This window comes from Eulemur rufifrons, chromosome 21 (genome assembly GCF_041146395.1).
Source record: "Eulemur rufifrons isolate Redbay chromosome 21, OSU_ERuf_1, whole genome shotgun sequence".
NCBI lineage: Eukaryota > Metazoa > Chordata > Mammalia > Primates > Lemuridae > Eulemur > Eulemur rufifrons.
Window position 1 is genome coordinate 13,854,091 of NC_091003.1, and position 141,480 is coordinate 13,995,570.

A 141,480-nucleotide genomic window follows, 5' to 3' on the forward strand; every position below is an offset into this window, starting at 1 on the left:
CCAGGTTCAGCTGGATTTTCCTCTTGTCCCCTTGAATCCTCACAAAGGCCCTGTTTTCAGTGGGCGGAGTCCAGACGCCATGGCTTTCTGCGTTGACTAATTGACACTTGGGCATCAGCGGGACATCTGCCAACCACACACGGTTTTGGCGAGACCAAGGCATCAGCACTTCCCGATCCCAGGGATTCAATCGTGTGTCGGCCAATCTGGGAAAATCCTCAAGGCTAGGAATCCCGGCTGCGGGCCACGCCTTGGGCAGGTGGGCTGCGCTTGGCCCTTCAGCTGTTTCTGGCCCTGCTCAGCCAGGTGGTCTACCTTCTCCCAAAGAAGCCAAGGTGGAATTTTTCTGATTCTTGAAAGACTTTGTAGTCTCGCTTCCATGAGGCTATTTCCTCCTGGGGCTAGAAGCTACGGCTTGCTGGGTTCAAGTCCCAACTTTGCCAATTCCCAGCTAGGGGACCTTGGGCACCATCTTTAACTTCTCTGTGCCTCAGTTTCTTCCTCTGTGAAATGGGGATAATATTAACAATAAAACCTACTTCATAGGGTTTTTGTGGGAATTAAACGAGCAAATAAACGTCAAGCGCTTGGCACAGGGGTTGGCACATAGCAAGTGCTCCAAAATGTTAGCTATTTTTGTTAGGACGAAAACTAACGTTTAATCAAATGCTTGCTGTGCATACACGCCTGCTTGAAAATGTGCCACTGCATTTTATCTTGCAGAATTCGCACAACAACGCTGTGAGTTAGGTCCACATATCCTTACTTTACAGATGAGGAAACTGAGGCTCAAAGTGGATATGCGGCTTGTTCAGAATCACACTGCTAGTACACGGCAGAGCTTGCAACAGTTTGCTCTGTGGCAGTGCCCTCAGCTAGCCCTGGGACCGACGTGCAAAGCCCCAGCTAATTTATTTGTTCGTGCACTTTGATTTGCAGCTTTGCATTATAGGTCTCTCCAGGCTTTTGCAACCAGGTTGTTTTCACTTGTAAACATCTTGAGGGCAGGAGCCTCGTCTGGGACACCAGAGAGGCTGTGTGAGAGTTTCTGCAACTTGCTCTATACTGAGAAAATTGTCTGAGCTGTTTGTTCAAAGAAGAGATTCTCTAGCACGTCGGCTGGAGAGTCTGACTCAGAAACGATGAGGGGGGCCTTGGAATATGAATTTTTTTTTAAAACCCCACGACGCTGGGAATTCTTAGGCTAAGGCCGGGTTGGAAACTTTTGCTGCATGGAACTTGAGCGCCCTCTGCTGTCGAAAAAGAAGAAGGCAATGAAACAGAGGGAGGCACTCCCAGAATGGGGTCCGTCTTTTAGACGGACTTTGGTTCTTGTCATCTGTGGGCCACAGCCAGGAGGGGACCCAGAGACAAATGCCTTCAGCAGAGAACAGAACTGTGGAGAACTTGGGTCTTTTTGGCTGGGTACAAGGGTGGTTGGTGGAGGAGGAGGTACCACCCAAATAAAAATAACTCCCCCCCCCCACATAAATAAGAAATGTTCATGTTAAATGATTTGAATAATACAGAGAAGAATAAGCAAGGAAGTAAAAATGGGCTGGGCATGGTAGCTCACGCCTGTAATCCCAGCACTTTGGGAGGCCAAGGCAGGAGGATTGCTTGAGCCCAGGAGTTTGAGATCAGCCTGGGCACACAGCAAGACCCCATTTCTAAAAAAAAAAAAAAAAAGTAAAAATCACCTGAAACTCTACCACCTAGAGATAACTGCAGATACAACTTTAGAGACCCTCTTTCCACTTGCTGTGTTTCATACTGACACACATATGTACAGCCAATCACTTCACTATATGTGAAGTGTTTTACTGAGGACTCTTTTTAAAAATTCTTTTCCCCTCCCTTGCTTCCCTTGCTATTGTTTTTGTTTTTTTTTTTTGTGCATAGCTCCCTGCTGAAGGTAACTGATGTTGGCAGTTTGGAGTATGTCCTTCTGCATCTTTTTCAAACACTCACATATAAACACATTTTGTTGTTTTACGGAGAACAATATTCAGCTCTCTGCCTTTTGATGCAAGGAGCTGGCCCGTTTAGTTTTTTATTTAATTATTACTATTTTTTTTGAGAAAGGATCTTGCTCTGTTGCCCAGGCTGGAGTACAGTGGCACAATTATAGCTCATTGCAGCCTTAAACTCCTGGGCTCAAGTGATCCTCCTACCTCAGCCTCCTGAGTGGTTGAGGCTACAGGTGCATGTCACCACTCCTGGCTAATTTTTAATTTATTTTTTTAGAGATGGGGTCTCACTATGTTGCCCAGGCTGATCTCAAACTCCTGGGCTCAAGCAGTCCTCCCACCTCAGCCTCCCAAAGTGCTGGGATTATAGGCATGAGCCGCTGCACCCAGCTAGGAGCAGGCCCATTTAGGACCCCACTCCAGACTTACTAAATCAAAATCTTTGAGTGTGGACCCAAGAATCTGTATTTTTAACCCTTGATCCAGCACATTTCTTGTGCTGTTGGCTCTGCTCCAGTGTAGGGGAGGCTGGCTGGCAAAGGCTCGTACTGCTGTGGGAGCTAGGAAGGGTCAGCAGGAAATTCTGACCAGGAGGGTCTTGAGGACAGTCACAGGTTAACAAATGGAAGTTTACAGGTAGAGAAAGCAGTTTGTGAAAAGACGAAGATGGGAGGGAGTTCAGGGCATGTTCTAGAGACGGCAAATAGTAGGGGTGAGTCCCGGGTGTAGAGGGGCTAGGCGAGGAGACGAGGCTGGAAAGATTCCATTGCCTTCTATTTATGGCACAGGATACTGGTTTCCGTGTATTATAATTATATAAAGTTTTCAAAGAATTTGTTTGAAAAGGTGAGTTGATAGGAGCAAAACCGTTAAGTAAATAATGCTACAGGCGGTGCTCGAATATGGCAAAAAATATGCAGGTGTTTTGTCGCCAGAGCTCATCAGGAATGGGGACGTGTTTCAGATAGAAGGAACAGTGTCAGTGCTGTGCTGGTAAGTGCTTAACAGCTGGCTCTCTGAACAAAACAAAACAAAGAAGCAAACACACAGGCACCAGACATGATTTGTAGCCTTTGTCTATTTCCGTGGTGTGAATGCCCTCACCAGGGCCAATCTGACATCACTGAACACAGAGTGGGAAGCGGTGCTCACACTGGCTCTCTTGGGAGCGAGGATGAGTGGGCTCCAACGTAGCACGGGTTGACAAAAGTGGACAGGGAGCAGGGGCAGGTGGTAGCGGGTGGTGACAAGGCCCCCTGGGCCAGAGAGAACACCGAGGTCAGGCTGGTTAGAGTGGGGTTGAGTCCTTGATGGCCTTGAATGCCAGAATTGGGGCTTAAGGGTCAAATGGAACGGGTGACCCTCGCATGCAGAACTTTTGCAAGAGAAGAGAATTCAGCCTGGCCAAGGGGCGTGGGTCGTGGTGTTAATGCTCTTTAGTAGTGGGGAGTGCTTGCAGCGTGCTGGGCACCGTGCTTCAGGGACAGTGCCTCACTAATTCTCCTAGCAACTCCAAGAGGCAGACAGTGTTTTCACCCCCTCTTTAGAGAAGAGAAAACCCAAGCAGCCTTAACCACTGTGTCCTGTTCCGGAGGAAACTGTCTCTTCATCTGCAAAATCAGCACAAGGCTGACAAGGCCAATGAGCACTGGAGTTACACTCACCCAGAACAACAACAACAATAAAAGTAAGTAATAGTAACAACTATTTCGTTGAGAGCTTAGATTCCGGCGGAGATCTGGGTTCCAATCCTCGCTCTCCCATGCGTTAACCGCTTGGGTGACATATCCTCTTTGAGCCTTGATGTTCTCACCTGGAAACTGGGGAGAAAAGTACCTACATCATGAGGCTGTTTGATGGTAAATGAGAAACTGGATGAAAATTGTGCATATCAGGGACTGTCTAAAGGTCAAAGGGTATGGGGGGGAGAGGGAGCATAGTCCCGGGTTGGAATGTAGGGAGGCCCTGGGGCATCGTCCGTACTGAGACCAACAGCTAGTGACAGATCGGCTGAAGGGCACCCCTCTTACGCTGGCTCCCAAGGCCAAGGGTAGGCCTGCGCCTTTCCCGAGTTCCAGCCTCGCGAGTAGGAGAGAATCGTGATAAAGCTCACAGCTACCCTTTGTTGAATTCCCACCGTGCCCGAGGCAGTCGGTTGGGTCCGCACTTCCCAACCGCGCGCGGAGCGGCCCCAGGACGCAGCAGGGCATTTTAGAGACTTTTCCGAGGAAACAGCGACATCTGCTGGACAACTTGTGAACCACCAGCTCAGGGTGTTCACAGTCCCAATGTCAGATGGAGCCACCTTTCTTTCCACGACGTCCTCATTTTGTGAATCTGAGTTTATGGCAGTTGTGATGGCAAGCAAGTGTCACGCAAAAAAATATTGTGGCACAGGAAACGAGGGTGGTAGTGTCCTGATCCCCAGGTTTGAGCATTTGTGTAGAACCCACAGGCACACCCGTCCCATTAGTACATCCTTGCAGTTATTTAAGAATGAACTAAAATATTACTTCTTTCAATTTACGTGCATCAGCTTTTCAAGTGGCTCCTAAGTTGCTAGGGCATAAATACTTACTAGTGGTTTTGATCTAACTGTTGTACTTACTACACAACTGTTCAGTATTTTTGGTTTTTTGCAGTGGACCCTTAAGAATGCAAACTGCCTCTCCTGACCTTGAGTTAATTCAGTTTTGTTTCCCGAGTGTGGAGAAGGGCAGGCTGGGGGCTGGAATCGGCCGTTGCCGTTTCTGTTTGTTTGTGTACCTCGCTGCTGAGACTCCCCGGGGGCTCTCCCCACCCTCTGCCATTCCCTCCCTGACGCAAATCACCTTCAGTCCCGGAGTCACAAGCTCAGACACCTGGCTGCCCGAGGACCGGCAGTTAATGAGTTCCATCGTGGGAAGGATTCAGGCCCCACCTTCCTTGCTCCCCCGAGCTCCCTGGCTTGCAGGTGAAAAGTTGCCGGGGGCTGCTGCAGGCAACAAGGATAATATGCACGGGAACCCCGAAACCAGGAAGGAACAGCACACGGCACCTTCGCTGCCTTTCAGCCTGGACTTGAGCATGCTGCCTCACCTCAAAGCAACTTGCACTGCGGTTTAAGAAAAAAGTGCTGGAGGAAAGGGGGTCCCGATATCTTTCGGGGGATGCAGCCAGCTCATCATGCACCGTCAGATTGCCTGGCTCAGGGGGGACTTAAATCCCAGCTTTGAGGAGCTCTGAGCAGTCATTTAACCCCTCTGAGCTTCTCTTTCCTCCCCTGTAGAATGGGAATAATACCAGTTTCTATCTAATTCAGAGAGTTGTTCTGAGAATGAAGCACAGTACTAAAGGCTAGTTCAGAGAGATGGGCACTGTGGCCCACGCCTGTAATTCCAGCTACACAGGAGGCCGAGGCAGGAGGATCACTTGAGCCCAGGAGTTTGAGACCAGCCTGGGCAACATAGCGAGACCCCATCTCAGGGGGAAAAGAAAGCTTTGTGCAAAGCTCATTACACATGGTTAGTTGCAATGAAATTGAGCTATTCATTTATTCAAGAAATATTTATTGAGCACCTACTATGTACTTATGGGTCGATATACTAGACACTGGGAATACAGCAGTGAACAAGAAAAGATGCCTGCCCTCCTGGGCAGGGGCACAGGCTTACATTCTAGCAGAGGACAACAGACTATAAGCAATAAACCTCATCCGTACATAAGTGAATTATAGGGCAGTACTGTCCAACAGAAATACGACGAGAGCCATGTATGTAATTTCAAATTTTTCAATATCATCAAAAAAGTAAAAAGGAGCAAGTTTAAAAAAAAATTTGAAACAAAAAAATTTTAAATCAAAATTATTTCAAACGAAACATAATGTAATCAATATATTATCAATATATGGATGTGAGTTTAATTACATCTAATTTAAAATTATTCTAAATGTCAACTTTTTTTAATTTTAAAATTTAACACAGTATATCAAAAATACTGTCATTTCCACAAGTGGCATTAGCTGTGTTTCAAGTGCTCAGTAGCCATGTGTGGCTGGTGGCTACTGTATCAGACGGCACTGTTGATTTGAGTATATTAGAAGGCGATAAATTCTGTGCAAAAATGAAAAAGTCACTGGAGGGGGACCAGAGCACCGGGTATTGGAAGGGGCAGGACCGACAAGGTGGATTTGAGCTTACTCGGGGCAAACGGCTTGCTGATTATTATTTTGAGATGGGGTCTCGCTCTGTTGCCCAGGCTGGAGTGCAGTGGCGTCATCATAGCTCACTGCAGCCTCTAACTGCTGGGCTCAAGCGATCCTCTTGCCTCAGCCTCCCGAGTGCCCGGGAGTGATTACCATTATTAACTGGCCCCTTTCTTCCTGGCTGGCCCGCAGCAGGGAGGCTTCTCTGGCCAATGTCTCCTTCCCGTTCTCCGTTCCAGCATGACCTTGGCTTTGCGGACCCCTGAACAACGCAGGCCCCCTGGAGCTACCCCAGCTTGGACGTGGGAACAGCCCCCCAACACACCTACTCCAGGAAATGGTGCGTGCCCCTCATTCTGCCAGCCTGGGGTTGCCCCAGGGGACAAACTGAAGAAATGTCGCCCAGGCTCTTGGCTGGAAGAGGAAAGACATAGGAGGGTGTGTGAGGGACAAGCTTTTCCCAGGGCTGGGCTTACGGTGAGGTGAGTGAGGGTGGGGCCTGTCTTTATTTAAAAGTTTGCTATTTTCTTCATCTCAGATTTTTTTTACATTAATTAAAAAAAAATTTTATTGATTCACATACTGTGAAATTCACTCTTCTAAAAATCTAACAATTCCACGGTTTTTAGTGTATTCACAGAGTTATACAACATCACCACAATCAATTTTAGAACATTTTCATCATTCCAGAAGGAACCCTGTACCCACGAAGCAGCCACTTTGCGTTCCCTGCTCCTACTCATCCCCAGGCGACAACTAATCTACCTGCTGTCACTGTGGATTTGCCTACTCTGGACGTTTCATATAAACGGGATCACACGCTATGTGGTCTTTGTGTCTGGCCTCACTTAGCTTAATGTTGTCAAGGTCTAACCAGGCTGTGGCACGTGTCATAACGTCATTGCTTTTTGTGACCCAATAACATACCGCCGCATGGACGTGCCACCTTTTATTTCTCCATTCGTTTGTTGATGGACATTTATAGTTTTTCCACTTTTTTTTTTGGCCACTGTGAATAATGCATTCACATATAAGTTTTTGTGTCGACATCTGTTTTTCATTCTTTTGGGTTTTGCATGAATTTTAACTTTTAAAATATATTGCATAAAAATGTTATTTATCTTGATCACTGGGGTTTTTTGGCGCCGCCTTAAAATTCGCACCTGGGCCGAGTGCCTCACTCACCTCAACCTAGTTCTGCCCTGCAAGTCTTGTGCCTTGCTGGCTGTGTGATGTCGGGCAAGTTGCTTAACCTCTCAGAGCCTCGATTTTCTCCTCTGTAAAATGGGGATGATCTCTGCACCTACCTACGCACAGTTATTAGCGGGATACAATGAAGGAAAGACACACATTGCCCAGTACGCTCTCAACAATTTTTTCCCTACAGGTTTTGGGCCTGGGGTGGGGCCGTGGGGGGGGTCCCAAAATGGACGTGACCTAGGTCTGCCCTTGAGAAGAGCTGGCCCAGCTGCCTGGAGCTCCCTGCTGCTTCCGTTCCCTAACGAAACTTGCATTTTTTGCTTTCCTGCCTCGGGGGTGGACCCACTGCTGCTCACCCCGTGGCCTCCCTGGCTGCCAGCACCTTGCATCCCAGCTGCCCAGGCGCCCCCACCTCCCCCGCCTTCCCCTCTGCCCACTCCCACTGAAGGCCATGGCTCCCCGGCCCTCCACGCTGCCATGAGGCCTGCACTTTGCAGGGCTGAAGTCCAAAGTTCAGTCCCTTCGCTAAGCACACGGATAAATATGAACCTTGGAGAATTTCCCCAGCTCCGATGTAAACAGAGCAGGCAGGGGCCCTGATTCACTGGCTGCTGGGGCCAGGGTTGGGGGTTGGGGGTGCCCACGGGGCTTGGCTAGTGGGGTCTGGGGGGGCAGTGGGTGCAAAGAGCCCGGCTTGTGTCTGCCACTGGCAGGCAAGTGACAGCCCACGCGGTGGGGGAGGCGACCGGCGCGGTGGCCCCAGGCCGCGTGGCCCCGCGGTGGCGGAGCCATGGTGTCTAAACTGAGCCAGCTGCAGACGGAGCTCCTGGCCGCCCTGCTCGAGTCGGGCCTGAGCAAGGAGGCGCTGATCCAGGCGCTGGGTGAGCAGGGGCCCTACCTGCTGGCCGGCGATGGCCCGCTGGACAAGGGGGAGTCCTGCGGCGGTGGCCGAGGGGAGCTGGCAGAGCTGCCCAACGGGCTGGGGGAGACTCGGGGCTCCGAGGACGAGACGGACGACGACGGGGAAGACTTCACGCCACCCATCCTCAAAGAGCTGGAGAACCTCAGCCCCGAGGAGGCGGCCCACCAGAAAGCCGTGGTGGAGACCCTTCTGCAGTAAGGACCCCTTGCCCGTCCCCGGCCCCGGGAAGGAGCCCAGAGCTCTCCACCCTCCTCAGCTCTGCTTCCGAGTCCAGAGTCCCCGTGAGCTGTGGCCTTTAGTGTAGCCGTCGGGAAGGGGGACAGGGCCCACGAGAGCCCCGGGAGGGGGCCCTTGCTCGGAGGTTGGAGTCCCCAGCCCCTGACCTGCCCTTCTGCAGAACCCCGGGTTTCCATGAGCCCTGGCCCAGCCCTTGGGACGGGAGATGTGTCCCTGGGGAGCCCTGCCACCGTGGGGGACAGCAGGAGAATCCACAATCCAAATGCCCGGAGAACCAGGGAGTGGCGGAAGGGTTTAGCCACCACGATCCATTTGCACCTCCCAGACCCTAACTTGGACACCAAGTCCTCCGACTGTAGGCTCGGGGGGCCAGAAACACTCCCGCCGGGGACAGGGGCCGAGGCTGGGGTTTTGGGGGCTTCCCCGGCCACCTGGGGACCCAAGCATTCAGTTGGGGAAGCCCAGGTCTTTCTTACCTGAGGCAGGAGGAGCCCCGGGGTGGGAGTTGCTCCCCTTTCCTGGGCGGCCACAGGCACCCCATGTCGCCAGCCGGTGCCATTAGAGGCCCCCCTCCGCCAGCCGGCTCCCCATCTCCTGGAGAACTGGGTGGGTCCCGAGCTCGATGCCTCCCCTCTCCTCAGCAGAGCTGACCTGGTTACTAATTACCCACACGCTTTATTATTTCTCTTTTGTTTTATAAATTTATAAACGGGCAAAAGGCTCTGATAAGGCCTGTGATCATTAACTTGTCGGGATGGTGGCCTGGAGAGGCCTGGGCCAACCCACCTCCCACCCAGTGGGGGTGGGGGGTGGGGGTGCGGGGGCGAGAGAAGGGTGGCCTGGGGGCTGCAGGGACCACCCCTCCCAAAGGCTCCATGACGCCCATCCTAACAGCTGCCTGCTCACGGAGCGTTACTGCTCGCGGGGTGCTGTGCTGAGATTTTACGCACATAATTTCCCTTACTGTTAAGACAAACCCTAAGAAGAAGCTGTTGATAATTCTGCTTTACAAATGGGGAAACTGAGGCTTACAATGGGGAAGGGGCTTGGCTACGGTCACACCAGCTGGTTGGTGCTCTCAATTGCCATAACTGGGGGCCAGGGGCCAGCTGGGGGTGGCTGAGAGCCCCCAAGACACTCCGCAGGGGGCCATCCCTTTCTGTCCAAGGTCCTGATCCCAGCGTGGGGTGGGGGAGGGCCGGTGGATCCCTGCCTTCCCAGCGGCCTCAGGGAGCCTCCCGAGGGCCTGTCCTGGGGGCAGGGGAGCAGCCAGGGCCCCCTGACTTGGCAGGAAGAGCAGGGCAAAGGGCCGCAGGCCTGCAGGGGAGGGGCGAAGAGTCAGGCCTCCCAGACCCAGGGCGAGGGCAGCCTGGATGGGGTGGGGCCGGGCCTGACATGCCCAGGGTCCCAGATGGGACCGGGGGCTCTGGGGTGCGGGTGGGGGGCAGGGGGTGCCAAGGGCCTCTCTTACCTGGCAGGGTGGGGTCTCTTGGTTGGCAGTCCCTTTGGTGGGGTGGTGGGGCGGGGGGAGGCTTGATCCACAGCCTTGGAGGGGGATGCAGAGGTCAAGGTGCTTCCTGGGGACCAGGAGAGACCTGGAGGCTGAGGGATAGACAGGAGCCAGGGAGGGAGGGAGAGAGATGGCGAGAGATGCCCGCAGAGCCAGGAGCAAAGGAGTCGGGAGGGTGGAGGGGCTCGGACCCAGCTGGGAGAAGGGGCCAGGGAGAGAGTGAGGCGCCCCAAGCTGTGAGGAGGCTGGAGTGCTTCGCTCCTGCCTGGATTGGGTTTTCTTTAATGCTAACAGCATGCTATTTACTTTCCATTTAAATTTGAGATGTTGCTATAAATTATCAACCAGCTCCTTGTTCCTGCAGAGTTTATAACTAACTACCTGGGTTACTTATTGTTCAGGGAACAAAAGGGACCTGAAAACGCCCTGAGGGGAGAAAGTGGGGCCTCTAGCCTCAGGGTTGGGGGGAAGGAGCCCCGGGGTAGAGAGGTGGGGACCCCGATGGAGGCCAAGGCCGTGGGGGAGGAGGAGGCTGGAGGTGCAGAGGCAGCTTTCTCTGGAGAGGACAGTGTCTGGAAAGAGGCCGGGGTGGGTCCTGGGTCCCAGGCCCTGCTGGGGTGTCCCGGGTTTGAGGCCACAGCAGGCCCCTGAGCTCTTGCCTCAAATCTCCACCCTTAGTTCACCGTGTGACCTTTGGTGAATGTCTTCCTCTCCTTCCACCTCAGTTTCCCTACCTGGACGAGGAATAAAATCAGTTCCCCTTCTTCCACCCCACCAGCTTCCCTGACCTCACCCTGACTTTGCTGTCTCTCAGCACAGCAAGCTGACTCCCACCACAGGGCCTTTGCACATGCTGCAAAGCCTTTTTCCAGATCTTTCCAAGGCCAATGCCTTCTCCTTCAGTTCCTGGATGGCCTTCTCCAAAGGTGGGCCCCACCCCTAGTCACTCTTCCTTCTCCTACTTTCGTTTACATTTTCCTGTCCCTTGTCATTCCTTTTATCTTATTCATCTGTTTGTTTTCTGTCTCCTGCCATAAAAGTAGAAGCTCTTCAAGGCCAAGGCCTGCCTTGCCTTCCTCACTACTTGTACCCCCCATCCAGCCCGGTGGCAGACACACAGCAGGAATGAATGAGCAACTCGCATTCTCTGAGGCCCTGAGGATTCCTGCTGTCCCTTGGCCAGGGCCCAGCAGACTGAGGCATGGCCCAGGGAGGAAATGGGACCCAGGGCTCCTTCCTGGATGTCCTCCCAGGTACTCTCTGTCCCGAATAGCTCAAACCCCAGCCTTGAAGCTCTCTGGTCTTCCCCATCAGGTGGCACCAGAGCATTGAGACCCAGGAGGACAGCAGCCAAGGTAGGACAAAGGGTCTGTCACCGAATCGCAGCTCTGCCCCTTTCTAGCTCAGGAAGGGGATTTCATTTTTCTGAGCCTCAGTTTCCCCTGCAAGGCAGAGATGACAACACTTACCCACATGATACTTGTAGCACGCACACGTAGTAAGCGTAATACATAGCAGCTACTATTAGTAGTGGTCCCATTTTACAGATGAGCAAATTAAGGCTCAGAGAGGCAGTGACTTACCCAAGGTAACTCTTCCACAGTTCTGCAGTAAGGCCAGGACGTGGACCTCAGTCCTCCTACCCCACACTCTGCACAGCAACCTTGAGGGGCAACCTTTACCTCCCACTTTCCCCTCCCTGGTTGTTCTTGCTGTTCACCTTGACCGACTCACTTCCACGCAGTGTTTCCGAGTTCCTGAAGGCCTCAGAAATGCACTAAACTCATTCTTTCCCTGGAGTGTGAAATACCATTAGCCCCATTTCACAGGTGAGGAAACTGAGGCACACGGAGGTTAAGCAACTACCGAAGGCCGGTCAGACACTGCGTGGCACAGCTGGGATTCAAGCTCAGATCTAAAGCCCCCACAGAGAAGTCAGCTCCCCCTCCAGATGAGTGTGGCACTTCCGGCTGGTCACCCGGAAGTGGTGACATCCCTGGTTTCACAACCTGGGATGTCCCGAAACCCTGGGTGCCAGGGAATAAAGGCCCAACGCCTTGGGTGTCTGATCGCCCCTGGAATGAGGAGGATGGAGATGTGGGTGGACCTTCACCCACCCTGGGCTCTGCCGTGGGTCCGGGAGTCCCCATGACTACGTTGTTAACGAGGATGATGATGACAGTATTGTTCCACTTATTGAGCACTTACTGTGTGCCGGGCCCTGCACTAAGTACCTCCCGCTATGTGAAGCTCATTTACCTTCCCCAATAGCAGAGTGAGGTGGGTGTGGATTTACCCCACGCTACAGGGCAGATGCGGATCAGGAAAGAGGACACGGGGCTAAGACACAGGGGCGGGATTTGAACCCGGGTTGGTTTGACTCTCAAACCCATTAGAATCAAAGCAGGAGATGCCTGGAGATTTGGCCTCTTAGTTCTGAGTTGGGAGAGTTGGGCAGCTGTCCTGGGAAAAGTCAGGCTCTAGGAAACCGAGAGTGTGTGTGAAAGAGACGCACAGACAGACGGACACGGTGAGTGAGAGAGAGAGAGATTCAGTAGGTTCTAGAAAAAAGTGGCACAGGCACCTTCTCCCCCAGAAGGAAAAGCCAGGCCCTCTCAGCTCTCTGTCTCCTAACTAGCGTTTTAAATTCACTTTTGTTGCTGTGAATTTAGTGTCCAGCTCTACCAGGAACTGTTTAAAAACAGAAAGTTCACACGGGCTTGCTGGAACCGTTTGCTGTCCATTTTCACGTTCAAATTCTGTCTATTTCTACGTGTTGCTTGTGCACCGCGTGAAGGGTGGCTGGCCTTTGTTTTATTTTCAAGTTCAGTTTAAATTTGACCTGGGGTGGGAGAACTGGGGGTGGGGAGGAGAGACGGGGAATCAGGTGGGTAGGGACAGATAGCAAATCTTGAGCTTGAACCCAGGAGGGGCCCTGTTCCGAGGAAGACTGACCCGGTTCTCTGGGGGAGACAAGAGGGGGGCTTGCACGGGAGGGTGACGACTGTGGTTGGGGGAGGGGAGGCCGTAGGGCCGCCCAGGTCTGGGATCAGATAAACATGTTTGCCACTGAAGCACAAGGCTGGACTTTGCCCTGCTCTTCCCTCTCAGCCCTGAGTTGCACCGGGGAAGGGAGGATGGTGGAGAAGAGTGAATCCAAGGAACCAGAAGCCAGGGAGAGGTCTTGGGGTGGGGGGGATGTCCCAGCAACGTGAAATATTCTCGAATCCCAGCTAGGTCACCTTGGACAAATGACTTCTTCACCTTTCTGAGTCTCAGTTTTCTCATCTGTGAAATGGGCACACAAGTAGTACCTACTTCCTGGGGATATCATAAGATCTGAATGGCCAGCACTGAGCACAGTGCCCGGCTTCCAGCGAAGCCTCGAGAAACGGGAACTCTCAGGTCTTTACTCAGATGGGACTTTGCCGTCTCTACTGCTGACTGGTTTCAGTTTGTCTGTCCCTACCTTCTTTTCATCCCTGTCTGAGAACCGCTGATAAAAGAGGAGGGAGTCAGAGGGCCCAGGCTGATGAAGGGCTCTGTGCTCTCCCATCAGAGCAGGGTGCTGCCGGGGGCTGGTTCTTTGAGGAAGGCTGGGTGGGTGGGCTTCAGAGTGCAGGGGGCTTATCTGAGTTGTTTACAATTCAATTTTAAATATTGCATAAGCATATACAGTATATTATATCATATATCACATACTGTAAAACGTGCACGAGGGCAACAGAGAAAACTGCGCCCTTAGCCCTACCCCCCAGCAGCCCATGCTCCTCTGGCGACAACCAGTGTCGCCGATTCCGTGTGTGCTCCCTGGTATGTCACGCGTGCACAAATATGCAGAAAGCCCCCTTCACCTCACTTCTAATTTTATACAAATAACAGCACAGCAGACGTACCAGGCAAACTCTGTTCCATCTGGGCGCACAGAGCTTCCTCCGTGGGATTTTACGGTCGCCTTGAACGGATGCGCCGCAATTCAGCTCATCAGTGTCCCCTGGCCGGGCGCCCTGGTTGTTTCCAGTCGTTTGCGGGGCAAGCAACGTGGCAACGAATTGCCTTCTACATGCAGCACTTGTCACCCGTGCCAGTGTTGGAAGGCTCAGATGTTAGAAGCGAATTGTTGAGTGAAGCAGGGAGAGCACAGGCTTTGGAATCACGCGGACCCGGGTTCAAATCCCCGTCTGCCTGTTCCGGCGCCGTTGCACCGAGCTGTATTTATCTGACACGTACTTGTAATGTGAGCTCAGGAGAGTGGGAAAGAGAGGTGGGTTGAGACAGAGCAGGAGAGGACGAGAGAGAATTCACATGGTTTGGGCAGTCTGACCCGTTCCGTTGCCCACAGGGAGACCCACGGTGGGCAGAGGACAGGGACATGATTCGCAGGTGGCATCAGGTCCCTTGAGTCTGTCTAGCGGGAGAATCTCAGCCCTCACAGCGGGACTCTGGTGCTCCAACACACGCACTTTTGGTACAATGAGGCCTCTAAATGCCACCCCCTCACCTGGGACTGTGGCGAGCCGGCCTGGCCACTGCCAGGGGTGTAGCATGGATGTACAGGAGGCGTCTTGACCCTGTGTGGCTTCTGCCCGACAGGCTGACTTAGAGCCGAATCCCTTCAGGCAGGATGGGACTCTGCTGGGCCGGCCATGAGACCTCGGACAAGAGAAGCAAGTGATGCAAATTCTCCGAGCCTCAGTGGCCTTGGCTGTAAAATGGGAGAATCCATATTTCTCTCCCTGTTTTCAGACTTAATGTTTTTCTTTTTCCAGTAGGTCTCCCTCAACCACCCATCTATCCATCCATCTATCCACCCATCCATCCACCCACCTATATATCCATCCACCCTAATGCCCATCTATCCATCCAACCACTTACCATCCATCCATCAGTCCACTCACCTACCTACATATCCATCCACTCTACCATCCATCCACATATCCATCCATTCACTATCCACCCTACTGCCCATCTATCCATCTATCCACCCACTTACCTACATATCCATCCACCCTGCCATCTGTCCATCCATCCTTCCATCCATCCATCCTACTGCCCATCCATCCATCCATCCACCCTACTGCCCATCTATCCATCCATCCACCCTACCATCCATCCATCCACCCTACCATCCATCCATCCATCCATCCATCCATCCACCCTACTATCCATGCATCCACCCTACCATCCATCCATCCATCCATCCACCCTACCATCCATCCATCCATCCATCCACCCTACCATCCATCCATCCATCCATCCACCCTACTATCCATGCATCCACTCATTCACTCCTTTATCCATCGATGGCATATTCTGCATCAGGCCCACTTTGGGTGCTGAGAACCTGACAGTTCCTGCCCCCAAGCTGTTTGTAGTCTCTCATAGTGGATAAGACACAGTCACAAATAACATTTCCAGGTAGGATGAGGGGAGGAGCGTTAGAGGAGGCACAAAGGTGAGGACCCTCCCTACTTGGCTTATGCCACTTCTGGGGGCCGTCTGCTTGTGTCTACATCTGTGTCCATGTTTCTAAACCTTTACCTGCTCCCATGTCTGTCCGTGGGCCTACGTCCACATGTCTCTCGTGTGTTTGTGTCTACAAGTCTCTGGGCCCATGTCCGTGTGTCTGCGTCCCTGTGTCCCGGCATGGATGACCACACCTCCCTGTGTCTGAGTCCAGGTGCAGGAGGCCCCCGGGCTCCACAACTGCTTTAAGCCACAATCCCTACCCCCAGGGCTGACAAGCGTTCTGACACCCAGGACCCCAGCCCCGCCTACAGGGGGACACCCCCTGCTGAGCATACCCTGTCCTCATCTTTGCCCTCCTCCCAGGGAGGACCCGTGGCGCGTGGCGAAGATGGTCAAGTCCTACCTGCAGCAGCACAACATCCCACAGCGGGAGGTGGTCGACACCACCGGCCTCAACCAGTCCCACCTGTCCCAGCACCTCAACAAGGGCACTCCCATGAAGACGCAGAAGCGAGCGGCCCTGTACACCTGGTACGTCCGCAAGCAGCGAGAGGTGGCCCAGCGTAAGTAACGACCCCGGCCCATGTCTTCCCTGGCGGGTCCAGGACTCTCCCCGACTCATGGGTGGGGGCTGGAAGCTTCCCTAGCCCCACTATACAGACACAGACTGAGAGGAAGTCGTGGGGTTCAACCCACGTTGATTTCCTGTTCTGCACCAGGCAGTCTGGGGGAGGGGAGCGGGGCTGGTCTTGGGCAACCAAAGATGGATGAAGCTCCGGGTCCCTGACTTCACAAGAGCTCACTGTTAAGTGCAAAAGCAGGAGAAAAGGTCATTGCGATCCAGTGAGACATGTGATAATAGCAATAGTGACAACCATGATAGCTAGTGTTCATCAAGCGTCTATCTGCTCAGTGCAGAGTATGCACAAAGCGTTTCAGGGTGACGAGCTGACTGCAGAGGAGGGAACGATCGATTCTTCCGCAGGGAGGCAGAGCCATCAGGGAGGTTCACGCTGGAAGTGTAACCTTCAGACTAGGTTTTAAAGTGTGAGTTGAGTTTTGACTCACAGAGATGCAGGGAAGGGTGTTTGGGCAGAAGGAACAGCGTGAGTCAAGGCTCAAAGGTGAGGCGCACGCTCAGGGACTCCTCCACCGCAAACCCAGGAAGACCTGGACACCTACCACTCAGGGAATGGCGGGCTGCCTTATGCAGGCTTCAAACCCACCACGTCCCAAGTGGACTCTCACCCTTCTGAGCCTCTATCTAGGTGAAAAAAATTTTTTTTGAATTTTTAAAAATTAATTATCCAGGTTTTTAAAAAGGCAATGCACACTTGGTTAAAAAAAGGAAGAAAAAAGTTTACAATAAAAATTAGGTGTTCTTTCCCTAAAGCAGCCACTGGCATTCCCAGTCTCCTGTGTAACCTTCCAGAGATATTTTACGCATACACTAGCTATAGATACATTGTTTTCCTGCTTTTTTTCTGGTTAATGGGAACGTACGATACATACTATTTGGCACCTTGCTTTTTCCCTCTCAGCAATAAATTCTGTACATCTTTTCACATCGGCACTGAGAGATGGACTGATTTCATTCTTTTTAAGGCTGCTGTCTGTTGTTTGCAAGTATGATTATTTATTTAACTGGCCGCCTCCTGAAGGACTTTTAGGGTTTTTCCAATATACTAATACAACCAACTGCTGCAAAGAACATCTGTATTTATATAGGTTCATGCTCACACGTGTGTTTGTAGAATAAATTTCCTAAAAGTAGAATGCTGGGTCAGACAGTAGATACTTTAAAATCTTTGCTAGATACTGTCATCGTTCCTTTCAAAGAGGTTGTACTAATGTATACTTCCACCAACGGTCAAAATCACTACTGAAAAAAATAATGCATATATTATAATAGATATCTGTAATCCTTACACTATACCTAGCTCTCATCCTAATTGTCAGGGTGTTCACTCTCTACTGTACCATAATATTGACTTGGGAAAACAGTACATCTTTGGACTATTTTAATTTGTATGAAAAGAAACCATAGTTATTTTGAAAATCTGCTAGAACTAGGTTTAGCTTCAGAGAGAAATTGAATGTCTTCTCCCAAAACCATCGCTGGAAGAAATTTTCCCATGTTAAACAAAATGCATTTTTTTAAAGTCTAACAGTTAGAAATGTAATCAAAGATTTCAACCTAGAGCTGAGAAAAATGAAGCAAACTGTGGCCCAAATTGCCTTCCCCCGAGAGTTTTTATTTTTTATTTTATTTTTTTATTTTTATTTTTATTTTTTTGAGACAGAGTCTTGCTCTGTTGCCCAGGCTAGAGTGAATGCCATGGCGTCAGCCTAGCTCACAGTAACCTCAAACTCCTGGGCTTAAGCAATCCTCCTACCTCAGCCTCCCGAGTAGCTGGGACTACAGGCATGCACCACCATGCCTGGCTAATTTTTTCTATATATATTTTTAGTTGGCCAGATAATTTCTTTCTATTTTTAGTAGAGATGGGGTCTCACTCTTGCTCAGGCTGGTCTCGAACTTCTGACCTCGAGTGATCCACCTGCCTCGGCCTCCCAGAGTGCTAGGATTACAGGCGTGAGCCACCACGCCCGGCCGAGAGTTTTTAATTTTAAAGGAGAAACTGGAGAATTTGAGATACGAGAACATTCAAGATAGGAGACCCTTTTGGAAACAGGGACAGAACCCCAATTCAAACTGATCTAAGTAAAAAGGAATTTATTGGCTCATGGATGTGAGGAGTCCATGCCTGCTTCAGGCATGGCTAGATCCAGGGCCTCAAATAATGTCCACACGGCATTTCTTGGCTCTGTTTTATGTTGGCTTCATTCTCAGGCAGGCTCCCCTTGTATAGGCAAAAGTGGGTCCTGGAAGCTCCGGACTGCCATCCTACCAGCTTAGCAACCTCAGAGGGAAAAGAGCTTCTCTTTTCAGCTACCTTCAGTTGAACGATTCTTTTTATTTTCAATATTGTAAACTTTTAAATCTAACATACAAAATGTACGCAAATTCTAAGCATACCGTTCAATGAATTTTCACAAAGTGAACCCACCAATGTAACTACCAACCAGATAAAAAATGGAATATTACCAGCTCTCGGAAGCCCCCTCTCCTCTTAGAGATAAGAGTAATCTCTGATCCTGACTTCCAGCATCATGGCTAAGTATGGCTAATTTTGAAGTTTGTATAAATTGAATCATACCATACAATGGCTTCTTTCTCTTCCTATTATGTTTGTGAGATCCATCCACGTGGTTCCATGTTGTTGTAGATTGGCTATTCTCATTGACTGTGTGTGAACATTCTGTTGTGTGAACATTTGGATTACTTCTGATGTTTTGCTAATGTGAACAGCGCTGCTAGGAACATTTCAGAAGATGTCTTTTGCTGCAAGTGTATATACATTTCTATTGGGTATGGAATTGCTAAGTTAAGAGCATACTCAAGTTCAGCTTTACTAGATACTGCTAAATAGTTACCATTTTGTAATCCAACCAGCAGTGTTTAAGCATTCCAGCTGCTCCCGGAACCTTTGCGATACTTGGTAATGTCACTTTTTCTTTTTGCCCGTGGTGGGTGTGCAGTGGTATTGCATTGTGGTTTTAGCTTTCATTTCCTTGATAACTCATATGTTGAATATCTTTTCATACATTATTGGACATTTGGAGATCCTCTTAAGGAAGCACCCATTCTTAAACAGTTGCCTGCTTTTTGCTTATGGATTTTAAAGATTTTTAAAAAAAATATGCCTTGACCATATGTCCTTTTTCAAATATATGTATTGCAAATATATTCTCCCACTCTATGGCTTCCCTTATACTCTCTAAATGGTATCTCTTTTTTTTTTTTTTTTTTTTGAGACCGGGTCTCGCAGGGCTTAAGTGATCCTCCCAGCTCAGCGTCCCAAGTAGCTAGGACAATAGGCTCACGCCACCATGGAGGGCTAATTTTAAATTTTTTTTTGCAGAGATGGGAGTCTTGCTATGTTGCCCAGGTTTGTCTCAAACTCCTGGCCTCAAGTGATCCTCCCGCCTCAGTCTTCCAAAGTGCTAGGATTACAGGCGTGAGCCACTCTGCCTGGCCTAAATCGCGTCTTTTGATGAGCAGCAGTTCTTAATTTTTTTCTTTATGGTTAGTGATTTTTGTGTCCTGTTTAAGAAATCTTTGTCTAACTCAAGGTCATGAACATTTTCTCCTATATTCTAATAGTTTTATTTTACTTTCCATGTTGAGAGCTACAATCTAGCTGGAACTGACTTTTATGTATATCGTGAGATAGAAAGTCAGGATTCATTTTTTCTTCACAAGTTGTTTCTGACTTTATTAACCCTCTTAGCTTATAGATGGAGCTACTGGTGCTCAGAATTAATTTTTTTTCCTTCTATGTAATTAACTACCTAGAACCGCATCCAAAGAAGACCCATGAACCAATCACAGTGGCCAGAGGGACGTGGTATTGTTTTTGGCCAGAGTAAGGTCACTCTACCTCAACTAGATGGGCTGAGAAGGAGGAGGGAGGGCCCTCAAGGGGAAATCAGGGTGCTGTTTCCCAGAGGTAGAGAAAAATGACACTATGCAGGCAAAATCAGTAGAATTCCTGCTACAGGGGAATTCTCAGAAAATGAATAGATTTCACTTAATGTCTGGCGCATGATCAGAGAAGCAGCAGGTGTAAAAAACATGTCCTGATTATGAAACGTGATATGTGGTCCAGTGGCTACATGGAAGGTTCTAGAACCAGACTGCCTGGGTTCAAGACCTGGCTCTGCCACTTGTCAGCTGTGTGAGCTCGAGTGAGTTGTTTAGCCCTCTTGTGACTCTGCTCCCCAGTGTATATGATGGGGATAAAATAGTATCTACCTAGAGGGACTGGCCTGAAGATGAAATTTGTAGACTGGCATACAGGAAGCAGAGTAGAAAAGCGTGCGGGGGTTGATTAGTGATGTCTGCCTTGGACAGAGGTGAAGAACGTGGTAGCACATGTGCTGTGTGTTTGTCCTTCTGGGGCTCCTCTGGTTCAGTGCCTTGGGAAGGAGAAAGTGTCAGGGGCATGGCCAGGTGAACTGATGTAGGCAGGTGGAGTGGCCGGCGCCACACTCACGGCTCTCTGTGCCTACAGAGTTCACCCATGCAGGGCAGGGTGGGCTGATCGAGGAGCCCACAGGTGATGAGCTACCTACCAAGAAGGGGCGGAGGAACCGTTTCAAGTGGGGCCCAGCATCCCAGCAGATCCTGTTCCAGGCCTACGAGAGGCAAAAGAACCCCAGCAAGGAGGAGCGAGAGACGCTGGTGGAGGAATGCAACAGGTAGCACGGCTGGCGGGTGGCAGTGCTGGTGTGGCGTGGGCTGGAGCAAGGGTGGGGAAGGGGAAGGTGACTCTGGGTCCTCAGGGAGGCTCCCCTGGTCCTTGAGAGCTCCTGCTCCTGGCTTAGTCTGGCCCGGAGAGCTGCAAATACTCAACTGCCGGTCAGCATCGTGAACCTCACTCCATTCCTAGCAGCCCCCACCCACCAAAGCAGCCCCTTCGGTGGCTGCTCACCTGTTTCATCCCCACCACAACCCTCTGGCTATTTCGCTCACTTTATGCGTGGAGAGCCTGAGGTCAGAGAGGCTGAGTCACTTGCCCAGGTCACGTAGCAGAACTGGCATTGGAACCCAGATCTGCCAGCCTCAAACTCACTCAGGTAGAGCCCAGCTTCTCAATACCCTCCCCGCCATGCCCAAGAGAGGGTTCCCCGGACCCGCCTGGCCTAGAGGCTCACAGGTGGCCATTTCTGCAGGGCGGAGTGCATCCAGAGGGGGGTGTCACCATCACAGGCGCAGGGGCTGGGCTCCAACCTTGTCACGGAGGTGCGCGTCTACAACTGGTTTGCCAACCGGCGCAAAGAAGAGGCCTTTCGGCACAAGCTGGCCATGGACACGTACAGTGGGCCCCCCTCAGGGCCAGGCCCGGGATCTGTGCTGCCTGCCCACAGCTCCCCCGGCCTGCCGCCACCCGCCCTCTCCCCCGGTAAGGTCCACGGTGAGTGCTTTGTGAGGAGAGGCAACATGCGGGTAGGTGGGAGGGTTGAGGAGGACTGCCCCAGTGGTGGCAGCCACCCAAACCTCTTAGCACTTCAGTTTGGTTCCACTCCACTCTACCTCTCACCACTTGACTCCATACACTCATTCCACTCCACTCCTCCTAAAGCTACTCCACTCTACTCAGCTACTCCACCTACTCAGCTACTCCACCTACTCATGCTACTCTACTCAGCTACTCCACCTACACATGCTACTCTACTCAGCTGCTCCACTCTACTCAGCTACTCCACCTACTCATGCTACTCTACTCAGCTACTCCACCTACTCATGCTACTCCACCTGCTCCATCCACTTGACTCCTCATTCCATTGCACCCCATCTACTCCACTCCATGCCATTCCATTCCACTCTGTTCACTCCACTCCCCCCTTCCACTCCATTTACCCCATTCATTCCACCTCACTCCACTCTTCTCCATTCCATCCACTGCAAACTATTCCACACTGTTCCACCCACTTCACTCTGCACCGCTCCACTCACTGTGCCCAACTAGGATTCCACTCCACCCCACCTGCTACACTCCATCACTCCACTCAAACCTAACTCGATTTGGGTTACTTCAGTTCATTCATTTCAGATCATATCAATTCAATTGTGTTCAACTCCTTATAATCCAATTTAGTTCATTTAACTTCGGCGCGGTTTAATCCAACCAAGTCCCATTCGATCCATTCAGTTCAAACTAAATGTAATTCAGTGCAATTCAGTTAATTTTGTATAGGTCAGTTCAACTGAAACAATTCGATTTGATTTCATGCGGCTCAACTCAATCAAGCTCAATATAGCTCAATTCATTTCAAGTTCAACTCCACTAGATTCTGTCCCATTCAGCTCAGTTCACTTCAGTTTAACCCCATTAGCCTCAATTCATCTCAGTCCTATTGTCTTTTATTGAGCACCTACTGCATGTCAGGCGCAGCACTAGGCAGTGGGGGGCGTGGAGCTAATAAGTTGCAGCCGCGGCCTTCAAGGAGCTGGGAGCAGCTAGCCCAGGGCTTGGCAGAAGCTGGATGCTCAGGCAGAGTTTGCCGGCTGCGTAAGGAAAGGAGAGGGCACTGGGCTAGGGAAACCGACGCAGTTTGGAGTGACGAGGGCTACAGAGGCAGGTGAGGACAGGCAAGTGGGGTGCTGAGGCTGGACACTGCTCCCCACCCCAGGCGTGCGCTACGGACAGCCTGCAGCCAGTGAGGCGGCAGAAGTGCCCTCGAGCAGCGGCGGCCCCTTGGTGACAGTGTCTGCAGCCCTGCACCAAGTGTCTCCCACGGGCCTGGAGCCCAGCCACAGCCTGCTGAGCACCGAAGCCAAGCTGGTGAGTGTCCCCTGCCTCGGGGGACAACCCTTCCAACCCCATCTTTCCTTGGCAGGGAGACCCTGGAGCAGCTGTGGGGTGTCACCCTGACCCAGCCTGGCTTTCCCTGGCAGGTCTCAGCAACGGGGGGCTCCCTGCCCCCTGTGAGCACCCTCACAGCACTGCACAGCTTGGAGCAGACATCCCCAGGCCTCAGCCAGCAGCCCCAGAACCTCATCATGGCCTCGCTCCCCGGGGTCATGACCATCGGGCCTGGAGAGCCCGCCTCCCTGGGCCCCACGTTCACCAACACGGGCGCCTCCACCCTGGTCATTGGTAAGCTGGGGTGGGTGGGGCACCCGAGTGGGGGCTCGTGGGGCTTCTGCAGAATCCAGGAGCTGGAAGAGCCACCAGGACTCCTTCACCCATTCACACGACACGTATTTACTGAGTGCCTGCTCTGGGCCAGGCACTGTGCGATCTCAGCGACGTGTGAGTGAACCAGACCGAAATCTCAGTGACCCACATGGGGAGCCAGGGAGTAAGCACGATGCACCAATCATGTAGCATCTTGGAAGGTGGAAAGTGTGGGCACAATAGAGCAGCGTAAGGTGGATTGATGTTTTCTGGGTTTTTGGTTTTATTTAAAAATTGTTTTAAAAGCCCAGAACGTCTTTATTTGCAGGAACGATTAAGCAGAAGCTCAGTACATAAGATAGATTCGGAGCTGCTGGGAGAGGGGAGCAGAGCGCTAAGCCCCAGGGCCTTTGCACTGCTTTGGAACACCAGGGCTCCAGGGAACCCAGTTTGACAACCCTTGATGTATTCACTGCCCACCTCTCCCACCAGCCCAGATAAGGACCTAAAGGCTCTGACAAAGGGAGTGACTTGCCAGGGCCACTTAAGTTAGTGGCAGGTCCCAGTGCAGGGCTGTTTCCTGATGGCCCTGTGCCCTCCTCTAGCCCGTGGGCTCTGGAGGGCAGAAGGGTGGTACCCCGGGGGGCTGGGGAAGTGGCGGAGGTGGGAGGAGGCCAGGCTGACTCCTGCCCTTCCTGCTCCAGGCCTGGCCTCCACGCAGGCCCAGAGTGTGCCCGTCATCAACAGCATGGGCAGCAGCCTGACCACCCTGCAGCCTGTCCAGTTCTCCCAGCCACTGCACCCTTCCTACCAGCAGCCGCTCATGCCGCCCGTGCAGAGCCACGTGGCCCAGAGCCCCTTCATGGCTACCATGGCCCAGCTGCAGAGCCCCCACGGTGAGCGCCCCGCACCCCACGCTGGGCAAGGCGGTGGAACTTGGCTGTCGACGGGCGCAGGGGAAGGTGTTGTGGTCTGAGTGTGTGTCCGGGACAAGTGTGAGTGCTTCTGTGACGGAGCGTGTCTGTGGGCCACAGTATGTTTGCGTGTGAATGAGTGCAGCTGTGTGCACACATGTGCTTGGGTGACCACATCCCCAGTGCCTTTCCATGTGCGCATCTTGGGTGTTTATCAGGTGTGTGTGTGTGTGTGTGTGTGTGCCCGTTTGTGGGAGTACAGGCCACAGTCCTCTCTCTCAAACTCTTGGGGCCATCCGTATTTTACGATTCACTATTCTCCAGATTTTAGAAAGGTCATTTGGTGGATGTAACACACATCCCGTAACGCTCCCAGCAGGGTTCGGGGCAGCACTCTGTGATCAAAACGCTACTATTTCTGCAGCAAAAAACAGGGATCGCACCAGGTTAAGTGAAGGACTCACATCATCTCATGTCAGGTGCTGGCCGGGTTTTGCCACCAAACGAGCTCTACTGCCAGCCTTACAAATCCCTTTTGGTTTCAGACCTGTTTGGAATTTGGGTTTGGGGTAAGAGATTGTGGACCTGTACGCGTCTGTGCGTATGTGGTTGAAAGTGTTACATTTTTATCCGAGTCACTGTGAACATATGTGGTTTATGTGTGTTTTGCTGGTGTCTGTGTGCCTCTTGGGGTGGGTGCTGTACGCGAAAAACTGGGTTACATCTTGGAGAGGTCGCTGCCCTCTGCCCTGCTCACCCCGACAGGGGCCACCTGAGCTCTGTGCTTACTGCTGTGGCGCCTGCCCTGAGTACAGCTGCACGTGTGCCACCTACAGTGGCACCTGGGCCTCCCGCTCCTTTCCTACCTGCTGTGTCCAGGTGACAAGAGAGCGGGCGTTGGTTCCTGGCCTCCCCCAGGCTCCTCCCCCTCAATCCCAGCCGCGCAGGTCCCTGCAGTGGAGGGGAATGTCTACCCCCCTCTCTGGAGCCCCCGGTTTTAGAAACCAGCCCGGGATCCCCAGCCACTGCCCTGTCGGGCCATTCAGCAGGCCCCACGCCCCACTTCTCCCAGTGCCCCCGGTTTTGAGGCCTCCCGGGAGGCGCCTGGGCCAGCATGTCTGCCATGACTGTCTCCTCCCCGCCCCGCCAGCCCTCTACAGCCACAAGCCGGAGGTGGCCCAGTACACTCACACGGGCCTGCTTCCGCAGACCATGCTCATCACCGACACCACCAACCTGAGTGCCCTGGCCAGCCTCACGCCCACCAAGCAGGTAAGGCCCAGGCCTGTGCCCCACCCCCCGCCCCGCCCGAGTCCCCTCCATACCCTGGGGGCTCAGGAGGCTGCTCTGCTTCCCCAGGTCTTCACCTCCGACACCGAGGCCTCCAGTGAGTCTGGGCTTCATACGCCGGCCTCCCAGGCCACCACCCTCCACGTCCCCAGCCAGGACCCTGCTGGCATGCAGCACCTGCAGCCCGCTCACCGGCTCAGCGCCAGCCCCACGGGTGAGCGGCCCTGGCCCTTTCCCTGTTGTCCCTGCAGACGGAACACAGCCGGGAGGGCGCTCCCCGCCTCCTAGGCACGGCCTGTGTGCCCAGGAAGCGCCACGCAGCGGGACAACCGCAGGAAAGCGGGCACGTCTTACAGGACCCCCTCACTGACTTGATTGAGGAGTGAGATTAAGTCACGGGCAGAGGCCACGCAGGGTGATAACGAGGGAGCGCGTGGCCAGAAGCGAGCCGTGGGTGTGCCTAACATTCTTTGAATTAATTGCCCACAGTGCAAAATCAGGAGCTTTCCCAGAGAAATCCAGATTTCTGGCTTCTTTTAGAAAATTGGAAGGACTCATAATCCTACATAACGGCCCCCCACCTCCCCGTTGGTGGGACTCATGTCTGTCCCAGCAACCCCCGTAGGCCCCGAGTTTGCAAATCATGCTGTCGTGGTCCAGAGAATCAGCCTGCCGGGCTCGGAGGCCTGGGGCGGCCAGGGTGAACTCTGAGACTTCGGACAAGTCGCTCCCCCTCTGTAAGCCTCGGGTTCCTCGACCCAGCCCTGGTGGCCGTAGTGACAGCTACGGAGGGCACTCCATGTCCCAGCTCCACGCTTTGCCCCATGAGGCATGTACATTATCATCCCATTTCACAGATGAGGAAGTCAACACTCAAGGAGGTGAGGGACTGGCCTGGTCTCGAACCCGGGGCCGACCTCAAAGCCCGTCCCCATCCATCATCAGGGCCCTCCCGAAACACACAGCCTATAGGATTTGCACAGAGTGAGACTTACCTTAAGGGACTGGCTCGTGCAGGCGGGGGCTGGCGCGTCTGAAATCTGCAGGGCAGGCTGCAAACCCAGGCAGGAGCCGACCCGCAGCCTTGCGGCAGAATCCCTTCCTCCCTGGGACACCTCCGTGTTTGCTCTTAAGGCCTTCGATCTAGTGGGGGAGGTCCACCTGCGTTACGGGGCGATCTCCTTTACCCAAAGTCAGCGGGTTGCAGGTGTTAACCACGGCTGCAAAGCACCCCCACGGCAGCGCCTAGGTTGGCACTCGGCTCAGCCTAGCCACGCTGACCCGTAGAACCACCCGCCACACCATCTCGCCAGGGCTTCTCCAAGGTTCCCACCAAAACGTCCTGAGGAGGCCACTCCCTGGGCGGCCCCAGAGCCTGGCTGGAGGGTTCCCCTTGCTAAGAACCGAGGCAGAGGTTTGACTTTAGGGTTCCTGTTATCTGCTGTGACTCAGGAGGGGAGGCCCGAGCACCCCTAGGGACAGGCAGGGGTGGGGTCAGGGGGCTCGTGGGTGCCAGCAGCCTCGTTCGTCTCCGCAGTGTCGTCCAGCAGCCTGGTGTTGTACCAGAGCTCCGACTCCAGCAACGGCCACGGCCACCTGCTGCCATCCAACCACGGCGTCATCGAGACCTTCATCTCCACGCAGATGGCCTCTTCCTCCCAGTAACTATGGCAACCGCCTCCCGATGCCTGGGCCCTGGGCCAGTGCTGCCTGCAGGACATCTGAGCCTGCCAAACTTCTGCTGCACGGGGTGCTGCCCCAGTGCCCCCCTGCTCTGAAGCATCAGGAAGGGAGGTTCAGAGGTGCCCCAAGGCTGCTTCCGACGCACAGATGGGGCGTGGAGCGGTGGGGACCAGAGCCTGTTCCTGGCAGGACGTGGGAGGGACTGTCGCTGCTGCTTGGGATAAAACCTTGTTACCTGGAGCAGAAGGGGCGGCCTTTGACTCTGGCACCCCCAGCCTGGGCCTAGGGAGAGCCCGGGACCCCCGGGGCACTCTGGCAGCCACACTTCTCAGGACACAGGCCCAGGTGGCTGTGACTTGCTGAGCTCCAAGAGGCCCGAGATCGGCATGGCTTTGTTCTGTCACCTGTGTACCCACCAGGCCACTCCACCCTGCCCCAATCCCTTCCAGCTGGTGACCCACATGCCCATTTGTACTGACCCTGTCACCCACTCACACAGGCATTTCCCGAGTGGCCACTCTGTGCCCGCGTCGGAGCTCTGATGCCCAAGCCCTGGGGAGCTGGCACCCTCAGGGAGGCGTGCAGGGCTCTCCCGGCTTCCCTCGTCCGGGATCCCCTCCCCGGCCACAGGACCTGGTTTTCCTGGACATTCATTCGCAGGAGCCTCTCGCCTCTATTGGCAAGGCTGCGGCGGGGCTAGGACGCTGCCCTCGCTCCGGTGGGCCCCTCGCGACTCGTGCCGAGTCCAGGCCCTGCAGGTCCTTGCCTGGTTTATGGGAGAAGCTGCCGAGCTCAGAAGGCAGCCAGGTCTGAGTGGCTGCCGGAGCTGAGGGCCCAGAGGGACAAGAGAGAGGTGAGCCCCGCGCCAAGGAGCCACCCATGTGGACAGGACTGACGCTCGGGGGCTTGGGAGCCTGGCTGTTGGTGGCCACCCCGAGGAGTCCGCGGTCCTGAGCACCACCGGGAAGGACAGAGCAGCTGTGTGAACCCAGGACCTCATCTCCTGGGTGGACCGCGGGCACCTGGGACTGCGGAAAGGGGAGAACCAGCGCCCCCTACAGCTCGCAGTCAGCAAAGGGCAAACCTGTACATTTATTTAACTTTTAGTAAAGTCAATAAGAAATGTACTAGAAATTTCCTAATTGTCCACAAAGCACCCCAGTGGGGCCTGGGCAGGCAGAGGGAGGCGGAGGGGCAGGCCTGGGGCCTGGGGACAGCAGCTGGGCCCCAGCCCACACACCCACACACCCCGTGTCTCCGCTGCTCCTGCTCTGCTGAAAGTCTGACGATGAAAGATGAAGCCAGAATTTCACCTTAACCTTGAGCTTCTCCTCCTCCTTGCAGAAGACGCTTGTTCATGAAACCGAGTCCGCAAGTGCTGTGTCACACGTCCTGACGTCGCCAAGCTGGGGTGAAGGAACGTGGCCCAGGGCACAGGCAGGAGGAGGAGGTTTATTTAAAATGTTTCATTATGGTTTGGCACTGACAGGGAGGCAGCACTCAGATCACTCTAAGTTTTGTTGTGGGTCCCTTGACAATTTATTTTCAATAATCTGGGTGCTACAGAGATAGCGTTGTGCCCAGTAAATTCACAAATGTGGAGAAAGAAAATTCTGGAAAACCGGGGGTGGGGGTGGGGGGGGAGGAATATCGCTCTTCTTTTTCAGGCAATTCTATCAAGTCTATGTGGGTTGAGGGGAGGAAATAAAAGTTCCTCTGGGCCGTGGCATCGTGGGGACCCATCCCCCCATTTTCCACAGATGGCTTCTCACTCCAGGCTGAGGACGTGGGTGGAGGAGAAAGTCCCTGTGCCTTCGCTGGCCCACCTCAGTTCCGGGGAGGTGGGAGCTGTGCCACTTGGCCACTAGTCTTGAATAACCGGAAGGCTCCTTCTTCCCGAACACTCCCATGGAATGTTCTGGTACAACGGGTCTACCCCCGCCCTTGTGGGAGCACAGAGAGGCAGGCCTTGCTTAGGCTTCTCACCCTATAGCCACATCTTTGCCCCGACTCTGGAGCAAGCCCCCATCACCACCAGGATCTCATGGGCAGAGTGTGGACTTGCCAGCCAAGCCCTTGAACTTGGAGAGAGAGGCGGGGCTTGGAAACGCCTTCCCCGGCGGGCACCGCGTCCGTGGAGCTAGCTGGGCCCTGTGCCCACAGCCGGGGTCAGTCTGTGGGCTCGGCCGCAGCACTCTTTGCTGGTGGGAGTGGAGAAGGCTCACCGGCCTTCCTCGCCTTTTTCTTCCTTTTCTTCTTTTTGGTCCCAAGTGACATGTGGTCCCCATTGAGCTCGCCTGGCTCCTTTTCCTGCTTCTGGGCTGTGGCCCCGCTGGCGGTGCTGGTGGAGGTGGCTACAGCAGGGTCGACACCGGCCGCCTTCTTGGCTTTCTTTTTCGACTTCCTTTTCTTTCCCGCCTCCTTCTCCACCCGGACAGGGCCGTGCAGGGCGGACTCCTGCAGGATGTCGGATGCCGACACGGCTGCCTCCCGGCACCGCCGCCACTCCTCGTCGCTGTCCTCGCTGCTGCAGGGGAGGGCAGTCTGGTTGGCTGGCACAGGGACGGGACGCCAGCGCGGCCTCTCACTGCCCTCCCTCGGTCCAGGGCCCCGGAAAGAGGCCGCAGAGGGAGGCAGGGAGAGAGCTCCGGCTTGGGAGGGAGGCCGACCTGGGCTCCGAACCCGGCTTCTCTGCTTGCCAGCACTGTGGCCTCGTTCAGTGTCTTAACCTCTCTGACTCTCAGTATCTTCATCTATAAAATGGGGCACCTAAATGGAGCCCAGGCCTCACAGGGATGTCTCAGGAGGCTCAACTGCTGCCTTCCAGAAGCCTCTGACCTGACTTGGCAGCTGGCATCCCCTCAAGTGCCCTGATAAAGTGAGGTGCCTGGCCCAAGATGGGTGCCCAAAAAGCAGTGAACAGCCAAAGCCACCCCCAACCTCTTGCTGGGTACAGCATTTCTTGAGCTGCCTGCCAGGGCCCCTTCCTTGGCCTGGACCTGCCTGGAGTCTGCCTGGCTATTCCGGGGGACCGGCTGGGACAGGAGAGGAGCAACAAGGAGGGGACGTGAGGAGAGTGGGGGAGTTCTCACCTGGAACTGGAGGGCTGGCGCTTTCGGCGGGGTTTGGGAGAAGCCTCCTTCTCGGGGCCTCCAGGGACGGATGTGAAGAAAAGGCGGAAACCTGAGGTTCCAAGGGGCAGAGTCAGAGCCACCAGATGCCAACCCCGCCTCCCCAGGAGCTCCGGGTCCACAGGCAGACTTGGGAACCAGTCGTCTAGCTGCAAAATGATGCCCTGTGACCAGAGGCCTGCTTGATACCCGATCGTGCCAGTGGATGGGGACACATCAGGCTGGCCAGCCCTCAGAGGCTTCTGGAAGTCAGAGTTGAGCCTCTTACCTGAGGCAGCCTCCACAGTGGCAAATGAGTTGGCCTGGGACAGACGGACACAGAGGGGTGGGTCTGTGGAGTGTGGCAGTAAAGAGCTCGCTCCAGGCTAGACAGACGAGGTCACCTTAGGCAAGTGACATCATTTCTCAGAACCTCAGTTTCCTTGATTGTAAATGGGAGTCTCATCGTAACACCTGCCTCCCAGCGGGGGCTGAGCAGATGGAAGAATAGACCAAAACTGTATTGACCAGCTACCGACACATAGTAGGTGCTTAATAAGCAAAAGCTGTTATTAATAGTATAACTACTCACCATCATCCTCCGAGGCGACTTTCTGTACCTCAGCTTTTCTTGGCTCCTTCACTACTTCTGAGATGGTAATGACGCTAAGTGGAGAGGAGATGGTTGATTTAGGATGACATTTGAGGGAATAATTTTTTTAAAAAATTTAAAAAAAACTTTTTTAAGTGGAGGGGACAGAGCCATGTGATCTTAAATGCAAAAGCAGACAGCACACTGGCTTGGTAAGAGGGCTGGCGCATACAGCCAGCCCCCACCAACTCAAACTGCAGTGCTTCATTTGTTTAAAGCCCACTTTATTCCAAAAAGTACTGAAGAAGTTTTAAATATACTCATGGCACAAGAAAATGAATACAACCTCAAACAGAGCAAAGAGAAATGAGGGCAGGAGGGACAGAGAGAGATGTAAGTGTGGTCAGGAAGTTCTATATGCTTGCTAAAGGGGGCATACTTTTTGCTCTGAGCTTCCTAGCAGCAAGCATGAAAAGGGAAATATGATCCATTGAGAGGATTTGATTCAGAAGTCAGCTTCTAGAGCAGGGCAGACCTGTTTTGTTTTGTTTTTAAATTTTTAAAAAATTTGAGATAACTGTACATTGATATGCAGTTGCCAAAATAATACAGAAATCTTATACACCCTCCACCTACTTTCTCCCAATGGTGACTATGTAACTATAGTAGAATATTGTAACGAGGAAACTGAAATTGATATAATTCATTGACCTTATTCAGACTTCAGAGACCTGGGTTTTGAATCCTGGTTTTGTCACTTGACTAGCTGTGTTCCTTCTGGCAAGTGACTTTACCTCTCGGTGCCTCTGTTTCCCATTTATACACTAGTAATGAAAATAGCCCCTACCCCTTAGGGTCGTCACGATGATGAAATGAGAGAAACGGCTATCGAGCACTCGGCACAGATCCTGGCCACAAGCAAGCGCTCAGTAAATGGTAGCTATGGCGATGACAAAGATGATTATGGTCATCAAAAAAAGCAACAAGCTTCCCAGGACCTGTGACATCTCTCTGGAAGCACAGAGAGACCAGGAAGCGTGTCTCTGGTAAATGCTGATGGAGAAGTCACAGTGAGCTGCCCTCCACAATGTCCTCACAGCAAACATACCGGGCGCTGTCCCTAACGTCCCTCCATGTATTCCAAAGGTGTCCCCCAAAGCCCTGTTTAGGAAGAGCAACCTGGAGAGAGGGAGGGAGTGAGGATGATGCTGTCCAGGCACCTGACTCTGCCCCAACGCAGTTCAGTGTTGGCCACCAGGGGCATTTAGCAGTATCTGGAGACGTGTTTGGCTGTCACAACTGGTGGGGTGTGTGCTACTAGCGTCTAGTGGCTAGAGACCAGGGATGTTGCTAAACGTCCTATGATGGGAAGGACAGACCTCAGTGACAAAGAATGACCCAGTCAAACATGTCAACAGTGCTGAGATGGAGAGACCCTGATTTAAAGCAAGGGACCAACTACAGTATCATTTAAGTCTCCTTGCAGGGAAATGTGGGAGCACTGCAGGGAATATTCCAACCACGGCCGACTGGCATTCTGTTGGATTTCTGCTGCAGAAACACCCCTGGTGGCTCACTGCAGTGCCCAGTGGGCCCTGTTCACCCGGAAGCCAAAGAGTCGTGAAGAACAACTGTGCTCCCACAGGCTGAAATGCACCGATCTTCCTAAACACCCTTCTCCCATTCTTGAGCTGGGGGCCTGGCACTAACGCTGCGGGGGTTCAGGCTGCTGGGCCCTGGCCCGATATTCTGTCTCGTAGAAGAACAGTGGGTTTATGCTTTGGGAAGACTCGTTAGTCTTTTCTGGTATTTACTTCGAATGCAAGGACGATGGACCCCAAACCTACTCTCCCTTCCGAACCTGCTAGGGCCCTGCCAGTCCGGCACGGATCTAGATCAGCATATCCCAAAACACGTTCCATGGTAAACCGACTGGTCTTCCATGAAACAAAGGCACTGTGGCCAGCTGAGTTTGGAAAACGCTGGGATAAACTGTTATACGGGTCTCTTGACCACAGCAATTTTTGGAGCCTTGAATATACTATTATGAACCTCAATCTCCAGGGGCACACGGAGGTATGTAGATTGCAGTGTTTCTCAAACTGCTGGTTGGACCCGCTTTTTTTCCCCTAGAGGCACGCTTTGGGCTAGTGCTAAACTCTTAATGTTTGTGTCTTCCCCAAATTCTTACACTGAAATCCTTACCCTCAAGGTATTAAAAGGTGGGGGGGGCCTTTGAGAGGTCATGAGGGTGGAGCCCTCATGAATGGCATCTGTGCCCTTATAAAAGAAGTCCGAGAGAGACCCCTCGCCCCTTCCACCAGGTGAGGGTGCAGTGGAGGCATGTGAGAAGGCGCCATCTATGAACTGGGAAGACGGCCCTCGCTAGACTCTGAATCTGCTGGTGCCTTGATCTTGGACTTGGCCTCCACAATGTGAGAAAGAAATTTCTGTTGTTTATAAGCTACCCAGTGTACGGTGTTTTGTTATAGCAGCCCGGATGGACTCCAACAGGTAGTGTTCCCTGGCCCTTACTTGAGGAACGCCGACCTGAATCTTTTACAGACTGTATTTTCAACCTGTGCAGAATGTGAGGCAGAGAACGGGTGCAGTGCCTGGGACACGCAAGGCACCCAAGAAAGAACTTGACCGTCCCTTGCCCTCTTGTGGCAGGAATGAGCTCTCGCTTCTCGGGGGTTCAGAGCGCGGGCGTGGACCTACTGTGATGTGTGCTTTATGAATGCGGTGAGGTGACGTGTGCCACCTGCCTGCCATGTCCCTGCCTGGACACACCGAACTCCTGGCTGACGTGGGCCATGGCTGTTTGAATTAACAAGGGCGGGAGAAGAGAAAGCACGCTTTTGGTTACCTGTCTAGCAGGGCTCCCAGTTTCTTGGCCACGTGGGCTCGGAATTCAGGGGTGGTCTGGAGCTCGTTGCCATCCTGTTCGTGCTCATCCACCTTATGTCTGCAACACACACAAAACGACCTCACTTCCTGCCGGCTCCCAGACTGCCCCCGTGAGTGCAGGGACTATGTGTGTCTTTGTTCACTTGGATGTCCCAGGGCTCTAGCTGGCATCTGGCACAGGCAGGGGATCAATATGTGTTGAATGAGTGAAAAGAAAACTCGAGCCCACAGTGTACGGTACCTGAGGCTCGGGTGGGCAGTTGGCATCTGGTTATTCGCAGCACCTGTGGAAAGATGAAAATTGAGGCATTTACAGAGGAAACAACAACGATGACCACATCTGTTGCATGCTGGGCACTATCTTAAGCAATTTACATGTATAACTCAGTGAATCTTCCCAACAGCCCCATCAGAGGGATTACTATTATCCCCATTTACAGAAGAAGAAACATCAAAGAAAGATAAAATAACTCGGCCAGAGTCAGAAAGATATTAAGCAACAAAGTTGGTACAAGGATTCAGGGCATCTGGCTCCAGGGCCCCCTCTGACCCTCGATGCTGAACAGACAAGTCTAAGTGTAACCTGATTGCACAATTTAATGAGTGTCTACTGTGTGCCCAGCTGTGTGCTAAATGCTGTGAAAGAGAGAGAAGGTGACTCTTTATGCTGATCACATTTTTTGAGCCAAAACATTGGGGATGCCTGGCCTGGTGGACCTTCATTCAGCTAAATGCAGGATGCCTATTAGCAACCAGGTGCTCCAGACGCTGAACATCCTAGGCAAATATCCCTGTCTTCATGCAGCTTACGTTCTAGTTGGTAGAGAGAGATCTCTCTCTCTCTCTCTCACACACACAGAGTATAAAATTGCATAACAGAAAATACATGAAAAAAACAGAAAAAAAGCAAGCAGGGGAGGGAGGTGGAGAGTGCTGGGGGATCCCTGTACGAAGGTGCGCAGGGAGGGCTTCACTGATAAACAGAGGTTTGGGTGAGGGAGTGAGCCCAGCTGCTATCTGGGAGAGTCTTCCAGGCAGAGGGAAGAGCATGTGCAAAGGCCCTGGGGCAGGAGCCTGCCCGGTGGGTTTACAACTGGGGAGCAGCAGAGATGGAGAACTCATGGGGGCCAAGGGAAGGACCTGGGCTTTGAGGAAGATGAGGAGCCCTGGGAGGACTGAGCAGAGGAGGGAAATGAACTGATTCAGGTTTTCATAGAACATCTCTGGCCGTGGTGTGGAAACAGGGAGTTGGCTGCAGTAACTGAGGAGGTAAGACATGCTGGACTCTGGATGGATGCATTGTGAAGACAGAGTCAACAGGATCCGCTGGTGGGCTGGCTGCAGGGCAGGCGTGAGAGATGAGGGAAGACGGCTCTGAGGTTTCTGACTTCATTAATAGGACAAAATGGGCCTGTGTATTTAAAGGGCGAACTGAACAAAATGGACACTTGGTAACTTGGGCCCAGTGGAGGGCCCCGGTGTATTAAACAACTGCAGGGGACACTGCGGGGTCTATGCCATCGTATATACACATTGCCTCTGTGTCCTAGTACCTTGTGGTCTACGTCAATGTGCTCTAGAGCACAATACAGAATGCAAAAAGCACGTGATGCTCCTGGAGTTGCATAACGTGGGGGCCTGGATGGACGCTCTTTAAAGACTTGGTCTCTCTCCTTGAGCACATAATCACGAGTAGGAAGGGTATCTCCTCCGTCATGACTCCTGAGCAATGAATGGGAGGGACTGTCACGGAACGGAAAGAGTGTTAGACCCCAGAGGGAAACACTTCAGTTGAGTCCTGGCTCTGCCACCGACAAGCTGTGTGATCCTGCGCAAGGCACGTTATCTCCCTGAGCCTTTGTCTTCTCATCTATAAAATAGGGCTAAGATTACCAACTTTCTGAGTTAGTGTTTTGGATGCTTTGTTTCCACGTCCATCTCCTCCCTGGATATGGAAGCTACTTGGGTACATGGTTTCCCTCTTTTTATCTTGGTATCCCCAACTTCTGGCAAAGTGCCTCAGTAAGAAATAAATGTTGGACAAATAAATCAAAGTACATGCCGCCCTAAAATTAAAGTGACCAGTTCCTCATCACTGGATTTAAGAGCTGTATCTAGAGAGTCTATAAATAAAATAGTGACCTACATTTATTTCCACATAGTCATAGACCAAAGGGTGGGAGTTTTGCTTACAGTAGACACTTATTCATGCCAGGGAGTGCTGGAACAGCAATGAAAAGTGTGGACTTGGCAGTCAGACAGGTCTGGATTTATGTCTGGGTCTACCACTTACAAGCTCGATGACCTTGGCCAAGTTACTTCACCTTTCTGAGCATCAGCTTTCTCATCTGTAAAATGGAGCTAATAATACCCTCTTTGCGGTATTGCTGGAAAGATTAAACCAGACAACGAATGCAGTATTTAGAATGAGGGCACACAGTGAGTTCTCAACTCCTGGTGGCTACTACTAGAATCACCCAAGAATGTACTCCAAATGTCCAACATCTTGCCTGGCACACAGTAGGTGCTTGATAAATAATAGCACCTATTATCAGCAGCTACATCTACTGTGATCAGCAGGGGATTTATGATGTTACAAAAATAATGAGTTGTAAAGCCAGTACCTTGGATGCCACTTCTCATGTGTGTATCTTTGCACATATTGGTTCATGTTTGAGACTCACAACCACCTTAGGAGTTTTACAGATGAGGAAACTGCTGCTCCCAAAAGTTAGGTTATTTGTCCCAGACCAGCACTTAACATCGAGTCCTCCTAACACTGCCACAAAGGAATCCATTCTGTCAAGGCAGAAGCAACTGGACTGGGAGTCTGCTGGAATCCTGGTCCCCTTATTCATTAGAAGTGCTTTTTGGGCAAGTTCATTCATTCAAGGACTATTGTCTTCAGTACTGTGCGAGGCCCTGAGGATACTGTGGTGGAGAGAAAGGCCAGAGTCTAGCCTTCATGAAGTTCACATCACATAATCTCTCACTCAGTACCTCCCAGAGAGGTAGTGTCTCAGTTGGATTAAAGAAGGAGCAAAAGTTAGGCAGGAGGGGGAAAGCAGTACATGTGGAGAGGCCAAGCACATATTTGCCGCCATTTATTGGGCCTTTAATATACATCAAGCACTGTAGATGCATCTCTCAACGTTATCGGGTAGGCACTACCATTATCCCCACTGTACAGATGCCTAAGTTCTCACTGCCAGTGAGTGATCGAGATGGAAAGGCAGATCTATATAGAACTTGCAGAGAAAACTGCAGTTATGACACTCAGAGGTGAGAAGGTAGAGTCTGGAGCCTACTTACTGGAAGCGCACTGTGGCGGGAGAGCAGGAAGGGAGAGGCAGGCAGTGAATGGAACATCAAAGGGCTTGTGGGTCCTTTGAAGGAAACAGAGGTTCTTAACCTTTCTTTGCCATGTTCACCTCTAACAGCCTAGTGAAGCCTGGTTTCCTTCTTAGAATAATGTTTTTGTTTTTGAGACAGAGTCTCACTCTGTTCCCTGGGCTAGAGTGCCGTGGCATCAGCCTAGCTCTCAGCAACCTCAAACTCCTGGGCTCAAGTGATCCTTCTGTCTCAGCCTCCTGAGTAGCTGGGACTACGGGCATGCACCACCATGCCCCACTAATTTTTTGTATATATTTTAGTTGTCCAGCTAATTTCTTTCTATTTTTAGTAGAGACGGGGTCTCGCTCTTGTTCAGGCTGGTCTCGAACTCCTGAACTCAAACGATCCACCTGCCTAGGCCTCCTAGAGTGCTAGGATTACAGGTGTGAGCCACCGCGCCCGGCCTAGAATAATGTTTTAAGTGCATAAAATGCAACATATAGGATTACAAAGAAAACCAATGATACTGAAATTTAGCTAGATAATAATATGTGTGCTTGTTTATTAATGCATTAAATAAGATCTAGAGATGGATCTTAAAATTAGTGCAATTTTAAAGTAGCGATAAGAGTAAACTGGCTTTTCCCCAATATCTTATTATCAATAAAATGATATATTGATATATCTGCAAAGATTGTAAACAAGACATGAAAATCTGTGACTTTCGTTTGGGATAAAGTAACAGGTATTGCCAAAACTACTGTGGCTTGCTGCTCACAAGCATGATGGAAACAGATGCTAAAGTTCAGTGGGAGGGTAATGAAAAGTAAAGATGCAATATTTTCCCATTCCAAATTCAAGGACCCACCGGATTCTATCCAGGATTAGGCATCTTTATGTTGAAGGGTTTCGGATTTATTCCCAGGGCACTAGGGAGCCACAGTCAAGAGTTATGCAATGGACACAACTCACTGGCAACCTCAGGGTAGGAGAATGTGTTGAAGGCAGGGAAAGTCTGGATGCCAGAATAATGCGAGTGAGCTGTCGCAGTCATCTCGGAGAGGTGGCGGTCTTATCATTGTGTGGCAGCGAGAACAGACCGAAGGAAGCAGAGTCAAGAGACATTTCGGTGCCTCAGTTTCCTCGACTGAGACAATGAAACAACCCTCCTTGCTGCACCTGTCTGAACCCCACCCAGTCTCCCGGAGCTCCCTTGGGGAAGAGAGTCCCAGTGACTCTCTCTGCCCCATCCATCCTCTCAAATCCCAGGGGAAGATCCCACGGCCTTCCCCGAACACAGTCCCCTACCAGCTCTTGGTTTCTCCGGCCCCCGCGGGCGCTGCTCCAAGCCCCAGGCCGGCATCGCTGCCTCGCGACACCGAGCCAGCTCCCCCGCATCGCTGCTGCTACTGCCGCTGCTGTTTTCCGAATCGCTCATGGCGCCATTGAGCGCCGCCATCTTGAGCCACCGCAAAGGATTGTGGGGAATGCCTCCATTATCGGCCCCCACCGCACGACCCTACGTGAAAGCGGAGAAGCGCGGGGCATTGTGGGCACTGTAGTTCGCAGACTCATGCCACCATTGGTCGTGAACTGTCTTGGGGGTGAGGCGTGGGGAGTGGGTGGTTCTCAAAGGTGAGGACTAGAAGGGTGTAGGAGATCGACTTCTCCACTCTCTTCTTGATAAAGAGACCTACAGACGGGAAGGGAAATCTCCTAAGATCACACAAGGAGTTAATGATAGAACCACAATTTGTTTCCAGATTTTAACGGTATGTAGTTTAGACATTATTCATTTGGGATTCTAGTAATTCCCAAATCTACCTGGGCATCAGAAACAACTTAGGGAGCTTGTTAAACTGCAGACTTTTGGGTCTCACAAGAAACTAACCAAATCAGAATCTCTGACAGGTGGGACCCAGGAATCTGTATTTCCTGGAATAGCCTAGCCCTAGGGCCTCGCCACTTAGAGTGAAGTCCATGAGCCAGCAGCATCTATGACACTTGGGAGCTTGTTAGAAGTGCAAAGTGCTGGGCTCCGCCACAAAACTACTGAATCGGAATCTGCATTTTAACAAGCTCTTGCAGCGATTTGTGTGCATATTAAAGTTTGAGAAGCACTGTCCTGGGGGATTCAGATTCACAGTTTGGTCTGAGAAACACTCTAGTTTTCTAGCCCAGGACTTCTCAACCCTGTCTGCACATAGGAAACATCTGGGGAACTTTAAAAAAAGAAATTACTACTCCTAGGACCCATCTAAGACCAAAACATTAGAATCTATGGTTAAGATACTCCACAGTGAAGAATGGACAAAATTACTTTTATTTGTCTTTGGAATGCTTTGTTTCATGGTTTTTCTTTGAAGATGAGTGTATCAAAAACTTTATTAAAGCTAGGCGAGGTGATATGTGCCTATAGTCCCAGCTACTTGGGAACCTGAGGCAGGAGGATCACCTGAGCCCAGGAGTTTGAGGCTGCAGTGCACTATGATTGCACCTGGGAATAGCCACTGCACCCCAACCTGGGCAACACGGACTCCAACTCTAAAAACAAACAAACAAAAAACTTTATTAAAATAAACTCTCTGGCCTTGGGCTTTTTTTTTTTTTTTTATTCCAAAAAAGAGGGAGCTGACCGCTATGGTCTGAATGTTTGTGTCCTCTCAGAAATCATATTTTGAAATTATCAATGTAAAATAAACAACAGAGAGATTGATTCTCAAAAAAAAAAAAAAGAGTTTATTTGGGAATTGCATGGAATTGCAATCGTGCTCCACCAGAAAGCAGGGCAAAACTGGAGGGCAAAAGGAAACTTTTTATAGGTTGTTTGGTGTAAACCTGATTACATGACATCTTCCAATAATAAAGATGCTGTTATCTTCCTAAAGACTCTGGACTATTATGTACTGTTTGTGCGTGAGTTTCAGGAGTTGAGGGGAATTTTTATACTGCATCATCCTCAATCTCCCAGATTTTGCCCTTTTGGTCTCAGTTTCCCCATAGTCCTCGTTTCCCAGAGTTGAGAGGCTCAAATGATTATGCAATAACCACTAGGACAGCATTAGCACCTGTGGAAATAAACAAAGAGAGCACCCAAATGAGAACAAACAAATAAAATTTGTCTTTTTTATTTTTTTATTTTTTTAATTTTTTTTTACAGGCAGGGTCTCCCTCTGTCACCCAGGCTGGAGTACAGTGGTCTGATCGTAGTTCGCTGCAGCCTTGAACTCCTAGGTTCAAGTGATCTTCTTGCCTTAGTCTCTTGAGTAGCTGTGATTATAGGTGTGTGCCACCACACCCAGCTAATTAAAAAAAAAAAATTTTTTTAGAGGTGGGGTCTTGCTATGTTGCCCAGGCTGATCTCAAATTCCCAGCCTCAAGTGATCCTCCTTCCAAGTGCTGGAATTACAGGTGTGAGCCACCATGTCTGGCCACAACAAAGGCTGTTTGTTTATGTCCAACTTGCTGTTTGCAAAGGAACCAGCCACCATCCCTTGCCTTGGAGGGAGACTCAAAGGCAGGCAGGGGAATGGGCAGTTTTTCTAGCAGAAAATGAGGGAGGCTTCAAGTATCCCCTGATCGAGGTTGTTGGTGTAGGGAAGCTGTCAGCATGGGTGGTTGGAAGAGCTTATTTGGCTTTCTCCGGTTGTTCCTAAATTGGAAGCAGGGTAAGGCTAGGGTGGGGAATTAGAGAAGCTGGCAGTTATTGGCCAAGTCTTGATGGTTTGGGGTTGGTTGCTGCAGAGGATTGTGGGTCAGAATTCTATTGTTGCATGTGGTCTGGCCATTGTCTGTTTGCATATTTGCATATTTAGTCTCTCATACCGTTCCTTATTGCCCTACATGCAAGGCGAGGATAACTATTTTTAAGGCTGGTGAAGACCTGGGCCCTCCCCAGAAGAGAACTGGCAGGGTGGCTGATAGCATGACTTCTGCATTAGATGGTAGCAACGCACAGAGAAGTTTCCCAGCGGAAACTAGTTGGCTGGAAACTGAGCCTTCAAGGAGAGGACGAGGGTGTCGCTGTCCTGGATGCCATAGCATCCCAGATCCCACCAGTCGTGCAGGACTTCGCCTTGGAACTGCAGCAGCTGCTGCTTTTCAGGCAGCCCCTGCTGGCATTCAATCTGCTGCTTCAAAGCCCAGACACAACTGTCGGGCTGGACGGCATAGGCGTGGCTCCCGCCATCGGGCTTCTGCACAAACACCTGCATCTCGGTGGACACGGTCTGCAGCCGGTAGATGCGGATGTTGAAGAAGATCCCATAATCGGCCAGGCAGCTGCCGCTTCTGAGGAGCTGCCTCTCGCTGCCGGGCTCCTGGAAGGACAGACGCTGCTGGCCGGGGTAGGCTGGGCCCCGCTGCATTTTCTCTTTAATCGTCTTTATGGACTCGTAAGGGTTCACCAAGAGGGTCCAATCCGGGCAGCCCCACTGCTCCACTGTCACCTGGATGTCTCGTGCCCTCTGGAAGGGAGAGGGAGGGGGAGAGGGGTTCAGCCCACACTGCTCTGTCTGACGTGCAAAAGTTCCCTTCACCTGTCCTCATCTTTTCAACAGCAGCAGCAGCAGCCGCAAACGTTTACAGAGTGCCACCCACTTCCCGGGGTCCATCTTGGGCAACTTCCATACTCTTAACACATTTTATTCTCACAGGAGCTCTGGGAGGTTGGTTCTACTACCGTACCCATTTTACAGATGAGAAAATTGTGGTTGATCAGGGCTTAAGGAACTTACTAAGCAATCAGTCCCAAAGGGAGTGGGGAGCACAGCAGGTGTGTGAAGTGGGGTTGGTGAGACTCCAAAGTCTGCGTTCTCGCCACCTCCAGAGGCGGCGCCCCCCCAGGGCCTGAGAGTGCCAGGTGGCTGGAGTGCACCGCCTGGAAGATGCTGGGGAGGGCGGGGCCTCTTGCCTAGCATTGCCAAGTCTTCTGATTTGCCAAGTAAAAACCTTTGCACAATGGTTTTTATATTTGGGAAAAATCCAGAGCCCATCGGTGGGTCCCCTGTTTATAATCTGTGTACCTTAGTATAGAGCTTCTGATTTTGCTTCTGCCTCCTGCTCCAACCAGCTCAGTCTCTTATTCCTGAACACACTTTGCTTATCTCCACCTCCCATCCTGTGCCCCTGAGCCCCCACCCTGGCCCTCGATCTGGAGTGTCTACTGTTTTGAGCATCTACATCCCCCTCCCTGGCCTTTAGGGCTCTTACCTCAACCCCTAACTTCTTCAAGGAATCTTCTCTGGTGACTTCAGAAAACATTTATTCTCTGTCCTCAACCCCTAAATTCTTCAAGGAAACTTCTCTGGTGACGTCAGAAAACATTTATTTTCTGTTTCCAGAGCCCCACAAAGACCTGGGTATGAATCCTGATTCTGCTGCCTCTTAGCTGTGTGACCTTAGTTAATTAAATTAACCACTCTGAACCTCAGTTTCCTCTTCTGTAAAATGACAGTAAAAAAAATAATAAATATAATGATAACACTTGACCTTCCTACTTTGCAGAATTGTCCGTGAGGATCAATGGAGACAGTCCCTGGACAAGCACTTTGCAAATTATAAAGTGCCAGGTGAATAAAATAGATTATTATTATCTTTGTCTATACCGTAGGTTTGGCATCACATAATGGTACTGGGCATTTTTTTGTTTTCTGAGCATCTTGTCTTCTCTGGTAATTCTCTGTAGCAGTTTTGTGCAAATTTGTTTCATGGACTTGTTTCCTAACAACCTACGGTGAGTTCCTTGAGGGTCAGGGCCATGTCCCAGTATTTTTGCACCCGTGTTGTCCCCAGGCCCCCACCCCCACCAGCCCCAAGCTCAGTGCTGGCACAAAACAGCGATTGAGTTGACGCCACTGGGCTGAGCTCATGCAAAGGCTGCTCAGGAGCACGGAATTGATTCTCCAGTAGGTTACAGGAAAAAGAAAGGAAAGGAGAACAAGAATTTAAAGATGAGGAACCTGAGGCTCAGAGAGCCACAGAATTGTCCTGAGTTCACACAGCTGGTGGGTGGTGCAGCCGAGCCTCAACCTGTCTGACTCTAACGTCCTGTCCTCCCTCGGCACAGACGTGAATAAGTGAACACTACGCATTTAGCTCCTTCCGAGCTGCAAGCCCTTGACCCCCTGGAGAGGACCCCGTTACCTTCACATTCCAGGTGGGGACCGGCATCTCCCTGTTTTCAAAGCAACAGTCCTGCTTCAGGCACTGGGCGGCTCTCTGAGCAACGATGTCCCATCGGTACCCTTCCGCCACGTTGTGGGTGGGGTCAGCTGGATCCAGGATGATGGGCCTGCAACACAGGGAGAGGGTGCCCAGGCTCCTGCTGGCGTGGAGGCCTGCAAGCCACAGTGAAACCTCCGCCGTCATCTACTCAAGCCCCTGAGCATCTGCTGTGCCCAGAGCCCAGGGCTGTCAGTCCAGGAGGGCCCCAAAACACGGCTGCAGACGAACAGGATGGAGACGATCATATTTCCAAGAATTTGTCTCAGGGAGAGCACGCGAGGTGTTTGCAAGGAATTTTGGGGGTTGGGGAGAGCGAGGTCTAAGAGGCAACTGGGGCAATAACAGATGCCCACTCAGGCAGGGGGCCTTTTAAGTTCATAGCAGGCTACACGAGTTTGGGGTTAGAGCTGCAGAACCGCTTTGGATAGCGGTGAGGACCCCCCCCCACCCCCCTCACCACCGACTACTGACATTTATTGAAGCACTGGGCCAAACCCTATGTGAATCAATCTATTTTAATCCTTAAACAATTCTATAAGGTAGGGACTATTTTATTATTATTATATATTTTTTTAAGACAGGGTCTTTCTCTGTTGCCCAGGCTAGAGAGCAGTAGCATCGTCATAGCTCACTGCAGCCCCCAACTCCTGGGCTCAAGTGACCTCTTGTCTCAGCCTCCTGAGTAGCTGGGACTACAGGCTTGTGCCACTACACCTGGCTAATTTTTCTATTTTTTTTGTAGAGACAGGATCTCGCTCTTGCTCAGGCTGGTCTCAAACTCCTGGGCTCAAGTGATCCTCCCGCCTCGTCCTCCCAGAGTGCTGAGATTACAGGTGTGAGCCACGGCACCTGGCCGGGACTGTTATTTTTTATTTATTTATTTATTTATTTTTTTTTGAGACAGAGTCTCACTCTGTTGCCCGGGCTAGAGTGAGTGCCGTGGCGTCAGCCTAGCTCACAGCAACCTCAAACTCCTGGGCTTAAGCGATCCTACTGCCTCAGCCTCCCGAGTGGCTGGGACTACAGACATGTGCCACCATGCCCAGCTAATTTTTTGTATATATATATTTTAGTTGTCCATATAATTTCTTTCTATTTTTAGTAGAGACGGGGTCTCACTCTTGCTCAGGCTGGTCTCGAACTCCTGACCTCGAGCGATCCACCCGCCTCGGCCTCCCAGAGTGCTAGGATTACAGGCGTGAGCCACCGCGCCCGGCCCGGGACTGTTATTATTATTATTATTGTTGTTGTTGTCATCTCCATGTAACAGATGAGCAAACTGAGGCACAGACCTCTCTAAGTTCTCACAGCTGTAAATGGAGTTCTAACCCACAACGGAGAAGAGTTTGAGCTGCCTCCAAGTATCTCTTCTCTGCATAAATGCTGAATGAATATTTTAAAGGCTATTGGCTTGAAGTGGGTGTCATGACCTGCTTGGGCCACTTGGGATGACTGCATGTGTTGGATGCCAAGGCCACGGTTGAGACCCAGCTTTTGCACTCCAGGAGCTTGTGGCTTGGGAGGGAGCTGTGACTTTATTGATGTGATAGGACATGATACAGGCTACTGGAGTGAACTGGACACACCAGGCTCCAGGCTTGCTCCTCCCAACTTCCCCTGCTCCCTGGAATAGTCCTGCATGAAACAGCCAGGGGGCAGCGCCAGACTGTCCCATGGGGTGGGGGTCACCTGGCCCAATGTGGCCCATTCTATTCTGTTGGCAGGCAGATGACCTGCCAGGTGACCCAATGAACAGGACTTGTGTCCAGTGATCAAACTGGTTTCCTCTGGGGTTTGGACACGGGGATGATGGAGGTCCCTCATCCACTGGGAGGCAGAGGGAGCAGGACAGGTGTGGAGAGAGAAGAGCTCGTGGGCCATGAGAGAGTGTGACGGGGAGACAGGGCGTCTCAGGCCCTGCTGATTTCCGAACTTCAATTTTCTGGGCATCCTTATAATAAATGCTCTTTTCATAAGGAGACCTATCTTTTCTCTCTTGCAAAAAAAAAAAAAAAAAAAAGACGCAACACTCCATAACTGAACACTAAAAACTCCTGTGACATTGCTTGCACTGGCCTAGAGCTTCTAACGTACAGAGCTGTCTAGGCTGGGCTCCCCAGGAGCAGACCCCCAGGTAAGGACTTGGTTTCTTTGGAAGGAGATTCCAGGAGGCACTAATAAGGGAGCGGGACAGCGAGACGGGGGACGGGAGGCAGCCAGTAAAGGGTGAGTGTCAAGGTAGTGACCATCGTGGTCGGCCGGAGGGGATCTCCGGGAAACAGTGTGGACGGGACCGAGGGTCCTTCCACCCGAGGGGTGGGGGAGCCGGGGTGCTTGTCCACCAACTCCTGTCGGATCGGGGGGAGGGCTGCGCTCAGCGTGGGTCTGCTGGTTACAGGAAAAGTCGCAGGCGAAGGGACGCAGGTGCTAACAGCTGGAAGTGGAGCCATCCTTCATCAGAACAGTAAAGGCCGAGGGGCATCGGTGCGGTGCTGAGAGCACGTGCCATAGCGGTGAGCATTGCTGTGACACCTACTGCATGCTAGGCTCTGTGGATCCGTGACATATATTTTCTCTGGCTCTCACAGCAGCCCTGCCTTGTGGGTACCAGCTCATTCCTGTCTTACAGATGAAGAACCCAGGCTCACGGTGGTGAGAAAACGTCAGAGCTGGGATTTAAACTTGAGCCCCTGAGATGGTTTCCATTTTCCCATGCTATCTCTAAAAAGCTCTGAAATGGCCTTCTGAGAGCAAGAGGGCGAAGGCGGGGTGGAGGGGTGGCTTAGGGAACTAGGGAAAAGGCTTATACCCCGCAAGGCTCCCGGAGACTTTGGTAGGCCGCCTACTGTGTCGGTATGACACTGCGGCAGCCTCACGACCCAGTAACGCCAGCCTGTGAAACTCTGTGCCACGTGTCCCTCCTGTGGGCAAGCAGTGGTCCAGTACCTCGGTTTTTGGAACTGTTTTCTGAGAAAGTCCTTGATGACTGGATTCTGGAATGTGTAATACGTGGTCCAGTAGATGCAGATGTGCTCATACTGCCGGAGCAGCTCCATCACGGTGGCGAGGCCCTCGTCCAACATGAAATTCTTATCCTTCTGCGTCCCCATTTCCCAGGCGTAGATCGTCAGGAGCTCGAGAGCATAGACAGGGGGCAGATTGGCTCTGGGGCACCTGGCTCTCACGTACTGTGGAGAGAGACGAGAAGGGAGACTCCAAGACTCAGGGTAAGGATGGTGTTGGACCAGAAACTGGGAAATCCAAGTTCTAGTCTCAGCCCTGCCGCCTACTGGCTGTGTGACCTTGGTCAAATGACTTTGCCTCTCCGGGCCTTGGTTTCCCCATTTTAGGATTAAGGGGCTGGGTCAGTCCATTGGGCTTCACTATGTGTTTGACAGCGTCACTCCTGAGTGGGTTTATGAAGAGGTGGCCCAAGCAGTGAGCACACTGGGCTCTGTCACCATCATTCCAGCCTAAGCAGCCCTATTTTAATCTATTTTAATGTATTGAGCTTCTGAAAAAGGTTTCTGTTGAAGAAAGGGCTTCTTAGCTAAAGGGGAAAAAAAATGGTAATCAATGAAATTCTGTGGTGAAGATTGGGACTGCCTCTCTACCAGACATCCTTTCCTTCTTCGTTGTATAGGAGACACGATGTTTGGATGGGTTGATCCCATCCTCAGCTCTAGGGTGGGCTCTAACCGGTACAGGCCCATCAGTATAAACCTTTCCCCCTTGCAAGTATTGGTTCAAGATAAGGCATGTGATCTAAGTTGGCTCAATTAGAGTAAAGCCAAGTTCTATTGTCCAGTGGTTGAAAGAAGAGAAGTCTGCTCATGTGTGGATGTGAGGATGTGAGGGCAGGAACATCTGTGGCCATTTTGCCACCATGAGGGGAAGGAGCCTGAGGGCCAAGTGGACATATAGGGGAGAGAGAAGCTGAGGGAATTACAAAGAAATAGAGTTAGAACCCTCACCAAACAATGCCTGAAGCTCCCTCCCCACTGTTAGGGACTTTCACACATGAACTGAGAGTTCTTTTTATTGTTTAAGCTAGTTTGAGTTGGTTTTTTCTGCTTTTCTGTTACTTGTAAAAGAAAGTAATCGTTTAACTAATCTTAACCGATACCAGTCACTTCCTGTCTTAAGAATCTTTCTAATATTCAGCTAGAAAGTGATAATTTCTGTCAAATATCCAGCTGTTTAGTTTGTGGAAGCAAACGATATCTTGTCCTGTGGCCATTAAAAATAAATATAATGTCACATCCCACAGTCAGAGGACTACAACACTTTCACCTTAAAACAAACAAACAAACAAAAACAGGGCTATCTTGTCTAATTCTAGTCCCCCAAATAAATGAAACCTCGAGCCTTTCCTATAAGTCATTGACTCACTAACAAAAACAACTCTATCCCTGACCTTTTTAGATAGGATAAGCATGTGAGGAAGTCGCTGTTTGTCCACCATGAACAGAGATTGTCCATAAATCTAGTCACCTGGGTAACTGTTTTTTCTTTAAATCCCATATATATATATATATTTTTTTTTTGAGACAGAGTCTCGCTCTGTTGCCCAGGCTAGAGTGCCGTGGCGTCAGCCTAGCTCACAGCAACCTCAAACTCCTGGGCTTAAGTGATCCTACTGCCTCAGCCTCCCAAATAGCTGGGACTACAGGCATGCGCCACCATGCCCAGCTAATTTTTTCTATATATGTTTAGTTGTCCAGCTAATTTCTTTTTATTTTTAGTAGAAACGGGGTCTTGCTCTTGCTCAGGCTGGTCTTGAACTCCTGACCTCGAGCGATCCACCCGCCTCGGCTTCCCAGAGTGCTAGGATTACAGGCGTGAGCCACCGTGCCGGCCTATATATTTTTAATTGGATTAAGACTTTGCTTCTGCAGTCTGATTCCCTTGTAACTTCTGTGCAAGTTTTATTTAATAAATGATTTATGTCTCTGAGTTTTGTTTTGCAGTTGGAGGTTCCACTGAGATTGTCCCGGGGAAAAAACTTATTTCCCCAACTGAATAAACCGTTGCCTGAGAAACGCACCTCATGGGCTGTTTATACTGCGCCACGCCCTCTTTTCCACTCCTAGGGTGGAATTAAATGAATCTTTCCTCTTGTTAGTCCTTAACTTGCCACGACTAACTGCACAGTGCCCAGTGAAATTGACATCAGCCAGTGCTCCACTGTAGTCGGAGCATTGCTTACTGAAATACTCTAGGTTCCCGATTTTTCCCCTTCCTTCCCTATTTCTTTGTCCTCTCTGTCTTCTCTTTTTCCATTATCTTTGGTGATTGTTTCACTTTACAGTTCAAAAGACCAGCGTTCTCTCTCTCTCTTCCTCCTCTTCTATTTCCCCACGAAGCAGTTTCCTGGGATGATAAACGTGGCCTCTGCTTTGCATCTCCACCTTCCTCCAGCCCTCCCTCCCGGCCCCATTGCAGCAGCCCGCTCACCTCCTGGTACCAGTGTTTAACCAGGCGCAAGAGGCTCTTCAGTTTCGTTGGCTGATATTTCACGAAGTTTTTCTGCAGCTCGCTGAAGGATGCGAAGAAATTTCCAGGGTCACCGCAGGCCTCGATCAGACTCACATAGACCTCCGGGGGTGGCTCAGAGTTGAGGACAGAAGACCCTGAGGAGAGAGGAAGCAATGAGAGAGACTGGGGATTGAGGAAGCACCCGGGGGAATAAGTGATCTTTTGGGGACAGCCTGCTTATTCCCTGGAGTTGTCCCTCCAGGGACGCTGGAGACCTCACATCTTCAGAAACCAAAGGTCTGGCTTGGGTGACTGTCCTTTCGGTGACAGTCTTACTCTGGAGAACCAACATTGGGCTTTCCATGCCTCGGGCCACTCCAGGACTGATGTCCTCTTTGGATGTCCCCAACGGCCACAGTTTTCCTTCATGTCTGTTTTGGATCTCTTTCTGGGTAATGCATTGGAACCCTTCCATGCGCATACGGGAGAACCAGTTCCATGGTGGGCGTCACCCTGGCATCTCAGCACTCTCTTTCTTGCTAAGTTCAGATCCCACCTCAGACACCTTCCCCATAGAGCAACTCCATGCAGCCACCGCAGGTCATAGGAGCTGGTACCTGAGATGAAACCTGTGTCATCTGGGCTTGCAGCAGTTACGATTTACTTCAAACACTTGGGACTCTGCCCGAGGACAAACAACAAATGCCAGTGAGCTAATGCCCTGGGAAGCAGCCCCCAGCCAAGGACCGATGGGAAGTTGGTGACTAAGCACCCCATCATCCCACCTGGGGTAAGGTTGACGTGTGCTCTATATTGTCACTTGGGGTTCTCCAGGGCATGAAGCCCAGTTGCTCAGAGTGGTGACTCGCTCACTGATGCCATTCATATTGAATCCTTCCCTTCCCCGTCTCCATCCCCTGCTTCCCTACCAGTGTTTTCCTGGGATTACCTCCCAGGCGAACTGCTGGCCCTCGCATCCTTGTCTCAGGGTCTTCTAGGAAAAGCCCAACAGTGACAGACACCTCCCCCCCTCCCCCCGCTGCGCCCCCAGTGAGTGCCACATAATAAAAGCACTTGTGGTTACTGTCGTAGCCCCTTCACCTCATTGGGTCTTGTCTCCTTCTGAATGTCGTTTGCACTGAATCACTCCCTGAGCACCCTCTCTGCGGTTCCCCAGGGCACCCTGTTCTTTTCCTCTGAGCACTTACTGCCGTTTGCAATCGTGTGTTTAGCTGTGTGATCCCTCGATAAATTTCTGTTTCCCAAGTTGAGTGACACGATGGCCAGGTGGAGTTAGTCCCGTGCACTGCCCCGACCCAGCCCTCGGCACAGGACACGGGTAGCAGGAGTGAATGCAGGTGTGTGCAGGTGTCCACGGGTGAGAGAGGTCTCCCAGGGAGGGCAGGTGTGTGAATTGGGTGCGCGTCCCTTCCCCTTACCCAGGGCTCTGTAGGCAGGCCAGATGGTGACAGTGATGGGCTCCATGGTCTGCTTGGTGTAGATGGTGAAGACGAGAGTATCGGGGACTCCCTGGGCCACCCTTGGATCCTCGAGCCCAAGGTCCAGCAGGTCCTGGGAACACCCCACTTTTTTCCATAGTAGCCTCAGAACGTCTCTGTGGTACTTGACCTCCTCCTGGAAGCTGCGGAAACAGCTCAGGAACACCACCAGCTCCACGTCCCTGGTGCTTCTGAGAACCGTGCCATTCCCGAAGGAGCCCACCTGCGGAACACACAGCCGCGTCACCCCGAGGCCCACCGCCACCCACGAGCCGCGCACGCCCCACGGCACTTCACACGCGTCATCCCATTGAACGCTCACCAACCCCTGAGACGTGGGTGGATCACACAACACCCCCATTTTACAGGTGAGAAAACCGAGCCGTCGAGAGGATGAGTCACTCCCCTGTGGTCCAACGGTTTCCAGCCCGACTCTAGAACCCGGGCTTCCTGTCTGCCACCTCGCGCATTGCTTCCGGGCAGCCCTCTCACGCACGGCGTGATGCCAATGCCAATGCCAATGCCAAGGCCTACTCCATGGGGCTGTTTAAGGATTCCTGGGAGTCTGAATAATTTCATGACATTAGAAAGCGGGGAGTAGGTTTGCCTGGTGGACAAGAGCCATGGGCTGTGGCATGGGGACAGCCTGACTTTGACCTTGACCCTTTGCCCTGTTCCTTAGCTGAGTAATCATTTTTTTTTTTTTTTTTTTTTTTTTTGAGACAGAGTCTCACTCTGTTGCCCGGGTTAGAGTGCCGTGGCGTCAGCCTAGCTCACAGCAACCTCAAACTCCTGGGCTCAAGCCATCCTCCTGCCTCAGCCTCCCGAGTAGCTGGGACTACAGGCATGAACCACCATGCCCGGCTCATTTTTTCTATATGTATATTTTTAGTTGGCCAGATAATTTCTTTCTATTTTTAGTAGAGACGGGGGTCTGGCTCTTGCTCAGGCTGGTTTAGAACTCCTGACCTCTACCAATCCTCCTGCCTTGGCCTCCCAGAGTGCTAGGATTACAGGCGTGAGCCACCGCGCCCGCCCTCTGAGTAATCATTTCTTAGCTGAGCCCTAAGTCTTTCATCTGTAAAATGAAAGTAACGATGGAATGTGAGTCAGCGGGTTCCTGGGAGGATCAGACAAAATAACACGTGCCAACAGTTTGGCGAGGTGCCTGGCACACGGCAACTCAGCAATATATTTCTCTTCCTCCTCTTGATGTAGTTGACTGAGGCAATCCCCCCTGCTGCCTGGGTCCCAGTGTCCCCGTCTGTAACAGGAGCCTGAGCCTGGATGGATCTGATCTGAAGGGGACCTTTGGATGTTCTGGGATCCTCGACTTGCTCTCCACGCCCTGTTGCCTCTGGGACACAGTGAGCCCCACGACTCACTCTGTGTCAGGAGGTGGACCTGCCAGGCAGGCATCGGACCTTAGGTGGGCTGCCCTTCCTGGGGGGCAGAGTCCTGCACAGACATTATAATCCAGCCGTCACACAGGTCGAGCACTCCCAGTGTCTGGCACCTCTGGAAGCCCTTTATGCATACTATGCTTTTCAATCCTCACACCCGCCGATTGAGGTGGGTGCTGGGATAATTATCCCCCATATACAGATGAGAAGACTGAGGCAGTCGGGGGTTAATCAGCTCGCCAGGGTCTCAGAGTTGAGGAAGAGTCAGAATGCAGGTAGTGGGTGGTTCTTATGCCTCTTTCTTCCCCGTGACCCCAGGCTGTGAGCCAGGCTCTGCTCCCAAGGAGGAGGAGACCCCCCCAACATTCTCCCTTCCTTTCCTATTCTCTTCCCCGCCAGTGTTCAGACCCAGCATGTCTAGCCCACAGGACGGGTGTGAGTGGCACCGTGTGTGTGGGTGAAGGGCACATCCCCTGGAGGCTGTGTCTACACTGCCTTTTCTGCCTTTGCCAGGGGTAAGATCCGGGCACAGAGGAAAGAACAATCCAGAACAGGCTTCCCGACTTGCTTCGGTTTGAACCTATGTTTGCCCAATTCATCTGAAGACAAGCATTCACTCGTGCCGACTAGCTCAGCTTGCTAGATTGTCAGCGGGTAGGGAGGAGGGAGAGTTCAGAATGTGAATAAACTGTATTATTCCTCTTGAGTCATCACACATGAGTATCGCTACATTTAGTGGTTTCAGGGGGAGAGGTGACTAGAGTCGGCAGGGAGAATTTAAGGCTTGGGTGAAATACCATTTCCTGCCGTTAAATCTCATTCTGTTGGTAGCATCCTCCTCTTTTTAGACACCCCCATGATGTCTACTTTATTCTCAGGGCTGTTGTGGGGGAGGGTGGTCTGGGAGGGTCTGCCTGAGTCAGACTGGTGCCCCAGGCCCAGAAGCAAGCTTGGGCACGAATTGCAATGATGCTTCCGGTTTTTGAGCATTTACCGTGCACCGGTCATTTAGCCTGTACGGCCCTGTTTGCTTTTTGAGGGAGAAATGATGATGGTGACAGTGATGCGTCCCCGATCACAGATGAGAAGACTGAGCGTTTGAGAGGGAGGATGGTAAAGTCAAGGCCACATAGCTTGACGGGAGGGGAGAAGTGAAGAGGCTGTCTGATGTCAAAGTTTGTGGTTTCTCATGTCTAAACCACACAGCCTCGGGCTCCAGATGCTGGGGATAGGTGCCGAAGATGAGATGGGGGCCTGGGTCTTACAGAGATTTCCTTTGTGACTTGGTTGCCCCTAGAGACAAATAGAGCACCGGGCTAGGAGTCAGGAGTCCTAATTCTAGTCTTGCCTTTGCTACCAACTTGCTGTGTGACCTTGGAACGTCTCTCACCCTCTCTGTGCCCCAGTTTTCTTAATATTTAAGAGAGGGATTGGCTGAGACTGATTCTCCAGGGACTTTCTAGCTCTGACCCTCTCGAGTTTCGATCCTGTCTAGCACAGGAGGTGGCAGGAAGCAGCTGAACGAAGAAGGGCGTGGAAGCTCAGAGTGGGAGCTTGGATCCCTGGCTGTGGAGTCAGGTTCAGCACCAGCTGTGTGACTTTGGGCCAGTCACCTCACCTCTCTGAGCCTCTATTAAAAAAATCTTTTTATTATCAAACATTTTAAACATACAGAAAAATAGAAAGAAAATACAATGACCACTATTACACCCATATACCCAACCGGGAAGAGTCAACAAGTCTAAATTGCTTGCCACATTTGCTTCATCTAAACCACTTGCAAGTAAATTGCAGACACCAAGGAACTTTGTCCCTAAATACTTTAGAGTTTGTGTTCATAAAAGAAGAACATTCTCTCCCTTAGTCACAAAATTACTATTCTACCTAACAAAATCAACAATGATTCCTTTATACATTATCTAAAATCCAGGTCATATTAAAATTTCCCCTGTAGCCGCCAAACTGTATCTTACAGGTGGTTTATTCATACCAGGATGCAGTCGAAGTCCCTGCATTACATTTGTCCGATATAAATCTTAACCCTCTGAGTCTCTGTTTGGCTCATCTGTAGACCGGGAAAAGAAAAGTACCTGCCTTATGGGGTCCAAGAATTAGAGGTAATACATGTTAAGGGATTAGGCTAGCGCACCCCCAAATGTGAGCTGTTACTATTCGATTTGTTCTGCTCAAGGCAGCAGTGTGGAGGGGGGTAGAGAGCTAGGTGGGGTGGCGTGTGGTGTCCTGAGATGTCAGCATCACACGCTAGGGATAATGAGCCCCGGGGTTCCCAGCATCCTCAGGGACATGGACTCAACGCTGGCAGGGGCCCAGGCTCACCTTGACCACCTTGAGCACCCGCACCTCCTGGTCCAGTCCGTGCTCCCCCTGGAAGTGCTCCTGCCTCAGGAACTGCTCCACGGTCCTCACCACCTCCTGCACCTCTTCCTTCCAGTCCCGGCACGGCTGCAGCCACTGATTCACGAAGGAGTTGAGGCTGGAGGCTGGCGTATCAAACAGCTCCTGCATCCCTGCCATCTCTGTCTTGAGAGCGCCACTGCCACAGATACATAGCCAGGCACTCGCCCCAGCTCCTGGCACACACCCCCTTTTTAAGGGGGCTCCTCCTCGGCTGACCTCCAGCACCCTGGGGGTTAAAGGACCAGAGCAGAGAGGAAACCAGGTGTGACTGAGCTGACCTGGGTTCTCCTTCTTGGAGACCCCTTGCTGGGACAGGGGCGCACACAGACACTGGGCTGAGGCTGGATCGTCCGGAGCCACCTTAACACGCCTGGCGTCTGGCCAACCTTTCTGCTATTGGTTTCAATTCTCAACTTTTAGAGTTTCCCTTTCATGACATTTGGAAACTGAAACGGGCTAGTGTTTGACCCTAGGGGAGGCAACTCGCCCAGCATGCTTGGATGGTGTGAGTCATCCCAACTCATCTAAGGAAACTGAGGCTCAGAAAGAGAAGGGACTTGCTCCCGGCGAGGGTGAGGAGGAGAACTCTGGGATGGGACAGAGCGGACCTTGAATTCCAGCCTGCCCTCTGCCAGGCCCTGACCTGTCTGAGCCCCTGCATTCACTACTCACAAAGTGGGTCCAACGAGTACGATCCACTTGCTAAACGTTTGCCGGGTGCCTGCTGGGTGCTTGGACATTGTGCTAAGAAGACAAAGTAAGACAAGATTCCTGTCCTGAGGGGCTCCCAGAGCGGTGGGGGAGAGAAATAAAAAAGGAGACTCTTTAGAGTCAGGTGCGATGTGTGCTCAGTAGAAAAAAGGGCATCGAAAACTGGAAGCCGGGCGGAAGAATTTCACGTGGTGCCAGCAGACACCTGCTTAAGATGAGAGGAGGGAGCGGTCCCAGCACAGGTAAACGCTAGTGCGTGTCAGGGACTCAGGTGTGCTATATAGCTGGAAGGCGAGGAGGGCAGAGGTGAGAGGTGTACCTGGACAGGTGGGCAGGAGTTGAATCTTGGAGTGCCGTTCATTCATTCATTCCTTCATTCCACAAATACTTATCGAGCACCTACTCTGTGCCAGACACGTGCTGGGGCTACACCGGTGCACAGACAGAAATCCCTGCTTGCAGAGTGCTTGCCTTCTGGTAGTGGAGACAGACAGTAAGCAGGATAAATAAGGACAATTATAGTAAATGAGGTGGTGTTAAGTGCTAAGCAGGAAAATAATGCAAGAAAAGGGGTTCAGATGTCCCGTGTGTGTGTGTGTGTGTGTGTGTGTATGTGCACGCACACGGCATGTGTTCAGGTGTTCAGTCTTACGTTATGTGGCCAGAGAAGACCTACCTGAAAAGGAGACCTTTGAGCAAAGACATAGAGGTGAAGAGCGAGCCACGTGTCTAAGAGGGGGAAAAGGATCATTCATGGCAGAAGGAATAGCAAGTGCAAAGTGCAAAGGTCCTGTGGTAGTTGTGTGCCTGGCAGGTTTGAGGAACATCAGTGTGCCTGGAATGGAATGATAGAAGCGGGGGAGAGGAAGGAGATGAGGTCTGAATAGTAAAGGGAGGGGAAGGAAAGGGATGGGGTCTTGAAGATGACTGTTAAGACTTTGAGGCTGGGCGTGGTGGCTCACGCCTGTAATCCTAGCACTCTGGGAGGCCGAGGCGGGTGGATCGCTTGAGGTCAGGAGTTCGAGACCAGCCTGAGCAAGAGCGAGACCCTGTCTCTACTAAAAATAGAAAGAAATTATATGGCCAACTAAAAATCTATATAGAAAAAATTAGCCGGGCATAGTGGCACATGCCTGTAGTCCCAGCTACTCGGGAGGCTGAGGCAGTAGGATCGCTTAAGCCCAGGAGTCTGAGGTTGCTGTGAGCTAAGCTGACGCCACGGCACTCACTCTAGCCTGGGCAACAAAGTGAGACTCTGTCTCAACAAAAAAAAAAAAAAAAAAAAGACTTTGACATTACTGTGAATGAAATGGGGAGCACTGGAGAGTTTTGCACAGAGGAACAGCATGATCTGACTTTCATTTTAACAGGATCATTTTTTCATAGGTTTGTTGGCCCTTAGCCTATCTTCTTTTGAAAAGTTTCTGTTCATGTCCTTTGTCCACTTTTTGATAGGGTTGTTTGATTTTTTTCTGGCTGATTTTCCTGAGTTCCATATAGATTCTAGTTATCAGCCCTTTATCTAATGAGTAACATGCAAATATTTTCTCCCATTTTGTAGGTTGTCTCTTTGCTCTTGTAATAGTTTCCTTGGCTGTGCAGAAGCTTTTTAATTTGATCAGGTCCCATTTATTACGGCCAAGAAACATATGAGAAAATGCTCAACATCTGTAGTCATCAGGGAAATGCAAATCAAAACTACAATGAGACATCACTTATCTCCAGTGAGAATGGTCTGTATCAAAAAGTCCCCTAACAATAAATGTTGGTGTGGATGTGGAGAGATAGGAACACTTATACACTGCTGGTGGGACTGCAAACTAGTGCAACCTCTGTGGAAAGTAATATGGAGATACCTAAAAGAGCTACAGGTAGAACTATCATTTGATCCAGCAATCCCATTACTGGGCATCTACCCAAAAGAATAAAAGACAACCTATAAAAAAGACATCTGCACTCAAATGCTTATAGCAGCACAATTCACAATTGCAAAGATGTGGAAACAACGCAAGTGCCCATCAGTACATGAGTGGATTAATAAAATGTGGTATATGTATACCACGGAGTTCTACTCAGCCACAAAAAACAATGGTGATCTAGCACCTCTTGTATTATCCTGAAAGAGCTGGAGCCCTTTCTACTAAGTGAAGTATCACAAGAATGGAAATGCAAGCACCACATGTACTCACCATCAAATTGGTATTCACTGATCAACACTTATGGGCACATATAGTAGTAACATTCATCGGGTGTCGGGCAGGTGAGAGAGGAGAGGAGGGGATGGGTATATTCACACCTAATGGGTGTGGTGTGCACCATCTGGGGGATGGACATGCTTGAAGCTCTGACTCGGGTGAGGCAAAGGTAATATACGTAACCTAAACAGTTATACCCCCATAATATGCTGAAATAAAATAAATAAATAAATATTAACAGGGTTGATCACACTGGCTGCTGGAGAGGGGGGATTAGATTAAAAGCAGAGGGTGGGAGTGGACGTGAAAGGGGGAGCAGGGGTACACTGAGGAAGCTACTGCAACAAGAGCAGGCAAGAGATAAAGCAGCTTGGATCAGCATGGTAGCAGTGAAGGTGGGGAGAAGGAGACTCTCAGCTCTCTGGCTTGGGTCCTTGATAATAATGCCACCAGTGGTGGCGTTATTAACACAGAGAGAAGGAGGGTGTGGGTGTGGGGATATTTAGGAGTATCTTTGATGACAACTTGGAGGTACCCATGGATGCTAAGGAGGGATGAGCTGCTCCATGTGAAGACAAATTTGGTTTTCCTTAGCACACATGTGGCCATTGGTACCAACTGGTCACACTAAAATTTAAGTGATGAGCAGAGGAAGAGACATTTAGTCAGTACCAGCCAAACAGGTGGGGACAAAGCCAGAGAATACAGTCATCCACATTGCCCAGTGCTTGTGAGAAATTAAGAAATATAGGTCTGAGAAGATGAGGGGCGTGGAGACCAGGAGAGTAGCTAACCCTCTCAAGAAATTCATCAACCAGGGCGCATTCAAATTTAAACTATCAAACTGGCTAACCCTAAGTGGATACCATCACATTTTTTTTTCTTACCTAGATTCTAAAAGTCCCCCGATTTCCAATGTTTGGTAGTACCTGGTCCTCAAGCAATACCACATTATGACAGTTTAAAGAGCAGTGACAGTTTTGCAAAGCTAAGTCAACGGTAGGGTAAGACCGCAACCATTTGCCATATGTTTGTGAGGACAATTAACTTCAAGGTAATAGAAAAGTTATTCAAACAATGAACATTCAGATCTTCCATACTAGTTTTTTATTAAGCTTCATGAAATCTCTAGGAGTTAAGCAGCTTTCAATTATTTGATCGTTGACACGATGGATAACATTTGAGGATTTTAAAAGGGAACATGGAGTCAGTAATGTGTTGGCATTATAGTTCATCAAAATACCACCCAGTGGAGCATGCTTCTGTAGGGAGAGAGAAGGGCCAGGGGATCAGAAGGGGGTCAGCTAGGTTTTGGGCAGGAGGAAGGTACGTAAGATGGGTGTTATCTTAGCTTGGATTCCCTGCAATGCAGGGTATGAGAGAAGGCCTTGCATGAAGGTGGTTTGTTCTAAATGATCCCAAGGGACAAGTGTGGGGGTTTGGGAAGGAGAGAAAGCCAATTCAAGGAACATTATTACATTAATTACGACTGTGGGCAACTGGGCTTCCATCCCATGGGGACCCTCAGTCAGAGAAGCTGTGTAGAATGTGCCTTAAAATTGTCCACCTGAGAGGTGGAAGAGGGGATGCTGGTTCCTGTCTTTCCATTGGTTAAGGGTTGCCCCACGGGGTGGTAACTCCCTTGAACGTCCAGGTTTGCTCATGTATCAAGGGCTAAGCGGGCGCCCACAGATGCTCACGAGAAAGCAGAGAATGCCTGGGTAGAAAGCAGGGACATTTCCCCTGCCATGTGGAGAGAGATTATCAAAGAAAATGCATATTAACAATGGATAAGGCCGGGCGCGGTGGCTCACGCCTGTAATCCTAGCACTCTGGGAGGCCGAGGTGGGCGGATCGTTTGAGCTCAGGAGTTCGAGACCAGCCTGAGCAAGAGCGAGACCCCATCTCTACTAAAAAATAGAAAGAAATTATATGGACAGCTAAAAATATATATAGAAAAAATTAGCCGGGCATGGTGGCACATGCCTGTAGTCCCAGCTACTCGGGAGGCTGAGGCAGGAGGATCGCTTGAGCTCAGGAGTCTGAGGTTGCTGTGAGCCAAGCTGACGCCACGGCACTCACTCTAGCCTGGGCAACAAAGTGAGACTCTGTCTCAAAAAAAAAAAAAAAAAAAAAATGGATAAAACAATGCTCTCAAATTCTCGCCGACCCTGTATGCACACTCCTCTGCAATGTTGACTTTACAATTCCTTCCACCAAGAGGTTGAGACTATTTCCCCATCCCTTGAATCAGGGCTTGGCCATGCAGCCTGGCCAATGAGACACTAGCAGACATGATGCAAGCAGAGGCTTAAAAAGCGCATGCCTTTTGGGACTTGGCCTTCTTCTTGCTGCTTTCAGAACCCAGTAGCCATGTGCACAAGCTCAGGTGAGCCTGTTGGATCATGAGAAACACACGGTTAAGGCATCCCTGTTTTCCCAGCTGATATTGAACCCACTGCCAGACACGTTTGTGGAGCTGGTGTAGACCTCCAGCTGCAGGTAAGTCACATCAGACCAGAAAACCTGCTCAGTCAGTTCACAGACTCATTGAGCAAAGAAATGGGTGCTGTCAGGTGGTTCCTTAAGCGATATAAACTGACACACCCACTGGCATCGTTTGGACTCCTTGATTCACGTTGACAGTTAATTTCAGGTGGCAGCTTGACTGGATTAAGGGATGCCCAGATAGCTGGTAAAACATTATCTCCGGGCATGTCTGTAAGGATGTTCCCAGAGGAGATTAGAATTTGAGTCAGTAGACTGGGTAATGCAGATCTGCTCCCACTCACGTGGGTGGGCATTACACAATCCTTTGAGGGCCTAGAAAGAACAAAAAGTGAAGGAAGGGTGACGCACGCTCTCTCTTTGGGAGCTGGGACATTCATCTTCTGCCCTCAGACATCAGAACTCCATCTTCTTGGGACTTCAGACTCCGGGACTTACACTCCTGGCTGCCGTGGTTCTCAGATGTTCAGACTTAGACTGAAACACACCATTGGCTTCCCTGGGTTTCCCACTTGGAGACAGCGTATCACGGGGCTCCTCAGCCTGCATAATCCCATGAGCCCATTCCCATGATAAATCCCTCCTTCTGTAGCTATCTCTATATCCTGTTGGTTCTGTTTCTCCGGAGAACCCTCACTAATACAATCCTGTTGTGCCTGATGTTAGCTTCCCTTGGACTCTTATGGGCCATGAAATTCTACTTATTTTTGCTTAAACCAATTTGAAGTGTGTCCCTGTCACTTGCAATCCAAAAGGTCCTGATGATCCAAGAGTGAATGGATTTTAAGGACAAATGGGCAGAAAGCTGAAGGCATCTGCTGGGGAGTCACCGGCAGGCTAGACCATGGGGTGGGTGCAGGCTGGATAGAAAGGGAGGTAAGCCCAGGGTGCAGAGGAAACGGAAGTGCCAGCAGTTTAAGATCCTTCCTCCTTGAAACCCTAGGGTTTCCTTCCCTGCATCTCTTCTTGGAGCTGGATCAAATTCATTGGGCGCCTCCTGGTCTCCTCCAGTGAAACTGGGCTTGTGCTACCTAATATCAACCTGATTTCTATGGGCCCCCAGAAGTCCACCAAGCTGTGAACACCCCCCTGTTTAAAGGTAGGTAAACTAGGGAGTCGCTTCCCTGATCATCATCCCTATTAGATAATCCCTATTAGAATTGTCCATTCATCCAGCACATGTTTACTGAGCACCTATTATGTGTCAGCCCCTATGCCAGGCACTGGGAGATAGTGGTGAATAAGACAGAGTCCTCCATCCTTGCTGAGTTAACAACAGCAAAGTGGTCAGAGCACGAGCTTTGGAGCCACAGTGCTGGGTTCGAATCCGAACTTAGCTGTGTGAATGTACAAGTCATTTAAACCAACTGTGTCTCAGTCTCCCCACCTATAAAATAGAGTTGATAATAGTACCTACATACTAATGCTGCTATGACGCTCCGATGACGTGAGCTCCATCTCAGAATCTGCTTCCCTGGATGTGTGGCCAGGTGAAACTGTTGCATTTGCATATACCCCTGTAACCACCATCCAGATCAAGATAACAGAACATTTCTAGTATCCCAGTAGGCTCCTTAAATCCTCTCCTGATCAACAACCCCCTAAAGGTAACAACTGGGACACGGTTGTCCCTCTTTCCCTCACATCCCACATTCCACCCACCATCAAGGCTTTTGGGCCTTGAATCCATCTACCTCTTCCCATCTTCACTCCCATCTCCAGCCCAAACAGTCATCGCTTCTCCTGGGATGACTGCAATAGCCTTCTAAAGTGAGTGTCCACTCTTGTAGCCCTGCCCTGAAACCCATTCTACCAGTTCTTGGCTACCTTAGGTCTAACAACGTTTGGACACAGGGATGAAAGTATTGCCTACGAGCATGGGGACCAGGTCTACTCTGCCAGCACGAGGCTTGTGTAGGCGAGTGTGGGCATTTTCAGAGAACGAGACATAGGCTGGGAGGCACCCCAAACAACATGGACTCCAAAACGGCATTGGACTGAGACCTTCATGAAGGTAAAAGTCAAGAATTCAAAGCCATTCACTGGTTCATTCATTTATTCAACAGGCAAGTGCCAAGTTTTTGCACCAGGCAGGTGCCATTCTGGACCATGGGGACACAAGGAGTAAGACATAGTTTTTGTCAAGTCTCATTAGGCTGGGGAGGTAAATGATCCGACAAAGGGACACAATGAGGGTTCCAGGTGCTTGCACAGAAGGCTGATGGGGGGTGTAGGGAGAGAGTAGGGCAGAAGATGACTTGGTCAGCTGTATGAGGCTTAAAGCAATAGTTCTTAAACTTCAGTGTGCATCAGAATCAACTCGGAAGGCTTGCTAAGACAAACTTCTGGGTCCCACCACTTGAGAATCTGACTCAGGTTAAGTCTGGGAATGTTGCTGAGAATTTTCCGTCTAAGACGTTCCCAGGGAATGCTGACTCTGCTGGTCTGAGATCCATGCTTTGAGAATCAATGACTTAGGAGGTTGAGCATTGAATGATGAGAACATGGAGGGAAGGGGCGGAGGGATTAACAAGGGCTAGATGGTCAAAGATCTGGAATGCCAAGCAAAGGAACTTGAACTTTAGTCTGTGGGCAATGGGGAGCCATCAGAGGACTTTAAGCAAGGGAGAGGGTATGTTCATATTTATGCTTCAGAAAGAGCAAAGTTGTCTGGACAGAGAGGGGCAGGGGCGGGGAACAGGACCATAGGACCGTCATGGGCAACCTGACCACAGGCACCCAATACAGGTTGCTTGTCCTGTCATAGTCCCCATCATCTCAGCTTCTCTTAATGAGCATGATGGTGTCACAGTCCTCGATCTGCAGGTCTGCCAGGCTGCGACGATTCCACAGTCTCCGACCCTTGAACTTCAGTATCTGATCCTCCACGTGAGGTCCTCCGGCTTCCTCAATCTTCTCTTTCAAGTCACGGATGGAGTCATCGGGGTGGATGGCGTAAGGCCTGCTCTGGCCGCTAGAGTCCTTCACGAAGACCTGGATCTCAGGAGGGGTGGTCTCTAGAACCCGGATGGTCACTTTTGAGAAGATCCCATAATCCGCCAGGGTCCGCTGGCTGCTGAGAAGTTGTCGCTCCCCTCCCGGCTCCTGGAAAGACAGACGCTGCTGCCCGGTGAAGTCATACTTTCTCTTGATCTCTGTCTTCATCTTCCAGATGGGGCTGTAGGGGTTCACCGAGAGGGTCCAGGCCTCCTCCCCTGTCTGTTTCACTGTCACCAGGACGTCCCTTGCTCGCTGGAAGGGAGGGAGGAGCAGGTAAGGTTCTCTCTCTGGGCGGTCCTATCTGTTGTTTCCAAAGCCTCCCTTCTGGCTGCTGCTAATACAATGTACCGCCTACTGAGATACTTCTAAAACTAATATGCGAGACGACAGGCATAAACCAGGACTGTCCCAGGGAAAGAAGACTACTTGGTCATCCTAGGCTTCTAGAATCATTGGGTCACACTGTCCTCTGACTGACCCCAACTGGAGGAACAACTGGCAACAGTTCTCCAAATATTCCTCCTGTGTAGGCCTATTCAGAGTCCTTGCCTGTCACCTGGTGATGACATTAGACTTACCCCATAGGTGCATCACGGTGCTGTTGGGAGGTCCAGTGATTTAACGTGTTTCAGGCTCCAGCATGTATGTTCAAGGGTATTTGTTGTAATGGCAAAAGTCTGAAAGCATACTGGTTGTACAAACTAAGGGACTTTCATTCTCATGGAATTATGACAGACTGTTGAAAAGATTGGATCTAGGGTGATTTTATGTTCCAGTTTGTCCAGGGCAGTCCTGGTGCGTGTCCCTTGTCCTGGCATAATGACCACCACCCCATTTTATGCTTGGAAGTGTCCCGATTTAGACTTTATGTTATATATGGTGATGCCGATGAGGTCTATATGTGTGGATATGGAATTGTCTTTAAGATCATTTAATTTAGTAATTGAATAACCCATTGAATAATAATTTGAGTGAATGAAGTAAAAATGCAAAAAGCCCCCAGGGTGTATGTTCAGGCACAGGCACGTGCTTTTGTGTGTACAGCATATTCACAGGAGGCGACACGAGTGATTGACAAGTGGATGTCTGGGAGGGGGTTGAACTGAGAGACTGGGGGCCAGGAGAGGAGGGAGGGACACTTACTTTAATTGTGTATCCTTTTAAATAATTTTCTTTTTTTTATTTTTTTCTGCCTTCCCAAGACCCCCCCCTGGTCCACTGGACATTCCCAGCCAATGGCACGTGGCTAGGTGGTGGGTCCCTCTGATGTCTTAGTTATCTGCCTTGCTTCAATTGCTCCAGGGTAGCCTTTGAGGCCGGACTCTGACTTTCCATGCAGGATTGGTGACAAGATTCCTCCACAAGTAGCAGGTTGGGGAAATTAGATCTTTCAGGGAGTTCTCATAAGCAGAGTCCTGGTCCCTGTGTTCCCACTTAGTGCTCAGACCTTGGAACTGTGATCTGTGTGGGAAAATTCATGTGTATGTGAGTACATTCTTTACTATATCCCTCAAATGGCTGTAGAGCAGGGCAGAAATTGCCTGCCCATTTTACAGGTGAAAAAACTGAGGTCCAGACATTTACAGCAGAAGGGGAAGAAATGCACATCTGGTTGGCAGGGATGTTTACAGGGAAGGGGTTTCCTGTCCCACGGACCTATGGATGCGGTGGCAAGAGTTGGGGGATGGTTCATGTGGGGTTAAAAGGAGGTCAGCGCTGAGTCAGTACTATGGGGTGGGAGGGGCTCATACCTGTACGTCCCAGCCCTGGCGGGGGTCCACAGTCCTGCAGCAAGCCTGCTGCAGGCAGTAAGCAGCCTCTTGGGCCACCAGGTCCCATCTTTTCTGCCTTCCCAGGTTGTTGGTGGGGTCAGCTGGGTCCAAGATAATGGGCCTGGAGAGAGAAGGGGAGTGGATCTCTGTCACACTCAGGACTCTGGTCTCTGGCACTCAAGCCTACGGGATTGTGCATGTCTCTGCCTCCCTGCAAGGTGGAGCTCTTGTTCATGATCAGAGATGTAACCTAAGCAGACCCAATCAGAGTGAATCAGAGATTTTGCTTGGAATGTTCCATTTTGTACTGGAAAGTATGTGCCCTGATGAGCCTAAAACTGATGCAGCCAAGAAGGAATTATCCTGAATCCAATGGTAAAACCCCGGGGAGGGCAGAGCGAAGCAAGTCACAGAACGGGACCCTGATGACATAGCAGACATCTGGATCACGCCATACCTGAAGCTGCTTTATTCATGGACTTTTTTAGCTACAAAAGTTACAATCAATTCCCTTAATATTTTAAGCGGTTTGAGTTGGGTTTTCTGTTTCTTAAAGCTGAAAATAATGCAACCAACACACTCACCTGCATTCCTTCAACTTTAGTTTGATAAAGTTCCTGACAACATCATTTTGGAAATTATAGTACTCGGTCCAGTATACGCAGATGTCTTCATAATCTCTGAGGAGTTCCATCACAGCCACAAGCCCTTCATCCATGTCAAAGTTCTCACCTTTGTTTGTACCCATTTCCCAGGCATAGATGGTCAGTAACTCCAGTGCATATTTGGAAGGTAATGCCACTCCTCGATATTTACCTTTCAAGCACTGGAGAAAGGGGGCGGGGGGATGGGGGAAGAGAGAAAGGCGGGGGGGAGAGAGAGAGAGAGAGGGGGAAAGAGAAACTGAGATTGATGCCTGATGCCCCGGGAATTTCCAGGTCACTTTGCTGCATTAGGTAGCACAAGCCATGAAATGGCTGGGGGTCTAGACGGACTTATGTCCTAAGGCCATCAAGATTTCAAAAAAAGGGCCGGGCGCGGTGGCTCACGCCTGTAATCCTAGCACTTTGGGAGGCCAAGGTGGGCGGATCGTTTGAGCTCAGGAGTTCGAGATCAGCCTGAGCAAGAGCGAGACCCCATCTCTACTAAAAATAGAAAGAAATTATATGGACAGCTAAAAATATATATAGAAAAAATTAGCCGGACATGGTGGTGCATGCCTGTAGTCCCAGCTACTTGGGAGGCTGAGACAGGAGGATCGCTTGAGCTCAGGAGTTTGAGGTTGCTGTGAGCTAGGCTGACGCCACGGCACTCACTCTAGCCTGGGCAACAGAGTGAGACTCTGTCTCAAAAAAAAAAAAAAAAAAAAAAAAAAAAAAAGATTTCAAAAAAAGAGGAAACTGGGATGTCTTATGAACCTTCTGAGCATCATTGATCCGTGTCACTCAGTTGGAATGGAGGAGGCAATATAATATAGTGAATCTAGGAAATAACCGAAGAAAACTAAAACACATCTGCACATTGAAAATGTAAAACAAAATCAGAACCAATTGAAAGACAAAGGAGAAAGAGTACTAATGTGAAATGTTCACTTCCTCCAAAATTAATTTAGAAATTTATTGCCATCTCATTTAGAATCCCAGTGATGTTTTTAATGGGATAAGATTATCTTAAGGTTCACATAGAAGAATAAATGCCTAGGACAAGCCAACAAAATGAGAAAAAAGAAAAAGAGAGAGGTTATTTGTCTTCTCAGATATATTGTATAAAACAGTTGTAACCCAAAACACTATGCTTTTGGCATAGGAATAAGTGGGATAAAGCATTTATTAACAGAACCAATAGCCCAGAATTAGCTCCCAGGGGAAAGGAGAACTTCGTAATTGATAAAAGTGGTATTTCGGTTCAGAGGGAAAAGGATACATAAGTCAATGAATGATGCTGGCGTAGCCTGTTCATTTGGAAGAAAATAAATAAAAGTGATCTCAATGTCACACCACATACCAAAATAAATTACAAATGGAATTAAATGTATTAGAAAAAAATTAAGAGACTATCTATAATATATATATAGCAGGTCAGATAGGAAACTTACAACCTATAAAACAAAGTCAGACATATTCGTCTTTGCAAAAAATTAGAAATCATTATATTGTCAAAGATAGTATAACTAAGGTCAATAGATGAATGATATATTGGTAAAAATACTGGCAACAAATATGAGAAATAATAGTAAATATTTACAATTTACGAAGAGGTCTTACAATTGAAAAAAAATCAAACAATGGGAACATACGTAAATTAGACTCCCAAAAGTTCAAGTCCAAAGGTCAATAAGCAAATTTTTTTTTTTAAGGGTAGTCTACAAAATCACCATGACATGATTCTATTTATGTAAGCTCTGTGCACGAGCTATATGAATATAAATGTAAAGAGAGGCATGAGAAAACAGTGTTATTGGTATTGTCTCAGGGATTTCATGTAAATTTTACCATCTTTCTTATGCCTTTTTTGCATTGTTTAAATTTTTTTTTTGTTTGAGATGGGGGTCTCGCTCTGTTGCCCAGGCTGGAGTTCAACAGCACAATCGTAGCTCACTGCAACCTCAAACTCCTGGGCTCAAGTGATCCTCCTGCCTCAGCCTCCCAAATAGCTGGACTACAGGCTTGCACCATCACACCCAGCTAATTTTTAAAACATTTTTTGTAGCGATGGGGTCTCCCTGTGTTGCCCAGGCTGGTCTTGAACTCCTGGCCACAAGCAATCCTCTCGCCTCAGCCTTCCGAAGTGCTCGAATTACAGGCATGAGCCACCACAACTGGCTCTGAATTTTTTTGTTTTGATAATGAGTCCATTCTAATATTCAGATAATCAGAAAAAATAATTTATTATTATTATGAAAAATAGTGTTGTCGGTTAAGAGCACAAGTTCTGAAGTCAGACACTTTTGTGTTCAAATCTCAGCTCTGCTTTAGCTTTTGAATCTCAGTTTTCTTATCTCAGAAATGGGGATAATGAATAATACGTGCATTAATACAGTTGTTGGAATGACTGGATGAGGAAACATATGCAGAAGTGCTTAGCATAGATCATGGAACATAATATTAACACTCAATAAATGGTAGCTTTATGACTATTATTTTTGTTTTTATTATCCTCTGGAATGCCTGAGGCCTGAAGCCTGCTGGAAATTATGCTTCTGCTCAGCAGGAACCACTTCATTGCCCTTGAGGAACGTGTCACTGGAGCCAGGAGGCTCTAAGCAGGACACTACGCTTCAGAAAACAACGGAGTATAAAACAGCAGTGACAACGCCACCACCACCAATAATGGCCATGCCTAACACTGGCTAGTGCTCTAGACTTTACAAATAGCTTGCAATTATGCTATTTCACCTACGCTACATAACCTGCCTCCTATCCTTGGACAACCAGGTTGTTTCCAGTTTTTTCCTCTTAAAATAAAACAATGGGATGCACCCACTCTCCCCTGTCCCGTGTCCCTGTACCTCCTGGCCTGGCACCCACACTCTCACCTGCAGGTACCAGTGCTTTACCAGCTGCAGGAGGCTCTTCAGTTTAGTAGGACGGCTTTTCACAAAGTGTCTCTGCAGCTCTGTGAAGCTTGATGAGAACTCCCCAGGGCGGCCGGCGCTGGTGATTAAATTTTCATAGATTTCCGGTGCTGGTTTAGAGTCCGGGCAAAAGGATCCTGGGAGGAGAAAAATACCTGGTTAGGAAGATTTACCCTTTCAGGTGGGAAGATGGCAAAACAACTGCTGAGCATAGAATATGCATAAATTATCCCATGCAATCCTCACTGTAGCACTATTTTACCCATTTTACAACTAAGTAAGTGGAGGCCTAGATGGTTTGGTAGTACACTCAAACGTCACATCGATTTTTAAAAACTCACATCCACCAAAGACTTACCATGTGTCAGGCACTGGGGTAAGCTCATGGAATGAGAACACCTCCGTGAAGTAGGTACGCTTAAGTGGGACCACAGGAAATTGCCATTTTTGTGCATCAATCAAGGTCAAATATTGTCAGTTTCCTATGGGTCACTCAAATTTAATATTATTGTCCCATTCAACCAGTTGGTATGCTCAGTCTTGGAGGGGTTAAATAGTTTGCCCAAGGTTGTGCAACCAGTAAGTCTTAGAGTGCAAATTTGAAGTCATTAAGGGCCTCTGCCGCTTTTGTTTAGGGACAGGGTCTCACTATGTTGCCCGGCTGAAGTGCAGTGGCTATTCACAGGCATGATTATAGTGCACTACAGCTTCGAACTCCTGGAATCAAGTGAGCCCCTTGCTTCAACCTCCCAAGTAGCTGGGACATGGGACAGGTGTATGCCACTGTGGCTGGCAAGAGCCCTGCCTTAAAGATGATTCCAATCCAGCTCTGTCCGACTCCAAAGACCTTGAAGAACTTGTTTGACCTGGTGTTTCCCAGAGGTTCAGAGAAGAATTGCCTTCTTGGGTTGGGTGGGAATCCATGATTTGGGAGGAGCCTCCTTTCCTCGGGCCACAGTGGGACACGGCAACACATGCATTTATGGGAGGATTAATCTTCAGGGTACTGCTCTAGTCCCATCTCCCTGTCAAAGAGCAACCTCTACTCTCTCCTCACTGGTTTTCACTTCCCCAAACCTCCTTGGAGGCCAGGTTGGTGAAGGGGCCCCACTAGTTTCTCTAGCCCACCCCATGGCTGTCTTTACCCAGAGCATTGAAAGCCGGGAGCAAGTCCACCCTGACGACTCCACTGTTCTTCCTGGCCTGGACCTGGAGGGACAGGGAGCGAGGGGCGCTGGTCCCTCCCCTGTACGGGGCCACAGTGATTTTGTAGGCTAGGCTTCTGCTACAGTGAACCAATTTCTCCTCCATGAAGCTGATGATGACTCCTCGGAGCAGTGCCTGGTGTCGGAAGCTGGAGAAGCAGCTCAGAAACAGAACCAGGTCCAGGTCGGAGCTGTAGTTCAGTGTCGTCCCCTTCCCTGCGGAGCCACCCTGTGGAGGACAACAATGTTGAGCTTCACCTCCGCTGAGATCTGATGCTTTGAGGTTGAGATTGAAGCCAGAGGCACCCATGTGAGGCTGTTTACATAGGTCCCAAAGGAGCCCTTGGTCTCCACCATATATTGGTAGCCTTTGCTATGGGTATTACTATATCTTTCAACTGATTAGAAAAATTAAATACGTGGTAAGCAAGTCAAAGGATATAAATGAAATGTAGAACTCCATTTCTCCCCAGGCCTCAAACCCCTTCTCCAGAAGCAACCACAGTTACCAGCTTCTTATATAGTGTTCTATTAATATAAATGTTCTACACCAAGACCTGCACTATCCAACATGGTGGCCAAGAATCCCATGTGGCTATTTAAATTTAAACTAATTCAAGAATTTATGAAGACCCCAAAGGCAATCACAGCAACAACATAAATAAATAAATGGGACCTGATCAAATTAAAAAGCTTCTGCACAGCTAAGGGAGCTGTCACAAGAGCAAACAGACAATCTACAGAATGGGAGAAAATATTTTCATGTTACACATTCGATAAAGGGCTTATAACTAGAATCTATATAGAACTCAGGAAAATCAGCAAGAAAAAAATCAAACAATCCTATCAAAAAGTAGGCAAAGGACATGAACAGAAACTTTTCAAAAGAAAACAGACTAATGGCCAACAAACATATGAGAAAATGCTCAACATCTGTAGTCATCAGGGAAATGCAAATCAAAACCACAATGACATATCACTTATCCCCAGTGAGAATGGCCTGTATCAAAAAGTCCCAAAACAATAAATGTTGGTGTGGATGTGGAGAGAAAGGAACACTCATACACTGCTGGTGGGACTGCAAACTAGTGCAACCTCTGTGGAAAGCAATATGGAGATACCTCAAAAAGAAACAAGTAGAACTACCATTTGATCTGGCAATCCAATTACTGGGCATCTAAAAAGACATTCTATAAAAAAGACATCTGCACTTGAATGTTTATAGCAGCACAATTCACAATTGCAAAGATGTGGAAACAACCCAAGTGCCCATCAATACTTGAGTGGATTAATAAAATGTGGTATATGCATATCATGGAGTACTACTCAGCCACAAAAAACAATGGTGCTCTAGCACCTCTTGTATTATCTTGGATAGAGCTGGAGCCCATTCTACTAAGTGAAGTATCACAAGAATGCAAAAACAAGCACCACATGTACTCACCATCAAATTGGTATTCGCTGATCAACACTTATGGGCATATATAGTAGTAACATTCATTGGGTGTCAGGCAGGTGGGAGGGGGAAAGAGGGGATGGGTATATACACACCTAATAGGTGCGGTGTGCACCGTCTGGGGGCTGGACATGCTTGAAGCTCTGACTCGGGCAGGGTAAAGGCAATACATGTAACCTAAATATTTGTACCCCCATAATATGCTGAAATAAATAAAACTCAAATTTAAACTAATTCAATTGAAATGAAATAAAAAATTCAGTTCTTCATTGGCCTCGTTTCAAGTGCTCAATAGCTGACCAGAGACAGCGGCTATTATATTGGACAGCACCATATATAGAACTTTCTCATAATTGTAGAAAGTCCTACTGGATGGCTCTGACCTAGACAAACATATTTTTGTGTATATATTTTGTACACATATATTTTGTATGTATAGATTCTTGTGTGTATGTACAAAAATGTTTTAGACTTTTTATTTTGAAATCATGATAGATTCACAGGAAGTTGCAAAGACAGCATAGAGGGATCCGGTATGTTTTTCACCCTGTTGCCCCCAATGGTCACATCTTACAACTATAGTAGAATATCAGACCCAGGAAATTGACGTTGATGCAATGTACCTATTTAGTTCTGTAACATTTTATATGTGGAGATTCCTCTGACTGCTGCTGCGATCAAGACATAGAACTATTCCACCACTGCAAAGATCTTCCTCACATATTAGTAGCTCCTTCATAGTTACACCTCCCTCCCTCCTTCCCTCCACCACCCCTAAACCCTGGAAACCACCAATCTCTTTTCTGTCCCTATTATCTTATCATCTTGAGAATGTTATATAATTGGAATCATACGTTATGTGACCTGGAGAATTTGGCCCTTTTCCCTCCACTTAGCACAACGTTTTTGATATCTGCCCGTGTTGTGGAGTGTCTTTTTTAAAAGTTTTTTTGTGTGTCTTTAATTGATACATAATAATTATACATGTGTATGGTGTACAGTATGACGTTTCAATACATGTGTACATTGAGAGATGATTAGCATAGCCATTACCGCAAACATTTATTTCTTTCTGGTGAGAACATTCAAAATTCTCTCTTCTTGCTATTTTGAAATATATCATATGATACGTTGTTGCTAATCATAGTCACCCCCATACAATAGAACAGATGAACTTGTTCCTCCTAACTGTAGCTTTCTACCTGTTGACCAGCCTCTCCCTAATCTCCCTCCCTCATGTTGTGTTTTTTTTTTTTTTTTCTTTTTTGAGGCAGAGTCCCACTCTGTCACCCTGGCTAGAGTGCCGTGGCATCAGCCTAGCTCACAGCAACCTCAAACTCCTTGGGCTCACGCAATCCTTCTGCCTCAGCCTCCCGAGTAGCTGGGACTACAGGCATGCGCCACCATGTCCGGCTAATTTTTTCTATATATTTTTAGTTGTCTAGCTAATTTCTTTCTATTTTTTAGTAGAGGTGGGGTCTCGCTCTTGCTCAGGCTGGTCTCGAACTCCTGAGCTCAAATGATCCGCCTGCCTCGGCCTCCCAGAGAGCTAGGATTTCAGGCGTGAGCCACCGCGCCCAGGCTCCTCATGTTGTGTTTTATCATTTTGTTCTACCATAATCTTCTTACATGTTACTCAAGTTTGGCTTTGGTCCCCAATCTACCTGCCATTGTTTACTTCTCCAAAGTCCTGAAGGACTTGCTTTGTGATGTTTGTCTAGAGTTTTACTTGTAACGTGTGAGAGAGGTCATTTGTAAGGGTTTACATCATTTTAGCTGACACCAGAAGTTTACCATCTCTTTTGAAATCAATATACCTATACATACATATGAAAGAAAATGATTTTTTGGTGATTTATAAACATTTAACATGTGATAATAGTGCACTAAAACGTGAATAGTATTTATCTATGAGTAGTAAGGTTATTCATTTTGTATTTTCCTATATTTTTGTGACTCAATGTATTACTTGTATAATTAAAAAAGAATCATGGAGCAATATCGACTTCCGATCCTTATGGATCCTTAATTTAGACGTTGGATTCTTTGATCACAGGACACAGAATAGTTGAAAAGAAAGAATATAGGCGTCAGATGGAATTGGTGATTAAGTCCTTGAAGAGATGTCCTCACACAAGTTACTACTGGTCCTTGAAGACTCTCCAGCCCATTAATGGTCAGAAATCAAATAGAATCAGCATAATTAACTCTGGAAAAATACAGTACGCCCATCCTAATATGGAGAGACGAAATCAGGAAAACTAGATGCAATTAAGAAAATTGAGCGCTTAAAAGGGTTGACAGAGGCAGAGAGAAAGCAAATGTTGAATTATGTGCAATGTGCAATGTACCCTCTTCCTCCTATCAGAGAAACAAAATGTCATGCAGATGTGACCTTATTGCTTGTTTACTAATGTTTATTCAAATAGGGTCTTTAGCTGCATAGCAACATTGTTCTGGGTATTTTCTGTGCTGCTCAAAACAGGTGGAGATGTTTATTCGAGGGGTGTTTCAACTTCTGGAAATAGAGATCATTGAGAGCTAGAGGAAACGTAAAATACATTTTTTCCTTATACAGATGAACAGTCTCCACTTGACACATATACCTGTAAAGGTGGGAATAAGGACTTCAAGATATGGGTATTTGGAGTCACATAAATGACACATCTCCCATAGAGACAGCACATGTGAATCTGTAGAAGAGTTTTATTTAGAACATATGCTAAAATACTTGAACACCTTCAGACCCATCCTTAAGAGGATATACATCCCATTTCTGGTTCTCATGGGAAGTTCCTTTTGGTTTTTGTTGCAGATTCTGAAAACAAAGAGGCTGACACAGCTCTAGAGCAGAGGTTCCCTACAGTAGCAAGCTCGCATGTCGATGTGCAAAGTTGTATCTTTTTACAAGCAGGAGCTTGAATGTCTTGAATTTCTGTTTTGAAGCTCATTCTTAAACCCTTTATTTAAGAATTTTAAAGCTGCATACCCTGCCTTGTCAGTCTTATTCTTTGCAGCTGTTCCCACTCCCAGGTAAAGCCTGATTTACTTAAATTAATGATAGATGTCTTTCATCCTAGCAAAATGAACAAAATCTGAGGCTTATGGTCAAGACGCTTTTGATTTAGGGTGACATGCTAAATGTTGGATTACAATTTAGTACCTTCCCAGGTGAAACCATGCTGTAAGCAGGGGTTGAATTACATGGTCAGCCCCTAAAAACCCTTGGAACCCACAAAGTACCTTCTGGTGTTACTTAATTGCTAAATAGCTTCTAACATAACCAGTCAGTGCCATTTTAAAAGAAAAATATAGGCGATCCTCTTTATGAGTTTGGGTGTAAAGTGGGGTTTCTTAAACAAGAAACAGCATAAATTTTACAGAAACCTGCTGTCCATATTCCACATGACTTCCTGGCACTCAGAGAGCTGGAACCCAAGAAATGATGCCAATGATAATCCTCATTACCCTTTGGATCTGGAGACCAATTTACTGCTTAAGAGTATTTTTCCATGCTTTATCCCTCTTATTGCTTATAACAGATCAGTTTCAAAGAGGAGACTGGTGCTCAGAGAGATGAAGTGACCCATCCCCCAAAGTCCCATAGTCCCACAGGGGCAGAGCTGGGATTTGAACCCCTGGCATGCCGAGTGCTCACCTTGACCACCTTCAGCACCCTGACTTCTTGGTCCAGGATTAGTTCATCACAGAAGCACTGATCCCTTAAGAACTGCTCGATTCTCTGCCCGACATCCTTCACTTCGTCCTTCCAGGTCCCCTGGGGCTGAAGGCTGTGCTTCACGAAAGCGTCCAGCCTGTCCCCGGGGGTGTCATACAGGTCCTGGGCCACCGCCATCTGTGCAGGACTGGGAAGAAATCCTCTCTGCTTCTGCCCAGCCCCGTGGAAGCGGCACCTTCTAGCTTTTCTCCAGCAGGCTAAGGGACAGCAGAGGGGGAAGGGGACAGTGTGGGGCAGAGAGGGGCTTATTTTCCTCTTGGGGTGCAGAGAGGGCTGGGGTGCGGGCCTGCAGGGGGCAGCTTGATCCTCGCTCCCTGAGCTGCCTGCAGCTGGGAAGCCCAGCCCTCCTGCCGCCAGGAAAACGAAACTGAAACTGAGCTTTTCTTTCTTTCAAATTGGAAACTGAACATTGCTGAACTTTGAAAGAGGACTTTTCTCCTTCTGTTTAAGGCTGCCAGGAAAGACGGCTGGCAGAGGGGGCCGAGTGCCCCCCTGGGCCTCCCCATGGGGTCTCAGCCCGGGGGTTTCACGGGGTGCCCGGGAGCTGGCCTTGCCCCATTCCCCGTTTCCTGCTGCGGGTGCCCCTGGCGTCAGGAGCTGCTGTTAGGGTGGAAAGGCTAGTGGGTGCTCACCGCGGGGGTGGAGAAAGATTTCTCCTGCAGAGATTAAGACGTAAAAGTAAAAAAGTTTATTTTATCCTTCTTAGAGGAGAAAGAGAGGGGTGGGGGGGAGAGAGCGCGCGCGTGGCATCCCAAAGAAAGAGAAGGCAGTGCCAGCAGGGAGGACAAGTGGTTCGCTGGATTTAAGGGGGACAAAGAGGAAAAAAATAGCAAAGTCTGTCAGTGGAGAACAAAAGTCGCAGCAGGTAGATAAAAAAAGCTGCAAGGGTGTCAAAGTCTAAGACTTGGTTTCCTGCCTTCCTTGGAGAAGGGATTATCCCAGGAGGTGCGACTCTGTCTTTGAGATATGGTTGAGGTTGTAGCTCGTTCTCCTGCTGTTCACTCAGGAACTCTGTAAAAGCAGATTCTCAAAAAACAATTTTGAAAGAGAGAGATTTACATCTCCTTTCTGTTCATTCAGCTCTTTCCAGAAGTTGTGCAAAACGGCACTCCCGCAGGGTGCCTGTTAGTGGGAGAACTTACAGGATTGATCTTTAAGTGTTACTGGGGAAATTGGGGCATTAGGTTATTTTCCTGGTATTTTTGCAAGGCCCACCCTTGCACTGTCTCTCTGGGGTAAGGGGGTGGGAGGCTTGGGCTGAGCCTGAGGGGTCCCAGGGTTCAGGATTGATTCTATTTTCTTTCTTTCTTTTTTTTTTTTTTATGTTTTCCTTTTTTTTTTTTTGTTTCAGCATATTATAGGGGTACAAAAGTTTAGGTTACGTATTTGCTATTGCAAGATGAGGTCTTACTCTTGCTCAGGGTGGTCTCGAACTCCTGGTCTCAAGTGATCCTCTCACCTCTGCCTCCCAAAGTGCTAGGATTACAGGTGTGAGCCACTGCACCCAGCCTCGTATGGTTTTTTCTTTGTATGACTTTTATTGTTATATTATCATTTTTTTCCTGAGTATTTTCCATCTGTAGTTGGTTGAATCTGAGCATGTGAAGGCCACGGATATGGAATTCTGACTGTAATCACTGTTTAATTCAGATGGTACATACTGGACACGCTGTTCTGCACGAGTCTTTGTTTTACTTAGCAAAATATCTTGGTGTCTGCCACATTATCAATACATAGATGTCTGCTGCATTCTTTTTGATATCTTCTTAGTATACCATTTCCTATATGCATTGATTATTTCACCAAGATTTCATTAGACTGAAGCATTGTATTGTGGGACTGATGGACATATTTCATAGAACCAAACACACACACACACACACACACGCAAAATAGTGCATGTAAAACTGGTGAAATCTGAACAATGCTGAAGGCTTGTACTGCTGCCAATTTCCTGGCTGCGATATATTATACTATAATTATGTAAATGCTACCATTGAGGGAAACTGAAGGAAGCGTATATAGAAATTACTGTTTCTTACAATTGCATGTAAATCTACAATGATCTCCAAATAAAAAACTTTTTGGAAAAAATTAAGCTGCCAAGAGTAGAGAGAGGGCTTACCAACTGCCCTCTTTTTCCCTTGAGAATTGGCCAGGGCTGATTTAACCCCTTGAGACAGCTGTAGACTAAGATCAAAGAAGCCTGCCTTGGAGGGAGAAATAAGTGGGGAAGGGGAGAGAAGGAGGGAGAAGCCCCCAGCCCAGATCCACAGGGCCAAGGACTCCCTGTCCTGCCCCTCCCAGCTCCATCTCTACATCTCCCAGCACCACCTCCTTTCCTCCCTGAAGACCCTGCACAGGACACACCTGCCCAGGTCCTTCCCCTGCCCCTGGGCACCACCAGTGCCCTCACCTGCAGTAACTTCAGCCTCTGTGCATTTCCAGGTCATACCAGGACCGTGTCTTCTCTAGATCTGAGGAAAGCTGACACCCCTTCACCATCTCCACACATACCTAAGAATCTTCCTCACATGGGGTTTGTGCTCCTGCAATGAAGTTGCACAGTGAGCCCAGAGATCTTTTGAAAACTCAGATTGGGTCTTGGCACTTCCCTGCTTAAAATGCCCTATTGGCCGGGTGTGGTGGCTCACGCCTGTAATCCTAGCACTCTGGGAGGCCGAGGCGGGGGGATTGCTCGAGGTCAGGAGTTCGAGACCAGCCTGAGCAAGAGCAAGACCCTGTCTCTACTAAAAATAGAAAGAAATGATCTGGACAGCTAAAAATATATTTAGAAAAAATTAGCCGGGCATGGTGGCACATGCCTGTAGTCCCAGCTGCTCGGGAGGCTGAGGCAGAAGGATTGCTTGTGCCCAGGAGTTTGAGGTTGCTGTGAGCTAGGCTGACGTCATGACACTCTAGCCTGGGCAACAGAGCGAGACTCTGTCTAAAAAAAAAAAAGCTCTATTGACTGTCATTTGCCTACAAAGCCTTGTGCAGACATCTAAATGGTCAAAAGTAGCTTGAAAATTTATGTTTACTCTTAGCATTCTTAACATTTTTCGTTATTGAAAATGTTATTCCTCCAAATAAAGTTTCTAATTGATTGTTGGTGATAAAAAAAACATACAACCATGATATGATTCTAATTTCAGCTGCCTTGTCAAACAGATGCTAACTCCAGCAATTTATTCTTAGATTCTTTTGTGTTTGTGACTTGGGTACTAATACTAACAACAATGGTAATCTTATTCTCCTCTTTCTTTTTTTAATTTCAAAATATTATGGAGGTGCAAATGTTTTGGTTACATGGATTGCTTTTGTACAGTTTGAGTCAATGTTATCGGTGTGCGCATCACCCAGATAGTGTGCATTCTTTTCTTTCCCATATATACATACACACACACACACACACACATTTTTCTTTCTTACTGCCTGTAACTTGCAGTTCACTGTTGTAGAGTCATCAGTGTGTATCCTGGTGGGAATGTGACATGGTACAGCCAATTTAGAAAAGAGTTCTTCAGTTTCTCAAAAAGCTGACCATAAACTTTCCTTTCAACAGTTTGTTTTCTTCAACATATCAGAAGAATATGTGTGACTGGGCGTCAATTTATCAGCCAGAACACACAGCGAATTCTACATTTTGAAAGTTATCTAAAATTTTGCATCCAGAAACACTTTAATTATAGGTACTCACCCAGGCTGTTCAAGCTTCAGCAGATGCACAGGTGAAAATACAGTGACAGTTTCCCCCTAAATTACTCTGTGAATGGCCAGCCATTTACATACATATCAATAGAGAAATTCCTCCGTGAATTCACGGAGCTTGACATAGAACTAAGTGCACAGTCATGTATGTATATATGACGAAAATGTAGTTTGATAAGTATATTCTTCATTATGACTTTTTATAACTAAATATCTGTTAATGCTGTCTTTTAGCTCATCCTGAAAAAAGTTTACTTATTGGTTCTAGGAATACTTGGTGACTCAGGAGGGGTAGAAATGTCTGGGGATGGTATTTCAAATCAAGCATGGATCCTCTGTTCTCAACGTGTCAGTTTTGCTTCTGTTCCATTTGAAATCCTCACTACCGACTATATTTGGGGTACACCGTTAATCCTCCTATAACTTGTTTTAAGAAATGGAGACTATACCGTGCGCATTGGAGATTTAGTTTTTGAAGTGAAATACTTAACCTTCAATGACATTTTTGTACGTGTGAGAGCACTCTTGCCTGCACGGCAGCGGTGACAGCTCACAGTGTGGATTGTGCATTCACTCTGAACGTCTGTGATGCTGATCGCCGTGGCGACGTGATCCTATATATATAGGGCCCCCAGCTCTGGCCGACTCTGTCTGTGCTGAGTTTTTCAGACTGAAACAGGCAAACCCTGACGTAGCGAGATATGGGAAACACGTGCTGCCGCGCGAAAGGTACGTTCATAGTGGCCTGTGCAATGCTGTCCTCCTTCGAATGGACTAGTTAGAGGGTCTCTCAAAATGTTTTATTCAATATTTACAAAATTATCCTCTGGAGTTTTCCGTAGACAGTGATGAATGGGTTTTGCGGTTTTGTTTTATTCCTCAATGTAGGTATTTGATTCTTTTGTCAAGCAGGTTGCCTCTGAACTTCTCCTCCTTTAAAAAATATTATTTGCTATTACAGCCAGAACCCCTGAAACTTCCCCCCATTAGGTATCCGCTCGGGGGAAATATGGGAAAGTCCATTGTCCTGCAGTTTGTACTTAATTAAGGACCTATCAGAGTCATTAATTTTAAATTTGGAGGGAATCCAGAATGGTGGAGACAGTCTTGAGGTTTCTCACACTATAAAGCACATTTTCAACATGTCTTCCCTCTCTTCTCCGTTCTCAAATGTGTACTTAGTTCAGTAAATTTGGGGCGTGTCGTGTCCATTGATAAATTCATTTAGAAGCAGCAAACAAGGATGCGTGCTGCCGCTGCGTGAGCACAGGGAACGAGCACACGGTTCCTTTCATGCTGTCGCGACTGCTCCGATCAGTAGTCGAGGGGCAGTGGGGGGACAGACTTAATTGATTACAGTGCCACAGCACCGGCCAGCGCAGCCGCTTTTCCGGTTCATGCACATCAGTGGCCGGCTCGGGTGCCGTCAGTTGAAGCGAAGTTTACTCTGCAGAACCATCATGTGACGGTTTTGCGACGTCCTGCAGTCTGAGCACCCTTGGGAGACAAGCAGACGCCGGTCACTCAGCGTGGCCACCTGGGGACACACTCACGGGGGGGGGGGGCAGCTGACAGGGGGACGGCACTGGGGGAGGAGGCCACAGATGTGCATGCGCACAGGTCCCTCAGAGGACTTCCTTTAGGGGAAACGGGGCCGTTTTGGGGTAGAGGATAAGAAACGTTTCCTGATTAGGGACCTGCCCTGGCCTCAGGCACCTCCTCCAGGGCATCAGCTCTGCCGCCCCGTGACACTTGAGACAGGAAATTGGAGAAAGAGTGAGGGGAGCTCTGGGCTCCGAGTCGAGGATGTGACCTCGGGGTCTCAGTCGTCAGAGATCTGTGCCTCCGTGGAGCCACGGACATTCCCATCCCACATCCCTCACTTGTTGATGTGATTCTAACAACCACGGAGCTTCTCTAAATGCTCAGACCATCAGGTGCGGAACGGGAGGCACAGCCCCTCCTCTGTCCGCCCCGGGGGACGTGGGACTCACAGGACACAGTACCAGGTGTTCTCTAACAGCCGTAGAGCACCAGACCCGCGTAAAGGGTGAAAATAACCCTCCCTCCCCCACTGCCCTGGAGCGATCCAAGCACCCGACCTCGTGTCCAGTTCGTTCCTCCCAGTTATAGCGAACACAGAGAACGCCTGAGATGCCAGTCCTCTCTCTTATGATTTCCCTGCATGTGGTCATTGTCGCCTCATAATGCCATAGCAGTAAGCAGGCCCTGTCACAATTTTAATATGACAGAGCAGAGAACTGAGGGCAGAGGGATCACATGACCTTCTCAGGTCCACGTGGCTCTAAGTGGGGTTAGACCCGTCCCTCACTCTGCGCCAGCACCCCTGCTCCCGGTCTCCCTGCTCTGCCGCCTTTCTGCACCGCCTCATCCACATGCCGGCGCGGCCCCCACAGCCCACCTGACAGGTGCGGCAGGCGCTGCCCGAACCCCGTGATCCTCCTGAAACCCAAGTGTGACTCAGACGGCTCCACTTGGAAGCCAGTGAGCAACGGGATCAGAACTTTACACTTAGAATAAATGTTTACTCATTTCTCTTTGATCTTCTGCCTTCAGCTCTCTCTTTTGTGAACGAATTAACCATGTTCTTCTCTAACAGAGACCCTGCCAACACAGAGGCTAATACAGATCGAGCCTTATGAAGCCCCTGACAAAGGTATTGTGACACTGAAGGTTATTCAAGAATAATAATTGTGTGTGACTCAATGTCCCATACGTAAGTGAAACTGATGAAGAGCTTAAGCCATGTAAGTCCTGCTGCCACCACAGCATTAAATACACATTTTAAAGTCAAGATTTGTTCACATTCAATGGTAGACAACGACTCAAGCTAATGTCTAGACATTACCTGATTATTGAACATTGGCATAAAAAGGTCTCCCTGAGCCATGCGTAGTGGGTCACGCCTGTAATCCTAGCATCTGGGGAGGCTGAGGCCAGAGGCTAACTTGAGCCCGGGAGTTGGAGACCAGCCTGAGCAAGAGTGAGATCCCATCTCTACAAAATATAAAAAAATTCACCAGGCATGGTGGCTCGTGCCTACAGTCCCAGCTACTAGTGAGACTGAACCAGGAGGATCCCTTGAGCCCAGGAGTTTGAGGTTGCAGTGAACTGTGATGACGCCACTGTACTCCAGCCTGGGTGACAGTGAAAACCTCTTCAAAGGCTCCAAGGGTGCTGTCCCAATGGAGTCACACAGCAGACATCTAAGTTCTCCTGCAGTCGGCGTGAGAGCATGTGAAGTGTTGTCTGCCAGGGAGGCTGAGTGGAGACCAGTGTTCCCCGACTTGACTGGACACTTGTCGTGTAGATACCCCCTACCTACCTTGGACCAAGGTCTCTCGTTCTCAGGCAAAAGATGTTCAGCATGAGCCATGCTGTTTGCACAAGCTGTTTAGGCGCCGTCTGCTGCTCTTATTAACGCTGGTAATAGCGGGAACCCTCCAAATCCCTTTGTGGTATCCTAGGCAGATATTTTTTCATATTCGCCATTTATCTTTTGGGTTTAGTTTATTGAACTTTATGTCATATCAAAGTTTTCTAGTTTCCTATGACACAATTTAATTCTATGTTGCCAGATGTCCTTCTGACACTTGGAAGGCCTTGCGATCACTGTGGTACAGTCATCTCGGCTACAGTGACAAAGGACAGCTAGTGTCAGTTGAAACAGGAGCTGTGTCTCCCTTGTTTTTGGTCAATTGTTTTCTGTGTTTGTTTCAGAAAACCGTACAAGCCATTTCCATCAGGTGCCGGTGCACCCACGCCGCGAAGAATCGCGTGAGAACCGTGCCAGCTCCTCCCAGCGCCGCCGCTGCCGCCCCTGGAACGCCCTGCGGGCACTGTTCGCCCACCTCAGGCCCCGGCCTGGAAACATGATCCCATGCAGGTCCCCTCCTGGCCTCCGGTACCTGCCCAAAGACACCACATCACGGCTCCCACCCTTCTTGGCTGCCACCAGGTCCAACCGCGCGGTGCCCTTGCCGCTGCCCTGGTGTCCCCCTGCACCTTCAGGGGACCAGAGCTTTCAAATCAATCTTTTCCCTGGGGCTCCTGTCGGGCCTCACCGCCATGAGCTCCCACAGGTCAGGAGACAGGGAAGGAGGCAATCAGCTGACCCCACAGGTGGAGGTGGCCTGGTGCATGATGACCCCTGGAACTGGCCCGCTTCCTGCCTAGAGACCCTCAGAATCCTGGAAGAGATATATGGGGGACCCCCGCCAGGGATCCCCACAGTCCTCGTTTCCTGCGCCACCCAAGCTGGACTTCAGGGTGGGGACGGCATGGGGTACCAGACCAAAGGATTGCTTGGCAGTAGCAATGGTCCCAGTGACACAGAGAGCGGGATCTGTCTTCTGGCACCTATGGGGCCACTGGTCACCGCTCTCAGGACTGCAAGCAGCTGTCCGTGGACTTCACCCGGCAGGTGCCATTTTTAGGTTGAAAATGCCCCTCCAGCAGAAGGTCTCGACTCCACACATTGACACTGTTCCCTGGCATCCGAAAATCACGGCAGCATCAGGACAATCCAACACAAAACTGAGAAGTCTAGTTGCTGTTGAGCTTAAGACTTTTAACCCAAAGGTACTTTGCTGGACTGGCTGCGACATCCAGCGCACAGGTGCGTCAGACGCAGCTTTACTGCCAAAGTCCCAGAGGGGGCTTCCTGGCAGGACTGGCCTGGAGGGCATCTCCGGGGTGGCGAATGGCTGTCTGCACTTCTGGTGGCCGTGCAGGGACCTCACGTCTCCTGAAGAGCGTCGCCATCCCTGGTCCTTCGAGCCTCACGTGTCCTTCCAAGGCAGCTCTGTGTGTTCTGAATGGAGAACTGAGGGTTGGAGGACTCCACTTAGTACACAGCAGAGATTTCCATAGTTCCTTCCCTCCTGCAAACCCTTGTCCCAGTTTCAGATTTTTAATTGTTTTCTGACAATAAATTTAAAATATGTTATTGAATGGAAATTATTTACTCACAACAACTCACTGTCCAATGGTCCATGTCCCAGAGAGTCCATAGTCATGAAAGCTTTGAGAATTCCTTCCTTCTCAGCCACTCAGTGGCTTAGAGCCCTGATACCTTTCATACGAAGGAACACTTTCAGGGCAGGGGACAGTGCCAGCATGGCTTTGTAGTTGGCTGTAAGGACGCTGCACATCCTTCGCAGGGTTTGCAAGTTGCTTTCTCTCGCATGGGCTCCCCGAGAACCCCCCAGTCCCAAGCCATTCTGCTAACAGATCCACACTTGGGACGGACAGTTCAGCAGAAGCACTCGTCATTTATAAGCCAAATATGGGCAGTTTTCTCCTGTCAACCACGTTTGTATTAGGCGGAGTACTGACGGTGAATTCCAGTAAACATTAGCTGGAGAACTTCAGCGGAAACTGGTCACACTGTGGAAGAGGCCACACACAGCAGACAGCAAGGAGATCTGGTACAAGTGTGGTTTCAAGAAAATAGGCAATAAAAGTCCTCATTGTAGATCTCTAACTTTCAACTCATTGGCATTTTCATCTGAAATTTAGGGAGTTAACTGTTCAAGGTTAAAGGGAATTTTCTGTCCAGATAATATTACTGAAAATGCGAAAGCCTTCGATATTTAAATATTGTATCGGTGGGGGTGACTTTTTCTGAACATCACCCAGCTGTACTGAGTTCACACCTGAGCACAGGTGAACTAGGCTTTACCACCAGCTGTCTCCCACACTGCTCGCGAGCACTTGCCAGACGGGAACTGGCTGCACCCTCGGGGCTCCCTGTCATCTTCCGGTCACTCTTCCTGCTCGCTGGTGTTTGGTTTCATGCCTGGCTCCTTTACATCCTGATAGCTGATGGCATCAGATGCTGAGGTCGCCAAGGCTGTGAGGGACACCACCTCCCTGCCAACTCCACCCCCACAGCACAGAAGGGTCCTGTGCAAACTGAGCGGGGTCATCTGTCCTTTCCAAAGTGCAGGTGACTCCCCCAAAATGAGTCAGGTGACATTTACAGCCGTGGGTTCTGAAGAGGCTGAATGGTTACACAGTCCCAAGGGTCTGAATGACATCAACATTCACGGTATTCTAGAAAACCATTACTGCGCTGGTTAAGGCCACCAGTCAATGTTGCCAAACTTTTCACAGAGCGAGGGGAGCAGCGTCCATCGGTCCCCACTCCAGCCTCACTGTGCTGTGACGAGCCCTCGGCACACGCAGAAGTTCCCACACGCACAAAATATCAGGCTTTGGGCCTGAAACAGACTCTTGTGTACTCAAAAATTTTCACAGCTTCTACTGGACATCTTTTGTGTTTAGGAATGAAGGAACATTCTCTTGGTCAATTCTATAGAATTGCATGTAGCTCTACAAACATTTGGGAAAGATACAGTTTTCTAAATTTTTAATATTCTGCTAACCTAATATTGAATTATAAATGTCACGTATTCCATTTGGGGGTTTTTTATGTTTTATTCTTGATTTAAAAGGAAAAATTGTGCATTTCTAGAATGCTTGTGCATGTGAAGTTAACCTTCTGAAAGAAAAATCTACAAAAAGAAAAAATTAAACTTTGTAATGAGAATATAGCAGCACAAAAAAAGGCAAAAGCAATAAAACATATAAACAAAACAATAGTGACGACAGCAACAAAAGCAGGGTCTCCATGAATAAAGGAGAAAAAGGCAAACAAGCTTCATTTTCACATTTCACGTGGATGGGGAAGAGCGTCATAAGGAACCAAAATGGCAGTTGGAACGGACAGACCTGGGTGCTCCTATCTGTGCCTGGCTCTTGTCATCTAGTCCCTGGCAAGGACCTGAGGAAGGGAAGTTCAGTGGCTGCCAGATGTCTTCCTTTGATGAGTGAGGTTGGCTTTGTTCTTACTGAAATGCAGCACTTCTTCTACGGGAACATTGGGGTGATTTACCTTTTAGTCTTTGATTTTTTAAATGTGTCTCATCAGGTTTAGGAATTTCCTTTTCATTTCTGATTTATGAAGAGGTTCTTTTAAAATTACAAATACATGTTGCATTTTTAGCAAAAGCTTTTTTTCCCCCTTAAATGTATCACAGGACTACTGTATGGAAATAACGAAAATTGATCTCATACGCAAAGTTAATTTGATTTGAGTCATGCTCTTCATATAAAATGTAAGATCATAAAGATCCTAGCAAAAATGTATCAAATATCTTTATGTCTTTGGAATAGACAATGTTATCTTAAAGAAGACACAAAAATAATCCTCTTAAGACAGAAAATAATAGAAATTGGTTGATACAAATGTTGAGTGTCTGCACAGCAAAAGTTCCCTTCAGGAAAATGACTGTGCAAAGCCCAAAATGACAGAAAGTACTTCCGGTGTGTCTGTATGAAGCATGTATAACACTGGCCCTGGTGGCTGCCACTGCCAACGTGGTTGCTGTTCCTGGTGCAGATAATTGTGCCTTCTATCCAGGAGCCCTTGGATGCTGAGGGCAGCTGAGTTGGCTCTGCCTGGGCCATAGACACTGTACAGGGGACAGAGAGGACTGTGAGTAAGGGTCACATCCCCCTGAGCCAGAGAGTGGGGGGCGTGGAGCTGAGCCGGGTGTGGGGCCCCCAGGTAAGGTCCACCCTCACCTGTGCAGCGAGGAGGGTGAAGGAGCCCAGGTGAGGAGCCCAGGTTAGGTGCAGACTGACACTCTGCTTCCTAAAGTTCCGATCTGGAGACTGAGCTCCACCATCTCCTTACATCTCCCAAAGTCTTCGCAGGAGCAGAGCCACTGCATTCCAAGAAGCCCTTCCCCTCTGGCTGTTGCTCGGCCTCCCTGCCCTGGGCACTCACAGGTCTGCAGGACAAAGAGAAGAGGAGATGAGCTGACCATGTGGGTGGAGGTGGCCTGGTTCACGATGACCCCCGTGTCCTGGCAGGTCAGTGTTGCAGCCCAAACCTAACGCAGCAAAGGCGCTGATGGCTGAGCCCCCTGCAGGCCCCGAGAGGCTTCCCAGCTGGGTGGGGACGTCTCAGGAGTGTCCCTGACTCTCCCTTCCTGCCCTCAGATCCCAAGTCCTCCCTGTCTCTCTGACACACCTGGACATTCCACTTAGAGGGACTCTGGGTTCCTCTTTTCTGAAGCTCTTCTGACCCTCTGTTCTGAAGCTGCTCATGATGCCAGAGGCTCTCAGCACAGCTGGGAATTATAAACGACGGGGGCCATGGTTGAAGGCTGTGCCTTTCACTACAAAGGGCCACGGCAGCTTCTCTTCCAGCTGTGTCAGCACAGCTGCACAGCGTGTTTATCAGACAGTCTCCGCACCCTCATCTCCAGCCACCTAGACGCTTCTCTTAGGTTTGTCTTGTTTTTTAATCTATGTAACCATTTCAGATCGTGTTTCCATCTGTCCCTGGGACACCAACATCTGGCCCCTCCCGTCCTGCTCCACCCTGAGCCCCGTCCTCTGCCCGGCTCTTCCTGGGCAGCGTCTCCCTGCAGACGCGCTGGGCTCCCTCCACGACTCCTCACTGTGGAGCTCATGCCCTTCTTCTTGCCTCCGATGGATTGTAACAAAAGCTTGTGTAGCTTTTATTCATTCACATTTGACCTTCTGTGAATTGCTTTGGTGTGTTATTTGTCCATTTCCATTGCTTTCCGTTTGATTTGTCTTTTCCATTTTCCCCCTGAATTCTGGATAGATTGTCCTTGCAAATATCTTTCCACCATGCTCTATCCCTCTACTGTTTGACCGAGTGGATCCTTCTTTGAACAAAACACTTTGAATAGTCATGCAGGATCTCTTAAAGGTATGTGGTTTCTGAGAGAGATAAATAATCAACTGTGTATCACTTTTCTATAGCACGTCATGGAAACATTGGCAGGCTCAGCATAGTAAAGCCTATGAAAATGCACTCAATCAGAAATGATTAGTAGAATGCATATGAAAACTAGGGTTCCTCACTCCCACACCCCATCAGAATGGACACATTCTCAGGGATAAAAATACCAAAGTCAGTGAGGATGTGGAGGAAATGGAACTGTCATGGGTTACTGTGGGAATATATGTTGTTTCAGCCACTACGATCAATGGGTTTCCCGTGTATGTTACATTGATCTGCACCTGTGAACCCCACAATCCCACTCCTGTCACCTGTGTCCAAGCGACAAGGATGTGCATGCCTGCCTGGGGCCCCACTGCAGCATTCACAGTGGCATCATTCCAAGCCACTGTCATTGAGAAACAGCAGAGTGAATGCAAAATGCAGAGGGTGTCACCTCTTGCTGTCCTCTTACAATGTTACACACTGACACAGCCATGTAAAATAACAAGCATTTCTTCACAAAGCAACATAGGTGAGATTCAGATAATATTTTCATTCACATATAGTTTTCAACCAGACACAATAGAGTACATACTGTATGTTTCCATTTACAGGTTGAAATACTTTCATGTATGTTCATCCTGGTCAGAATAGTGGATACCCCTGGGGGTTAGTAACTAAGAGCTGGCCAAAGAGGGGATGCCAGGGTGTTTTAGAAATGTGTATCTACACGGTGGCAACACAAGTGTTTATGAGAATACAGCAAGCCATACGTTTAATAGTGCACTGTGCAATCTGTAAAGCCATGAAATAAAAACAAAGCTGTACAAATGATATTTTTCCATGATGCACACTTCCATGTGCATTGTTTTCCTCTTAGTCTATCAAGCATTTTAAATATAAATAAGCCCAATCTTGCATGTACACTTCCAGAGTTTAGACAGAGAGGAAACACACCTACACTGCTTTCCTGTCTTCAGGAGAATCATGATACCAAACTGAGGAAAAGGCATTAGAAGAAAGGTGAATTAAAAGCCCAACTCTTCTGGATAGTGTTGCTAAAATCCAGCACCATACGTTGGCAAACTTGATTCTGAGCGGTTTCAAAGGAAAGATTGGGACTTTGTACTGGCAACGCCATGGAGTTGATGAGGATAGAACTCAACTCTTTGAATGCTGCCTGGGAGAGTGGTGAGAAGGGACAGTGCCATCGATGAGTGGAATGGACATTTGGTGGCAGAGGGAAGGAGGGTCTGGGTGATCCTCAGGGAGTCTGTCCACCTCCCTTGCAATACTTAGTAATGGAGTAAGAGTTTGTAGAGTAGACTCTGAAGTTACATGAGGAAGAAATGAACAGGGCCTCTGCCCACTCAGTGCTGTCACAGCCACTGCCCATTCTCAGCCAGGCTTTGTCCAGCCTCGCTGATGATGGTGAAGATCTGTGTAATGTGAGACTACACGTTTTGTAGACCTAATTCTTTAAGCCACCAAAACACCAGCCCAGTTGGCCACTTACCAGTTAAACAGCACTAACTGTCACCCAGGGCTGTCGGTTGAAGGGAAGCTCATTCTGGGCAGAGGCATCATGTGACAGGTGCTTTGGAATGTCTTGCATTCCAGTGCAGTTTGAGATCCCACTAGACAGGACTTCACTCGTGTGGGCAGCTGACCACTGGGAATGTCAACATGAGGCAGCTGACGGTGTGACCATGATGGAGTAGAGGAGCCCCAGGTTTGAATCACCCTGGTCCTCCAAAGGGCTTCGTTTGAGATAAACAGCATCTCATTTTGGTTCCAGGGTTGAAACATAGAGGCAGAAGCCTGGGTCAGGGATTGCAGCCTTTTCTTGGGTCAGGCGCCTATGCTGGGCCTGCAGCTCTCTCCCCACAGAAACCTTTGATCAGGATGTTTTGAGAAACAGAGTGAGGTGAGCTCATGTATTAGGGGTCTAGGGCATGATCGAGAGGTCTCAGGCATTCAGGAATCTCTGTCCCCAAGGAACCAACTGCTTTCCTGTCCCAGATCCATGGGTCATCAGTGCTGTAACTCTGGAAAGTCACATAACCTTTCTAAATGTCAGTGTCCTCAACTGTATAATATGGGTCACAGCCCCTGCTCTGCCCACCTCCCAGGGTGCCAGGAGTTAGCTACTCTCCCAGCAAAACAGGTCCCAAGGCAGAATTGTCGCTAGAGATTTGGAAATAATAGGAAATAAAGAAATAATATAGATGGAGAAATGATTGAGAAAGAGACAAAGTGCAGTTTAAATGACAAGGGAGTTAGGGGGCCCCCAGAATTCCTGTGAGCTGTGAGGCCCCGATTGAAATCCCACATCCGTACTTATTGTTACAGCAAATAGTTGTCTTTTGTTAAAGAATTATGTGTACAGCTCATTTTTTGAGGTTTCCGGGGGAACCTTACCTAATTCTGTCTACAGGTATAGATGGTTACACAATTTTTCCAAGATAAGCATGTTAAGCCCTAAGTTAGAAACAGACCTAGCTGAGCATATAAATTAAAGATATAAATTAAAGATAAAATGCATAAAATGAGAACACTCAGTCTGTGTACTACTCTAATCTACTTCTTCTAAACACAGAGACATGTAGTCAGGAGTGAAGCAGGAATAGCCTTGAAGTCTGGATAGTTCCAGCTGCACGTTATCTGCTGGGCAGGCATTTTAATCAGCTTCTCCGCCAAGGACCCAAACCGAGCTTCTGCCTTGCAAAAAAGCTCAAGGCGATGGCCGGCAGCAAAGAAGAAACGTTGCTTTGCAAACATCCTCTGACAATGCCTCCCTTGTTGGAAGCAGCTTCTATTCTGTGAACTAACATGTCCACAGATTCCTTCAAGGCAAAGCCCTGCAAAACCCCTGAAACTTTTCACATCTCTCAGCCTATTTTCCAACACCAGGGCTGGTGCGGGAATCCCAGGAGAAGATTCCATTTGTTTTCCGTGGGCCATAAAGCATCCTACACAGGTCCAGGATGCAAAGTAACCTCCATCCTCCCCCGCGCTGGGGCCACCCATGCACCCTCTCTGGTCACCCACTAGCAGGTGCATAGCTTATTCTTCTAGAAATTTAATAATGGAAAGATGATTGAACATTGAGCAAGATAAACCAGCCTTTTTTGCTTCAGGATTTAACTATATTTCATCATGTTTGGCCTCATAATGCTAACAAGTAGGCCCTGTTAAAGTTTTCAGATGACAATGCAGAGAAGTGAGGGCAGAGGAGTGGCATGACCTCCCCAGGTCCCCGTGGCCCTAAGTGGGATCTGAACCCAGGCCCTCAGGCACCAGCCCCCAGCCCCCAGTCCCCCTGCTCTGCTGCCTTTCTCTGTTGTCTCCTCTGCATAAAGACATTTCCACACCCTCTGTCTCTCGGGTGTTTCAAGTGCACACCGACGTCAAGATGTTCCTGGAGCCCAGCTGTGATTCAGAGAGCCCTGTCGGGAAGCCAGTGAGCAGTGTGAGCTCTGAGTAAACTATGATCCACATCCCGGGGTCTCCTGCCAGCAAGATGCCAACAGCTCTCTCTAGAGTGGGGGCACTTTCCAGGATCACACCTGATGCATTCAAAGAGCAAAGTTCTCCTCCTCCAAGGACACATGCAGCCCAGTCCCACGGTGGGTCAGGAGAAAGGGCTCCTGTGGGACCGGGCTGCCCATGCACAGACGCAGTGGCCGTCACTGTGGAAACTCCCTGCTCACGTTCATTCAAGAATAACGATTGTAGAGTTTTGTCACAGTCTCCTATTTAAGACAGATCAATAAACATGCTGAGCCATATCCTTGTCATGCACGTGAGAGAATTTTCCTTTGCTGATTCAGGCAGCCGAGCTTCAGCCACAGAAGTCAAGATGCATTTACACGTCAGGTTTGGCTCACGGTCAGTAGGAAAGTTAGGCCTCAGCTGCTTGTTAAACGTGGCGCTGGTGGCGGCTCCCACAGCACCTTTGGGTCCAGCAGTGCTATGTTGCTGTCCCTTCCAGGTGGACACCGTGGGAGGTCAGCGGGGCATCCCAGCATGTGGAGATACGAGGGCTGTTTCCCAGGGCAGGACGTAGCCCCGTGGTGGCAGTGCTCTCACACTGTCACCCTTCTGCAGCCACTTGGGCAATTCTGGATTCCCCTTGCCGTAGACTGAATGTTTGTGTCCCCGACATTGTAAGTGTTGTGTTGGAGCCTCTCCACGTGGGCCATCAGCAGCGGTGCCAGAGGCACAGAGGGTGTCACAGGCAGAGCCAGTGGACAGACCAGCAGGCAGCTGGCAGGTGGTGGTGGCAGCACCCCAGGTCCAGCCTGCCTGGGGCAGTGCAGGGCTATGTGGCATGGCCTGGGCTGGCACTATGACAGCTGGTGGGAGGGAGGGGAGTGGGTCAGAGGAGTGCAGGGGAGGGCCTGGGAGGGAGGGGACAGCTTGGGAGAGCCTGGGCCGTCAGGGGTCTGTAGCTGTGAGGCTCTGCACCCCCTTCTCTGCAGACCTTGTGTGCCACAGGCAAAGGCTCCTCAGTGTCCGAGGACACGCAGGCTCCAGGCAAGTTGTCTTTCTATGGCTGTGAGTATTTACTGCACGTAGGAGCACAGGAGTCTGCACTGACCTTCTTATTGGAGACACAATGGGAAAGAAACATCACCCTAGGGAGCCACCTGGGTTTTTGTCCTCATGGAGGTGGGGATTTGGGGACTTTTTCTGTGTAGCTCCTGAAAGGAGAGACACTTGTGAACATTCGCTGGAAGCAAAAGCCTTTCATGATTACAGGCCAGCAGCTGCCCCGAGCCCCGTGCTTGGCAATGTCCCTCCCAGTGATGGGCTGCGGGGAGACCCCATCTAGCGGGGTTTCTTTTAGGATCCTCTAGAGCCACAGCCCTCTCCCAACGCACAGCCTCCACCTCACAATAGCAGCATGATGGGAGCCACAGTCAGCCTTTTATGTCACCACAATGCACAGGTGGCTCAGGGCCCCAGGTCAGAACAGGAAACCAGCCTCCAGGAGGAGTTCCTGGGACACAGCCACTGCTGCCCAGTTCCGTGGATCCCACAGGACAGCAAGGCCACTCCAGCCTGGGAGGATCCATGCAGAGAATGAGCCCTCACCGAAGCGTGGGGCCTGTGGGTCCTGGCCCACAGAATCACGGCAGTGGCATGAGACCCCCACCCCACTCCTAGATTAACAGGGGCCCAGGATTTGGCAGACCCTGGCCCAATCCTAACAGTGCTAACTCAATCCCATACTCCTCCTCATCACCTGGTACATATGTGGGACCCCCTGGTGATAGCAGCCCCTCCGAGAACACCCATCATGCTCAGTCCCAGAGACTCAACAAATTCCAGAGGCAGCAGGTCAGTTTCCCCAGGGGTCCTGGCTCGGACAGCCCGATGGGCGGCTTGGGGAGCGTGGAGCCACTCCCTGTGAGTGGCCCTTAGGGTCAGGCGACAGATGGATTCCAAAACACTCTCCTAAAACATGAACGGCACTAGCAACCCTTCAGGCACCCCTGGAGATGACAGAGAGCTAGGAGGGAACTTCTTCCACTCCTCCCAGAAGGATGATCACTCTAGGCATGAGAATGGGGTGTGACGCCCCCTCCTCCCCAGAGGCTAAGACAGCCAATCTGCAGGTGGGAGATGCCACATGTCATGCAAGGAGGAGTGAGGTGTCCTCACCCAGGAGCTGGGGAGGGCCGTCTCCCCACTCCTCTCAGCCTCACCCACCCCTCTACCCTCCCCCTTCTCAACTGTGGTTTCATGCCATAAAAACGCCGAACTTTTTATTCCATAGGACAGGAAGGACAAAACTCAAAATAAAAATTAATTTCAAGTCAGTGACCAGAAAGATCCCGCCCTTTGCCCTTTCCCAAAAGGACGTTTTCCGAACATGGCACATTTTTGTGTCCGTCATTGTAGGAAGAAGTGGTTTTATCACTGTTGGGATTTGAAAATTTGTTTTAAGGTTTTTTTGGGGGGGCAGGGTAAACACTTTTAAAAATAGAAGCTTCTAGCAAGTCCCTATCCCACCAATCAACCTCTGTGCTTTCTTCTTTAAAAAAAAAGAAAGAAAAGAAAGAAAGAAAGAAAGAAAGAAAGAAACAAACAAAAAGTAGAGGCCCTGCTGTCTGTCTGGCACCAGGACAGCTGGTCTAGGCGGAGATCTCACACTGTCTTTGTTGTCATGTAAAAAGTAACCATAATAAACTGGACGGTTTACAATTGGTGAATTCTTTCACAAAGCCTTTTTTGGAAAGCAAAAAAGGACGCCACCCTTTTCCACTGGGGATTTTGGTTTGTGGGATGGGCACAGGAGGGGCAGAACCTGCTGTGTTCTGGCTGGTTTCTGTGGCAACGGCAGCAGCACACTGGGACCCCAGAACCCACCCACCCTCACCATGTGGCGGCAGGAGCCAGACCCCTGACCCCCTTCTCTGTGACCAGGAGGCTGCACTGTGTTCCCAGCAGGGCTTCCTCCTCCTCCCCACTCCTGGCCTCCCTGACCCTCCTGCCCTCCCCCCGGCACCCCATCCCTCTTCCCTGAGAGAATCCTGCCCCCTGGGTGATGGCCTGGGGCGGAGCAGAGAGGCCGCCACACACAGGATGGCTGGGACCTGGGGCCTGGAACCCGCCACCTCCATGTCTGTGATCCTGGCATCATCGTATCATGGGCACCGGCATGGTGGGCTGGAGGTTTGGCTTTCTTCATTTTTTTCTCTTTATTTGTCCCTCTTTTTCAAAGACAGGCTCTTGGGATGTCCCAAGACGCTGGTGTACCCGTGGGGTGGGGGACACCAGCAACCTCGCAGACCTGCTGCGTCCCGCCCTGTTTTTATTTTCAAAAACTGCAAGACCCAGTGGTGGAGCCTGTCCCCTTCCAGGAGGGGTGGCTCAGGGCCCCTCACGTCATCAGCAGTTTGTTCCAGACTGCGCCCCGCCCCGCAGAGTCAGCCCCACCCCCTCACTGTAACGTCTCACACCTGGGGGTGGGGCTTTCATGCAAAGGAGCTCCCTCCCTGGGGACTCACCTGGTCAGGCCCCAGCTATTGGGTTGTCACACAGCAGTGACCACGTGTTCATGGGACCCAGGCCCAGGAGTGTCATTTCCCAGCTGGGATTGGATCCAGGGCTCTGCCCACAGCACCCTCTAGTGTCCCGGGGACGGCACTCCAGGAAGGAGGCCCTGCAGGGCCTGCCCCTGCCTTCTCAGCTCTGGGGTTTGTAGTTGCTTCAGAAGGTCCCATTTAGAACCTGGGGGACCCCGACAGGAAACCTGGTGAAGGGATTTGAGGATATGGAGGCCTGAGCGCCTCCCCGCCTCCCTTCCGCCTCACGTCCGGCGCATGCGCAGCAGCCGTCTCACTGGGTAGACGAGCTGGTGTCCTTGGCTTTCCTGCTGTCTTAACTTAGGTTCTCCGGAAACCCAGCTACTATTGCCCATATCCAGCCACATGACTTTTTGCCTGTCCTGCGGTCAGAAGCTGGGTCTCTATGGGGGCCCAGGTGCATTCCAGAATTTATCTGTGAATGGTGCATAGTTCTCCACTGCCCTAAGGGTCTACCTTATGGTTGCCTTGTCAGTTTCCAAACACTCCATATGCAGGTGACTAGCATAGGATCGCGTGGCTCCAGTGGCAGGATTGTCCTCAGGGACAGCATTTGGAACACTGCTCTGCCCCAGGACCCTGGAAACCTGGCATCCTTCCGTGTCACTTGAAAACGAGGAAGAGCAGTGTTCCCAACAGTGGGAAGCACGTGCTTCCAGAGCCGGGGCAGGCCTCCCCGGGCTGTGACTCCTCTTCGGAAGTCACAGTGTGTGTTTCACGCGTGGCCATTACTAGATTGAGGTGGTTTCCTTCTATCGTAGTCTGTTGACTGCTTCATCGAGAAAGGATGCTGAAATTTGTGAAATGAGTTTCCTGCAGCCACGGCCTCACAGCTCTGCCTGAGGAGGAGCTGCTGGTTCTACACCCACCCACCCCCTCCTCAATAGGAAGCTGCTTTCTTATTTTCTCATGTTTTAAAAATCACAGATTGGTGTTGAATTATGTTGAGTTATTATATCAGGCATTTTGCAGCATATAATTATATCCAGAATTACATCTGGTCTGTGTTTAGGTTATATCCATTCTATGTTTGAACATGTTTGTCCTGAAATATTAATAAACGCCCCAGGAGGAGTGCTGGGAGCAGGCAGGGGTGGGAAGTGAGGGGTCTGTGCCTGGGAAGATGGGCAGAGGGGCTGGGCCTGGCCAGGCTGTTCTCAGGAGCTGGTCTGAGCCTGGACCCCAGCCCTCTCTGAGCGTTTCTACCTCTGGGCCACTCAGAACTCAAGCTCACTTTCTTCTCTCTCCACCACTTCCCTTAGGATGGGTTCTCAGCCCCGAGCAAGGGCTGCTGCTCTGTGGGGCTGACCTGGCTGAGATCGTCTCAGGGGCCTCCTCAGATGCTCAGACCCTGGATGGGCCTTCCCAACTCAGGGGCTGGTGACAGAGGTGACAGCAGAGTCACAGACACAGGCAGGACATGGACATGGTGGGCTGGGCTGGGAGCAAAGGGTGGGTCTCTCTGCCCCCTCAGGACCTCAAGTAGGAGCTGAGCTGCTCAACAAGGACCCCAGGATCGGGTTAGGAGCCTGAGGGCTGAGGACCAGCCATCGTCACAGCTCGGGGCTTCTTCCAGAAGCTGATGGTTCCAGTTCCCATCACAGCAGCCTCATTGCTGATGCCCCAAGGAGAGGCATGAGGGACACTCTGACCAGATCTCCAGGCAGGGTGGACCCCTGAGTCAGCCCAGAGTAGCACCAAGCCTCAGACACAGGACAGGGTGACAGATGATGCAGGGTCTGAGGTCACAGCCCACAGGACTCCTGGTACCAGAGAGAAAGGGGCACCCTTTGTCCTCCAGGGGCAGGGGCCACTCCTCCTGACTCCTAGCTGTTGTACCCGGTGTGGATGAGGGGGGCAGGGAAAGAGGCCATGGGGAGAGCCCAGATGTTATCTCATGGGTACAACTGGGGACTCAGCTTCAAACCCTTGTAGCTGTTACCCCTGGATAGATGGTCACTGCGATGGAGCTACCCTCTGACACCTAGGTCCTAGACCTGAGAAAGGGAGGGCAGAGGGAGAGGACGAGAATCAGAAGCAATAGGGTGAGGGCACCAGGCCCAGGCTCCTGTGGGGAATGTGGGTGACAGTTTGAGGAGAGTCACACATCAGTGAGGACACTGTTGCCCACACCCCCAAGCAGGATGAGTGGTCTCCCAACTGTCTGCACCTGCCCTCCTTAGGATCCACCCTGCAGAGCCGCCTGATGTGGAGCAGCTGGGACCTTACAATGCATTGTCACCCTAGTGCTGGTGGGAATGTAGAATTTCACACAGTGCAGGGCATGTGTTGGCATCTCCGCCAGGGTAGGAGATGCAGTTTCTACTCTGCATCACTCAGGATAGTGTATGTGATGCTGGTAGCAAATGGCCCAAACCAGTGAGTTAAAACCACACAGCTGAATCCTCGGCACACGGCGTGTCCACTGCATGGGCTGGGGGCCGTCCTCTGTGTGCTTGTGGTCATTCCCTTCCTAAGGTCCATAAAGAATCACTCTTTGGAACAGATGCTGGTCAGGGTGGCGGAAAGAAATATGAAGTGGGCGAGGTGAGCTCTGGTCTCAAATCTGTTGTGCAGAGGTAGTACATGAGCCCTCTGATTACATTTTAACAGCTCAGGGAATTTTGATTTGATACGGCAAAGGACTGGATATTGGGAAACACTGATGAAATCTGCCCACTCGCCTGGTGCAGAGACCCTCATCCACACACATCCGGTACGCGTTACAGTTGCTCACCACAGCAGTGTTTGTAACCACTAATAATTGGAAACAAATCCAATTCTCAGAGCCAAGTTCTTAGAGAAATGCATTGTTGTGCATTCATTCAAATCAACTTCTCTGGTGCGGTCACATAGCCACCCTCAGGTGGTTCTACTGGGCAGGATCTAAAGCTTTCCCAGGCTGGCTCTGTCCCCTGTGGTCCACGTCAGGCCCAGGGAACAAACACTCCCCTAACCTTCCTTCCCCACAGCAGGGGGCCAGTTCCCTCCTCACTTTGGCCACCTCCTGCTCAGGGACCCTCTTATTTTATACAGGTCAGGTGTCTGTCCATTGTTCCCCCAATCTGCAAGGGACCAGTTCAGCTTTTATGAGTTTCCCTGGAGTTCCCCTGAGATGGCTTTGGAGTGAGGGGAGCACCTGCCCAATGGGGGATGGGGCAACACTCAGAGCACCTGACATTTCCCCCCAAAATATATTTTCCATATTAGCTGTTTTAGCCTTAATCCACTCTATGCCCCTGAGTGGAAAGGAGGGGAGGGTCTCAGCTCCAGAGCTTGACATCTTTGCAGTCCTGCCTGGGTGGCCTGCCCGGATCCTTGGGAAGATGGAGTATTTGTTACGTGTTCCACTGGGAACCTTGGATGAAATGAGACAGAGGGGGGCACATTTCATAAAAGATACTCAATTTATTTTACTCGCTGGAACTCAGAGCACTGATGTGGAGACAGTACAGTGAGGACATGCCCCAGATGCTCCTCAGGGTTGAGCCCATGGAGACACCACAGCCGCTGTGCGGGGCACAGACCCGGAAGTCCACACCTCCCCCCTGCCCGGCACTGAGCCTCCTCTGCTGTGTCAGCTGCTGTTGTCAGCACAGGGAGCTGCCACTGTTCTCTCCGGGAAGCCTCTTGTCACCAGGTGTGTTCTGGGAAAGCTGCAGGAGGTGGAGGGTCCTGGCCATGGAGGAGACCCCATATGTCTCTGTGTCCTGAACACCCACAGCCTGGCTCCCCCAAGCCTCTGCTGTTCCCGCAGTAACTTTCTGGTGAAGGAGGGTCTCTTCATGTGAGTCAGCCCCTCACCTTGTCCCCCAGGCCGTCCACAGGCCCTGAGTCCTGACAGTCACCTGCACCCCTGTCCCAGATGGGTGGGGAAAGCCGGGCTGGGGGCCAGGTGCCTGTGAGGACGCAGCTGTTGGGCCCAGTGAGAGTGAGCAGACCACACAGGGGCAGGGCAGGGGCTGGGTTCCCAGCTGTGATCACTTCCAGACCTCTCAGGGATGGGCCGCAGCACCCCGTGCCGCCCCAGGGCCCAGAGCATCCCAGTCCCTCAGGTCCTCCCCTGCCTGTGTCCATGTCCATGTCCTCCTTCTCCCCAGGGAGACAGCTGTGCAGGGTCCTCATTTCTGGGCACAGAGCTGCACTGTGACGCATCTGCTGTTTTTAGGAAAGTCCTGGGAACTCGCCCTCCTTGGAGGAGATTCCCTGAGAGACATTGGAGCGGGAGCCCTAGTGGTTCAGGGGGCGGAGCTCTAAGAATACTGCTAAATCGTGAGTGGGCGTGGTTCCAGCGCCCTATGGTGTGACCTTTCAACCAGTCAGACCATGCGAGGGTGGGTGGGGAGCCTGCTTGGGCACCGCCCACCTCCATCCCTCGCCTGCATCACTCAGCACGGCCAGAGGGGGCGCTGAGGGACGTGTGGGAAACTGGGCGTGGCCACGTCGCCCCCTCGGACCCTGGTTGGGCCAGGTGGGGCCCAGGGGCGGGGCCTGTTCCTGGGGGCGGGGCGACGGCTTCCCGCATCCTGCCTCGTGTGGCCTCCCCGTGAAGGCGTCTCCCGCGGTCTCGGCAAGAACTTCTGTGGCGGTAGGACGCCCCTGGCACCTCGGCACAGTGAGGAGGTGGGCCCTGGGGGTGTGGGCCGGAGATGTGCACTGAGGAGTGACCCAGACTCTTCTTGTTCCTCATCCTTTGAAGCAAAATGAATTTTTTTATTGGCATGCCTCATTCTTTGCATTTTACCTATTACCTGGATAAATAACAGGATGAAACTATTTGGAAGGCTATAATGCATGTGAATTTTTTTTTCTTATTCTGACTATCTTTGGTGTTAAGATAAATTTAACTAACGTCAGGTGATTCCATAATTGCAATCACTGCTCTCTGGGCCGAACAGCTGAGTCCTCACAGGCACCTGGCCCCCAGCCCGGCCTTCCCCACCTACCTGGGACAGGGGTGCAGGTGACTGTCAGGACTCAGGGCCTGTGGACGGAGTGGGGGACAAGGGAGGGGCTGACTCACATGAAGAGACCCTCCTTCACCAGGAAGTTACTGCGGGAACAGCAGAGGCTTGGGGGATGCATTGAGGACGCGCGCGCGTGTGTGTGTGTGTGTGTGTGTGTGTGTGTTTATGCATGTTCTTTCATGTTGGTCTCTTTAGGGACAATTGAGCACATAGTCCTCTGGCTTAAGCCTAAGGGTTTTCAAACAGAAGTAAAGATTTGCTTCTTCGTGGATAACTAATTCCTTCCAATGATTGTCTCAGTATTTTGGAATATTCACTACTAGTGCCTGCTTTTTAAAAAAGTTTTTTTTTTTCATTATTAACTTACATTTATAAAGTGTAGGGAAAATGCAATTCCGTATTTAAAAATTATACAAACTGGCCAGGTGGACCCATGGGGTGTCAAGGCAGTACCCCTGTAACAGAGCTCTGAGTGCTAGCTGTTGGCTGATGTGGGGAAGCTCAATTGTGTGTGTGATGTGGGATTCATCATTGGAAAAGTATGAAAGTTCAGAAGTTAGAGAGTTGAACTGCTCTGTACTTTGTGGCTGGAGGTCATTGTGTTTCTCCCAGGAGTTCTTTATCTTTGGGCAAGTCATATGATGTCTCTAGGCTGAAAAATGAAGGGCCTGGAATTGATGAGCTTTGGAACTGTTTCCACTCCACGCTTCTGTGAAGCCTTTATTTGTATTTTCTCTTTATCACTAGGAACATTTTGAAACTAAATGCTTATTGAATTGAAGCAAAATGAATTTTTTTATTGGCATGCCTCATTCTTTGCATTTTACCTATTACCTAGGATGAAACTATTTGGAAGGCTATAATGCTTGTGAATTTTTTTTTCTTATTCTTACCATCTTTGGTGTTAAGATAAATTTAACTAACATCAGGTGATTCCATAATTGCAGTCAGTAGTCTCAGATAGTCAGCAAGTTTTCTAGAAAAAACTTTTTTTTCAACACCTCCATGTTATCAGTGGAGTAAGAGGAGGTTTGTTGTGTATTTGACTTACTGCTGTGGTTTGTGGCAAATGTTGCATGTGGCCTTTTTTTCTTTGTTTTTAAACAGCTTATATTCAAGTAGGTAAATTAGGCAATTCCTTTTGTTGAAATGTCACATGTATGAAATCTGTTAAGGAGGTGGATGCAGTAAAAATTCGTGATTTTTTTTTTTTAGATGAAATATTGGAGTATTACTGGTGGATTTTTTTTTTTCCACTTGGCATTCTTATGGGATTTTTTTTTTTTTTTTTTTTTGTGATGCCTTTTTGGGTATAAGCCAAGTGAGGATAACCAAAGCCAAATAGCACTACTGTACTATGGAAATGAGTCTCAGTAGTGCTTTAATGTAAATATTCCTTTGTAGAAGTAAGTAATATAAGGGACCCTATTCCAAAGCCAAAAGGAATTTAAGTCTTACATTTTTTTTAGTAATTAAAATCAGAGTTATTTTAAAATTCTTATTCTAAAAGTAGGGATGAGAAATTGCCTCAAAAGTATAGCGGTGGATAAAAAAAGAGTTTAAAATTTGGAATGAATTTGGGAAATTCACTGCTAATTAGAGTTGTCACTCTTTAATGAATTATCCCTGTAGTGGACTGGGCCCAATTGTTTGAGAACATGTGTGGCCTCAGGGGAAACAGGCAGGGCAGACACCTGTGTTAGGAGGCGATTGGAAGGCACTTGAAGACAAGGGTGGTTGCTTGTATCTCTTTTGAATCCCCACTAAGTGTAATTTTTCTTGTGGGAACACTGGTGAACAGGCATGGGTCTCAGACAGAAGAGTGCCAACGATTGGGAAAAATGTTTAAAAACTGAAAATTTACTTTGTCAGGCTGAGGGAAAAAGTCACACAATCATAACAGGTGTTTGGGCTTTCTTCAGCTTCAAATCCACCAGAAAACTTCTTAGCTTCGAAGTTTTCTTACCTTTCAAAGCACAGGGTTGGAGCAGATTATCTTTGTGTTTTTACTAAGCTCTCAAAGGCTAACTTGCCTTCATCCTTTCCCTTGATCCAGCTCCTGAAATTAAAAATGATGAGGTCTTTCTGGATTCTGAACTAGGAATTTTCCATTTCTGTATAATTCTGCCCCTGATGTCTTTTGCAGTTGTCTCTGAGTATCTGCGATTCAAAGAAATTTGGATTCGCCATTTGGCTACTTTTTAGGAGAGCAGATAAAAATGCCATATCATTTCTGTTTTGCCTCCTTGGAGCTTTTGTTTTGTAAAAGTAAAGCTTTCAGTTCGGTGCATAATTCGAACATAATTCTCCATCTTCCTCTGCAGACACGATGAGGCCAGTGGTACGACAGAGCAAGTTTTGGCATGTCTTTGGACAAGAGGCGAAAAATGACCAGTGCTGTGATGACATCCGGGATTTCTTGTGTGACCCGGGATAGTTCCTTTTCGTGCTGTCAATTCCACATTTATTGCCATAATCAGAAGCAAGTGGAGGAGGAGTGTTCCTTGTGCTGCGTCTGCACAAGGTAAGTAACTTGACCTTCCATTCTGTTAGACACCTTCTGGTAGTCCCTATATATTTTTTTCCCCATACTTGATTGACTTTAGAGCTTGGCTGCTCACCAAGAATTGTTGGATTGATGGTGCCATTACATTCTGATGTATTTGACGTTGAGTGTCCTATGAGGCTCACCCCCTGAGTGTTTCTCTAGCAGGAAATCACTGAACACAGTGAAGTCTGTTCTGAGCCTGCCCTCTGTGGATGACAAAGATTGTTATAATGCTGCTGCCGTAAGCACGGGCAGGCAGAGGAATTTTACCATTTGGTTCAGAATCATCCACTTTTCACAAAAGTTTTTCTTTCGGAGTGCAGTTTTAAAAACAGTTCATGTTTTTGCTCCAAAGTAAAGTTTTAAAAGTAATTATATTTTTAAATGGGAAGAAATATGGAAGATAATGTTTTCTTTTTTTCTGTGTAAAGTCATGAGGATTGAGACTTTTTGGGTTTTTTTTAATGAGTAAATGCAACAAGGGCTTGAGATAATGTTCCAAAAGAAGTCTGGACAATCCTAGGTTTCAGCATAGGATTTAAACGGTGGTGACAAGTGGTAGAAATAAAGGATCTTTACTGAAAGTGGATCTGTGTGTTCATATTCAGTGGGCTTCCAAGTCCTCCCTTCTCTCTACTTTATCCCCCAAGAGCCTGCTTCAAGGTGGGAGATTAGAAAGGAATTTGGTGCATTTTGCTGCCTGACCATGAATCCTGTAAATCAAAATCTGCGTTTGCTTTATCAGCAAATCCCAGAGTGGCAAATAATGAAGGGAAAAAAACTATGAAGATGGCATAGAAGCAGTTGTTTTCTGTTAGTGTTTAGGAGGAAAGTGAGCTTGATGAGTCCTGAGCTCCAGTGATGAGGCTCAGTGCTGGTGTAGATGCAGGTGTGGGTCACATTACAGCTGTGTCCACTCTGCTAGAGACAGTGGGGGAAGTGGATGCCCCCTGCCTCTGAGCCGTGCACATCAGGGGTGCATCTCATCATAATGGTCCATGGGATTGTGAAAGTGGTCACAGTAAAGTGAAATTCTGTCAAAGGAATGTTTCCCATTCTCTTTTGGTGTTTTTTACTTGAGAAAACTTTCAACTCTTTTGTGTTCTAGAGATACTCATGACACTTTTTTTTTTTTTTTAAACCTCTGAATTTTACTTTAGGGGCCAAATCAATATAATATTAAACAATAAAATCGTCTTGTTATATAGAAGTTGGGAGAGGGATGTTTTGGGGAACAAATTTGATTTGTGTTTCCAATGCATCTTCTTATTGGCAATGTTGCTGATCAAAATGTGAGGAGAATCTTTTAATTAAGCTGAAATTTTATTTTCTACTTGGATACTTGTAACACTTCTGCTGAGACAATTGCTGGTAAGGTAAGTAGCTGATTAATACAGATACTATTATAAGTGGACTTAATGATGATTTTGGAGTGGGGTTTGAACTTAATGACTCCGTTTTTAGTTCATTTGTTCAGTGAGAGCAAGGAACATTTAGAAACTTGATATTTGAGTGTTGGGTTTTATGGAGACCAGTTGAAAAGACAGCCATAGCTTGCTAAACAATCCAGACACTGGAACCCCATCTGTTTTGGAATTGAGATTTTATTCCCCCTTTTAATAGACTGAGGGATAAATTAAGACACTTTTTTCTTAAAAAAAATGGACGAATTCAGTTAAGAAGCCCCAGATAAACTTTTGAATGGCTCATCTTCCACTGATTTCAGGCAGTTCGTTCGACTTCCAGATTTATGAAAGGCTCTGTGAGTCCATCTTTGCTTTTGCAAACCATGAGAAACTTTATTTCTCTTATACCGTTTGAGAAAGGCCTGTCTGCATGCAGTTGGATCTTAGGATTTGGTTTACGCTTGCATTATGATCTATAGATTGATAGATAGCTTTGATTTTAAAATTGCCTTTCAGGAATTAGGATAGATTATGTTGCTTTACAAATTATCATATTTGAATGAAGTGTTGCTCTTTTGGAGGAATCACAAGGGTTTTTCCCCCCTGGCTATAATATTGTTTGTGTGGCTTTGCTCCATACAATTAGTTTTGGAGGAGGTGACACTGGTGTAAACAAAGCTCTGTGACAACCATTGGAAATAAGATCAATACTTGAAGTTGTTGAATTTTTTTATTGTGGCAAAATTCATATATTAATAAAATTAGCCATGTTAAAGAGTACAATCAGTGGTATGGCGTACATTCACAGTGTTGTGCAACCAACACCTCTGTCTAGTTCCTCAGCACTTTAGTCAGCCTCAGAGGAGACCCCACACCCACTAGCAGTCGTATCCCCCAGACCCTGGCAGCCATAATCTGCTTTCTGCCTCTGCAGACAAGATAGATTTACCTATTCTGGATATTTCATATAAACGGAACAATACTGTATGTATTATTTTTTGTCTGGCTTCTTTCGCATGGTATCATTTCCAGGTTCATCCACATTGGAGCATGTGTCAGTACTTGCAGTGGACTAAATTCCCCCCTGCGCCCCAAATTCATATATTGAATTCCTAACCCCCAATGTGATGGTGTTAGGAGGCGGGGCCTTTGGAAAGTAATTAGGTCATGAGTGTGGACTCCTCATGCATGAAATTAGTCCTCTTCTAAAAAGGACCTAGAGAGCTCTCTCATTCATTTTCCATCATGCGGGGACACAATTGGAGGAAGTTAGTAGTCTGCAGTTCTGAAGAGGACCCTGCCCAGAATCTGACCATGCTGGCTGGCATCCTGGTCTAGGACTTCCAGCCTCCAGAGCTGGAAATAAATTCCTGTTGTTTATAAGCCACCCCGTCTATGGCACTTGTTACAGCAGCTCAAACATACTAAGATAATACTTCTTTCCTTTTTATGGCTGAGTAATATGCCATTGTATGTATATACCGCATTTTGTTTATTCAGTCTTACTATGGTGGGTAACTGTGTTGTTTCCAACTTTTGCCTATTGTGAATAGTGCTGCTATGAACATTTTATACAATTATTCGTTTGAATGCCTGTTTTCAATTCTTTTGGATATATACCTAGGAGTATAATTGCAGGATCATACCTATTATATATTTAACTTGTTGGGGAGTTGTCAAACTGTTTATCACAGTGACTGTATTATTTGACATTCACACCTGGAATATATAAGGGTTATAATTTCTCCACATTCTTGTCAACTTGGGTTATTGTTCTGTTATGTTGGTTTTATCCATTCTAGTGGGTGTGCACTGGTATCCCATTGTGGTTTATTTTGCATTTCTTTAATGATGTTGAGCATCTTTTTGTGTAGTTCTTGGCCATGTGTGTATCTTCTTTGGGGAAATGCCTCTTTGCCTATTTTAAAAATTGTGTTTTAAATTGAGTTGCCTGTTGTTGAGTTATGAGAGTTCTTTGGAAGGTAGACACGTTCTTACTTGCGGCTGGTTTTCCAACAAGGCCAAGGCTGAGCCTAGCAGAGTGGTCTGGTGTCCCCTCTAGACAGTTCTGTTCCTGGGGAGCTCTCAGAAGGATCACCTGTGTGGGCAGGACCTGCCCTGTGAGCCCTAAACCATTTCAAGGGTGAGCCCCAGTGTAGCACATATGAAAGTCGAAGTGAGCTGCTTCCAGGGGAAGAAGCAAAGCAGGGAGCTCAGTTGGGCCATGCTCACCTGAGCCTCTGACACCGGTTACAGACTTCCTGTGAGGCTGAAGAACCGAGGCTGAAAAACCAAGGCTTCAGCACGTCTCGGATTTGGTCGCTATGCATTTGTTTTTATATATTCAATTCCTTCCTTCATTCAGTAGGTATCTGTTGAGAGCCCAAAGTGCTCTGTGCAGGGTCCTACTGACTCATGCTCTCTCTTCCTTCCTTGTCTGTCACAAGCTGTTTCCAATTTGGCCTGAAAATAGCCCTTCACCACCAAGTGGCTTCCTCCTCCTTTAACTTCCAGGGAAAGTCTTGACTTCCCTGGCTTGGGTTAGATCTCCCTCTAGCGTGTACTCTTCAAGTTGTCATTGCTTTTTTTTTTTTTTGAGATAGAATCTCACTTTGTCACCCTGGGTAGAGGGCAATGGTGTCATCGTAGCTCACTGCAACCTTAAATTCCTGGGCTCAAGCGATCCTCCTGCCTTAGCCTCTGAGTAGCTGGGACTATAGGTGTGCACCACCACACCTAGCTAAGTTTTTTAAATTTTTTGTAGAGATGGGGATCTTGCTATTGCCCAGGCTGGTCTTGAACTCCTGACCTCAAGCGATCCTCCCACCTTGGCCTCCCAAAGTACTAGGATTACAGGCATGAGCCACTGAGCCCGGCCTCAAGTTGTCATTGTTGGTTCCATCTCCCCCACTAGATTGTAGTCACCTCCAGAAAAAGACTTGTCTTTTGTCTGTCCGTGCCCAGTCCCCGGCACAGGGGCCAGCATAGAGTTATCCCTCAATAAATATTTTAATAAACTGATGCAAAGAGGAGAGAGCAATGCCGAGTGGCTACCTCTTCCCACCACGTGCAAGGTGACACGGTTTACAAGGGTTGCGTTTTCAGGACCTCAGTGGAGTGGAGACACACGGCTTGGGCTTTGGGTCATTCCCCTCTGGGGGAAGTGTAACACTACTGGTTTGATATTTGCAGTGGTTTAGACTAGAGTCAGGCTTATCTATACCCAAGATCTGTCATTAACTACTTGGTGGCTTCAGGCAACTTCCCTGAGATATTTATGCCTGTGCCTCACTTGTAAAAGTATTACGGTGGGTGTGAAATTTTTTGCTTTATTTTATAATTAAATTATAATGAATTGTATCTCCCCTTTCTGCGAATCGTTCCCTTCTATTCCTAATTCTGAAAAAGGGAAGATGTGGACTCAGAGGTCCTCTGCTTCTCTTAAGCAGGATGACAAGAATTAATCAGGACCGTGTCACATGCTAGAGTTTATGAAGTGATGACAGAGCAGAAGTGAGTTTTCTTTCCTTGTTTTCCCCAGCCCGGGACACGTGATGCTAGGCTCATGCTCTCTGTGTGAGCTGTGAGTACATGTGAGTGATTTGCCTAAGTCTGGAAAAAGCACAAAGTGAAAAACGTTAAGGCCACATTGAAAAGGACTAGCGCAGAGTACGGGCTCCTGGGGGTGATCCAGCCCCGCCCAGGTGAGAGAGGCGGGTGTCTGTCCCTCCCCTGGGCCCACTTGACCCTGGGCTTATACCCAAACCATCGCTTAAACACCGTTTACTATTCAGTCCTCGTAGCCCGTCAGCTGTGCTACTTTCCACGCTCCATTAGGTAGGCCACGGGAAACTTAATCAGTTGAATCTGTCACCACTCACACAAGTCGATACTCTCTCTGCGCTTGATTTACAAAGCGCAGACACGTGGGGATTATCCGCAGGGGCAATAACAAAGCTTTATTTTAAGTTATGTGGAGGACACACAGGGGTTCTGGGAAGAAAACAGGGAAGGGGAGTCCACTTAGGTGGCAGGGGGCGAAGAACCCCAGAACCCCAAAAAGTCTGCAGTTTCTTAGGATGTTGTCTCCAAGAGGCTGTAAGAAAAGCCAATGTAAAGTCATTGAATTCCGGTAGGATGGCCTCGGAGTTGATCCAGGGGCAGAGGCAGGGGCTGCCAAGAAACTTCCCACCCAGGGTCACACAGTTGGCTGCCCCTGGCAGGTCCCTGTCCCCTGCAGGAGGCGCTGTGGAGCACAGCGTCTCAGGTAATTGCCGATGGGGAGCAGTTTGTAAAGTCAGGTGTTTGCGGTGTAGCGCGAAGCCAGAGAGTTCTTGGCTGCCAACTCCGCCAAAGGCACGTCCCACACTGGCCTGTGGCTGGGATGCACCTTTGCAACATGTGAGCCAAGAATGGGCACACATGCACGGAGATCGCCCCAGGGACGTGCTCTCAGGAGAAAACGGACAGCGAGGCTGCTAGAACCCTCTGGCGCTTCTGGACCTCCTGCTGCTGGTGGAAGGCGTTGGGCATGAGGGATGCAGGCTTACTGGGAGGCGCAGCCGACCCTCCTCCGCTCGGCTCCCCAGCGCCTACCTGAGGTGGCAGCTTTGGGGTCAGCTCCTGCGAGATGGCCTGCCCTTTCCCCAGGGGGACTGGGGAGAACTGCTCAGAAATAAAGCTGGCGGCCACACAGAACCTGCCAGGGTGGGGTCTCCGGTGATGGGCAGGGAGGGACATACCCTCTGGCCCAGAAATCCTACTCCTAGGTATTTACCTAAGAAAAATGAAAACTTCTGTGCGAATGTTCATTCGCCTCGAACCTCTATGCAAATGCTTTTAGCTGCTTTATTCATATCTCCTAGACATAGGACTTTTCAGTTTTTCCATTCCTCTTGAATGTGTTTGGGATTCTTTTTAGGTGGTTGCTCTGGGGATAACAATATGTAAAGCATGCTTTCCAGTTTAATTAGAGGAGTATCTTACCAGTGCTAGTAGCATGTGAAAGCTTTACAGCCACCTAAACTCCTTTAACCTGCACTCTTTGTGTCATGGCTGTCGTGTGTGTTCTATCTACATGCTTTGAGCCCCCCAAACAATGGTACACTTTTTGCTTTCAAATGTCATCGTGGAAGCACAGAGCTTGCAACACTGCTGGGACTTCCTCCTTCCAGCTCCCCTGCAGGCTGTGCTCCAGGAAGGCATCCGGCCTGTCCCTGGGAGTGTCATCTAGATCCTGGGAGGGGTGGCCTCTGCAGGCCCAGGCTGCCTGGCGGAATAAATCCTTTCTGTTTCTGCCCAGCCCTGCAAGGGGCACCTTCCAACCTTTCTCCAGCAGGCTTAAGGACTGCAGAACGGGAAGGGGATGGTGTGAGGCAGAAAGGGACTTGTCCTTCCCTTCTTGGGGTGTGGAGAGGGCTGGGGGGGACCCTCTAGCAGCTGGATCCTCACTCCTTGGGCTGCCATAAGTGGCCTGCCAGATACTTCCTGCTATTTTGATGTTCAAAAATTGAAACTGAATTTTTTGTGCTGGAATTTTCTCCTTCTGTTTAAGGCAGCCAGAAAAATGGCTGGGAGGTGGGGATTATGCACTGCCCCGTCGGGCCTCCCCACAGGCTCTCAGCCTGGGAGCTTCTCGGAGTGTCTTGGAACTGGCCTCCCCATTCCCCATTTCCCACCGCATGAGAAGGAGACTCCGACCCCCCATGGGGGCTGAATAGCATCTGCTGTTGGGGTCAGGAGGCGCTGACTGCCTGGGGTGCGGAGGTCAGGGATTTGGGCTGAGCCTTAGGGGTCCTAGGGCGCGGGATTGACCGAGCTCTTCATTGTCTAAGAGCAAAGGCAAAAATACAGCCTTTATTTCTTGTTTTGCTCCTCCATTATTTAAGCAATCCATGTTCATGGTAGCAAGTCTAGAAATTGCACATGTACAAAATGAACAAAATAAAAACCATCCCATAAAAATGAATCCCGTAACCGGGGGGCCCTCACCATTGGTATTTGGGCATACCTCCTCAATGCCTTATTTCAGGTGAGCCCCCTCCCCATTATCCCATAGGAAAGAGGGAACGAACCCTTAAAAAGTTGTTCATGGGGTGGGAGGTTCTCTCAATAACTTCATTTGGAGGCCCAAAGGACAGTTTCCGGTGGACACATGAGCCTTAAAGGGTCTCCATTACTGGTGTCCCTCCCTGCTGAGCCGCGTGGTTGGAATGGAGCCTCTGAGCAGAGAGAGCAGAGCCAGAAGCCCCAGGCCCTGGTGTCATAGGGACGTGGGGCCCAGAGCTGTGGAGGACGCTGTGGCTGTGCCCTGGCATGGAGCCCTCTAGGGCCCTTGTCTATGAGCACTGGGGACTGGAGACCACAGAGGTGGTGCCCTTAGTGGGACACAGACAGATGGAGCAGAACACGAGAAATCGGCCCCTTGACCCGCAGGACCCAGAGACCCAGCACCCAGGGAGGCCTGGGAGAGGCAGAGGGACCCCCTCAGTTAGTTAGCACATGGGGGCTCAGTGTCCTGGTTACTGCTTAGGGACCTCGTCTGCCCCCCTCTCCCTGCTGGGGACACCCAGCACGTGCAGACCACCTTCCCGGCTTCTCTGCCAACCTCTGTCCCAGCCAGCCTTAAAACTTCCTCTTCCCAACATCATCATCAATTTCCCTTCTGGTCCACTAGATGCTGCTCTACACCCACCTAAGACACCACCATGTCTCATTCCTTGGATCCAGTTGGTAGAGACAGGTGGGCTGGTCAGCCCTTCTGATTTCCCAGGGGGCAGAATGGAGACAACAGTGTTTACGGGGGCCCTTTGACATTAGGGTGACAATAACTCCGATAGCTATAACTTATCCAGCACTTAGCACGTTCCAGGCTCTTTTCACAGATTAGCTGCTGTAACCCCCACAAGACCATGTGACAATGTAAGTTCACATCCTACATATGGGGAAATTGAGTCTCAGAGAGGTGGTGTGACCTGCTCAGAGTCACACAGCAGGTACTTGGACAGGCTGTGATTCAACAAAGGTTCTTGTGTAAGTCCAAATGCCAGTGACACAATATCATCCTGCTGCCCATAGTGGCTGCTCTTTATTGAGCTCCTACTATGCTTGGTATTTGATGAGGCTTGGAGAGGACAGAGATGAATAAGACAGACCCATTCCATGGGCAGTTTGTCATGTGTCCACCCCCCTGGGAACCTTGAGGACAGCACCCACGTGTCCCCAGCACCTAGCACGGAGCTTGGCATAGAGTAGGGTCTCAGCTAACGTTGGCTGAATAAATGAATGAACTGCTGCAGGCTACACAACAAGCACTTGGGCCTTGTGACTTTATTTTCGTTCATAAAAAGGGAAGATGGAGGAAAGATCCTCTCAGTGTCCCATCAAGGGTCCCATCTTTGAGTCTGTTGGCTCAATCACACTGGGCCATCCTCGGTCCCTTCTGGTCCTATGATGCTGCCATCTATGGGTGGTGGTCTAGTGTCATCTTTCCCTTGCTTCTTCCTAAACACTTTGCCCCAGTATTTGTTGATTTCTTTGGAGCCTTAGACACTGCAAAGAATATCATGAATTCTACAGATGCTTCCCCCAGAAAACCACATTCATCCCTATATTTTACATACAATTTTAGGGTGGTCTCAACTTCCGGCCTCAAGCAATCCTCCTTCCTCTGCCTCCCAAAGTGCTGGGATTACGGGTGTGGACCATGGCACCCGGCCTCCAATCCACATTTTATAGGGTTTGAAACTTCCATAATCTTGTGGACCACTTTAAGAAAAAAAAAAAAAAGTTACAAAAACAAATTTCAGGTCAAAGGTGAATATTTATTGAGAATTAGAGAAGAAACTACACCAAACTACCAATCTGAGAAATATCACTGACATCACAAAATTCAGAAAATAATACTTGTTATCAACTGCCTGTAATACTTCTTGATTTCATTATTTATTTTTTGCCTGCATAGTCTTTGATCACTTCTATGTATGGGGACAATTTTATAATATTTGCATAGAAAGAGTAAAAATATATTGCAGTCTTTTCCCCATCCCAAAGGATAGAAATCTGTTCTTGAATTCCTGGCCTCAAGTGATCCTCCTCCTGTAAAACATGTGTCTACAAATAAAGCTTGCCTGAATTTGACAACAATCCCCCAAATCAACATAATATTGCAAATAACTATATGTGACACCAAGATTTTTTTTTATAAACTAATGAAAAAAAATCTTGGTGTCACATATAGTTATTTGCAATATTGTGTTGATTTGGGGGATTGTTGTCAAATTCAGGCAAGCTTTATCAACACTCTCACAAATGTGAGCTGTCAGATTTCTGGGGATTCTGAGTTGTGTGTGTGTGAGAACTGGTTAAACTTACGTACTCTTGGAAGTAATGACACTCATTAGCCAATCTGTCACTGATATAAATTTGTGAAGAGTTTTACATTATCTTCATTTCACATTAAATCAGTGAGAACTTTATGTCATCCCTGCACTATGTTGATAAGATTTATTTCTCTTCATTAATTTGATTATCAAACCATCCAAGGGCCTAATCTTTGATTCTATTTTGAAATGTATCTCTTCGTCTTCATGAATTTCTGCTTTGGGTATGATAGGAGAATTTTTGTTATAGTTCTCATCGTTTGGTGCATTTATAATTACATACACTGCTTTATCAAGTGGATTCCAATAGAAAGAACTCCCAATTGACTCACCATGGATGAGATTACAGTGTGCTTCTTATAATTTTATACATCTTATGATATGGGAACAAAAAGGGAGCCTCTGCTGCCATTCGTTTCAAAGTTCATTTCTCCTCCACTTCCCACATCCACGGAGCACCGCTGGACAACATCTGGCCCTGCCCCTTTGTGCTGTGACATGGAGAGTCAGGATAGCGAATTGAAGCAGTCTTCCTGGATGTTATTCCTACCCTGGGATGATGACTAATAACCTAACCATTACACAGAAGTAACTGTTAGCCAAATTAATATATCCCACACAACCTCAACCAAGTATGCCCCCAACTCAGCTTTCTCTTACCCTCGCAACTTGGGGAGAATTAACTCATGGGAAAAGTCAGAATGCAAAGAACAAGACGATTGCAATTGAAATATCGCACTCTCAGAAATTCATTGGCCATGCTTTTCAATAAGTGATTCTGGGTCAGTTTCCCACGTGGACATCTTTTTTTTTTTTTTTTTTGAGGCAGAGTCCCACTCTGTCACCTTGGCTAGAGTACCGTGGCATCAGCCTAGCTCACAGCAAACCTGAAACTCCTGGGCTCAAGCAATCCTTCTGCCTCAGCCTCCCAAGTAGCTGGGACTACTGGCATGTGCCACCATGCCCGGCTAATTTTTTCTATATATTTTTAGTTGTGCAGCTAATTTCTTTTTATTTTTTAGTAGAGACGGGGTCTCGCTCTTGCTCAGGCTGATTTCGAACTCCTGAGCTCAAATGATCCTCCTGCCTCGGCCTCCCAGAGTGTTAGGATTACAGGCGTGAGCCACCGCGCCTGGCGTCCACATGGACATCTTTATTCCGACCTCACTTCATATTAAAAAATCAGTGCCAGATTTATTATGTATTGAATTGTGCAAGGTAGGACAGTACACTTTTAGAAGAAAATAAAGGAGAACATTTGCATGATTTGGGGGGAGGGTAGGCATAGATCACATAACTAGGATAAAAGGTGGTAACCATGAAGGAAAAGAAACTGACTACTTTAAAATGAAGAAATTCTGTGCATCAATAGACATCATTAAGAGCCTGAAAAGAGAAGCAAGAGTGGAAAATTTCCTGCAATACACATATCCAACAAATACCTTGTATCTACGAAAAACAAGAGAAAATGAGCAAAAGACATGAATGGGCACTTTGCAAAAGAGGATATCCACATTGCTAAAAAAAAGAAAAAAAAAAATGAAAATGCCCCCAACCTCATTGGTCTTCCGTGTATCGCAACTTGACTACACAACGTGATGCTACCACACATTCACCAGACTGATTGACTAAAGTGAAAGTTTTCAATACCTCATGTCCCTGAGGATGTGGAGGAACTAGAAATCCATTCATTGCTGATAGTTGGATAAGTTGATACAAAACTGCAAAAACTATGTATTAATATTTCCTAAAACTGAATGCACTCATACCCTTGGACTTTGCAGCTTCCCCTCTGGATAGCCCCACTACAGGTGTGAACGTGTGTCTACAAATACACATGAACTGGAATGTTCATAGCATCACTGTTGCTAACAGCCGCAGACGTGGAACTATTCAAGAGCCCATCCACGATAGAATAAACTGTGGTACAGTTTATTTCCCAAGGTTTCGCTTTCTGAAGTTTCAGTTATCTGCAGTCAACCTTGGTCTGAAAATAGGTGTGTGCCGGGCAATAAGATATTTCGAGTGAGAGAAAGAGACCACATTCACACAACTTTTATTACAGTGTATTGTTATAATTGCTATATTTTATTAGTTATTGTTGTTAATCTCTTACTGTCCTAATTTATAAATTAAACATTATACCAGGTATATATGTATAGAAAAAGCATAGTATATACAGGGCTTGGTACTATCGCTATTTCAAGCATCCATTGGGGGTCTTGGAACATATGAAAAGGGTGGACTACTGTATGTTCACACAGTGGAATACTACATAGTTTTAGGAATGAGCAAACAACAATTGCATGCAAGAATGTGGACTAATCTCACAGACAGTGAAAGAAACCAGGCACAAAAGAGTACCTATGGTTTGCCAGATAGTGTGATAAGCAAATTACAAACATTGTCTCATTCAGTTCTTACCGCAACATACTGACTTACTATATTTATCCCCATTTTACAGATGAGGAGACTGAGGCCCAAAGAGATTAGGTCTCTTATCTGTATGCACAGCTAATATGCTGTGCATGTCTCTGAGACTTGGAGTTGCACCAAAAGACAGAAACAGTGCCTAGCCTCTTTCCACTGAGGTCCTCATCCCAGGCCTGGGAGGCATCCCCAAACTCTAGAGGGTCCCCACTTCCTCGCCTCTGAAATGGGAAGAGAGAGAGATTCCACTCTCCTAAGGCTCAGGGCATAAATGGGATTATCTATGTGAAAGGGTACATTTGTTTTTGGCTGAAGAACAGCATTGTTTTCCACCAACCGCCAGGGAAAATTTGTTACTCCATGGTGTCATTTATTCTGGTTTCTTTTGCTTTCTAGCATTCTGGAAAGAAATCAAAACTTGGACATGGAATGATTTGATGTCTGATGAAAGGGATCTTCTTGTTCAGGAGGGGCGGGTGTGATTGCAGTGCACAATTTTACATCAGTGGATTGTGGGTACCGCAGGCTGTGTGGTTCCAGAAGAGTGTTTCCAGGGTGGTAGTGTATCTTCTTTCTTTTGTTATTCTTGTCCCGTGGCCTTTAAACTTCAACGTGACCTACAAATGGAAAGCATATACGTAATTTTAACAATTTTTAGCAGCCATATTTTAAAAACAGGCAAAATTAATTTTAATAATATATTTTATTTTGCCTATGTTCAAAATGTTATTATTTTTGGTATGCAGTAAATATATAAGTTAGCAAGGAGACGTTTTACATTCTTTTTCTCTTAATAGATCTTCAAAGAATGTTTATATAGCATAGCACATCTCAATCAGATGTTCAAGTTCTCACTAACTGCACGTGGGGAGTGACTACTGAACAGTGAAGTTCTAGTATAATCAATTTCATACGATTCTCTAGTTAAGGTTCCCTGACCCATACCAAGAGGTAGCATTTATGGAGTGCTTAGTGTATGGCAGGCATAATGCCTGGCACTTTATGTGGCTTCTCTCATCATAATCCTAAGAAGTAAATATCATTATTCTCTATATTTTACATATGAGGAAATGAAGACACAGACAGGTCAAGACAAGCCCAAGGTTACAAAACCAGAATTTGAACCCAAGCAGCCTGGCATTCCAGGCATTCCAACTGTAAAGCTTGCCAAGTACATTTAGAAAAATAAAAGTGCGATTTTTTTATTGTAATATAATAGAATACTTTAACATGTAGGATTCCTTTATAAACATGATATAAATATTATTTGGAGTATTTGACTCATTCAAGCATCCTATTCCCAGTTTATAGAAAAGCCTATTGGTAATAATGCATCTTGCTCATAATTCTACTTACCCCGGTCACTGCAAAGAGAACATATTTCAAGACATATTTATTGCAGGGCACGATAAAGGCAAAAATCTCAAGTTCAGCTCATGAGGGTCCCCTGGCATATTCTAATGAAATGCTGAGTAGAGCAAGGTGCTGCTGTATCCTGATTGATACAACAGATGTGGTCCTGAAATTAGGGTGACAACCGTCCAGTTTGCCTGGGATGGCAAGAGGAGTTTTCCCTGGCTTGGGACTTTCAGTGATAATGTCTTGGGAAAATTGGGACGAGTTGGTCTCCCTGCCTGAAACGGCGCAGGTGGGTGAGGTCTTTGCAAATGGCATCACAATTGCTCACCAGCTCACCTGAGCACTATGCACGAGACCCAATTCTTACCTATTCCAGATAATCTTCTTGGAAGGACCCTGAGCACCTTGGCTTTCAGTTCAAATGTTGCTCCTTGTCTATGTGGCTGTCAGGTCTGTATCCTCCAGTGGACTCCTGATCTGTCTCCCCTCACCTACCGCAGCCCCTCTGGCCTCTTCCCTCGCACTACAGTCAAGGGAACCTTTAAAAATGCAAATCTGATCAATAACCCTCAGCTGCTCAGGGCTGAACCTTTCAGTGTCTCTCCAGTGTTCCTGAAATAAAGAGCAACCCCCCGAACAAGCCCCAGAGGACAAAACTTTGCCCCTGCCTGCTTCTTGTCCTCATGTTTCCCCGTGTGCCCTCCACTTTCTCTGCTCCAGCCCCTCTGGCTTTCTCTCTGGCCTCAGACTTGTCCTTTTCCCTTAGGCTACAGGGCCTTTGCTCATGATCTTCCCTAATGCCTGGAATATTCTTCCTGCCCCTGTCCTATTTACTGATGCCTGCTCTTCCTTTAGATCTTAGTTCATGAGTGGCTTCCTTGTGTGTTTGTGTGTGTCTCATCCCTCTCCAGTAGACTATAAGCTTCTTTTTTTTTTTTTTGTTGAGACAGAGTCTCACTTTGTTGCCCAGGCTAGAGTGAGTGCCGTGGCATCAGCTTAGCTCACAGCAACCTCAGACTCCTCGGCTTAAGCAATCCTACTGCCTCAGCCTCCCGAGTAGCTGGGACTACAGGCATGCGCCACCATGCCCGGCTAATTTTTTCTATATAGATTTTTAGTTGTCCATATAATGTCTTTCTATTTTTAGTAGAGACGGGGTCTCGCTCAGGCTGGTCTCGAACTCCTGACCTTGAGCGATCCACCCGCCTCGGCCTCCCAGAGTGCTAGGATTACAGGCGTGAGCCACCACGCCCGGCCAACTATAAGCTTCTTGAGGGAGTGACTGTGTCTCTTTTGCTTGACCTTGTATTTCTGGGAGCGAGCATTAGGCTTAGCACAAAGTTGATGCTTGATAAGTACTTGTTATTAGAATAAATGAGGCATAGTAAGTGTTCAATATATATTTGAATTTTTTCTTGGAATGGGACAAAACATTACCAGAGATAGAAAGTTACCAACCTAATTCTTGTTGAATTAGTAGGAACCTGAATTTCTTCCTAGTTCACCATTGTATGTTCATCATCAGGAGGAATGTCCTAGATCTTGGATTCTAAGGGCTTGGAGGCTGGGGGAGGGGAAGGACTCAGGATAGCAATTATTATTATTATTTTTGGTTATTAAAGGCAAGGAAAAAAACAACAACATACACACATCCATGGTCTTCATCATTTTATAAAAGAAAGATCAGCTTAACACCTAAATATTAGGAAGGACATAACTTCAGAAACGAAACGAAACAAAACAAAAACTCGCCCTGGGCTGGTGGGGATATTGGTATCCTTGCCCTGAAACATTTTTGCTGCAGAAAACTTCTGATACTGGTTTATGGATTTGAATCTTGTCTCCAATACTTCCTAGCTGTGTGACCCTGAATAAGCAACTTTATCTCTCTGTGCCTCACCGCCTCCGTCTTGGGTTGTTACGATGGAATGATTTGATTTGTGTAAAGCACTTAAAGTGTCTGACTTTATCCGGAAGCACCGTCATTATTAACTAGAGACCGCAGCGCCACCTAGTGGCCGCCGGTGCCGGGCACAGGGAAGCGGAGCCGGCGGAGCAGCGATGACGCCCCCACAGGCAGTGAACGCGAACCTTGTGCAATGGCCCAGGCAGGGCAGGGGCAGGGAGAAAATCCGTAAATATTCATGGAAACGTTCAAGGCCCAGACATGTCCGTCTGCCTGAGAATAAAGTTTGTTTCTGGGAAGCTACTGTCCAAGCTGTCAGCCCTAGAAGAGGGAGAGAAAATGAAATCTCTCTCTGGGCCACTCCCAGCTGCTTTATTGGGGTGGGGGACGCTATGTCTTCACAGTGGCCGACTGGGCAGTGGGGCCTCCGCGCTGTCACCTGTTGGGGTGGGGGCTCAGGGTGGGGTCGCTGCCGGCCACAGTCCTCCCTCCCTCTTGCTTTTCCCTGGTGGTCTGAAGAGTGATGGTCTGTTTTGTGATGGTCACAGAACAGGGACACTTGTAAGCTCTGTGCTGTCCCCGCCAAGGGTCTGGTGCTGATGGGGCCATTGGCCACTGGAAACAGCAAAATCGCTGCAGAGGAGCCCGTCAGACCCGAGGGTAGAAGGGAGCGCTCTCTCTTTTTATCCTTCGTCCCCAGTGCGAGAGATTGATGGGGATTTTTCTTTCTTGTCTCTGCTAGCAGGAATTTTTAGCCTGTGAGCCTGGGAAGGAAACTCGGCGAGGGGCAAAGAAGGTTGGTTCTGGGGGTAGGCAGGTTTCTGTTCAAATTCCAGCTCTGTCGTTTGATGGTTGTGTGACCTTGAGCAAGTCACTGTGTCTTTGACCCTATTTCTGTATCTGTAAACCGGGGATGATGACAGTACACCCCTCGGGAATTTGATGTGAGACTTGAGTGTGTGACCCTCTCCAACAACCTCAGACGCCTGCAGGGGCCAGGCAGGATGGTGAATGAGAGATGTGGGTCAGGTGCAGGGCAGTGGGGAGTGGGGGGGCCCTACAGTTCCCCGGGGAGTACGAACTCCATTTATAGGGGCTGCTGGTCCGCATCATTGGATCCAGGGCACTGTGGCCTTTGATCCGGGACATTACTGACAACCTCAAAATCTTAGAATTTGTTTCTTTGCTCAAGAGTCTACGGGTGGGCTTTGGCACCACTGGGCTCAGCTCAACTGAGAGATTAGGTTTGGCTAACTGTGAGTGTAGTAGGAAGAAATGTGAACCCAGTGCTGCTGGTTTTTGCAAATATTCAAGAGAAGTAGAAAATCAGCTCCATTTAAAAATGCTGGCAATTAGGCAACACTTTAAAATCAATATACTGTTATCCAGACAAAACCCTGTGTTAGCTGTGTGACCTTGGGCAAGTCCCTTGACATCTCTGAGTTTCTGTTTCTTCATGAGTAATGGGGGTAAGAATACACCTAGCTCCTGAGCTTACCAATTTATGTGAATTACTTCATTTAACCTTTACCATTTTTTTGTGATGAGGTAGGTGTTACTATTATTCCTGATTTTACAGATGAGGAAACAGAGGCACAACAAAGCTAAGTAACTTGCCCAAGACCACACAGCTAGTAAATGACAGGGATACTGGGAGGCTTTAGAATGAGATAAGGTATGCAAAGGGGCCAGTGAATATTAGCTGTTGTTGCTGTGTCTCCATCATCATTATTGCAATTGTTAGTAACAGCAATGGCTCAAGGCCAGTTCTCACACGCTTAACTCAGTGGCCAAGGAAGCCACTGGACTTTGATCTGTCAGACAAAGACCACAGACAGCTCTACATTACGTGCTATGTATTTTTGCAGGTAGCTCTTGGCCATTTTAATAGTTCTTTTCCACATAGACATTGGCTAGCCCTGCCAATGGGTTTCCTGGGATGATAATTAGATTTAGGCCCCTGGTCCAGTCAATAGATTCTCATCTCAGGGTGACCAAGCCGACCATGACCGGTAATTTACAGCTCAAGTTGTTCTGAAATCAATACGAATTTGCTTTTCATCGAGAGGGCTGTAAAACATGGGTGACAGGCAGCCCCCAAAAGCAGTTGACATGGGAATGGAGAGCTTGGGAGCCTGGAGAGAGGCCAGTTTGGAGGAGAGAGAAAGTAGAGGGTGGAAGAGGCTGATCTCTGTCCAGTGGGCTGTGGTCTGAGGCAGCCAGTTAGGGTTAGGGTTAGGGTTCCCACCGGGACCTGCTCAGGACAGAGTCTTGGTGAGAGAGTAGATTTGACTGACAGAGAGTTGTGGTAGGAAGGGAATTCATTTTGGAATCGGCTAGGACTGGGTTTGTATTTCAGCTGTGCAATTTTCTATTCTGGGAAATTGGGCTCAATTCCTTGAGATCTGATTTTCTCATCTGAAAGCTGGGCAAATAACCTGTTGCAGAGATGAAGGTAAAATGAGGCTATATCTGCAAAGTACTTGTTTTACTGCAGCGTGAGGCTGACAAGTACATTCGAGAGAAAAGGGCTGTGGAGTCAGGTGGCCATGGGGTCAGATACTGTCTCTGTCACGTCCTAGCTGAGTAACCTTGGGTGAGTCATTCTATCACTTTGAGCCTCAGTTTCCTTACATTGGGATAATAACAGAAGCCACTGTCCAGGGTGGTTGTTACCATTAAATTAGATAATGCACAGAAAGATAAATTAGCATAATGCACAGAACACAGTGTGAGATCAGCAAGAGGAGGTCATTATTTTTGTCAATCTGATTCTCATCCGTCCCAGGCTGGGCACAGAGGAGACTGTCAGTGACCATTGGCTCAATTGCCTGAAGGGTTGTGTTCTTCAGAAAACAGATGACAGCCCCAAATTGGGTAATTTGAGATGAGCTTAATAAAAAAAATTAATGACACCAAAACATATTTAAATAGTAAAATAGCCAAGAAAATTGTACTTACATGGACTATTTACAAATGCATGGATGGGACATTGTAAAGTCAACATGGAAAGTGCTGAATGTCAGGGCTACACCAGTGGGGAACCATGACGACTGTGGAGTAGATGAGAGGTTTGTTGCAGCATTTTCTTTTGGAACCACGTGACCTTGCGATGCCTCCCAGTAGAACAGGAAGAATGAACACCCCCTACCTCGTGTGTTTGGAGCTTGACCATGTGGCTTGCTTAGGTCAACAGAGTATGAATTAAGAAATGATTTCAGCAGAGATTAGAAGGGTGCTTGCATAGCTTGGCTCACCCTTTTGCACTCTGTCATCTTCCATGCAAAGAGCATGTTCCTGGGATCTGATGGCCTCAGAATGAGGAGACCCCTAGAGCAGATCTGAACCCAACTGGCAGCCTGGACCAAGATCAGCTGAGACCAACAGCACCAAACCCACCCATGGATCCTCAAATGTTTGCTCCTGTAGCCACTGGGGTTTTGAGGTTGTAATATGGTGAAAACTGACTAACACCCACCTCCAGATTAGAAGGGGCATAGGGAGGTGCAGTTACTGGATTGGGCTGCCTGAGGGGAGCCGTGGCTTTCCATAGAGGGGAGTAAACAGCTCATGCGTATTCCCTTCCCTCCCTTCTCTCTGCTCACTGGCTGAACTCAAGTGGAAACAGAGACCAAGGGAGCCACTGATAGAACCACTAAGGACCAGCCCCCTGGGGCACAGCGCATGGTGGAGGAGGATGGAGAGTGGGTGTGGAAGGGTAACCGGGAATCATACAGTGCAATTAAGAAGGAAGGAGGATATGTAGGACTCTTATATTAACAAATCACCATACTAAGAGCTTTGCACAGGGGCCCCATCTATAGCCGTTTGGCATCTTCCACCCAACTCTTATCTTGGCCTCCTGGTTTTCCCTCGTCTTGCCTGATCATTGGGAATGTTCCTTGGGGTCTGAAGCTCAGTGGAGTTAGCCAGCAAGATTTCTTGAGTAACCCTGCAATTATTTCAGAATTTTTTCCCTCCCCAATCCTTCAGCCAAACAGGAGGTGTTCCCAAAATAATCATGGCTAAGAGGGAGATTCAGGGAATATTTTATTCAGTCTGTTCCCTTTACTTTCTCCTCCTGTTGCTTCCCAATGTCTTTAGCAAAGCCATATGTTCTAGGGTATCGTTCACAAGAATCCAGCTCCATTCTGTGCACCCCTATATGTGTGTGTGTGTGTGTGTGTGTGTGTATATATATATACACACACACATATATGTGTGTATATATGTGTATACACTTTTTGCTAGTCAAGGGACCTGGGCAGGACCAGTTTAGCACAAAAGTGTAGAGCAGGAGTTTTGAAGTCAGATCAAAGTGGTTGTAAAGCCCAACTTGTTCTCTTAGCAGCTGAGTGACCTTGGGCAGGTGACCTCACCTAATTCCTGAACCAGTGAAGTAACCAGATCCTTGGCCCACTTTTGAGAATTAAATAGGATGTACTTTAATGCCCTTAGCATGGTACTTTGTTGATGCCCAATGAACTAGTTACTACCCACTTCCTAAATGAGGTTAGGGGAGAGACTGACTCTAGAATGGGGCTGGAGGGGCACGGAGTGCTCTAGCTGGGGCCACAGCACCCTGGTATTGGGAAGGCTATGCACAGGTCTGTCAGTGGTATTCCATCAGCTCTTGGGGAAGCAAAATTCTTCTCCTTTTGAGAGAGGCAGAAGCTAAGGCATCCCTCAGCCTTCCAGGGTGCTGAGCTGTACTGGGCAGGGGGGTTATCCTAGGATCAGCCTGTTGGTGGTTTCTGTTCTGGTGCCATCCACCTATTAAACAGACACTCAGTTCACTCCATTCTGGAGAAACAGATATTTTCCAATCTCTGTAACAGCCTGAGATTTGTGAATTCTTAAATCTAAATGTACATTTATGTGTATCAATTCATTTGTGAATGTGGGATCTCTGAGTCCTGTAGATGAATGATATGTATGTACAATATAAGATGGTTGCAGAAGACAAGTCGGGACTATCTAGGAAGCTGATCAAATGGGAGAGAAGCTACTGTTTGTTTCCAGCCACTTTTCATACCCACCTCTGTCCATCACCATAGTAGCTACTTATTCATTCCTCCACCCACTGTCCACTCCATTTCTCACCTACTAACCACCCCATTCTTCATCCGCCCATTCCTCCCTCTACCCCATTCCCCTTTGAACCCATCCACTCACCTCGTCCATATACCTACCCACCCATCAACTATGAAACGTCCATTCCACCCATCCATCTACCTATCCCGTATGCCAAATTCCCATTCACCACCTACCACCCAGTCTTCCAGCCACCCACATGTTCCTTACCCATCTATCCATCCATTTGCTCACCACCCACCCACTAACCTACCCAATCCATCAACCCATGTCATCCATCTATCCATCCATTCACTCCACCTATGCATCCATCTCCTAACCACCCACCTTACCTCCAACCCCGCCCATTCAGCATCCATTCACCATTCCCTACCCAGGCACCCATCTACCCATCCATCCATCCATCTAAACATTCACCACCCACCCACTCCATCCATCCATTAAGCAAGCATTTATTAATTATTCATTATGTGCCAGAGCTTGTGCTGTGGACCTGGCACACACGTGCCTAAGAAGTGGCTCATTTCCCCAGGAACCACTATGTCCAGTGTGGAAGAAATATGCTCTGAAATAAAAAAAGACAAAACAAAACTCAACTTAGCTGACAGACAAGAAGCAGCATCTTATAGTGGTTATGCACATGTGCTTTGAAGCCAGACCTATTTGATTTTGATTTGGTCTCTGCCACTTGTTAGATGGATGTCCTTGTACCAATCACAGTACTTCATTAAGCCTCAGTTTCCCCATCTGCTAAGTAGGAACAATAATTTCATCCACTTCAGGAGCTCATGGTGAACACTAAACAAGTTAATGCTGAGTAAGTTAACATGTCGTGAGAGGGGCACATTAACAAAGAACTAGGGATGTCATCTAGCATCCTAGAGCAACCCCAGTTGACAACCAACAAGACAATGGGAACCTCAGTCCTACAAATGTAAGGAACTGAATTCTGCCAACAACCATGTGAGCTTGGAAGGGGATCCTGAGCTCAGGAAGGAGCAACACCTTGATCATGGTGTTGGGTGAGTAAGACGAAGACCCAGCAAAGCCATGCTTAGACTTCTGACTCACGGAAACTGTGAGGTAGTAGGTGTGTGTTGTTTTAAGACACTAAGTTTGAGGTGACTTGTTGTTATGTGGTGAGAGAAAACTAAGACATTAGGTGACTTTCCCAGGGCTGCTTAATTCCTCAGTGATAGAGCCTGAATTCAGAACAAGAGTGAACCATCGCACTTGCCGAAAGATAACCAACCAAAGGGGTTAAGAAAGCAAAGATTTTCTGGTGAGCGCTCAATTGACTGGAAAATCTGATTAATCAGAATCTCTAATTCCTGGACCTTATGATTAGTCAGTGATTTTATGGATTAGAAATCAGGTTTTCCACAGCAATTGGAGCAAGTGCCATGGCTGCCCTGATGCTGCTGGAGAAGTGTAGCAACTGCAAGTTAGGAGAGGAAAGTTCTACTTTGAATGGGACACAAAGGTCTGATTCGGAACACCAAAGTATTTCCATTTTGAAAATATGGCAGGGGTCGCTCGGTGAGAATCAGCCTCTGACTTTGTGCCCCTGCTGCATTCCTCCCCATCGGACCACATGGGCTGGAGAAATTAGGTCTGTGGACACACGACTTATTCCTTTTATATTGACTCTGTGGGGGTGGTGGACTACCAGTCAGCCAGCCACCATCACTACTGCCAGAGTGACAATAGCAGCTCACCACCGTTCAGACCTTGTGTCAACTAGACACTGAGCCCACCTGAGACCTGTGACTTACCTAGGCAAGCTCACACTTTGGCACCCTTTTTGTAATTAGTCTTCAATATTTATCCATCATCTATTTATGGGGAGTCAGAAAAACTAAGTTTCTATTAATAAAATAGCACGTGCTTTTCAAACCCAGGCTGTGGATCAGATACTTGACTCAGATACAGTGGGAGTGGAGGAGGAGTCACATCTACTCATTCACACTCTGGAGCCCACGTGCAATCAGTGACCTGCAAACACTGGGAAAAATAGCTCTCCGTTGTCTCTCTTCCCCTTTCTCACTTCAGTTTTCCTTTGTAGCTGCTTAGGAGACGTATCAAAAAGGATCACCATTTAGATCACGAGATAAATCTCCTTTCCAACACGCAGCCCTGCGCTGTGCATGAGTGCAGTGCAAAATTCTCAACAGACCAGAGTTGATGCCAATGACCAGAGTTTTAAAACTTTTCACGTGTGTGTGCTCTCTGCTCTAGAGCGAGGGCTCTGCCTTGCATTTTGCCAGTTATGAGTGTGTGTAAACCTGAGTTAGTAGACCCCCACATTCCCATTTCAGGAGATATATTTGTTTTTATTGAGAGGTGACAATATCAAGGGTGAGCCCCAGTGTAGGCTGTATGAATGTACAAGTGAGTTGCTTAGTTGACAGAAGCGGTGCAGGGGAAAGGCGTGGGGTGGGGCACACTCACCTGAGCCTCTGTCACAGGTGTCAGACTTGCTGTGAGGCTGAAGATCCTCAGCTATAGCGCCTCTCAGATTTGATCAATATTCATTTGTTTTCATGCCAACAATTCATTCATTCATTTATTTGGGATTTATTGAGAACCTACAATGAAAAACAATGTTTTAAGCACTAAATGGTGACTCAGACGATGTCCTTCCTCTCATGGAAGATAAGAATCTCATCACTGGAACCCCACATAGAAAGCACATAAAAGGATCTCAGCAAATATTTATTCCACGAAGTGATGTTTTGTTGAAGTTAGTGGCAATTTGAGATTTATGCTGCTGACCCTAAATGATTTTTAAACAATTAAGTAGGATCAGTCTTTCAGACAAGTGTTTTTGTAGAGCAATAACTATGATTGGCTGGATGTCTTATATGTGCTGGGAATAAGATAAAGTACATGAAACCCACTTATTCATTTAATCATCTCAGTAACCATCAAAAATAGGAATCTTCACTCTCACTTTTCAAATGGGAAACTGAGGATGAGGGTGGGTAAGTAACTTGTCCAAGAAAACATTCTGACTACGTGATGAAGGTAACATTCTGACTATGTGATGGAGATAACAGTTTGAATCCATGTCGTTTTGTATGCAAAGCCCACGCTGTTTTGACTCATCATTCTCGAAGACAGGCACAATCATTCCTTCTGCAAGTATTTACTGAGTATCACCTTTGGTGGTGGAGGAGGATGTGATGTTGAATCTCCTGCCCTCTAGGAGATTTGCATCTGGTAGGAGACCTGACACCTGAAAGGAAGTGTCTATGTAGTGCTTTTAATGGGGAGTGGGAGATCCATTTGGCCCAGTCTAGAGAAGCTGTTGGTCTCAGAAGAACACAGTCTAGCAATCCTGGGAATAATTTCAAAGTAACTCACATTCACTTATTGTATAATAATTATTCCACACTATGAAGGGGACTCATAGTCAACAGAAATATTTCTTAAATTTCCTTTACCTTTGCCACCTCTTCCCTCACATACCACAGCTATTCCATCCCCCTCGATCCCAGCCTCATGCCAAATTTTTCTTCTGTTCTTAATGAATGCACTTCTTTCTTTTCTCCTTTCCCTTTCCTCTTAAGATTCTATGTCGTTAAAGCTCCAGACAGGTGACGAACTAGACCTTTTGACAATCTGATGAATGCTATGGGCTTTCTCCCAGACATGCTCAGTGAACGTGCATGCAGACACACACACACACACACACACACACACACACACACACAGGTTTCACCGGTTTGCTTATAAGTTCAAGGGGTCCACAGTCCTCCTGAATCTTACCCACAGTTCTGTGTGAGAGCTCCTGTCACTGGCAATCTAAAAAGCCTTCAGCTCCTTAGCATTTGCCAAAGCATAATAGCTTTCCCTTTTTCCGTGTGCATAAGAGAACTTCAGAAATTTGTGTAAAAATAGATGCACCCCCAACCAACCAAACCCAATGCTTTCTGCTTCAGAAACTTGTCTTTCTGCACAGTTTCCAGCCTAAAATGGCTTTATCTTCCAGGGAGCAGAGAACTCTGTAATTAGGATTGCAGATGACAAAGGACTTAGCAGCTCTCTAGCTGTTGGCATTCTAGCTACAAAGCCAGAGCCAACTCTCCTTTTTTAATCCAGGTTCAGATTCTTGATACCCGGGGCGGTGGGTTTAATTCACCCACATGGCACGGTTCTGGAGACCAGTAGTTCTCAGCCACTGCATTGTGTCATTGCTCGGTGACCCTTATTTATCATGGATGTTGAAAAATAATTTGAACTGTTGGTTAAATACCAGAGTTGGAAAATTATTTGATTAAAAAATAAATTCAAGGAGACTTCCTGTTCCAAAATGGCAGTGCAGAAGCAAGTTGGCTTCATTCCCCACTACAGAAAACCCAAAGCACATATATATATATATACACACACACACACACACACACACACACATATATATAGCACCAAGATTATCACCCACAATATTCTGGAACTCAAATATGAGGGTGAGACAGTTCCTGGGGCCACAGAAAAATGGAAAACTCCAATCATATGGCAAGAGAACTGTACTTCCGTATCCATGATGCCTCTCTCCTAATCTGTGTGGCACCAAGTGCATGGAAAATTCCTCCCCTCAACTCACAGTTTCTACACTGGAAAAAGTGAAATCGAGTTGGACAATCAGCTTCCCCACCATCTTGGGTTCCCTAGCAGGAGACCTGTCCCTGTCTCAACCACAGGAAGCATCGGGAGTGCCTGAAGGGAGAAATATCCCTGAGAACAGCAGAGACAAAGGTGGAGGGAGGTCTTACGCAGATCTCGAAACTGTGTTCTGTAATTTGGCCAAAAGGAGATGCCAAACCAGAGTGGCTGATCAGCAGTACCATTCTATAGATGGTTTGTTCCACAAGTCCCCTGGGCACAAACCCCTAGTCAGTCTTCATACACTACTGGGATATCCCCTTTGGGACAGGTGGCACTTTGATTGTTTACTAGAACCAAGGAAAACCTGGGCTTAGGCACCATTTAGTGCTGAAAAGAAGGCAGTGATATAGCAAGAAAAATAAAACAGGTAAATTACAGAAGATCTCTAAGAAAACATATCCAATAAAAACCAAAATAAGCCAGACAGAGAAGACTGGAATAGATAACTAATCCTTCAATGCAAAGATTTAGATGTACATCCACAAGAAACAATAGGAAACTATGACCTTCTTAAATGGACAAAGCAAAGAACCATTGATGAACCCTAATGAAATCATAATATGTGAGCTCTCTGGCCAAGAATTCAAATATCAGTATTAAAGAAACTCAGTGGTCTCCAAGATAATACAGAAAAGTAATTCAGAAATTTATCAGAGAAATTTAACAAAGAGATTGAAATAATTAAAAAAACTCAGAAATCTTTGAATTGAGAAATGTATCTGCTGAACTGAAAAATTCATTAGAGGCTCTCAACAGCAGAATGGATCAAGCAGAGGAAAGAATCAGTGAGCTCAAAGACAGTCTATTTGAAAATACACAGAAGAGAAAAAAGAATGAAAAGTAATGAATATCGCTTACAAGGTATAGAAAATTGCCTCCAAAGACAAAACTCTAAGAATTATTGGTGTTCAAGAGGTAGTGGAGCAAGAGCAAGGGGCAGAAAGCTTATTCAAGGATGTAATTACAGAAACTTTCCAAAATTTGAGAAAGAGACAAATATCCAGGTACAGGAAGGTCAGAGAACACCAAACAGATTTGACCCAAATAAGATTAACTCAATGCAAATAAAATCAAAATCTCAAAGGTCAAGGACAAAGAGAGAATTTTAAAAGCAGCAAGAGAAAAAAATCAAATAACATATAAATGAATTCCAGTTCATCTGGCAACAGACTTCTCCACAGAAACCGTACAGGAAGGAGGGGGTGGGATGACATTTTCAAAGTGCTGAGAGAAAGAAACCTGCCATCTGAGAATACTGTCTGCAGCAAAGCTATCCTTCAAATATAAAGGGAAGATAAAGTCTTTCCCAGACAAACAAAAGTTGAGAGAATTCACCACCACCAGACCTCTTTTACAAGAAATGCTAAATGGAGCTCTTCACTCTGAAAGAAAAAAAAAATGTGCAAAAACAAAACATTTGAAGGTATATAACCCACTGGCAAAATTAAATACATGGACAAACCCAGAATACTCTAATACTGTAATTGTGTGCAATCTTCTCATAACTCTAGTATGAAGCCCAAAAGACAAATCTATCAAAAACAATAATAGCTACAGGAACCTGTTAAGAGATAGGCAATATAAAATATGTAAATTGAGACAAAAAAAGTCAAAATGAACAAAACTAGAAGAATCATATTACCTGACTTCCAATCTACAGAGCTATGATAACCAAATCAGCATGGTTCTGGTATAATAATAGACACATAAATCAATGGTACAGAATAGAGAACCCAGATATAAATCCATGACAGCCAGCTCATTGTCAACAAAGGCACCATAGAACATGTTATGGGGAAAGGACAGTCTTTTCAATAAATGGTGCTGGGAAAATGGGATATAGTCAGAAGAATGAAACTAGACCCCTATCTCTCACCTCACACAAAAATCAAATCAAAATAGATTAAAGACTTAAATGGAATGGAACATAATGATGTTAGGTGAAATAAGCCAATCACAGAAAGACAAATAGTGCATGTTCTTGCTTGTATGTGGGAGCTAAAAAAGTGGATCTCGTGGAGAAGGAGAGTAGACTGGTGATTATCAGAGGCCAGCAAAGGTAGAGAGAAGGGGGAGATGAAGAGAGGTTGATTAATGGGTACAAATACACCATTTGATAGAAGAAATAAGACCTAGTGTTCGATAGATCAGTAGGGTGACTATAGATTATGATACTCTATTGTACTTTTCAAAATAGCTAGAGGAGAATAATTCAGGTGTTTCTAGCATAAAGAAAATACAGATATTTAAGGTGATGGGTGTCCCAGTTATCCTGATTTGATATACAAATTATATGAATAATACATACAAAGGAATGATATATAAATCATACGAATGTATAAAATGACTACATTTACCCTGAAAAATGTTCTTCTATTATGTATAATTAAGAAAAATATTTAATAGAATTAAAAGATAAACTTGAGAACATTCAAGTTTATCTCTGTGATGACACTGTTTTCAATGCCATTTTTTCACATGTGCTTTCCTATAGGTGGGGGATGGGAAGGAATGGGCGGTGGGCACCATCTGTGGAATTCCAAATAACCCTGGAATATCCACATGACTCGATCTGACCCTTCATCGTTCCTGATTTTTAAAAAATGTTTAAAAAGGCCTTTGCTAACTCCTCAATTTTTTGTGTCACCATTTTCTCCTTCTAGAGCAGTGTTTTCCAAACCCTAGTTATTTTAATATTACTTTGAAGATTTTTGCCCTGTCTTTAGTTATGCCTTACTATTTTTTTAATTTAAGATTTGTTCTAATAGTCAGTTCTCTTTGGCCTTGTCCCAAGCAATAATAATCATGAAATCAAGGGATTGATGTGTTTTTTTATTTCCCCCAAGACACATTAAAATAAGTGCATAACTTTATTTATTTTTATTTATTTATTTATTTTTTGAGATAGAGTCTTGCTTTGTTGCCCGGGCTAGAGTGAGTGCCATGGCGTCAGCCTAGCTCACAGCAACCTCAAACTCCTGGGCTTAAGCGATCCTACTGCCTCAGCCTCCCGAGTAGCTGGGACGACAGGCATGCGCCACCATGCCCGGCTAATTTTTTCTATATATATTTTAGTTGGCCAGATAATTTCTTTCTATTTTTAGTAGAGACGGGGGTCTCGCTCTTGCTCAGGCTGGTCTCGAACTCCTGACCTTGAGTGATCCACCCACCTCGGCCTCCCAGAGTGCTAGGATTATAGGCGTGAGCCACCGTGCCCGGCCGTGCATAACTTTAAAAATAAAAATCGCTATCATATATAATCAAAAATGATTCCCTACACCCCCAGTGGTGTGGTTACCACGTTTTGAAGACACACTGTTCTAAGTAGTGCCTTCATGAGTTGAAAAAAATTAACTTTGGTCCATTTATTCATTTGTAAATCCCATTTCTTCTTTTAAAATCATTTATGAGTTGCTTCCTATGTGTCAGGCACTGGCCTAGGCACGCGCATGCTTATTATTGCATTTAATTCTTTCAAAAGACTTTCAGGTTGCTATGGCTATTCCCATTTTACAAATGGAGAAGAGGAGGCTGAGAGACATCTTTAGGGTCTTGCCTAAGGCCCCATAGCGTTTTTTCCAGGAGGAGAGAAGCAGGGACCTATCTTGTGAGAAACTACCCGCAGTGGTGGGGTCACTGGTTGACCTCTTCAAGTACACAGCCACTGGGTTTCTAAGGCAGCCCCAGCTCCTCCAAATAGTCAAACTGCAGAGGGGACATTTGTTTGTGAAATATGTCACAGTGTTCCAGCAGCCTAGATTCTTTCCAAGAGTTTCTCAAAATCCAGCAGAATAAATATCAGATTTTTTATTGCCTACCACATAATAGGAATATAACTTATTACTGTTGGAGCACCAGGCTTTCGGCAGCCTCCATAAATCTGGCTCTCCAATTGACTCCATATGCATTTAAGCAAAACCCAGCCCACGTAGGGGAGCAGTGGATGTAATTGGAATATGGAATGGGGCTTTTGGATTAATCACATTCTGAATATTAACTGTGCATTATGCTGATTTCCTTGTAAATATATTCAGAAATCCCAGCATGTGTACCTGACTGGGGCTTATACAATCAGAATAGCAAATGTCCTGAAAGTGCGTTTGGAGACAGTCCCAACTGCAGTGCATGAGGCTGAGTTTCATTTCCCCCGAGAAAAAGAATATTTCAATTCTTTCCAGGAGTCCCCAGAGCAAAATGTATGGCTTTCTGACACCAGGGGAAGAAGCAGTGTTTGTTTTCAACTGCCTAGCTCAGGATGGATTTTGCCAAAGAACAAGACCACGTTTTGCAGTGAATTCTTGGAGGATTTTTCTGGCTCAAGAACTTTTTTTTTTTTTAGGAATAAGTTACTCCGTGTGATTATCTTTACTGGATAGGGAAAGCAGTGAGATTGGAAGGTGGTGGAGGAGGGAACAGGATGGGGAAGAGTGTGCCCAAGGATTAAGGTTTAGAGGGAAAGTCCTAAATGACTCCCAGTTCTGCCAAGCTGGGAGTCAGGGGCATTGCTGGGGTGACCTGGCTGCGTAAGAGCAGAGAACATCCTGTGTGAGTCAGACCCTGTGTCATTCACAAAGCCAGGCTGTACCTACAGAAGTGCATCCAGCCCTCACAGCAACTCTGAGAGCTTGGTGTCTTGATTCCCATTTCACAGATGTAGAAACTGAGACTTGGACTGACAATTTTTTGCCTTGAGCAAATGTAAATAAACAAGTCATGGGACAAGAGCCTGGACTAAGTCAGGCAAGTAAGGCACTTGCCTTGGGCACAATATTAAGGGGTCACCCAAGAACTCAGTAATTAAGAAAAATAATATTTTAATGCAATATTTTTTTAAAGTACTGCAAAAAACCTCTGAGGAACGAAATATCAAAATTCCAAATAAAGACATGGCTAGTAACAGTGCTTTGATGAGCCATAGTAGAGCCTAAGGCAAAAAGAAAAATCAGTAATTCTGACCCTGTCTTCATTTGTCTTGATAACTGGGATGATTTTGGCTTCCCCTTAAGTTTTGTGCCTGAGATGAGTACCTCACTAGGTTTGCCCTGGTCCCAGCCCTGCACGGGAGCCAAAATTATCTCCTAAATCACATCTGCTTGTATCAGGGCTCTGATCAATACCTTTTAGGGGTTTTCTGTTAGGTACAGGGAAGAGTGCAGATGCCCAGGCCTGGCTCTGAGAGCCTTCTGAAATTAAGGGAGCCCAGATTGTGTGCCCTGACGTAGGCTTTGTGGTTTATGTACATCCAAAGGGCTAAGACTTCAGGCTCTGGACTTAGACTGCCTGGGTTTGGATCTTGCTCTATAATTTACTAACAGTGTGACCTTGAATGGTGGACTTGAAGTCCCTGAGCTTCAGTTTTCTCACCTACTAAAAGGGGAAGACAGTCATGTTCAGCTTATAGAGCTGCTGAGAAGATTAAATAATAAAGACAACAAGAATAATGAAAACAAGAGCATCATTTATTAAGTACCAACTTCCCCAGCATCTAGCATATATGAAGTGCTCAAGTCAATCGACAAGTATTTATTGAGCACCTACTATGCACCAGGTACATAGTAATGGAGGAGACATGTTATAGGGGATTGATGTGTCATCCCCAGAACAAAGGGCCCAGAGTATAGGGACCCTCATCTGTTTTCTGCCCTGCTAAGTGTCCAAAGCCCAGGCAGGTCTGGCACAATGTGAGTGTCCAATAAACATTTGTTTAGTGAGTGACCATTCTCAGCCCCTTCTTCCTGATCAATTATTATTATTGTTGGCAAAATTATTGGCCAAATTTTGTATAGCACTTAGTGCATTGCAGGCACTATTCTAAGTTGACATATATCAACTCATTCACCCTCACAACAACCCTACAAAGTAGATGCTGCTATTGTCCCCAGGAAACTAAGGCACAGAGAGGTTAAGTCTCTTGTCCAAGGCCACCCAACTGGTAATTGACAGAGCCAGGATCCTTCCCAGGCCTGCTGGTGTTTATGCGTTGCCTGGGAATGTCCCTGAGTTTGCCTGTCTGAAGACAGTAGCCAGCAGAGGGAGATTGGGGTGGTCCCTGTGGGGATGTCAAGGTTCAGTTCAGAGAAAGGCCAGGAGACTCAGGAACAGGACTAAGGAGGGGCTCAGGGGCCTGTAGGGGGCTGCAAAGGGGAGGGGAGCTCGCAGAGTGGTGAGGAATGGGCTCCCGAAGCAGGCAGGCTGGGTGTGAAGTCCACCTGCCCCCTCCCTGGCTGCGTGTCTTTTGGCAAGTCACCTCTTCATTGGGAATTTCGGTCTCTTGGTTTGTAAAACAGGTCTCATGACCTGACCTCAGGGCTACTGTTTGTCACTGTCCTGCCTATGATCCCCCTAAATGGCTCCTGTTCCCCACCCACCCATTCACGGAATGAATGAACCTGTGCAGCCTCTGATTGTTTAAATCTCTTACAGTAAGAGAACTTGGTGTTGGCTGCTGCTTGAAGCTGCAAGCCTTGGGCAGGACCTAGGGGATATTTTGGTTTGAGAGAGGTTTTCTCAAGAATTTTGGGGGTGTGATGGTATGGATTTGGGGGGGTATTTCTCTCAGCAGGTGAAAGGGACACAAGGCTTTCTTCTCTTCAGCGTCCCCTGGGGTTGGCAGCCACTCTGATTCACAGCAGGCAGCAGAGTGTAGTGGGTGGCCATGGAAGCTCTGGTTTTAGACAGACCTGGCTTCACATTCAGGCCACTTCTTACCTATACGACCTTGGTCAAGTGACTTTACCTCCCAGAGCCTCAGTTTTCTCATCTGTAAAATGGTCATAAACAAACCCATATTCCAGTCCTGTTGTAAGAATTAAATGAGAAAATACAGGTGAACACAACTTGCACAGTTCTCAGCACATTGTGGCACCTAATAAATGCACACACATCTAATCCCTTTGTGCATCAGGAAATGATTGTGAACATTTTCGAATGTACCCTTATCTACATCCAAGTAGATGCAAACCACTGCAGGGCTCTGCCCACAACTGAGGAACTGCCTTCTGGTAACATAGAATGTGACCAAACACCTGTAAAATAACTACTATGTGCCAGGCACTGTTCCAGGTACTTTACCTATATTACCTAATTTAATCTTCACAACAACCCTATAAGGTATATCCTATATTACCCCATTTTTCAACGAAGAAGTGGAGGCTCAGAGAGGTTAAGTGACTCACCTGAAGTTACACAGCTAGTAAGTGGCGGAGATGGGCTTCAAACCCAGACCGTCTAGCTCCAAAGCCAGTGCACTTAACCACCATTCTGTCCTGCCTCTCACAGGACACATATATACATATATATTCTAGTTTAATAATCGCAACAACCCTATTAGCTGGGAATATTGTCCTTATTTTATAAAATAGGAAACTGAGGCTCAGAGAGGTTGAGTAACTCATCACAGCTAGTAAGTGGCAGAGCTGGGATTTGAACCAGACAGCTTAACCCTCCACCAGCCCCTTCATTTCCTTACATATCCTCCCTTTCTAAGTTATTAGACTCCACGTGCAGACTCCAAACCCTTCTGAGACAGCAAAGGCCTTACTTGCCGGCGTTTGGAAGTCATAATTAGAAAGTAGAAGTCATCTTTATTAAATTCCACATTGCAGTCAGTTGGGTGTAGAAACCTCACAATTCCAATGGCTTGAACATCTTCTTTATCCCAGTTGGTGCCTACCCTAAATTAAAATCCCCTGAAGGTACTGCTCTCTTAATTAACAGTTTGCCTTGTTAACACTGTAAATGTTTTCCTTGTTGCGGAGCAGGTCATGCCAATTAAAGGCGGAGAGGACGTGGAGCAGCAGGGCAGTGCACAGGAGCCTGCTGAGAAGCGGAGCCTTCTCTCGCCTGCTGTGGTCCCTACGTTTCTGCTGGGAGGTCACTGAGGTCACTGACACACAGAGCCCTGGAATGACAGCTTCCCCCACACAGCAAGCATCACCCCGTGCTATGGGCTACCTGCAGAGGTTGGGAACGCAGGTTTGGAGCCACTGAGACCTGGGTGTGAGTTCTGGCCCCCGTCTGTGCCTCAGTTGCCTTAGCAGTAACATGGGATGGTGCAGTGTCTGCTTCATGAGCCGAGATGAGGCTTGGTTGAAGAAATGTGTGCAGAGGCACTTAGCATAGGGCTTGGCACTTGATAATGGAAGATCTTCTCCCTTGCTCCCTCCATCCGCTCTAGTGAACACTTTTTTATGCTTTTTGACCAACCAGCATCATTATGTTTTTTCCCAGGTGGGGGAGTAATTTTTCCTTGTTAGAAGTCCCACCTCCCCAAGGAAAAAGCTAGAAACTCACTTTATCATCTCCCTTGTCATCTTGTGGGCCAACCCTGGGTCCCAATTCAGATGATTTGATTTTTTTTTTCATGTTTGCAAATATTTTATTGAAGAATAGCATCCACATAGAAAATCACACAAAGCATAAATATATGGCTTGTAAAATATTTGCAAAGTGAACATATTCCTGTAACCAGTACCTAAAACAATAGTTGTAGTTGCCATCCCATTTGTCGACATTTCCCCTTTAGTTAGCACTTTTGTGATCTGTTTAAGGAATCTTTGCCTACCCCAAGGCCATGAGGATATTCTCCCTGTTTTTGCCTAAAAGCTTTATTGTTTTACTCTTTACTTTTAGATGTATTATTCAGCTGGCATTGATTTTTGTGGATGGTATGAGGTAGGGTTCACGGTGAATTTTTTCCATCTATGGATATCCAATGAACCCAGAACCCGTATTTGAAAATAACACCCACTCCCTTCTACTTGCAATACCTTTGTTATAAGTCGGGTGACTATAGATGTGTGAGTCTATTTCTGGATTCTGTATTTTGTTCCATTGGTCTATATATCTCACCTTCAGGAAACTTTCCTGTGAAAAGAAGTTTGTGAGGAAAGAGGTACCTCAAGGTATCCATTTTTAGTGATGGTTATGGGAGAGGCAGAGAAAAATCCACCCAGCTTCTAGAGGTAGCTGTAGCACTTCTAGATCCTTGGTGGTATGAATTACAGTGTCCGGGGCCTCTGTGGTATTGGCCATAGTGTCTCTCCATGTTATACCCCGGTCCAGAGGTATAACATGGGCATTGCCCTTGGCCGTGTAGACTTGAAGCTTAGTTCCCTGTTCGATGTATAAGACTGAATGCAAAGCATTTGAAACCTCTGTGCTTGCCTTCCCCTGGAATCAATTTGCCCCTGCCTGCTCCTTTCCTGTAAGCTGTGAAATACAAGGTCTCCTTGTAATACTTTTATACACTGCTCACTGCAGTTTAATATATGAGACACTGCATCATAGTCTAGAGGTTCAAAATTACCTCAAAGTAATCATTTCCTAGAGGGCTGGTAGTAAACATTCTGTCGCACAGCTATAGATTGTTGCCTGTCGCCATTAGTCAGCCCCCAGGGAGATATTGGGGAATGATACGGGAGCAGATTGAGAACGGGTGAGTGTCTGCACGTGGCTGCCAGGTCTCTGCAGAGGGAGGCAGGCTTGGTGGCCTGTGGCAGGCTGGCTTTAAGGGTGGGGTGGGCTCCTACTATACCAAAGAGCTGGAGATGTGGGTCTGAGCCCTGAGTGGCCTGTTGGCTTAACTCAGCTCCAGGGTCATGGGATCCTTCAACCCTAACCTTCGCTCCCAGCTATCTTCCCTATATGCTTCAGGCCAGACCCATCGCCTTTGTTTGCAAAATAATAGTAGTTGCCATTGACGATCACTCACTCTGTCCCAAGGAGTCTGCTCATCTTTTCATGCATCATCTTATTAATCTCCAGAGTGACCCAGGATGGAGTTTCTCTATTAGTCCCTATTTCACAGCTGAGGGAACCGAGGCTTGGAGATGTTGGGTAACTTGCAAAGTCAGGCAGCTAGTCAATGGCAGGGTCAGGATTTGAACCCCGGGTTTTCTGCTCCAAAGGCTGAGTGCTAAGTCACTACATACGGCCTCTGCTAAACATCCAGCTCTGTGCTTGGCCCATTAGCTTGTATGCTCACTAAACATTTAAGCATGCTGTTTTTGTCCTCATTGCAGAGATAAAGAAACTGAGGCTCTGGGAAGTGCAGCTGCTCGTCCAAGTTCAGGGAGTAGATTACTGAGGCTCCTTTCCGGGGCTCTCCGACCCAAAACTTCCTCCTTGGGAAGACAGGTAGAGTGAGGGTACATCACTGCCTGCAGAGTTGCAGAATGTGTGCAGGGTCATCTAGCGGGTACTGGCTTGGTGAACTTAGTTGTAAGTCCCCAACGGGGGCAGATCAGGTTTTGGGGGACTGACACATGTAATGAGAATGACCCTCTTAAAAAACACAAAATTATTAATGAAACTTAAGTATGGAAGTGTATATTTTTTTAGCAGGTGCATTCAAGCAAGGTGTCCTGAAACTTACATCTCATAAACTTCATGGCAAATTCACTCTGATTACCAGTCTCCTGTGGGGTCCCACCTTGAATGCAAATCTCCCCAGATCAGAAGACTCTTCCCGCCTCGGTTGGACTTTTAGAAACCTGAGAACGGAAAAAAAGCACAATGTGCACAATTTGGGGGTGTTCAGCATCTCAGCATCATCTGCGGCCAAGTCTAAGCTAGAGTCTCCCAAAATGTGGTCTCTGAGCTGTGTGTCTGTGAACTGCTGGTTGCAAGTCCAGGACAAGATCAGTCAGACATCGAGAACTGTTGTTTAGAAATTTTATAGCAATTCAGTATTGCATGGAGTCCAAGTGTCTTGTCAAACAGGGTGTAGACCAATTCAAGTGATGTTGAAACTCACTGGTGAGTTGCTTGTGGTGCCAGCTGGTCCTAGTAGAACCATGTATCAGTCCATGATGTATTAGGAGAAAAATAAAGCTATTCCTTCACCATGGACAGTTTGAGAAGTATCAGGCATGTAACCTTTGCCAGACCCCTCTAGGGAGATAAAGGAATGGAATGCAAGAGGGGAACAAAGGTCCCTCCTGATAAGGAAGTGGACTGAGAAAATATACTGTCTTGCTAACAAGTAACGGACGCTGAGTTGCAGGATGTGACCGACACAGCGACACAGCGGGCCCATGAACTAGCTGTTTGATAAGAATTCATTTCTGTGGCTGCTGTGGCCCAGTTACAAAAAAACCCTCTATAAAACCCAAGGCTTCCCCTCCTTCGGGGTGGACACTCTTTTCAGCCTCCACCCATCTGCACCCAGATACTCAAATAAACAGCATTTTGCTACACCCGAGGCTTTGGGTGTCTCCCTCTTGGCTCTGACCTAACAAGAAGCACTGGTCTAAACCTTATTTGGGATATTGTCATTGTGAATACACCCAGTCATCAACATTTCATGTCACAAATAAGCAATCCTCAAACCAAATGAAGCTGAGAACCAACGATAACAGCAACAACAAAACCCCTAATCTTTTTTTTTCTTTTTTTAAATTTCAGCATATTATAGGGGTACAAATGTTTAGGTTACATATATTGCCTTTGCCCCGCCCAAGTCAGAGCTTCAAGCATGTCCACCCCCCCAGACAGTGTGCACCACACGCATTAGGTGTGAATATATCCATCCCCTCTTCCCCCCTCCCACCTGCCCGACATGTGATGAATGTTACTTCCATATGTGCACATAAGTGCAGATCAGCTAATATCAATTTGTTGGTGAGTACATATGGTGCTTGTTTTCCCCTTTTTGTGATACTTCACTTAGTAGAATGGGTTCCAGCTCTACCCAGGATAATACAAGAGGTGCTAGATCACCGTTGTTTTTTGTGGCTGAGTAGAACTCCATGGTATACATATACCACATTTTACTAATCCGCTCATGTATTGATGGCACTTGGATTGTTTCCATAACTTTGCAATTGTGAATTGTGCTGCTCTAAACATTCTAGTGCAGATGTCTTTTTTATAGAATGTCTTTTTTTTCCTTTGGGTAGATGCCCAATAATGGGATTGCTGGATCAAATGGTGGTTCTACTTTTAGCTCTTTTAGGTATTGCCATATTACTTTCCATAGAGGTTGTACTAGTTTGCAGTCCCACCAGCAGTGTATGAGTGTTCCTATCTCTTTGCATCCATGCCAACATTTATTGTTTTGGGACTTTTTGATAAAAGCAATTCTCACTGGAGTTACGTGATATCTCATTGTGGTTTTGATTTGCATTTCCCTGATGATTAGAGATGTTGAGGATGTTTTCATGTTTCTTGGCCATTAGTCGATCTTCTTTTGAAAATTTTCTGTTCATGTCCTTTGCCCACTTTTTAATGAGGTTGTTTGATTTTTTTCTTGCTGATTTTCCTGAGTTCTATATAGATTCTAGTTATCAGCCCTTTATTGGATGTGTAGTATGCAAATATTTTCTCCCATTCTGTAGGTTGTCTGTTTGCTCTCATGACATTTTCCTTGGCTGTGCAGAAGCTTTTTAATTTGATCAGGTCCCATTTATTTATTTTTGTTGTTGCTGTGATTGCCTTTGGGGTCTTCTTCATAATTTTTTTTCCCTCGGCCAATGTCTATAAGAATTTTTACAGCATTTTCTTCTAGAATTCTGATAGTTTCATGCCTTGGTTTTAAGTTTGTTATCCACCGTGAGTTGATTTTTGTGAGAAGTGAGAGGTGTGGATCCTGTTTCAGTCTTCTGTATGTGGCTATCCAATTTTCCCAGCACCATTTATTGAATAAGGATTCTTTCCCCCAGTGTATGTTTTTGTCTGCTTTGTCAAAGACCAGATGGCTATATGAGGATGGTTTTATATCTGGATTCTCAATCCTGTTCCAAAGGTCTATGTCTCTGTTCTTGTGCCAGTACCATGCTGTTTTAATTACTATAGCCTTGTAGTATAGTTTGAAGTCTGATAAATTGATGCCTCCCAATTTGTCCTTTTTGCTTACGATTGCTTTTGCAAAACCCCAAATCTAATCCAGAAATACTTTGTTTGTGTCTAGTTTAGTTTTGATCTGGTTAATTTCGCTGGCCTCCATTTTTGTATATAGGCTTAGAGGAAGGTAGTTTCGGTGTTTTTCAAAGTGTAGCCCAAGGACAATTGCCTTTATCTAAATTACCTGGGAAGCTGTGTTAGTTACTATTGCTTTGTTAAAAAAATCACCACACACTTAGCTTAGAACAACATAAATGTATTATCTCACCATTTCCATGGGGCAGGAATCTGGGTCCTGTGCTCAGGATCTCACCGGGCTGAGATCCAGGTATTAACAAGATGGGACTTGGGATCTTCTGAGCTCACTGGTAGGTGGCAGAATTCAGTTCCTTGATATTGTGTGACAAAGACCCTCAGTCCCTAGTGGCTGCCCACTGTTCTCTGCCATGTGGCCCTCTTCACAACAAAAAAGTTTGCTTCTTAAAGGCCAAAAATAGTGTGGGTTTTGTTGGTTTTTTTTTTTTTTTTTTTTTTACTTTGATCTCTCTGACTCCTTCCATCTCTGACCTCTAGATCCTCATCTAAAAAGGGCTCACCCAATTAGGTCAGGCTCACCCAGGATAATCTCCCTTTTGAGTAACTTAACATCAACTGATTAGGAACCTTAATTACATCTACAAATCCTGTTCCCTTTGCTGTAAGCTCATCAGAAAAGTAAGAACTATCATATTTATAGGTCTCAACTACATTCAAGATGAGGAGATTACACAGGTACAGAAAGGGGCAGGGGTCTTGGGGGCCATCTCAGAATTCTGCCTGTGTAGAATTCAGTTTTAAAAGTCATTTCTTAGTTCCAAAGCCCAGAGAATTGATTTAGTAGGCATAATGGGGTCCCAAAATGCACATTTTAACAACCTTTCCAGTTACTTGGAGACTCTCTGAGTTAGATCGGGGCTCGAGCGCCAGCTTTGCTGTGTGTCGGCCAGGAGGCCTCCAGATAACTACTGGCCTCTGAGACCCAGTTTCTTCACCTGTAAGGTGAGGTCAAGCCCTACCTCACAGGATTGTAGAGATTATTAAATGTGACTGTGGACTGGTAGCTTTCCATCCTGACTGAACATTAGACTCACTGGGGACACATTGAGTCACCTTAGACCAGCTGGGTCAGAATCTCTAAGATGGCATCTAGGCATGAACATTTTTTGAAAGCTCCCCAAGTGATTCTGATACACAGTTGATGTATCGGTCAGCTACTGCCACAATAATGCTATGAAACAAGTAACTCCCAAATCTCAGTAGCTTACAATAACAAATATTTTTCTCACTGCTGTGTCTGCAGATGGGTCAGGCTTTGATTCACTGGGCTTGGCTCCAGGCTGTGTGTGTCTGCTCTGTGTTTCTCTTTCTGAGACCAGCGGCTCTCTGGGACATGCCCTTATCATGGTGATGACAGGGATATAAGAGACTGGAACATTTGCCACCTCTCTAAGCTCAGCTTGGAACCGTCACACCATCACTTCCTCCCATTGGCCAAGGCAAGTCACATGACTACGCTCAGTGACACTCGGGCAAGGAAGTAGATGCTACCCACAGTGGAAGGCACTGACAAGCCACATGGCGAAGAGCTAGGTTGTAGAGCTGGGGACAATAACCCAAGTTAGCACAGGTGCTCAGCGAACACTGTATTCTCCCAGAAAGCAGACTCCCACACCTTCCCCCGAGGCTGTGGTGTGGGTGTCATTCTCCTTCCAGGACTGGTTCTAGGGATGTGTTGCTTTCCCACTCGAGCATTTAGGTTAGTCTTCAGGAAGAGAGGAGCTCGCCATAATGCACCAAGTGCTTTGAGTTCCTGGGAAGAAAGATCCCAATTGGAGGCTATGAGAACTATGATTATCTACTTAAATATCCATTTGCCCATCCACCACTCACAAAGTGCTCTATTTATTTGCACACTCTCTGTAATACAGCAGCAGAGGGAGAATTCATTAAGGGAAATTGTGAGGGTAGCTTTCAAACAGAATTCATCGCTCT

General features: G+C 48.1%; 4 protein-coding genes and 1 long non-coding RNA gene across 15 annotated transcripts; 1 reads left to right on the plus strand and 4 right to left on the minus strand.

Moving 5' to 3' along the window:
• Positions 1-2,742: 2,742 nt before the first annotated feature.
• LOC138401527 (uncharacterized) lies at positions 2,743-11,810 on the minus strand. 2 transcript variants are annotated; one of them, XR_011236533.1, is made up of 5 exons: positions 11,606-11,810; positions 9,984-11,464; positions 8,989-9,170; positions 7,339-7,430; positions 2,743-3,790 (listed from the first exon to the last, which is right to left on the minus strand). It is a non-coding gene; the product is annotated as an uncharacterized lncRNA (long non-coding RNA). The 2 variants fall into 2 exon arrangements; XR_011236532.1 differs by lacking the exon at positions 7,339-7,430.
• Positions 7,422-28,427, plus strand: HNF1A (HNF1 homeobox A). Of its 4 annotated transcripts, none has more exons than XM_069497025.1 (10): positions 7,422-8,469; positions 15,855-16,054; positions 20,630-20,816; positions 21,291-21,532; positions 22,752-22,903; positions 23,017-23,218; positions 23,944-24,135; positions 25,304-25,425; positions 25,492-25,657; positions 26,981-28,422. In XM_069497025.1, the coding sequence occupies exons 1-10, from the start codon at positions 8,144-8,146 to the stop codon at positions 27,106-27,108; spliced, it is 1,917 nt and encodes a 638-aa protein (XP_069353126.1). In that variant the 5' UTR covers positions 7,422-8,143; the 3' UTR covers positions 27,109-28,422. The 4 variants fall into 4 exon arrangements, with proteins under 4 accessions (XP_069353126.1, XP_069353127.1, XP_069353125.1 ...); XM_069497026.1 differs by having other exon boundaries at positions 25,513-25,657; positions 26,981-28,410; XM_069497024.1 differs by having other exon boundaries at positions 25,304-25,657; positions 26,981-28,427.
• A 109-nt stretch (positions 28,428-28,536) lies between these two features.
• C21H12orf43 (chromosome 21 C12orf43 homolog) lies at positions 28,537-38,530 on the minus strand. 5 transcript variants are annotated; one of them, XM_069497031.1, is made up of 6 exons: positions 38,380-38,530; positions 33,980-34,022; positions 33,698-33,796; positions 30,829-30,902; positions 30,219-30,276; positions 28,537-29,650 (listed from the first exon to the last, which is right to left on the minus strand). In XM_069497031.1, the coding sequence occupies exons 1-6, from the start codon at positions 38,528-38,530 to the stop codon at positions 29,296-29,298; spliced, it is 780 nt and encodes a 259-aa protein (XP_069353132.1). In that variant the 3' UTR covers positions 28,537-29,295. The 5 variants fall into 5 exon arrangements, with proteins under 5 accessions (XP_069353132.1, XP_069353131.1, XP_069353130.1 ...); XM_069497030.1 differs by having other exon boundaries at positions 28,537-29,653; XM_069497029.1 differs by having other exon boundaries at positions 30,219-30,309.
• A 2,158-nt stretch (positions 38,531-40,688) lies between these two features.
• LOC138401512 (2'-5'-oligoadenylate synthase-like protein) lies at positions 40,689-54,215 on the minus strand. Of its 3 annotated transcripts, XM_069496999.1 has the most exons (6): positions 54,014-54,215; positions 50,214-50,496; positions 48,754-48,929; positions 46,243-46,484; positions 43,216-43,363; positions 40,689-41,537 (listed from the first exon to the last, which is right to left on the minus strand). In XM_069496999.1, exons 1-6 carry the CDS (start codon positions 54,209-54,211, stop codon positions 41,049-41,051), a joined length of 1,536 nt encoding a protein of 511 aa, XP_069353100.1. In that variant the 5' UTR covers positions 54,212-54,215; the 3' UTR covers positions 40,689-41,048. The 3 variants fall into 3 exon arrangements, with proteins under 3 accessions (XP_069353100.1, XP_069353101.1, XP_069353102.1); XM_069497000.1 differs by lacking the exons at positions 43,216-43,363; positions 46,243-46,484; XM_069497001.1 differs by lacking the exons at positions 40,689-41,537; positions 46,243-46,484 and having other exon boundaries at positions 43,274-43,363.
• Positions 54,216-61,567: 7,352 nt separating this feature from the next.
• Positions 61,568-74,586, minus strand: LOC138401941 (2'-5'-oligoadenylate synthase-like protein 2). Its single transcript, XM_069497636.1, has 6 exons — positions 74,174-74,586; positions 69,000-69,288; positions 67,816-67,991; positions 64,865-65,106; positions 64,260-64,401; positions 61,568-62,760 (listed from the first exon to the last, which is right to left on the minus strand). The coding sequence occupies exons 1-6, from the start codon at positions 74,369-74,371 to the stop codon at positions 62,287-62,289; spliced, it is 1,521 nt and encodes a 506-aa protein (XP_069353737.1). The 5' UTR covers positions 74,372-74,586; the 3' UTR covers positions 61,568-62,286.
• Positions 74,587-141,480: the final 66,894 nt, after the last annotated feature.

What these genes read in the sequence shown, in the direction of transcription:
- C21H12orf43 (XM_069497028.1), bottom strand. Translation starts at nt 38,530, where the DNA reads ATGGCGGCGCTCAATGGCGCCATGAGCGATTCGGAAAACAGCAGCGGC. An exon ending in AGTCGCCTCGGAGGATGATG is followed by an intron (nt 30,310 to 30,828) that starts GTGAGTAGTTAT and finishes TTGGAACCTCAG; the next exon opens with GTTTCCGCCTTTTCTTCACA. An exon ending in CGCCAGCCCTCCAGTTCCAG is followed by an intron (nt 29,654 to 30,218) that starts GTGAGAACTCCC and finishes CCTCCCCTGCAG; the next exon opens with CAGCGAGGACAGCGACGAGG.
- LOC138401512 (XM_069496999.1), bottom strand. Translation starts at nt 54,211, where the DNA reads ATGGCAGGGATGCAGGAGCTGTTTGATACGCCAGCCTCCAGCCTCAAC. An exon ending in GCCTGCCTACAGAGCCCTGG is followed by an intron (nt 48,930 to 50,213) that starts GTAAGGGGAAGG and finishes CTCTCTCCTCAG; the next exon opens with GGTCTTCTGTCCTCAACTCT. An exon ending in TCCCCACCTGGAATGTGAAG is followed by an intron (nt 41,538 to 43,215) that starts GTAACGGGGTCC and finishes TCTCCCTTCCAG; the next exon opens with AGGGCACGAGACATCCAGGT.
- LOC138401941 (XM_069497636.1), bottom strand. Translation starts at nt 74,371, where the DNA reads ATGGCGGTGGCCCAGGACCTGTATGACACCCCCGGGGACAGGCTGGAC. An exon ending in CCCGGCTTTCAATGCTCTGG is followed by an intron (nt 67,992 to 68,999) that starts GTAAAGACAGCC and finishes TTCTCCTCCCAG; the next exon opens with GATCCTTTTGCCCGGACTCT. An exon ending in GCCAGGGCTGGGACGTACAG is followed by an intron (nt 62,761 to 64,259) that starts GTATGAGCCCCT and finishes CCTCCCTTCCAG; the next exon opens with CGAGCAAGGGACGTCCTGGT.
- HNF1A (XM_069497024.1), top strand. Translation starts at nt 8,144, where the DNA reads ATGGTGTCTAAACTGAGCCAGCTGCAGACGGAGCTCCTGGCCGCCCTG. An exon ending in TGAGCACCGAAGCCAAGCTG is followed by an intron (nt 22,904 to 23,016) that starts GTGAGTGTCCCC and finishes TTTCCCTGGCAG; the next exon opens with GTCTCAGCAACGGGGGGCTC. An exon ending in GCTCAGCGCCAGCCCCACGG is followed by an intron (nt 25,658 to 26,980) that starts GTGAGCGGCCCT and finishes TCGTCTCCGCAG; the next exon opens with TGTCGTCCAGCAGCCTGGTG.